This window comes from Macaca nemestrina, chromosome 1, assembly GCF_043159975.1.
Source record: "Macaca nemestrina isolate mMacNem1 chromosome 1, mMacNem.hap1, whole genome shotgun sequence".
Classification (NCBI taxonomy): Eukaryota; Metazoa; Chordata; class Mammalia; order Primates; family Cercopithecidae; genus Macaca; species Macaca nemestrina.
In genome coordinates, this window is record NC_092125.1 from 154,877,900 (window position 1) to 155,020,976 (window position 143,077).

Consider the following 143,077-nt stretch of genomic DNA (forward strand, 5'->3'; position numbering starts at 1 on the left):
GAAAAGTTGACTGTGTTGTACATAAGTTCTGACAAAGATGAGAATGCATATGTGTGTGCATGTGTGTGTGTGTTTGTATTTGTGTGTGTGTGTTAGCATTATTATTTCAACATATATTCTTTGCTTCTTTATCTACTCAAGCTAGTAAGGCCTGGGGGAATATCTATAATACCTAGATTAATTGAAAATATCCAGCATCCTAATTATCCAGCCTATTAATTATAGATGCTTGAATACTTAATTTCCACATGGGTAGTGTGTCTTTTCTATGAGTAAAATTTCTCAGATGGGAAAACATGGCTTTTATTTTTCCTCATACAGTTAGACATACTTCCTCCCACAATTTTTAAGCTCCTGTTGTTTTTAACGGAATCTTAATAGATATCTCATATTTTATTTTCAAATTGAAAATAAAAAGGCAAGATTTCTAAAAACTCAGGCTGAGTGATTTAAAACTTGTGGAAAGAAACTTAAGAGACTTAAGTTTATTATAAGTAATAGACTACTGAAATAAAGAAAATTAGACTGTATACCTCAAATATTTTAAAATATCATAATTTGATGGGATGACTTTATATTAAAAACCGAAAAAAATATTAATTCGAGAATCATTGAGGAAAATCATTTTCCAACTCCTGTGGTTTTGGTGATCTTTATTTATTTATTTTTTTCAGAATCCCACTTTTTGTTATAACAATACAAGAACTTCAGACATTTTGATACTAATGAAAGTGTTGAATCTTTGGGGATTTTCAGTCAAAACAGTAGCTAAATATGTCCTCTAATATTAGCAAAGAAAGACATATACATAAATCACCATATTGTAAAGCAGAAATTATTGCTACAAGAGAAATATCATCAAAGTACTAAGTACAGGGAATGCCAATGGAATATGTTAGTAGTATGAAAAAAGTTATATCATGAGATGGCGTTCCAATTGGGTTCTGAACAGTTTGTTAAATTCTAATACGAAAGAATATAGATTGCATTCCAGAATACAGGAGTAGTATAGGGAAAGGTTCAGAGGAATGGACATATTTTTTAAATAAATTTATTTATTTATTTATTATTTGGACACTAGTGTCTCTCTATGTTGCCCAGACTGGTCTCAAACTCCTAAGCTCAAGTGATTCATCCACCTTGACCTCCCAAAGTGTTGGGATTACAGGCATGAGCCACTGCACCTAGCAGCATGAACATTAATCCTGTGTTTAGGAATGGAACAAAGACCAGAGAGGTTGGAATGTAAGCAGTGGGGAAAACAAGGGGTTATGGAATGGGGAGTAACAGTTTTGCCTCCAGATCTGTTCCTCAGGCTTGCATCCAATTCTGATCTATTTCACAGGAATGCCCATCCCTGCAGACTGTGTTTTCCAGACTCCCCACTTCACTGGTTTATGCCTTGGTCTGGACAATGGGAAATACTGGCTAGATATTGCAGGGCTAGAGTGCAGACATCCTAGGGTATGTCTGCTCCTCTCTCACTCCCTTGGCCTTGACTTCTAGAAACAACTATGCCTCCGTGGCTACAGTTTCCATCTGGCAGCCCTCCCCCATCACCCCCAGCAGTTTCGTTTTCCGCCAGGAAGCTCTCACTATGGTTTCCTCCAAAGAGCTTCAGCTTCTTGGTTCTGGTAACAGCACCTCCTCACACTGTGCCTCCTGCCCTCAGGGTGATCGGCTTCCAGTTTTAGCTAACCTTGCCTTGATTCTCTACGTTGATTTACCTTCTCATCGTCCTCAACACTTTTGTAGCCAACTTTCTTCCTTAAATGACTTTTGTTACAAGACTCGGAGTTGCTTTGATTTTCTGCCTCAAGTCTGATGAACACAAATGTTCATTAAGATTGGCTAACAAAAAGGGTAATGGCCTCAGCTCCATCTCTCTTTGCCTTTTCCTACTTTAGTCCTTTACATTTAAAAATAGTTGCTTTGTTGTTGTTCTCAATTGACTTTTAACAAATCAGGTTCACATCCTATAAGCCTTTATGCTTTCTAATCACTTCATTTAGTCTTCCAAAATGGTATTGAACATGTATTATGTGCAGAAATTATGCTAATTGAACCCATGACCACAAAAAGCAAGTGTAGCCAAGTACAGAGACATGTTGTGAAATAACTAACATGTAGAGTCATAATGCGTAATTCCACAAAGCTAAGTAATTAACACAAAACATGATAATGCTTGAACCTAAAACCAGTATCGACAAAGAATCAGCAGAGTACAGATGACAGAGAAATCAATTCCAGTTTAAGAAGCCATCTGTGATGGTTAATTTTAGATTTCACTTTGACTGGATTACAAGATACCTGCATAGCAGGTATAGCATTATTTATAAGTGTATCTATGAGAGTGTTTCAGCAGGATATGGGCGTGTGAATTGGTTGACTGAGTGAGGAAGATCCACCCTTAATGTGAGTAGGCACCCTTCCACTGGCTGGGAGCCCAGATAGAACAAAAAGGCAGAGAAAAAGGCAAATTATCTTTCTCTCTTGGAGCTGACTCACCTTCCATCTCCTGTCCTTGAACATCAGAACTCCAAGCTCTTGACCCTTTGGACTCCGGGATTTGCACAAGCGCCAAGTACTCCCACTTCTTACCCTGACACAGGTTTTCAGGTCTTTGGCCTTGGACTGAAAGTAACACCATCAGCTTCCCTGGTTCTGAGGTCTTGAGACTTGAACTGAGCCACGCTACCATCATCCTATAGTCTCCAGGTTGCAGATGGCCTGTCATGTGGCCTCTCAGCCTCCATAATCATGTGAGCCAGTTCCCCTAAAACATTCCCTCTCACGGACATAGATATCCTATTCGTCTCTGGAGAACCCTGACTGATATACAATCCTAAGAAGTCTGGAATTACTACCATATAACTTAAAGGAATCCATTGTACATCTCTGTGGATAAAGCACTGGCATATTGTCATGTTTCCATAGCAATCTGCTGTAGTGACCAACTTGCAAACTCTCGGTTCTCATAGAAAAATCCTAAATCCAGTGTAAATTAAAACTGAGGGAAAGTGGCACTTGAAGTATGTTTGTTCTGATCAAAAATGTCTGTACAAATCACATGCATGTATAAGTCACTTCAAACCTTTATTATCAAAAGTTATGTAATAAGGAATCATAGTTAGAAAAAGTAAATGGCAAAAGTACTTATTTTACATATTTGTTGATCACTATAACCTCTGAGTATTGTATACTTAAATGTCTATTATACAGGTTCACAAATATGCTAAAATAAGATGCATTAATGTCAGCCTAAAGTGCAAACGTGCGTGAATAATCAGTTTGATTTAATGCCAGAAATATCAAAATGTAATACAGAACACAGTATCTCTGAATACTATTGCATATTCAACACCGGGATGAAAATATTTTGTATTTAAATATTGCATATTTTAATCACATTACAAATTTAAACAGTTTTACTTGTGATAGTTGTTTGTTAAGAATTAGCCTTAGTCGTTTTTATTCAAACCAGAATTCCATCTTCAGCATCTCTCTAGTTTGTAGAGCATTGACCACTAGGGGGCAGACGTAACCAAGTCATTTAATAAGTTTCTTTAAATTTTGAATTTATTTTAGATATATCCTCCTGAAGACAGAGGAAAACTACATACTCGAATAAGAAAAGGAAAACCCTAATACCAATTTGTAATTCAACTCTCAGTCTTTCATTTTCTTATGAGCTACCAAGTCTTATCTTTATTTTCAATTACAATAAAATTAAATTTACTCAAGACAGACATAGTAAGTTATCAGTTTGTTGTCGTACAGGACTGGCAATGCCCATTGGCACCTGTGTTTGTTTCTCTAAGTGAGGGCACCAGTAATCTAGTTTATATGTATTGTCTAATTTCATTCTTACAATATGCCTTTGAATTCAGTACTGTTGTCATCCTCATCTACAGATGGGGAAACTAGAGACTTTCAGAAGGTCACAAATTATCAGGCAGAGTAGGAATTCAGACCTAGTTTTGCCTAATTTCAAATTTTGTGTAGATATAACTTCTCATTTTTTCTGTTTTAATTATAAAATATATAATACATGCAGAAAAGTAGATATATATAATATACACATACATACACACACATACACACACACACACACTCTTCTTAAAAATAACTGTAAAACAAATGCCCATTTCACCACTACTCTGTTCAAAACAAACATTTTTTAACCGCTAAAGAAGCACCTGGTGAGTCCCTCACTGTTCACAACTCCTTCCCTTTGAAAGGTAATCACCATCTTCATTTTTATAATCATTCTTCTCTTTCTTTTATTTAAAACCTTTGTGAGATTTCTATAAATCTCACAGGTCTTTGTCCTTGGACTGAAAGTAACACCATCAGCTTCCCTGGTTCTGAGGTCTTGAGACTTGAACTGAGCCACGCTACCATCATCCTATAGTCTTGTATTTCATACATGTATTCATAATGTATTTAATCATTTATGTCTTTATCCTTTGAGTCAGTGTTTTGTTTGTAAGATTCGTGTACATTGCAGTATACAGTTTTTTAGTTTTTGCTGCTACATGAAATGAAATGCTCTATGTAATATACCATGATTATATATAGAGAGAGTTTTTTATTATTATTCTTTAAGTTCTAGGGTACATGTGCACAATGCGCAGGTTTGTTACATATGTATCCACGTGCCTTGTTGGTATACTGCACCCATTAACTCGTCATTTACATTAGGTATCTCTCCTAATGCTATCCCTCACCCCTCTCCCCACCCCACAACAGGCCCCGGTGTGTGATGTTCCCCTTCCTGTGTCCAAGTGTTCTCATTGTTCAATTCCCACCTATGAGTGAGAACATGTGGTGTTTGGTTTTGTGTCCTTGTGATAGTTTGTGGAGAATGATGGTTTCCAGCTTCATACATGTCCCTACAAAGGGCATGAACTCATCCTTTTTGATGGCTGCATAGTGTTCCATGGTGTATATGTGCCACATTTTCTTAATCCAGTCTACCATTGATGGACATTTGCGTTGGTTCCAAGTCTTTGCTATTGTGAATAGTGCCGCAGTGAACATACATCTGCATGTGTCTTTATAGCAGCATGATTTATAATCCTTTGGGTATATACCCAGCAATAGGATGGCTGGGTCAAATGGTATGTCTAGTTTTAGATTCTTGGGGAATCGCCACACTGTCTTCCACAATGGTTGAACTAGTTTACAGTTCCACCAACAGTGTAAAAGTGTTCCTATTTCTCCACATCTTCTCCAGTGCCTGTTGTTTCCTGACTTTTTAATGATCGCTATTCTAACTGGTGTGAGATGCTATCTCATTGTGGTTTTGATTTGAATTTCTCTGATGGCCAGTGATAATGAGCATTTTTTCATGTGTCTGTTAGCTGCATAAATATCTTCTTTTGAGAAGTGTCTGTTCATATCTTTTGCCCACTTTTTGATGGGGTTGTTTGGTTTTTTTTTCTCATAAACTTGTTTGAGTTCTTTGTAGATTCTGGATAATAGCCCTTTGTCACATGAGAAGCTTGCAAAAATTTTCTCCCATTCTGTAGGTTGCCTGTTCACTCTGATGGTAGTTTCTTTTGCTGTGCAGAAGTTCTTATGTTTAATTAGATTTCATTTGTCAATTTTGGCTTTTGTTGCCATTGCTTTTGGTATTTTAGACATGAAGTCCTTGCCCATGCCTATGCCCTAAATGGTATTGCCTAGATTTTCTTCTAGGGTTTTTATGGTTTTAGGTCTAACATTTCAGTCTTTAATCCATCTTGAATTAATTTTTGTATGAGATGTAAGGAAAGGATCCAGTTTCAGCTTTCTACATATGGCTAGCAGGTTTTCCCAGCACCATTTATTAAATGGGGAATCCTTTCCCCATTTCTTGTTTTTGTCAGGTTTGTCAAAGATCAGATGGTTGTAGATGTGTGGTATTATTTCTGAGATAGAGACACAAAAATCCCTTCAAATAATCAATGAATCCAGGAGTTGGTTCTTTGAAAAGATCAACAAAACTGATAGATTGCTAGCAAAACTAATAAAGAAGAAAAGATAGAAGAATCAGATAGATGCAATAAAAAATGATAAAGGGGATATCACCACCGATCCCACAGAAATACAAACCACCATCACAGAATACTGTAAATACCTCTATGCAAATAAACTAGAAAATCTAGAATAAATGGATAAATTCCTGGACACGTACACCCTCCCAAGACTAAACCAGGAAGAAGTTGAATCCCTGAATAGACCAATAACAGGATCTGAAATTGAGGCAATAATTCATAGCCTACCAACCAAAAAAAGGCCAGGACCAGATGGATTCACAGCCGAATTCTACCAAAGGTACAAGAAGGAGCTAGTACCATCCCTTCTGAAACTATTCCAATCAATAGAAAAAGAGGGAATCCTCCCTAACTCATTTTATGAAACCAGCATCATCCTGATACCAAAGCCTGGTAGAGACACAACAAAAAAAGAGAATTTTAGACCAATATCCCTGATGAACATCAATGCAAAAATCCTCAATAAAATACTAGCAAATGAAATCCAGCAACATGTCAAAAAGCTTATCCACCACGATGAAGTGGGCTTCATCCCTGGGATGCAAGGCTGGTTCAACATACACAAATCAATAAATATAATCCAGCATATAAACAGAACCAAAGACAAAAACTACATGATTATCTCAATAGATGCAGAAAAGGCCTTTGACAAAATTCAATAGCCCTTCATGCTAAAAACTCTCAATAAATTAGATATTGATGGGACATATCTCAAAACAATAAGAGCTATTTATGACAAACCCACAGTCAATATCATAGTGAATGGGCAAAAAACAGAAGCATTCCCTTTGAAAACTGGCAAAGACAGGGATGCCCTCTCTCACCACTCCTATTCAACATAATGTTGGAAGTTCTGGCCAGGGCAATCAAGCAGGAGAAAGAAATAAAAGGTATTCAATTAGGAAAAGAGGAAGTCAAATTGTCTCTGTTTGCAGATGACATGATTGTATGTTTAGAAAACCCCATCATCTCAGCCCAAAATCTCCTTAACCTGATAAGCAACTTCAGCAAAGTCTCAGGATACAAAATCAATATGCAAAAATCACAAGCATTCCTATACACCAATAACAGAAAAACAGAGAGTCAAATCATGAGTGAACTCCCATTCACAATTGCTTCAAAGAGAATAAAATACCTAGGAATCCAACTTACAAGGGATGTGAAGGACATCTTCAAGGAGAACTACAAACCACTGCTCAATGAAATAAAAGAGGACACAAACAAATAGAAGAATGTACCATGCTCATGGATAGGAAGAATCAATATTGTGAAAATGGCCATACTCACCAATTTATAGATTTATAGATTCAATGCCATCCCCATCAAGCTACCAATGACTTTCTTCAAAGAATTGGAAAAAATGACTTTAAAGTTCATATGGAACCAAAAAAGAGCCCGCATTGCGAAGACAATCCTAAGCCAAAAGAACAAAGCTGGAGGCATCATGCTACCTGACTTCAAACTATACTACAAGGCTACAGTAACCAAAGTAGCATGGTACTGGTACCAAAACGGATATAAACCAATGGAACAGAACATGATTATATATTCTACTGTTGATAGCATGTGAGTTGTTTCCAGTTTGGGACTATTATGAACAAGGTTACTGCAAAGATTTATATATATACATACACACAAAGATAGATAGATAGATAGATAGATAGATAGATAGATAGATAGATAGATAGATAAGCATGCAAAAAGTTTCCCTAAGGTGTATGACTAAGAGTCAAAGAGCTAGCTCATCAGGTCTGCATATCATCAACTTTATCGGAAACAATGCAAATGTCAGCTAAGAGGCAAATTGATAAAGAAATTATAGTAAATACATACAATGGAATAATACTCATCAATAAAAAGAAATGAACTATTGATTGATGCAACAACATAGATGAATTTCAAATATTCAGGCTACATAAAAGAAGTCAGATTAAAAAAATACATTTGGTTTTGATTTTTGTCCTTTTTCTTTCCAACATGGCAGATTTGAGGCATTGTTAACATGCCTCTTCCACTTGGAAAAACAAAATTGTGTGTAGAAATTCATACCGTGAACTTTCTTCCAAAAAGCAACACAGATACTTAACAGGAAAACTGAAACAAATCAAAGACCCTTTGAAAGAAGTGGCAGGCTGCAGCCTACACCTGAGCCAGGTGGAGTTTTCAGAGTGTGAGAAGTCACAGAGTGTGCTAAGGGGAGAGACTGCCTCAGGGAAGTAAAGTCCGACTGCGAAACCTGGCAATCAAGGTGATGGGGGAAGGCCTTAACCCTACCCAGGTCTGGAGCTGATTTAGTGAGCAGTGGGAAGTCTATGAGAAGGAGTAGCATCAAGACGTGCTTTGCGTGCACACCCAGTCTCCAGAGGGGACAGAGAGAAGCTATTTCTGATTGTACCTCACAGGGGACCTTGTGGAAGTCGGCCAGCTAACTCAGGTGACAGTCAGGTTGAAAGAAGCTCCCAACTGAGATTTGCAATATAATCTCAAGTGGAGATCAATCCCCTCAGCTAGAACCAAGGGGTGAGTGGGAAGTGTGCTGTAGCTACAGGCACAGGAGCTGGTTGTCCCTGCTTCACAGGGTGACTGAAAAGGCACGGCCTGAAAGCCATGGTTTCTATCTCCCTGTGTTACAGTAGGTGGGTAGTCAGACATGAGCAGGAAAAGAGAGGACTCCCTCAACTTACCATGAATGTCAGGAGACCATCAAGTGATGGTCCAGCAGCTGTCACACTGCCTCTCTTAAATGATAACTGATTGCAGCAAGCGCCATGAAGAGGCAGTTTTCTAGTAGATAAAAACACCTAAAATTGATCATCAGCAGCTTCCTATAAGATCTCAGGAACTGGGCAAGTGGGCTCGGGCATGCTCATTAAGAGGCAAAATGGCGGAAAATGATTTTCCAGGAGCATCCCACCAAAAAAGGGAAGAAAGCCTCAGATGAACATGCATATAACTCCAGTAAACACACTACATATGCTCACCTCCCAAGCACATTCACCCTAAGGGAAGAATGAAGGGGAAGGGGCACAAGACACTGAAAGTAGGGTAGCATATAAAATCCTAGGTTCAAGTTTAAACAGGGCACTTGACCTCCAAGATGCTCACTTGGGTCTCTTCCAAGTGTACTTTCCTTGCTTTCCTGCTCTAAAGCTTTTTAATAAACTCCACTCCTGCTCTGAAACTTGCCTCGGTCTCATTCTGCCTTATGCCCCTCAGTTGAACTCTTTCTTCTAAGGAGGCAAGAATTGAAGTTGCTGCAGATCTATACAGATTCACCACTGGTAACTCAAATAATTTCTGCCTCTAACATATTTTGGTGCTGTGACTTGGGTACCTTCTGCCGCTAACACCTGGGGAAAGCTTATGGCCTGAGGCAGCTTTGAGTTCTGAGTGCAGACTTCCTGGAACCTAGCTAGCTACTGCTAGTGAAACACTACAGGGTGGGGCTTACTGTTGCCTGCTACTCTCAACTCCCCATGTGTATTCTTCTGTGCAGCAGAGGCCGGTGCACTCCTCCCTAGAACATTACCCCACTAACCAGAAAACTGCCTAATGATCCCTACTGGGGCCACTGCTTGCACATGAAAAGCCAGAGCATAGGACTTTCCTGACTCAGCCCCAACCTGGCTTGCCCCTCCAACCTGCTCTGGTAGCTTCGCACAAAAGACAGAAACTTTTGAGAGTTCTAAGACCCCACCCATTGCCTGAGACACCAGAGTACATCCCTTGGGTAACATAAGGCAAGCATGGATACCACTGCTACCAACGCAGCTCTTTCGCAAGTGCCACCTCCTGGCTGGAAGCCAACTGACACAGTCCCGTATGACATTTGCAGGTAGAATAGCACAGTGCCCAGGAAAGAGAAAACTTGTGAGTGAACCCAGCTATCAGGAGTGCCTGCATCACCTTGGCTAATCAGGAGGTCCTGAGTCTGTCTATATCACCAGTTCATTACTATTACAGCTGTCACTTGAGAAAGCCGATCCACTAAGGCTATTAACAAGGAATCTCACCAAGTCTATGGCAATCCCTTGCCACCCCCATCAGAGCTGGAGCTAGTAGCTGCCACTGGGAGACTTGAGGACAGTTCACATCACTACACCCCTTGCAGACATTCCGCAACATCAGCCTGGAGTGCAGCAGCCTCCCAGGGTAGCTAGACCCAGAGGAGTAGCAGCATTCACAGTAGTCTGACCAGCAGGGACTCCTGCTCCTAGGGAAAGGGAGAATGTACCACATTAAGATAACATCCTGTGAGACCAAAGAATCCAGACAGCAGGATTTGAGTCCCAGAACTTTGCACTCGTGGGAAGTTTCTTTCAGCAGAGGCACAGGTGCAGTGATGGGCTCAGCTTTCCCCCAACAGTCAGGCAGCCCTGTGCTCATGAAGGGCCTTGGAGAAGGGGACTCTTCCCCCTCACCCACCCCTGAAGACACAGCTGGAGCTTCTCCCACAGGAGCTTGGCATGGGCACACCTGTAGACAGCCTTTCTGGAACACTTCAGGATGACTGCACCCCCACAGGTGGAGTGCCCTCCAGGTTCAGGCTTGCACGAGGGGTAGAATCAATCTCTCTCTATGTGGAACATCAGCATTCCTGCAGATGAAAAGAGATGCCTGTCTGATCTGAATAACTGGAACACTGGGTCAGGAGTATGAATAGAAGGCAGATCATTTTCCTGCTGCCTTGGCAGGGTGGCTGAGGTAGTTCCCTCGCTTCCCCCATGAAAAGACCTCAGTGTGTTTCACTGAGAGCTACCCCAGGCACCTCTCTCAAGGATGGGACCCCTGTCCACCATTGGGTATTGCATTTATCCACTTGGTTTATCCAAGACTGGTTTTCACTCACGGATACCTCCCCTACTGACCTGAAGCCTGAACTGGTCAATGCAGTAAATAAAATACTGAGGAAAATAAATAAATAAGAGCACACCACTGGGAAACAGGAAAAACATCAAGAGACCTCAGCCATTTCAACCCCACAGGAGACAGTGAATCTGCTCACACACAGAGCACATTGCTACTACAACCAACATTTAGGTACGCCATCATAGAAAGACTGTCTAAAACTAGGGAACTCATACAGAGTTATCACTGTTGAAAGCACTCAGAGCCAAATTAGATTACAATAATATATAATCATTATAGTCACATCCTCAAGGGGTAGGGGAAAGTATCTGGTTAACAATAAATATGATGACTGGAACAGTACCTCATATCTCAGTAGTAATGTTGAATGTGAATGTTCTATATGCTCCACTTAAAGGATATAGATTGAAAAAATGGATTTTATTTTTTTTTAATTTATTTATTATTATTATACTTTAAGTTGTAGGGTACATGTGCATAACGTGCAGGTTTGTTACATATGTATACTTGTGCCATGTTGCTGTGCTGCACCCATCAACTCGTCATTTACATCAGGTATAACTCCCAGTGCAATCCCTCCCCCCTCCCCCCTCCCCATGATAGGCCCCGGTGTGTGATGTTCCCCTTCCCGAGTCCAAGTGATCTCATTGTTCAGTTCCCACCTATGAGTGAGAACATGCGGTGTTTGGTTTTCTGTTCTTGTGATAGTTTGCTAAGAATGATGGTTTCCAGCTGCATCCATGTCCCTACAAAGGACACAAACTCATCCTTTTTGATGGCTGCATAGTATTCCATGGTGTATATGTGCCACATTTTCTTAATCCAATCTGTCACTGATGGACATTTGGGTTGATTCCAAGTCTTTGCTATTGTGAATAGTGCTGCAATAAACATACGTGTGCATGTGTCTTTATAGCAGCATAATTTATAATCCTTTGGGTATATACCCAGTAATGGGATGGCTGGGTCATATGGAAGAACATACCATGCTCATGGATAGGAAGAATCAATATCGTGAAAATGGCCATACTGCCCAAGGTAATTTATAGATTCAATGCCATCCCCATCAAGCTACCAATGAGTTTCTTCACAGAATTGGAAAAAACTGCTTTAAAGTTCATATGGAACCAAAAAAGAGCCCGCATCTCCAAGACAATCCTAAGTCAAAAGAACAAAGCTGGAGGCATCATGCTACCTGACTTCAAACTATACTACAAGGCTACAGTAACCAAAACAGCATGGTACTGGTACCAAAACAGAGATATAGACCAATGGAACAGAACAGAGTCCTCAGAAATAATACCACATATCTACAGCCATCTGATCTTTGACAAACCTGAGAGAAACAAGAAATGGGGAAAGGATTCCCTATTTAATAAATGGTGCTGGGAAAATTGGCTAGCCATAAGTAGAAAGCTGAAACTGGATCCTTTCCTTACTCCTTATACGAAAATTAATTCAAGATGGATTAGAGACTTAAATGTTAGACCTAATACCATAAAAATCCTAGAGGAAAACCTAGGTAGTACCATTCAGGACATAGGCATGGGCAAAGACTTCATGTCTAAAACATCAAAAGCAACGGCAGCAAAAGCCAAAATTGACAAATGGGATCTCATTAAACTAAAGAGCTTCTGCACAGCAAAAGAAACTACCATCAGAGTGAACAGGCAACCTACAGAATGGGAGAAAATTTTTGCAATCTACTCATCTGACAAAGTGCTAATATCCAGAACCTACAAAGAACTCAAACAAATTTACAAGAAAAAAACAAACAACCCCATCAAAAAGTGGGCAAAGGATATGAACAGACATTTCTCAAAAGAAGACATCCATACAGCCAACAGACACATGAAAAAATGCTCATCATCACTGGCCATCAGAGAAATGCAAATCAAAACCACAATGAGATACCATCTCACACCAATTAGAATGGCGATCATTAAAAAGTCAGGAAACAACAGGTGCTGGAGAGGATGTGGAGAAATAGGAACACTTTTACACTGTTGGTGGGATTGTAAACTAGTTCAACCATTATGGAAAACAGTATGGCGATTCCTCAAGGATCTAGAAAAAATGGATTTTAAAAATTACAAGCCAAATATCTGCTGTCTTCAAGAGGCTCAACTAACATGTAAGGATTCTTATAGACTCAAGGTAAAGGGGTGGAGGTAGATATTTTACACAATGAAAACCAAAAATGAGCAAGAATAGCTGTTCTTAGGTCAGCTAAAACAACTTCAAAGCAACAAAAGTTAAAAAAAAGACAAAGAATATCATTACATAATGATAAAAGAATCAGTCTGAAAAGAAGATATTATAACCTTAAATATATATCCCCCTAACACTGGAGCTCCTAGATTTATAAAACAGTTACTGATAGACCTGAGAAAAAAGATAGCAGCACAATAATAGAGGATGACTTCAATACTCCATTGTCAGTACTAGAAAGATCATCAAGGAAGAAAGTCAATGAAGAAACACGGGATTTAAACTGCACTCTAGAACAAATGAACCTAAGAGATATTTACTGAATATTCTACTCAAGCAATGCAGAACATGCATTCTTCTTGTCAGCACAAGAAACATTACCCAAAATGGGCCATACAATAAGCCACAAAACAAGTCTTAATAAATTTTTAAAAATCAAAATTACATCAAGTGGCCGGGCGTGGTGGCTTAAGCCTGTAATCCCAGCACTTTGGGAGGCCGAGACGGGCAGATCACGAGGTCAGGAGATAGAGACCATCCTGGCTAACACGATGAAATCCCGTCTCTACTAAAAAATACAAAAAAAAAAAAAAAAAAAAAAAAAACCTAGCCGGGCGATGTGGCGGGCACCTGTAGTCCCAACTACTCGGGAGGCTGAGGCAGGAGAATGGCGTAAACCCAGGAGGCGGAGCTTGCAGTGAGCTGAGATCCGGCTCCAGCCACTGCACTCCAGCCTGGGCGACAGAGCGAGACTCCGTTTCAAAAAAAAAAAAAAAAATTATATCAAGTATCTTCTCAGACCACTGTGGAATAAAAGTAGAAATCAATTCCAAAAGGAAACTCAAAACTATACAAATACATGGGAATTAGACAACCTGCTCCTGTGTGGTGTTAGGATTAAAAACGAAATCGAGATGCAAATTTAAAATTATTTAAAATACATAAACATTGTGACAGAAGTTATCAAAACCTCTGGGATACTGCAAAAGCAGCTAAGAGGAAAGTTTAGAGTGCGAAAAGCCTGCATCAAAAAGTCTGAAAGATCACAAACTGACAACTTAATGTCACACCACTAGGAACTACAGAAACAAGAACAAATCAAACCCAAAACTAGCAGTATAAAAGAAATAACAAAAATCAGAGCAGAGCTAAATGAAATTGAAACCAAAAAATTACAAAAGACCAATGAAACTGAAACTTGGTTTTTTGAAAAGATAAAATTGATAAAATATTAACTAGATAAACCAAAAAAGAAGAGAGAAAATTCAAATGAACTTAACTAGAAAAGAAAATGGAGACATTACAAACAATGCCACAGAAATACGAAAGATCATTTGAGACTACTATGAGCACCTCTATGAACTCAAATGAGAAAATCTAGAGGAAATAGATAAATTCTTGGAAACATACAACTCTTCTAGCTTGAACAAGGAAAAAATAGAAATCCTGAAGAGACCAGTAACAAGCAGTCAGATTGAATCAGTCATTTAAAAAATTGCCAACAAAAACCGAGCCCAAAGCCACACGGATTAACAGCCAAACTCTACCAGATCTTCAAAAAAGAGTTGCTGCAAATCCTACTGAAACTATTTCATAAGATTGAGAAAGATCAAATCCTCTCTAACTCATTCTATAAAGCCAGTATCACCCTAATACTAATATCAGGAAAGGACATTTAAAAAAACTACAGAGCAAAAAAACAAAAAAAGAGTACATTCTGTGTGATTCTACTCACATAAAGTCTAAAGTCAACAATTAAGTAGACCCATAGAGTATTAGACTTACTAACATTATTGTGAGTAGGTCAACTACTCATAATAATAAGTAGACCTACTCATTATTGTGAGCACGTCTCACAATAATATTAATAATCAGTAATGTTGACCCAATAGCATTAGATTATACCTTATTAGCAATGTCAACAATCAGTAGCTGTTGACCCATACAGCATTAGACCTACTCACTGACATTAGAATAATGGGTCAATGTTACTGAGTAGGTCTAACACTTTAAACCTACTCTAGTGTCAACAATTAAGTTGACCCATACAGAAAGTATTAAACCTACTCACTAATGTTACAATAATAAAATAACACCAGACTATAAGATTTTTGGCAATACTCCAGTTATTTCTGGTGTTTTATAACAGTGATTAATTGAGCCTTGATGAGCTCATAAGAGGATTCTGAGTTGGTTGTACTTAGGCTTGGAAGAGGATTATGTTATGGGACCAAATCTAGTCAAAGAGAATTAGTTTATAGACTGCTGGCTATTTTGGGGGTTTTTTTTGTGTTTTTTTGTGTGTGTGTGTGTTTTTTTTTTTTTTTTGGTCATTTCACATGAGAGAGGAGGCTACATATCTGAGGATAACCTCAGCTTAAGGAAACCATTATCCCTGAAAGGTCTTTGTCTTTTTCACACAGCTACTCATGCAGGCCCTCCCTCCCCTTCCTACTCTCTGAGGAAGCTACACTTCATCAATACTGTTTCCTCATTATTCAATAACATGTACTTGGGCTGGTCCAGAATTTTTGAACAGATTCTCTTTGATTCTCTTTTAACTTGAATTCTGTATTCGTTACAAAGAAAATTGACCAACAGTCAATTCCCCCAGGTAATCCTAAAACTAGCTGTTAAAGCTTCCTTTCTGAAAACTTGTCAATGTATCATTGCTGCCTATTCCTAAGACATTTTCTTATAATTCTTATTAAAGCAACTTCAACAATGCTTAATAGACAAAAACAGAAATACTAAAACATTAAAACAGAAGGTCACCAAGATCTGCATCATCAAATATAGAGTTGGAATTCCTTCAGCAAAATATGTTTACCAAGAACAAACAACGTACAATGTTTTTATTTCTCTTAATAGATGGACTATTTTATGTTTTTATTCACAATTGCATATTTTATAGATGTTGATAGAGGCATTCAACTGCATGTATACTTTTCCAAAATTAAATTTGCTTCTTCCTCTGGACAGTTAGCTTCCACAGGTAATTAATCAAATGGGAGATCATTGCATTGTGAAAGTTCACTATCTATGAAAGTTTTATTTTCATTTACATCTGTAAATGAGTCTATATATCCTTTATTGCACCAAACAGTTATGGTAGGAAATTTAAATAATGCTGAACATGCTACACATCCATAATACTACTGTGTCATTTTACTACCCATCCCAGTAAATATTCCATTTTCTGCATGCTATTTATTTTCCTGTAACTGGGATAGTTACCAGAGGCCACTGCTCAGTAAATTCTAGGTACCATCTGGTCTGAGAGAAAAACATATGCCAGCCTATACAGAATAAGGTTTTACTGATAAAGACTTTTAAGTAGCATCTGTTTCCCATAAAGAGTAAATGGTGTTGATCCTTAAGCTGTCCAATCTCAACCAATTTCACCATAAAGAATACGGCTTTCATTTAAAGTTGGGTACTCTGGTTATAAGAAATTAGCAGTAAAGACTGCATTCCCAGTAATAGCTTGCCATAGTAGGTCGGCACTTGTGTTTCCACAGCCTAAGTCTCTAGTTTACCCAGCCCCGCTGTTTCTCTCTCTCCCTCCCTCCCTCCTTTCCTTCCTACCTTCTTTAATTCCTTCTTTCCTCTTTTCCTTCCTTTCTTCTTTTCTTCCCCTATTTCTTCCTTCCTTCTTTTCTTTCTTTTTAAATTTCAAATAGTTTTATTGTCTAACTGACCTACCTAGCACAGGCAACCTTCCTAAGAAAGAATTCCTTCTAGTGACCATGAGTTAAAATTCCTTCTCATAAAAATGAACCTCCAGAAAAGCCATCTACACTTGATTACCACATCAAATTTAGTTCCCAAGGATCCCAAATCCCTCTTAGTATGTTGGAGCTGGTTTAAGTTAATACCTTAAGTATAGTTGCTACTAACTCTTTATGCTGTGAGTGCTGTTCAAGTATATATTTGGCACCCAAAATACTGATCCTCCAGAAGATTATCAGTTGAACATGACTCCTAGACGCAGTTCAGTTTAATATGCATAAGACTGCCCATACTTATTCTTGTCAAAGTTTCAAAGGCAAATCCATCAGTGATATTTGATCATCATATCAAGCAATAATTTACTCTCTTGGACCCCACTCCAATGTCCTAAATGTTCTATTTGTTTAATATTTCTTCCACATTCACATGTGATTTATTCAAAAGAGCAAAGGGGATTCCAGCCTATTAGAAATGCAGTGGTGGCACATTTTTCTTCATAGCCATACCCAGTTGAAAGTCACAATACATCCAGCTCAGCTCAAGGGTAAGATTTTTCTCCAGGCTACAACAGAACCAATACGATAAATGTAACCAACAAAATCAGATTCAAAGGAAAATTTCAACCAGTTAATATAAAGGTAGGTCATTGAGGATAATTGATGTCTTTTCAGTAAATAACCTAAACAGAGTTCTTGGCCCAATCTTGTAGCTTGACCTCAGTGCCATTCTCCTTTCCAGTGGGAGAAAATGTTAGGATCTTCTTTCTGAGCTGGCAATTACTTGGGACTACAGAATAGGGAAACAGCTGAGAGTGATTTTTCTCTTGTTCTGAGATACTCTCTTAGGAAAAAAGTGATGTGTTCATTCCCAGCATCATTACACATTTTATGCACACCCTTCTCATCTGCCACAATCCCCTATTTGCTTTCCATTTGTTACCTATTTATTACCAGATTTTACTCCTTGGGTGTGTCTCTACTGCTTACCTACATAAGGCAAACAGCTGGAATAGCCCTGCCAGGCCTTCCCCAGGAAGAACTATAAATATAAGTAGTGATGGGACCACCCCATTTGTAGGCAATGGAGAGGCACTTACAGCCAGTCCTACTTTATACATGAGATGGATTCACTATCAAGTCCATTGTTCCTTACCAGGATGCAAGTCAAATTCACCAGGATTGAAATAGTATCCTGAGTGGTGATGCCTCCCTATGCTGGGATATGCTATTATAGCCCAAACCTGATACACCTTGATCTGGCAAGATAAAATAAATTTTTTGTTGGAAAGATAAAGTTGTGCAAGTGCATCATCAAACTTCTCTTTATCCCTACAACCATTTATCAGAATCCTTCCCAATGGTTTTTCAGCTTTAAATTCACCCAATCCAGCCAGCTAGTCCTTCATGTCCTCATCATCACCAGTTTTTATCAACAGATAGTTTAATTGCCCATTCCAGTTAGTTTTACGGGGAGTGGGAAAATCAAATATTTTTCATTAGCTACTTGGCTTTTACTTTTTTAACACAAATACACAGGAGAATCATGCAATGCTGTCAGCATCTAATACAATCCTGGGCCAGCACACTCCTTTCCAACCGATCTTATGATGGCAGGACCTTTCCATCTTGCCTTCATTATTTTCTACGACCCCTGTATAATCTGCAGAATAAAGAAACATACCATTCTTTCTTTGGTATGACTTTTTTTGTTGGACTACCACTGCTGGGTATGCCTCCTTTCTGAGCTCTGGTTATTTGCCTTTATTGACTGTGATCATCACCATGTCACCCACCCCAGCAGTGGAAAGTCTGTTCAGTTGCCCTTTGATTCCCTTCACAGACATGATACAGAGATTTTTGGTTCCTGTGTTGTCAACACAATTGATCATGGCTCTTATCGGAAAACCCAGGGAATTCCAGCATTTCACACTGGAGGACCCACCACATCCTTGCTTAGACATCTTGAATGTTGAAAAAGGGCAGAATGACTCACTTCAGTTCTTGATCAAACTGTTGCTATATTGGTGATGCAGAATTTGATAAGTCCAGATGATGCTGAGTCTCTTAGTTCAGTTTTGAACATAGGCAACAAGATATGTATACTCTGATTCGAGAAAATATAACCTAGGAAACTGAGCTTATTCACATTCTGTTGTTCCGCATCTTGAATAGTGTCCTAGGCCAGGGATCCCCATCCCCCAAGCCACAGACCAGTATGAGTTTGTGGCCTGTTAGGGACCAGACCACACAGCAGTAGGTGAGCAGTGGGTGAGCGAGGGAATCTTCGTCTGTATTTACAGCTGCTGCCCATTGCTCACATACTGCCTAAGCTCTGCCTCCAGTCAGATCAGCGGTGGAATTAGATTTTCACAGGAATGTGAACCCTATTGTGAACTGCGTATGTAAGGGATCTAGATTGTGCCCTCCTTATGAGAATCCAATGTCTAATAATCCATCACTGTCACACATCACCCCAAGATGGTACTGTCTAATTGCAGCAAAACAAACTCAGCATTCCCACTGATTATACACTATGATGAATTGTATAAGGATTTCATTATATATTATAATGTAATAATAACACAATAAAGTGCACAATAAATGTAATGTGCTTGAATCATCCCAAAACCACCTGACCCAGCACTCACTGGTCTGTGGAAAAATTGTCTTCCATGAAACCAATCCCTGGTGCCAAAAATGTCGGGGACCACTGTCCTAAGACATTGCTGCACCCAAAGTATAAGCAAAGTCAAAGCCCAACATTAATTTATTCTAGTCGGAACCCAGTTGAAGACACCTGGGGCTACTCGTAAGGTTTCTACGTAGACTACCTGTGGTTCTTTGCTTTCAAAGAATCTTACCAAAAGCCATCTTTTAGAAATTCTCTGTTAGCATTCCGAACACTGTGTTACTACATTAGCAGTTTCCCTAAAGGAGTATGTCATGATTCCAACCAATGTTTATAGCTTGAAAGACAATATCTCTGTTTATTTCGTGTCCCCAAATAGAGACATCCAAGGAATGGACCAGTATATCAGTCTTTGTGTTCTAATCCCTTATGAGCCAGTGACTAGGCTTTATCTGGTGGCCATTAACATGATCCATTTGAATTCTTCCACAGAATTACTACAGATTTTCATAATTTAATTCTCCTCACAGTGTATTTTTAATTGACTGATCATGTGGATCTCATATGCACTAAATACAAGGGCATTAACCACATCATGAATCAAAATAGCAAGCATTACCTCAGATGCGTCAAAATTGTCCTATTCTGTCAGATACACTGCCTTCAATTTTGTCCATTTTATGGACCTAACTTTGCCTTCAACTAAGGTTTACCATCAGCAGGGTAACACTCAGAACAGTAGATACCCTGGCTAATAACTAGGCTGGGGCATAAAGGGGACTTCTGAGATGCCTGCTGGTGAAGTTCTGTTTCTTATCTGAGTGCTAGTTTCTCAGGTTTGTTAAGTTTATAAAAATGCATCGAGCCATATACATGAATCATACAGCTTTTGTGTTTATACTGTATTTTAATAAAAAGCTTTTTAAAAGTAATTGCTAATAATTTTAGATGTATTAATAAGACTTGAATTAAGATGGCTTAAGATTATCAAGGATGCTAACCTGAGAGAATGATAGCAACACATAAAGGAAGTAATGAAGGGGTGAATGTATGTGTGAGAGAGAGACAGAGACAGAAATAGAGAGACAGCTAGAGAGAGAGAGAAATAGTCAACAGCTTTTAAATCCCCAGATTCAATCATTTCTGAAGCCAGTTTTATGCCCTTTCTTTGGTTTGATTAGTTGATCCAATACTATAATCCTCTTTTTTATTCATATAGTTCAGGGTGAATGTTGTCACTTGTAACTAAAATAGTCATAACTATAAAGTAATCAAGCTATAGCCTCTTTCTGTTTTAGTCTTACGGAATTCTTATGAATATTAAGTACCACATTTGGTAAGTATAAAATATTAAGCAAAAATGGCTTTAGGTTAAAGAATACAACATTAAGAAGGGATTCATACAGACCAAAATCACATATTTTAGAAATAAAATCAGAAGGCAAAATTAAGGTGAAAGCAGTGAATTTTAGAAGATACTGACAAATCATAATTTTTCCAAAATCACACACACTCTCAAGTTAGACCCAAGTTTTATAAGAAATTTATTTTTTCACAGATACAGAACATAAATCCAAGAAAAATTATTATTATTTTTCACAATTATGACTTTAAATCATGCTATCTCTAGTTATTCACAAGTACTACAATGTTCTATGCATTTCTTCATCCTAGACATTAATAAAACACATCCCTTCGGTCTTAGTTACTTCTCTTTGGTCTGTTTTCTCCTTTCGGAATTTTAATCTTCTGTGATATGAAGAAATTTATGTGAACCTTTCACATATCAATTTTCTTCCCTGTGCACACTTGATAATTACCTTTCTTTGATTCCCTGAGAAAAGAAACACAAAATATTCTTAGTGGATTATCTGAGGAAAAGCAACCAGAGGGAAGAGGAATATTGGGACACTGGAGATCTCAACGAACGCAATATTAGCAGCACATGTACCTTGAGGAAGAGAAGGGATGGTGAAACCAAGATGGCAGAGTTAGAGCAACGAAGTTAGTGACATGAGAGTTTCCCAGCAATTTGAGAAAGAGAGAATTGGAGAGGATATGATATTCTGAATTCATTTCCCAAGCACTAAAATAAGATTTGAGTATACTAAACTGAAACCTCTGTCAAATCTCTAAATGGAACAGTGCAGCATGTACTATGCACAGATTGTTAAAAGAAAGTTGATGTAATACTAAATTCTGTGGCCATTCCATAAAAGGACATACGTCTACCTAGCAAAGGCCACACTGCATGAAGAAGGACTAAGATGAAGGAGAGAAACAAAAAGGCAAATCAAAGAAAGACGGGAGCGTAAGGTCCTAAGGAAGGAGCAAATAATCAAAGGTCGCATCTGATGAGGAGCAATGCTGATCCATTCCAGTTCTAGGTCCTAAGTAAAGAAACATAGTCTGAGAAAACAGGCCAGGGATACAGCTTGGGATGTTCAGAGAGTGGAAATGACAGAAGTGGATTATTTTAAAGCTTTCATCTCAAGACAAGAGGGGAAAAAATGTAGTACAGATTCTCTTAGGATGCACTCCAGGAAAAGAGGGAAATGTGAGGAGGGAAAAATGCATCCAGACAGTGGGTTAAAGAGCAGGACTAATCACAGGGCAACAACCCACAAAAAGACTGAGAGCTGCCAGGTAGCTGACAGATCCAGGCAGAAAGTAGCCAACTACCTGACTCCTTTCAAGCTTCCACACCACCAAACACGTCTACCTGTTTCTCAAGAGGCAAATCCTCTAAGAAGTCATCTGCAGCCCATAGCATTCGTCTCAGAGCAGAAAGAATTAGAACATCCTTTACAGGGTCCAGCTCCCACTCAGAGGAATAATTGCTAACCACCGAGATGTCAGAAAGAGCAAATCCAAGTTTTCTTTGGACTTCCTCTAGCTGCAATACAGAAATTAAAAAGACATTGGAAAACAGTGAAAAATATTATTTTATGTCAGTATAAATTACGAAAGCAATATCAAAATGTAAGAACTTGGCAATAATTTCCCATTGGAAAAAAAATGGAGATCTGGTCTCACAAAGTACTCTTGAAGAACTTCACATATCAAGTTCTAATGTCACTGGTAATAGTAATTTGGAATACATGCAGTGGATTCTAAATGATTTAGAAGCAAAAATTTTAAGACACCTGTGCTCCAGTCCATACATTTCCTGTTTCTTTTAAAAGACATTCTCTGGATAAGTAGATTTTATTAGACCAGTTTAATGTTTGATTCTTGTTTAGACTATTTTACCTCTAGAACCAAACTGCCTAGGTTCAAAATATTTATCTGTCACTGCTCAGCACTGTCAATAAACATTGGCAAATATTTACTCTGTTTTCTTTGTTTCCTCACCTGTAAAATGCAGTAATGATAGTACCCATTTCATAGGCTTATTATAAGGACTAATTAAGAAAATATATCACATACTTAATGCTCAGCAGATATTCACTATCATTGCATTCCCCCAACTGTGTTCCCACTTCCAGATTCCTTTTGATTCCAATCTGTGCACAGTGCCACATTAATTTTTCTGAAGATCATAACTTTGATTGACTTTGATCATATCATTACTCTTTCAAAAAATTGCTGTGATTCCTCATAATGCTCCTAATTAAATAAAATTACTTCATGCAAATGTCGCCCATTTTATCTCCCCCTACAAAGATCCAGCCCTTCACTAACCTGAACTCCACGTTTCCCAAACATGTTGACTTTTCCTCCATTAATATATTGTCTTATGCTGAATTTGTTGGCCCTTTTTGTCTCTTCATTTTCTGAAATGTTTATTCTCCTTGAAAGCCACTTCCCAGTGCTGTCCCATTGATGAAATCTTCCCGAACCCCTTTAACACTATATTTTTCTTCTCTAAACTTTTAAAGCACTTTATTTTTCATTGTTTCATGATATTTATCATTGTCAATCATAGATAATTTCTTGTCAACTTTTTCTTAGCCCACACTCCCATCCCCTCACCCCCATCTATAAAATTGTAAAATGTTTAATGTGGGGGAATTTTTTCATGATCTGCGTAGCTGATAAGAGACTGGCTCAATCTTAAAGATAATCAATAAACATTTATTGAATTGAATCTAGTTGAATTAAATTGTAATAAATGAACTTACCCATGTCAGTGTAAAGAGAGACAGTTAGCCTTCTGTATCCATGGGTTCTGCATCTGTGAGTTCAACTAAGGCTCAAAAACAATTGAAAAAAAATGGCCGGGTGCAGGCACTCATGCCTGTAATCCCAGAACTTTGGGGGTCTGAGGCAGGCAGATCACCTCAGGTCAGGAGTTTGAGAGCAGCCTGGCCAACATGGTGAAACCTCATCCCTACAAAAATACAAAAAAATTAACCAGGTGTGGTGGCACATGCCTGTAATCCCAGTTGCTAGAGAGACGGAGGCAGGAGAATCACTTGAACCCAGGAGGTGGAGGTTGCAGTGAGCCAAAATCATGCCACTGCACTACAGTCTGGGCAACAGAAACTCCATCTCAAAAAAATAAAAAAATAAAATTTGAAAAAATATTTCATCTGTACTGAATACGTACAGGTTATTTTCTTGTCATTAATAATTAAAAATAGAGTAGAAAAACTATTTACATAGCATTTAATTTGGGTTAGGTATCATAAGTAATCTAGATATTATTTAAAGTATATCAAAGGATGTACATAGGTTATATGCAAGTACAAATACTATGCCATTAAGCATCCACAGATTTTGGTAGCAATGCAAGTTCCTGGAACCAATCTGCTGCAAATACCAAAGAACGACTGTATTCAACTTTTAAATCTTGGGAAATGGGCCCTATTTAAGTAATTTGTATAATTCTTCTTAAACCCAGTAGCTGCTTGTTTTTATTTTTATACACACTAGTATGTGATTGTAGTAACATACCCCAGAAAATGTGTTTACGAAGGGCATCATTCATTACCTTGGACCTCAGAGGCACACATCTGTCTATTTCTATAAGGTCACCTTTTGTAATCAGATCCATGCTATCCACATGAGTGAGCAAAGCCACGTGTACCACACCTATGCCAAACAGAATTGTTTGTATCATTTTAGAGAGCATCAGTATTTTCAAGTTACTTAACTATCAGTTATGCAATAGGCAACCTGTGGAACAATTTCAGATTCGGAAAGATCCCCTGCACCTCGGTCACCCTCATCTCCCCAGAAAACTCCCCTGGACTACTTATTAGTATCTGGAATTTCTCTGACATGGGGAGTCACCTTCACTGCCTTCCATGGTAGCAAATGAGGACTCAAATGAAACCACCTCTTGGAAGAGGTAACTAAAATTTATGCCGCAATATTGCTGATTGATTTCATATTCTGTGCAGAAGTTGTGTTTTAACAGAGACTAAAGACCAAAGGCCTCTAATAAACAAGATGGGGGAGAAGAGTCCTCTAGAAAGAGACAGAATGTGTCAAAGTACACAAGTAAACTTCCTTTATTTCACAATACTAGCAATCATCTCTCTGCACATCTCCTCTTTGCAAAGTTTTAAATTTCAGCAAGCAGGTAAGTTGATCACTCTCTGCTTCAAAACCAAGAACAGTGATAAACTGGCTCTTTCTCATTCCAAATGGACATGACCAAGAAAAGCCAGAATGGGTCACCCTAAATCCCTGATCCTTGTTACCTTCTCCAAACTCTTTACCTCTCTCTACCAAACATTTTACCTTCCAGTTTCTTTTCCTTACGACATGTTTCTTTTTCATTTTCTAATTCTTAAAGCTCAAGGCCCAATCTTTGTCAATAAATGCATGCCAGGACATAGGGGTAGCAGGTAGTTTGGATTGTACTACCTTTCATATATACATTAATTTGTTTTAATTCTTAACCAAAAAAAAAAACTCTCTAAGGTAGGTACTATTATTATACTAATTTTATTGATTAGAAAATTGAGGCACAGAGAGTTTAAGTTACTTGCACAAAGTCATATAGCTAATGAAAGCTCAATTTCATTGAAGCATGCTGGTAGACTAGGGAAGACTGAAATATGCAATGACTGAAGTTCTTTATCCTGTCCAAAATACATTCTAAAACACAGTCTAGTCAATTACCCTTAGTAGCAAAGTGGAATGAGACTCACCAGCGTTTATCAACTCCCTTCGAAGTCTTCTGATCTTTTCTATCATTTGAGAGGAGAAGTGTTCAATAGAGTTGACATCAAATACAAATGCCACACAATGAATTCTGTCCTTCAGCGATGGGGAATCAATGTAGTCATGATGACTTAATTTGATTGATTCCATGGGATTAAACTGTAAGGTAGACATAAAGCAACATATTAATTCAACAAATGTTTATGAGCACAAACTATGTACCAGGCACTGTGCAAGTGAACTGAATGGTAAACAAAACAGAAAAGTCTCCTATAGTGTGAGGCTAACAATCTTAATAGAGAATACAGGCATTATGCAAGTAAGCTAGCAGTCCTTTCACCTTTAATGTAAGGCATCTGTGAGGAAAGGACATGTAATCTGAGAGCTAAAATATCAGGAGTTCAAGAGGATAAGGATATGGCTGAAAGTGTTCTAGATAAGAAAGGCAATCTGCCCACAAATGGAAGTAAGAGAATTCAGAAAAAAAGCTGGTACCATCAAGCACAGCGCAAGGAGGAAAGGGGTTCAAGGTGAGATGACTTTACTCTTCAGCTAGCAGTTTCTCTGTTGGGAATCTGTCCCACTGATATACTGACAAAAATACATGATGATATATGCAAAAGTTATTAACTGCAGCAACATTTGTAGCAGAAAAATGCCATATCAATTAAACTTTGTCTGATACGTCAATAAAGCAGTTTTCTACCACTTCTCAAAGAATGGAGTAGCCGCAAATTTATATGTACTTTGTTATATATTTAAAAAGGCAAGAAAAATATAAATTTTGTATGGTTACTAATAGGAAGAGGGGAGAAATTTATTTGAAGGGGCAGAGAAGGAAGATAGATTCTTTGAATATACATTATTTTGTAGATTTGATCTTTGAACCATATAAATGCTAAACATAAACATAAAACCAAATTAACTTTGAAAATCAGTTCCTAAATTTAATTGAATTAGTGAACTGTTGCGGTTATAATACAGGGATAAACTATTTTGATTGACTTCAAAATACAATAATTTGTATACCCCTCCAAGGATACATGATACAACCTAAATACACTATAAAAATCTGCTAAGATGTTTTAATTATTTCCAGTTTTGATTGTGATTATATGAAATGATACTAAGTGTGACTATGATGAGATTGTTCATGGTACTGATAGAGCTTTTATACTGAGGTTCCTGTAGACGATATATAAGATAAAGGAAATGAGTTGTGACATGATATTCTGTTACCACCACTGTTTTTGAGAATGAGAATTCTCAGTTTGGGAGAAAGCAGATATACAAGTGATAGAAAAGAGAGTAAGTAAAAACTTTCTAGTACTGAATTTGAATAAGAAGTTTTTGTATAAGTTTATAAATTTTTTTTCATGAAAATGTATATTACTTAACTCTGCTTACTAAAAAAGGCAAGAAACAATGACCAGCCAAGTAGCTATGAACATTTCTAATGCCCCACACCAGGACTACTTGAAGAAACAGCTGTCTCAAAAGCTGTGGCAAGAATAAAAGAATATAAAAAAGACTTTTAGGTTCATGTCAAATGGACTCAGGATCCAAATTGTAGAGGCTCTCACTGGTACAAGATGGTACATTTTACATCAGTATGGAGAAAACCTACAATGGATTGAAACACACAACATATGTTCAATTCATACTGAGTTGTTCTTAATAACAATAAAATAATATCTTGACCCTATTGGCAAAGGTGAAGAAAATGTCATTATTTCAAAGTCTTGTAAAAAGGCAAAAAATTCAAGCATATATGCTGTTGTTCTTTTTAAACTGTGCCACTGGATAATCAAAGAATGGATGAGGGTAAGTTTCTCTTTTGTATGTGAAATGGTGAAAGAATAATAGAGAATGTCACTATTTTCACACCTTAACAAATAAACGGATCTAGGCATTAAACATTGATTAATACCAATATTAGAAAAGTGATAAATCCCCAAACTGTGCACAGTTTCATAGAATACAACACAATCTATGAAGTAGAATCTGAATTGGAGCACTCTTTAGATTCAACTCTCAATAATCAGGACATATGGAAAACAGAGGACCATGTAAAACCACCCTGAGGGATGAAAATAATGGAGTTCAGATTACATAGAAGTCTACAAAACAACTAGATTTCTTAAGAAACAAATGATAAGGAAAAAGCAAGGGATATAAAGTCAGAACATACAATCAAAGAGACTGAATAGACCTATTTGAATGTTATTCAAACAAACTTATAGATCTATATTTATAAAGCAATTATAAATTTGAACATTGAGTTGTATTTGATAATTTATGGAATGATTGTAAATTTTAGGTGGGGTAAGAGTATTATGACTATGTTTAAGGAGATATATATATGCTCCTATTTGTATAGTTATATGTATAGTCAGTATTGAATAAAATGTTATGATTTCTTGGGTTTGCTTCAAAATAATACAAGAGAAGAGAAAGTGGGTAGATACAGATGAAACAAGACTGGCTGTGAGTCAAAAATTTTTGAATCTGAGTACATGGGAATCCATTAAACTATTTTGTCTGTTTTAAAATTCTCTGTGATAAAAAGTTTGTATTTAAAAAAGAATATTTAAAAATAAACAGCACTTACAAGACAACTCTATACTAAAGAATGAAAGAATCTTGCATGAATAGAAAAACAAAACTTGCTGTGTTTTTTTAACAGGCACACAAGATATGTAAAGACGTCAATCAATTTTCAGTATAAAGTGTTAATATAATTTCAATCTAAACAACAAGAAATCAAACACAAATGAACAAACAAAGCACAAAAAACCTCATTTGAAAAGGTATATGTGTGAAAATTGCCAAGAAAAACAAATAGGAGTAATAAAAAAATGAATGTGACTTGTCTGGTAAGTTATCAAGCCATAATTGATTACTATGGTAATTAAACAATTAGATAATATAGTAATTAAAATGCTATCATGAAATAATAGATCACTACATCAATAGAAAAAACTAGAGAATACAAAAATTGACCCCAATATTTCATAATGAAAAGATACAAAAGGCATTCAGTGAAAGATGTTGGCATCATTGACTATCGTTTGGAACAAAGTAAACTTAATGATTATTCAAGATCTGAATGTTCATTAGAAGGCTAGAAGTTTAAAAAATATATACTGAGATGGTTCTTTGATCTCCCCTTCCTCTTGCCTGGAACACTGACAGTGCTCAGTGTTCTTTTCACATAAAAACGACAGTCACACGTCTCAGTCAGGTGGGGCTGCTATGACACGTTATACAGATTGGGTGGCTTAAACAACAAACATTTATTTCTCACAGTTCTGGAGGCTAAGAAGTTCAAGATCAAGGTGCCAGAAGATTCGGTTTCTGGTCAGGGTCCTCTTCCTGTTTACAGAGAGTCACCTTCAGGCTATATCTTCACATGACAGAAAGAGATCATCTCTCTCATGTATATAAGAGCACTAATCCCATTCATGAGGTCTCTATCTTTATGACCTAATTACCTCCCAAAGTCGCTACCTCCAAATACCATCACATTGAGGACTAGGGTTTCAACATATAAATTTGGGGGAGGCATATCTTAACAGCCCATGCTGAGGAGCTCAAAAAATCGGAAGGATCTCTGAAATTAATAACTTCAGATAGCTGCCACACTGGTCCCAAGCTGCCTGCCTTCAGACTTCCTCTTACATAAGAAAAATTATCTATGTAGGTAAGTTGATGCAGTTGGATTTCTGTTTCACATAGCTGAAAGCAATGGAAAGTGGGGTAGCTGTTATGATAGCCATGATGGAAGAGCCCTCGAGATGTTTTCATTCTTTTTGAAAAAAAAAAAAATCAAATAGGGACAAAGGACCTTGAGCAAGTATAGTTTAAGAAGATAAATGCTGATACATTTGTACAAAAATAAGCATTTTAAAAATCAATTATAATTTCTCATTAGTCAAATCTTACCTGGTATCTATCACGAATGTTACCATTTAAGATGTAGAATATGTCATCCCTGCACAGGCCGCCTTCTTTCTCACCCAGCCCCAGTGAGTCACACAGAATAAATGGCAGATATTGGCCATCTTTCCCATCTCTAATAAAGTATGTCCTATACTGTAGAGGAGATAAAAGCAATTTTAAAGGTTCATTTTTTATTATAAATTGAGATGAAGTCTATACATAATAAAGTTGATCTGCAAAAGGCTTTTGAAATATAATTGATTTGAACAGAGAAGCAAAGGCTAGGTGGCCTCAAATGTGCTTACCTTCTCAGATATCCCAGTTCTATTAGTGCCCACCAAAGCCTGATGCGTTACATGCCCTTGGAAAACAGACCTCACTGAGTTGAAAAAGCTGGACTTCCCAGCTCCAACTGGACCCAGCAGCAGAATTCGTATTTGTGGAACCAGGGATCCATATGGTTCATAAGTTCTCAAGGCAGACAATAAGCTCTTCCTGAGCCTGTTTAGACATGATCATTTTTAACAATTGACTGCGGTTAGGTCATAAAACCTTACTATAAATTTTCTGCGGATTCATTTTTTTCATAGATATAATTTTTTATTAGCAACTTGCCTTCTTACTTAAAAAACATGAGACGAACCTACGTGAAATCCTATTGCAAAAAGAACAAAAAGCAAAAATAATACACAACTAAATTAGTAGACCACATACATCTAAGAATAAATAATCGCTGTATTAAACATAAAGATCAATTATTTAAGACTAAACTTCAGAAGTCAAAATACATGTGACTTCCAAAGTTCATGAAAGTAGACCATTTCTAACATATTCTTGAAGTTCATGGTGGGTATTCCCCACCTGCCAACCACTTCTAGCAACTCTCTAGAGTAGTTGAAACATTAACTGCAAGAATTCTAAGTAAAACACAGACATACAAACAAATAACTATTTTTCTTCAAGTATATCACATTAAAAATTCCTTTCTTCTACTCAGTGTCCTTTTTGTTTTAACATTAATATTATCAAATATTTTATGATTATAAATACAGTTTGTTCTTGATGATCCACAAGTTATGTGTGATAATATGTGTTGCCAATTATATTGATGAGACCTATCATAGAATAAGTCAAAGAAAATGAAGAGAATAATAGAATCTTAAAAACATTGACTTACTCAGTTACCCCTTTTATCTTTCTTTCATCCAGTAAATCTGAGGAAATAATCAAAGAATAATGTAGATTAGAAGTTGTCGAATGATTGGCTGACTGAATGAATGTCAATGAATTCACTAGAGACAAATACAAAAATAGCTTTTCCATGAGAACGGTCCTGTATGGTGAAAAGGGAACAATTTTATAGAGAAAATTCTGATAAATCTCATTAACAACATTTGAAGAGGCTAGCACTAGAGGCAAGGTAGACCCTCTGTACTATCAGCAGATCTCTTCTCATTCAGTTACTCAACAGTGGTATGTGACTCACTCCCACATGGGAATTGAGGGTGTGGGTGTTTTCTAAAGAAAAGAAGCAAGGCCTAGAGATGTGGGAATGTCTAATGTGGAAATGTGGAAATGTCTAATAAGACATTTTCCCCTCCATAATCCAATAGGTGTGAGAGGGATAATGTGCAGAGACACACAAACAGAAAACACGGCACTAGATTTTCTCTACAACCTGCTATTAACAATTGGAACTCCGGGAACTTCCAGCTCACTAAATTTTATTCCTGCCCCCAGAAGAGAAGATGAGACTCATGCTTACCCAATCAGAGTGCAGTAAATTGTTCAAGTGTAAGCAGAGGATTTCATTCAGATCAATAAGGCACAAGCTGAGAATTATTTTTTTCTTAGAAAGAGACATTTTTATGTTGAATTTAAAACAGAAAGGATAAGGATAAGCGATGCTACCAATTCTCTCAGTTACAAAAGAAGAATATCATGTGGAACATTTATAAACATGGCCATATGTATGGCAACAAAGTGAACAATATTACCAATAGTAGAAATTGTGAAAACTTCCCTCAATGTCTATAATATAATAAGACTAGCAAAGCGCAATTACAAACAAATGGAAAAGCAACCTCCTGGGAGTTTAAAAAGCACTGTCTTAAATAACTTTAATATCCAAAAAGAAATAAAAACCACAATTACAAATATATAGAAAATAGCAATATGAACATTTATGTCAATTTTATGATAATATCCTATTTCGTTAATGACAAGAAAGAAGGAAAACACTGAAAATTGAAAATAGAATAAAAAAGAATAAAGAAACGGACCTTAGGAATATAAAAAGAAACACAAAATACAAAACCAAATTTTACAACTTGAAGAAAGGATAAATTAATATAGTAATTATTTTAAAATGTAAAATAAATAAATTATCTTGTTTTATCAAAGAAAGACAAATTTGTTAAATGTCATACCACCACTCATATACCAAAATGGTTACATAATCTAAAAAAAAAAAAAACAAAACGCTGAAAAGAATTTGGGGTGACAGAGACCCTTGTACACTACTTATAGTTATAGAAATTGATATAAAACTATGTTGGGAAATGTCGTCAGTGTGAAGATGAACATATACATACCCTGTGATCCAGCAATTTCATTGATATTTTCTTCAAAAAACAATTATATGTGTGAACCAAAAGATATATACAATAATATTTATAGCAGTATTATTTGTAATAGTTCCAAACTGGAAAACACAAATGTCCACCAGTGATGATTGGATAAAATACTGTGAAGGATGCACCACAATGGAATACTGCATGAATGAAAAGGAACAAACTATTGCTACATACAAGAATAAGGATGAATCACTATGAAGTATGAAGGTAGGAGTTAAAGTAGCTAGACAGACACATTCGCTCACTTTACCAGGGAACACTCTCAGGGAAAAAAGGAAGACAACTGACCAAGTCTAATTTTCTAATAAGTATGCTAGTAATTTTATGTCCTGGTGAATAGACTAATGATATTTCCCACACGGAATAGTACACATCTCTTGAACATCCTTAACAGGATATCAGTGACTAAGAATTACTTAGTAAATAAATCTAGATTCTGGCCGGGCACGGTGGCTCACGCCTGTAATCCCAGCACTTAGGGAGGCCAAGGCATGCGGTTACTAGGTCAGGAGTTCGAGACCAATCTGGTGAGCACAGTGAAACCCTGGCTCTACTAAAAATACAAAAAATTAGCTGGGGATGGTGGTGCATGCCTGTAATCCCAGCGACTCAGGAGGCCGAGGCAGGAGAACTGCTTGATCCTGAGAGGAGGAGGTTGCAGTGAGCTAAGATCTTGCCACTGCACTCTGCACTCCAGCCTGGGTGACAGAGACTCTGTCTCAAACAAACAAACAAAAAAAATTACAGATTCCATGGGTTAAGGGGGCATTCTTGCCTCCCTGGAAGCTGTTATATAATTTTTCAATATGTAAAGTCGCCCATAAACTTCACTTAAAACCCCTGCCTATTTTTCTGGCCCTTAAAGCATATGTCCAATATGGAAAGGAAAGATTTAGGGAGCCACACAGAATATCTAAGTACTCTTTCTGCCTTTTCTTAGATTTCTGATTGCCCCATCTTTGAAATTACTAATACAGCAATATTAGATATTATGCTCAGTGAAATAAGCCAGACACAAAAGGACAAATACTACATAATCCCACTTACATGAGGAATCTAAAATAGTCAAATTCATAAAAGCAGAATTAGAATGGTGGTTTGCTAGGGACTGTGGGAAGGAAGAAAGGAGAATATATTTGTCAAAGGGCATAAAGTTTTACTTATGCAAGATAATTAAGTCCCAGAGATCTACTGTACAGCATAGTACCTACAGCAACAATACTATATGGCAGGGGTCGCCAATTCCCGGGGCCACGGAGCCTAGGCTGTCTGTGGCCAGTTCAGATCCAGGCCACAGAGCAGGACTTGAGCGGCAGGAGTGTGAAGCTTCATCTGTATTTACAGCTTCTCCCCATTGCTCATATTACAGCCTGAGCTCTGCTTCCTGTCAGATCAGCAGCGGAATTAGATTCTTATAGGAGCGCAAACCCTATTAGGAACTGTGCATGAGGGATCTAGGCTGCATGCTCCTTATGAGAATCTAATGCTTGATGATTCACTGTCTCCCATCATCCCCCAGATGGAACTGTTTAGTTGTAGGAAAACAAGCTCAGGGTTCCGGCTGATTCTACATTACAATGAGTTGTATAATTATTTCATTATATATTACAACATAATAGCAATAGAAGTAAAGTGCACAATAAATGTAATGCGCTTGAAACCAACCCCCCCACCACCAGTCTGTGGAAAAATTATCTTCCACGAAACTGGTCCCCGGTGCCAAAGAGGTTGGAGACCACTGCTGGTATACGGTAAGTCATCACTTAACATCATCATGGATTCTTGGAAACTGTAATTTTACGCAAAACAACATATAGCATGTCCTTGACTAATGTCTTTCTTCCATAATGATGAGGGAAATAAATTGGTTTCCTTCTAAGTTGTTTCACTTAAGTCACAGTTTCCAAGAACCTATAGTTCACGTTAACTGAGGATTTACTGTACTTAAAAATGTGCTAAGAGGATAAATCTTATGTTAAGTGTTCTTATCATAAATATACATTTTATTGACCCTGGTTGTCTCTTAGCAAACAATTTGTGTCCGGGTTTCAATCTGAACCATCCAAATTATGGTTGAGTGAAAAGGTCATTTTTCCTTAAAGAGATGAATTGGTTTAAACCAACCAAACATGCAAGGGAGAACTCTATACAGGATAATCTGATTAAACCTACCTTCACATCGAAAAACTTCACAATCCTGAATAGAAATAGTACAATTTTGAACAAGTCCAAGATCTTCTGTTGTCTTTGAGCCCATAATCACTTTTCTATTTCTTAACTCTATCTGGAAATTAGTTGTGGAGTTATATTTTACATTGTCATGACAAAACAGTCTTTCTGGTGTACATAGTCCTAGTTCCCGTTCTGAAATTTTAGTCTCTTGAAGTTCCAAAAGGATGATGGAGGCAGCCTTTCTTTCCTGGTAACTCTTTTCTGCATATGCTCCAATAATACGATGTTCACCATAAATCACTGTTAGAGTAGGCCCTTGATTATAACATCTGTCAAGTAAATCTCCACTACAGAATCCATGGACACTGCCCTTATAGAGAAGGCTAAGCCGCTTTCCTCCAAAATGATTTTGCAGGGTCTTTTCATGCAACCATGCCAAACGAGTTGTCACTGCCATACTTCTTGATCTAGTGGCAAATCAGATATATTTTCCATTAAATATTAAGAAACAGATAATATATACTGTTATAAACCTTGCATTTATGCCTCTAACATATTCTACATAACATAAAAAATGACAAAACAAGGATGAACAGAAAAATCATTAGCTAATTTTTTCCTATAAATCATTGCTTTTTAAATTAAAACAGAAACAGAGACTGGCAAGTGACACTGTCACCTAAGAGAGAGAGAAAGAGACAGACTAATGTCAGCTAGGAAAAAGGAAAAGCAGAAAGACATTTACCTGTTGTAGTGTCGGTAGTATCAGCTAGAGCTGAGGGTAGCTGCTCTGTCTGGATAGCTGGGCAGGCACAAAATGGGCAAAGGAAATTATTCTGTAGCCTTGAAGTTTCAAAGACTCAGAGAAAGGAAACTGAAACTCAGTATGCCCAGCCCACTTGACAGCATGCCAACTTCTCTCAACAAAGGAGCATAAGCTGATCCAGCTTTTAGACAGTAAATTTATATAAAAAATAGTATTGAAAGAATCAAGGAATTGAAGTCAGAGGGAAGAAAACATAACAGCTCACTGACTTTTAAAAAAATCTTTTTATTTAAGGAAAATGCAACCAATTTCTGTATATGGACATACAAAAAGTATTGTGTATTCTACCTCTAGAATATGTATCTCAAATTAATTTACATCTCTTAATTCCTGCTATCCATGAATTCTGCACTAGTATACTTCCTTATATAGAATGTTATTTTAGCCTCCAAATTTGTTCCTCTGTTTTTCTACTTGCCCCCTCTCTTCTCACCACAGGAAAATGAGGAGACTTCATTTATAAGACATAAAACAACCCATGTCAATTTCACAGTAAAGCCCCTTCTCTAACTTCACATTGCTAAGGATCATAAATTTGTGTCCTATAGGCAGAATTCAATCTGCAAATTTGTTTTGTAGGGCCAATGCAATACCTTTATATTTTTTAATTTTTGAATGTGAATGCTTTTATATCATTGGGCATCCACTCTCCAGTCCTCCTTTGTCCCCTCTTGCTTTATACCTGACTGGTTCTAACAAATTTAAATTGCCTGCCTGCCCTAAAAAGGTTTTTTTAATTTGCTGGCCCTATTAAAAACAATAGCACCATCAAATGAAAATATTTTAAGCAGCTTATGGGGTACTATTTACTTTGCTTTAAAAATTATAATATTATAGACTTATTATTCGTAAGGTAATTTACATGTATCCCATGTGTTTATCTTAATAACTTTTTGATGAAGACACCAATATTATTGCCGCTTTTCAAATAAATAAACAGAGTTTTGGAGTGTAAGTGAGAAAAAGAGGAGGAATAGGAGTGATGAGGGAAGAAATCTCCTGCTTTAGACAGCATAATCAGGAAAGGTCTATTTAATGAGATGTCATTGGAGAAGTGTCCTGAATGGAGTGAGAGGGAGTACCATGAAAATATCTAGGAAAAGGGCTTTATAAGCAGAGAGAATGGCAAGGATAATCACCCCTGTGGCAGCTTGTTGCAGTAAGAAGCTCAGTATGGTTGGAGCAGAGTTAAGTTTGGAGAATGGCAGTGAACAGGAGAATGGAGGGACCAGATAGAGATAATTGAATTATGGGGGCAATTCTGATCATAGTGAGTTAGTTCTTACAATACCTGATGGTTTTATAAAGGGCTTCCCCTTTCTCTGGGCACTCATTTCTCTCTTCTGCTGCCATGTGAAGAAGGACATGTTTGCTTCAGTTTCCTACATAATTATAAGCTTCCTGAGGCCTCCTCAGCTCTTTCCTTTATAAATTACCCAGTCTCAGGCCGTTCTTTATAGCAGTGTGAGAACACACTAATACAGTAAATTGGTACAGAGGGAGTGGGGCACTGCTATAAGGATACCCAAATGTGGAAGTGACTTTGGAACTGAGTAACTGGCAGAGGCTGGAACAGTTTAGAGGACTCAGAATAAGAGAGAAAAATGTGAGAAAGTTTGGAATTTCCTGGAGACTTGGAGGGCTCAGAAGACAGGAAGATGTGGGAAAGTTTGGAACTTCTTAGAGACTTGTTGAGTGGCTTTGAACAAAATGCTGATGGTGATATGGACAATAAAGTTTAGGCTGAGGTGGTCTCAGATGGAGATGAGAAACTTGTTGGGAATTGGAACAAAAGTGACTCTTGCTGTGTTTTAGCAAAGAGACTTGGCAGCATTTTGCCCCTGCCCTAGAGATCTATGCAACTTTAAGACTGAGAGAGATGATTTTATGTATCTGGCAGAAGAAATTTCTAAGTGGCAAAGCATTCAAGAGAAACCAGAGCATGAAAGTTCAAAAATATGTAGGCTGACCATGGAATAGAAAAGAAAACCCCATTTTCTGAGGAGAAATTCAAACTAGTGGCAGAAGTTTGCATATGTAACAAGAAATGGAATGTTAATTACCAAGACAATGGGAAAAATGTCTCAAGGGCATGTCAGAGATCTCATGGCAGTCCCTTCTATCACAGGCCTAGAGGCTGGTTTCCTGGGCTGGGTCCAGGGACCTGCTGCTCTGTGTAGCCTCTGGACTATGTCCTGGCCGCTCCAGCCATGGCTAAAAGGAGCCAATGTACAGCCAGGACGTTGCTTGGGAGGGCGAAAATCCCCAGCCTTGGCATCTTCCATATGGTCTTGGTCCTGTGGGTACACAGAGAACAAGAACTGAGGTTTGGGAACTTCTGCCTAGATTTCAGAAGAGGTATGGAAACACCTGGATGTCCAGGTAGAAGTCTGCTGCAAGGGCAGAGTCCTCATAGAGAACCTCTGTTAGGGCAATGTGGAAGGGAAATGTGGGATCAAAGCCCCCACACAGAGTCCCCACTAGGGCACTGCCTAGCGGAGCTGTGAGAAGAGGGTCACTGTCCTTCAGATCCCAAAGTGGTAGATACACTGACAGCTTGCACTGTGTGCCTGGAAAAGCTGTAGAAACTCAATGCTAGCTGTGAAAGCAGCTCAGGTGAGGGTGCTGTATCCTGCAAAGCCACAGGGACAGAGCTTCGCAAGGCCCTGGGAGCCCACCTATTGCATCAGCGTCACCTGGATATAATACATAGATTCAAAGGAGATCATTTCAGAGCTTTAAGCTCTCACTGTCCAGCTGGATTTCAGACTTGCATGGGGCCTGTAGTTCCTTCGTGTTGGCCAATTTCTCCCATTTGGAATGAATGCATTTACCCAATGTCTGTACCCTCACTGTATCTAGGAAGTAACTAACTTGCTTTTGGTTTTACAGGCTTATAGGCAGAAGGGACTTGCCTTGTCACCAATGAGACTTTGGGCTGTGGACTTTTGGGTTAATGCTGAAAATAGTTAATATTTGGGGGGACTGTTGGGAAGGTGTGATTGTGTTTTGAAATGTGAGTACATGAGATTAGGGAAATAGTCAGTGGTGGAATGATATGGTTTGACTGTGTCCCCACCTAAATCTCATCTTGAATTTTAGTTCCCATAATCCCCATTTGTTGTAGGAGCGACTAGGTGGAAATAATTGAATCATGGGGACAGTTTCCCCCATCCTGTTCTTATCATAGTGAGTTAATTCTCATGAGATCTGATGGTTTTTTAAGGGGCTTCCCTCTTTGCTAGGCACTCATTTTTCTCTCCTGACACCACATGAAGAAGAAGATGTTTGCTTCCCTTTCCACCATGATTGTGAGTTTCCTGAGGCCTCCCAGCTCTGTGGAACTTTTAGTCAAATTAAAACTCTTTCCTTTATAAATTACCCAGTCTTGGGCAGTTCTTCATAGCAGCATGAGCATGGACTAATACAGTGTCCATTTGAAATGTCTACAGTTATATCATGCACATGAATCACTTTTTTTTCCTCTCTCTCTCTGACCTTCTTGGCCATGGGAATTTGATAATCCCTTCTCTATAAATCTAACACTGATCATCTCTCTGGTAGAAGGGGGTCTCATACACTCAAAGCACCATAAATTAATTTATCTTTGTATGCTTATTTAAATTGCAGCAATCCATTCACATGTTAATTCCTTCTTTACCACTTCATCAAAACAGAAGACAAATGAGCTCAGTGACTTGAACATATGTTTCTTTGCATTTATTTAAAAAATCTGTCAGGTATTATCATGGAATGTGCAAAAGAAATCAATTTTTAAAAACGAAAAAATATATTTACACATAATTGTTTAGCACAGCTTGTTACTTGACCTCCCCACCTCTACCCCATACCCTCAATTTTTGCAATTTTGCTTACACTGCACTTCCTGTCTTGGAGCCTGAAACCGTTTGAGTCTATTTGCTTGAATTGTGTTGAAGAAGGAAGTGGGATTGCAGGAGGGTGCAACTGAATATTGACTGTATTTCCACATCTATGATCTCACTGGTCCAAGTGGCCTGCATTTTCTCCAACATCAGAGAAAGATTTTATGAGGGTTTACAACTGGTATGCAGGTTTTTATCTTCCTTACATTGATGGTAAAAATTAGATGTATTTAGTCTACTGTCCTCCACAAATTGGTCCATAAACTCATTAGATTAAGAATGGGATTTGAGGGCTTCCAAATTTCCATGGCTTTTGGTTGCAGGACCCCCTGAAGACTTTGATCAGCCTTGTCATAAGGTAGCCTAAGGCTACCTTAGCGTTAGATTGAGTTATGTTGCTAAAAGATAACTATTCATCAGCTGATCATTAAGCATACGGGGCTTATTCAGCTCCCCCTATCAATTTGTGTCAAAATAAATTAATTGTGGACCTGTCTTGTTTTATGAGAAAGCAATGTGATAGTCTTTAAATTTATCTTTCTAAACTAAATACAGGTTTACACATTACCCAGCACAGTAACTCCTCTTGATATTCTTGACCTAAAAGGAAGAAGTGTAGGAAAAACTGATATAAGTAGAGAGGTTATTTGGGCCAAGCATGAGAGTTACAACCCAACTGCATGGAGTCAAGTTGCCCTGAACAATATGCATTCTTATTAGCAACAGTTACAAGTAGGTTTTCAAAGAAAAAGAAGAGGCAGTTCCTAAGTTATTTACCATGAATTTATATTAAAACAGCATAAGCTATCAATTGGCTATAAATTGCTCTCTGAATCAAATTCCAAGAACATGAAGATAATAGGCAAGGCAGCTAGTCAGGAACAAAATGGCATTAAACAATTGCCCCCAGCTATGGTTGTGGAGGGGCACTGTGGCACACAGGAAGCAAGACTAAAGGACCATACTTATGTCTCTCTGGGCCTGCATATCTCACAGAACTCAAACTGCTCTATTTTTCTTTTCTCAATATTTTATTGAGGTAGATAGTGGGTGAATTTGCACAAAGCTACAAATTCCTATTGGAAAGAGTCACTTTCTAATGCAACAACCTAACCTACCCATGCACACCACAAAGGCTCTAGCACTGACATTTCAACTGTCTCCACAACATCACTCTCATTTTAGGATGATATTCTACCTCCCAACACACTTATAGTTCATCTGCTATACTCCTTAGCACTGTCTTTGACTGAGCTGTACAGCTTGCTTAACTGTAAAGTATGTAAAGTTTCAAAAATCCTGGATGACCTCTAAAATGTAGCAAAACGATAATTCCCACTACCACTCAGGTTGGTAGAGAAAGATCAGGGAAATCCACAAAATGGAAAATATCCTCCCAGACAAAAGATGTCTCCCCCTTTTTGAGGCCTCCTCACCAATATTTCCTAACCTAAGTTTCAAATATGTATTTAACTCCATTTGATGTTTAAGTGTTTCCAAAGCAATATAGAGCCAGAGGATAAGAAGCTGTGGTATCATTGTTATGCACGTCTGTGTGAAGAGACCACCAAACAGGCTTTGTGTGAGCAATAAATCTTTTTAATCACCTGGGTACAGGCAGGCTGAGTCCGAAAAGAGAGTTAGCGAAGGGAGATAGGGGTGGGGCCGTTTTATAGGATTTGGGTAGGTAAAGGAAAATTACAGTCAAAGGGGGTTGTTCTCTGGCAGGCAGGGGTGGGAGGGGTCACAAGGTGCTCAGTGGGGGAGCTGTTGAGCCAGGATGAGCCAGGAAAAGGAATTTCAAAAGGTGATGTCATCAGTTAAGGCAGGAACAGGCCATTTTCACTTCTTTTGTGGTGGAATGTCATCAGTTAAGTCAGGAACCAGCCATCTGGATGTGTACATGCAGGTCACAGGGGATATGATGGCTTAGCTTTGGCTCAGAGGTCTGACAGTCATTTTGCTAATACTGTCCATTTTAGCACAAAAAGGAGAACTTAGTGTCAACATTTATGCTTCTAAAGGATGTTGGGTCGAATTAAATGTTCCTCATTGTTTCTCTTTCTTGATTTCTCCTTTACTCCTTCTCTTCCTTGCAGGGTCTCCATCTCCTTCATAAGGGCACACTCTGTTACCCCTTTAAACAAAATAAAAAGTCTTACATTCTGCCCAGATTTTTTTCAGGCTCCACCAAAGGAATGGGTGAATTATGATCCAAAAGTTGGTGAGGATGATGGTTAGCCTTCAATCACCTTCAGTCTCCCAACCAACAATGGCCAAGGCTTGGTTTTTCCCTGGATTACATGGAGAAAATCATGCCCTACTTTTTGGACCTGTTGCTTCCACATTTGTATGGTAACTGTGAAACCATCCTAATGAACAGCAAACATTAACCACTAAATAAAAGGTAGACTTTGAATAAAAGCACAGCTAAGTACTAACCAGCTTGCCCTTTAAGCCAATTCCTTACTGCTACTTATAGCATGACTGTTAGCTCCTTTCCTTATAGTTTCTTTCTGCCTAAAAGTCACATAGACGTGGTCACAAGGCACTAACTTCCCTTAGTTATTTCTATAAGATAATATATGTAACATTAAGAAACATCAAGTTTCTTTCTAAAACTTTTTCCAGATCCTGGAATCCCATGGGTCTGCTGACACCAGTCAGTCTGATGACCCTCTCCATGGAACTACCTCAGCAAAAAAAAAAAAAAAAAAAAAAAAAAAGAATCCAGTTTTCATCTCTGTATGTTTCATTTCATTCCCTATTCCCCAACCAATCAGCAGCTCCAGACCTTCACCCCCTTACCTGCCTTTCTCTTAAAAACCCTAAACTGAGACCCAGCAGGGAGGTAGATTTGAGGTTTCCTCAACCTTCCTCAATTTGCTGCCATTCAATTATTAAACTCTTTCTCTACTGCAACACCTGCTGTTTTGGTGTATTGGTGTGTTACTCTGCAACAGGCACAACACTGATGAGCCTAAAATGACTTTTTCTGGTTGCCTCTCTAATTTTGTTCCCAGTATCTACTTGCAGGCCTACTCCTCAATTTCCATGGTTCTCCTATTCCTAGGTCTTTTTTAAAGAGTTAATTTCTTCCACTGAATTGTGTCTCCTGAACATTCATTCACTTGAGCACAACTTCACTTGCAGCTTGGCTTTAGAAAATATTCCATAACTGAACATAAGAAACTCTTGCTTTCTTAATATCTATGACTACCCAAAAGATGAGTATAATTCTTATTAAAACTAAATTAGACTGTCAGAATGTGGATAACTATTGAACCAAAGCATATTATTTTGAAGAAGACTAAGAATTTGGAGAAGAGGATTAAGAAGTCTTTAAGGAAGAAAAAAACACGAAAGCTATCTTTTGGGAATTTTGTTTTTCTTTCTTAATAGCACTAGCTTTCACAGCTACTAAGAGGACTTCAGAATTATTTGGAGCATGAGTATAAGAACCTTCTTACTGATTTGCACCAGTAACCTAAATTGAAGGACACATGGCTAGGATGATTTGGAATTCAATTAATGAAAATAAGGCATGGGTTTGTTAGAAGAGGAATATTTATTTTTTTCATAGAAATAAAATGTAAATTGTTAAAAAAAAGTTGGCTCATTTTTATTAATTCTATTACTTACAGTAATTCATATTTTCATTCAGATATAAATGAAACACTCTTCCTTCTTTATTTTTAGTTCCTCTCCCCAGCTTTTCATTCTCTTTCAGTCTTCCTTTCTGTTTTTTGTTTGTTTGTTCTGTTTTCTTTTGTTTTTTTGAATCAGGATCTTACTCTTTCTCCCAGACTAGAGTGCAGTGGCACAATCTCAGATCACTGTAGGCTCCACCTCCAAGGCTCAATCAATCATCTTGAGTAACTGGGACTACAGGCACGTGCCATCATACCCAGCTAATTTTTGTGGGTTTTGTTTCGTTCTTTTTGTGTGTGTGTGTACTGGAGATGGGGTTTCTTTTTTTTTTTTTTTTTTATACTTTAAGTTCTAGGGTACATGTGCATAACGTGCAGGTTTGTTACATATGTATACTTGTGCCATGTTGCTGTGCTGCACCCATCAACTCGTCAGCACCCATCAACTCGTCATTTACATCAGGTATAACTCCCAGTGCAATCCCTCTCCCCTCCCCCTCCCCATGATAGGCCCCAGTGTGTGATGTTCCCCTTCCCGAGTCCAAGTGATCTCATTGTTCAGTTCCCACCTATGAGTGAGAACATGAGGTGTTTGGTTTTCTGTTCTTGTGATAGTTTGCTAAGAATGATGGTTTCCAGCTGCATCCATGTCCCTACAAAGGACACAAACTCATCCTTTTTGATGGCTGCATAGTATTCCATGGTGTATATGTGCCAAATTTTCTTAATCCAGTCTGTCACTGATGGACATTTGGGTTGATTCCAAGTCTTTGCTATTGTGAATAGTGCCGCAGTAAACATACGTGTGCATGTGTCTTTAGAGCAGCATGATTTATAATCCTTTGGGTATATACCCAGTAATGGGATGGCTGGGTCATATGGTACATCTAGTTCTAGATCCTTGAGGAATCGCCATACTGTTTTCCATAATGGTTGAACTAGTTTACAATCCCACATATTGCCCAGGCTAGTTTTCCTTTCTATATAGAGAAAAATTTAAAGTGAATGTGATGTTGGAGAGGGTGGGAGGGAAAAGTAATGGTAAGTATGCTTGCTCATTACCAGGCACTGTGCTAAGTTCTGTGAATACATAGATAAGTAAAATCCACACTGTTTCTCAAAGAACTCACAATCTATTTAAGAAAGCAGATGTCCACACAATAATTTTATAACTATTATTCAATGTGATTAGTACTCACATAGCCCTATATAGAGTGTTATAGAAGAATAAATAAAAGAATATCTCATTTTTCCTGGAGTGGTTTAAAAAGGTGTCACTGAAAACTGAATTGTAAATGGTACAGCAATATGGAGGGGTCGTTTGTGGTAGGACCTATCTTAGCCCACTGCTTCTCAGGTTTGGCCTTTGAACTTGAGATACGACTGTTCCAAGGACAGAAGGCAAAATGAACAAAAGCAAAATCTGAAGGAGGCTGTCAATAGAGATTGACTCTCATTGAGGCACACCAATACAGGCTGGGCCAAATGTCAGAATCAAGGCAACTTATATCAAATGCAGGGCTGTAACACTCTCTCAATTGCACCTGAAAATGAAACAAACAAGAGTGGAAATTAAGCACATATCCTAATGCAACTTTCAGGACTAGGGCATGCAGATGGGCCCCAGTCATCTAATAACTGATGTATAACTTAAGATTTTTCAAAAGGTACCAGTGATTTATGAGAGGGAGAGAAAAGGACCAGATTACCAGTTTCCTCAAGAGGCAAATCTTCTAAGAAATCATCTGCAGCCCGCAGCATCTGCCTCAGTGCAGAGAGGATCAGAATATCATTCATGGGGTCCAGTTCCAAATCTGAAGCATAATTTCCAACCATCAAAATACTGGAAATAGGAACGCCTAGCATTTTATGGACATTCATGACCTGTGGAAAGTATATTTAAAAAATACTTACGTCTTGTATTTAATATTTGAAATTTGACCAATTTTAAATACAATTTAAGAAAGAAACCCAAAAAGCAATGGCTTAATAAGTTATCTTGGGAACATACTAATAATTCAGATCATTGCAGTTTTAAGTGTGATATAAATTTGAATTAATCAAGCAATTGATTCCATTCTTCATTTCCCTGCAAATATGTTGTGTGAGCATATATACACATACAGACACACACACACCCCCACACACAAGTATGATTGTGGTACTATTACAATAATATCTGGTTATGATCAGCATTCTTTACCTGCCTTTGAGAAGTCATAGATCTACTCAGGTTTAAAAAGTTGTCTTGAAGAATCTCACTGCAATCATCCACTTTAGTAAGCAAGGCTACATGTGCTACACCTATATCAAATAGATAAATCAGTTATTTTATACCATAAATAGCAATGTATCAACAAGTTATTAAATACGTGTGAAAGCAACTCTATAGGGTGATGTGATTTTGAGAGCTGAAGAATGAAATATCCCCAACACATCTCAATATGGAGCCTGAAGCTTTTCTAGCGGAGAAATGATCTTTGGTCTTTTTTTCCAACATGAGACAGCATTTTTCAATGCAACTAAATTCATACTAAATTGCAATTATCTACTATTCCATTCAACTAGTTTGTTTTAAATTGGCCAAGGGGAAAAAAGGGGGTTGCTGGACTTTGGGGACTAAAAAGAACCACAAGAAAAAGAGGGAGTGAGGAGGGTTGTGTACGAGCATTTGTGAGAGCAAACTGTACTGATTTCACAGTTCTAATAAGGACCTATGCCTTTCTCCCTCAAACCACAGGGATTGAATTAGTAAATCACACTTGACTTCTAAACGAATCAAAATTCTACTATGCTAACAACTGCTTATGAGGAAAATATAAGATTAATTTCAAATGCCTGTCAAGAAAACTCCCAGAACTCTTTTAACAGAGTTTTTAGTACCTTCTTCCTACCGAAATCTAAATGATTTCTTTTACTACCTTCTCATCATTCAGGTTTCAGAGGAATAACTAGCAAAGTTGGCCAATTAATACCTAGGTTCTGGTAGAGGGCAGTTCTCAATTGATACCTATAATTTTTTTCAACCTCTGTTACAATGTAATTCTTCTCTTTCAAAATTAATACAATGTCCTTTCAGAGGTCCTAAGTCGGCACAGTTAGTTGCATTAAGCATTGCCATCCAGTATGCCAAGCATAATGTATTGCCATACGTCCTTGAAAACTCATTTTAAAACTTAGCATTTCTCTTTTACCCCAAACCCTCCATAATTTTAAAGCTGTTAAGTGATTATATAAGCTTATATATTTACATTGTGTATATCTAATGTTCACTACTCAGACATTTGTTAGACGGTTTGTTAAGTTCAGATGCAAAACTTATCCCCATTTTATAAGAACAGAAGACTACAGTTCAGTGAAATTCAGTTACCTTCCTCAAGGTCAAAGTTTACTATTTAAAAATGTGGTTCACTTAACCAAGACCATGCTCTATACATTAAACTGCATAGCACTTTTCGGAACCTAAATATGTCATATTTATACTGATAAAGTAAGTGATGAGGCTTTGGAGTATAAATGCCCCAACAATTCTTTATATGAAAATATTTTCAAACTTCAGTGAGAGTACTTCCAGTTCTCAATCAAATGGAGTAGACACACTTTTCCTTCTTCTTTACACTAAATATGGCTAAAATCTCTGGACATTATACATAAATCAAACATAAAGATTGAAAAGTGCAGAGGATGCAATTTGGCTAGAAACCTTGAGATCCAAGAAACAATACACAGATGAGTTCTCTAGGTTTTCTTTTTACTTCATATGTCCTAGATTGGCTTTTAGAGACACTCACAACTGAAAAATGCCAATTAGAGCCAGCAACAAGAAAAAATAAAAGTAAAGTAAAACCTGTTCCATCTAGTCAAAGCATAAGAAAAAGGGCAGTGTAGCAAGACAGAGAACTTTCAGAAAATAGCCACACTACCTGAGCCAAACACCACAGAAATCACTTACCCAGATCCATGGATATGTCCTTCCCTTTCCCAACCTTCGTCCTTAGCCAAGGTAGTATCAGAGAGGAAAAAAAAAATGTAGGGAGCCAGCACATTTATACCTGCACTATACTAACAAGGTCTGTCCTGATGGTGTCAAGGGAGGCTACTTGGGGATCCTAGACTTCCACCAAATCAGCGGCAATGAGGTGCTCTTCTCCCTCTCTGGCAGTGTCAGAGGAGAACAAATGAGAAGCTAGAACTCTAGCCTTCATTAACCTTAGATGCAAGGAGGCTTCTAGCCCTGTGATGTCAGGGGATCCTATGTGGGGCGCAGTAAGAAAGTGCCCTTTCTCTAGGGATGTCAAACAAGGACTCATGGGAAACCTGTACTTTCCGTCCTACCAGTATCAGAATATGTCTGCGAAAACACAAGATGTAAGATCCAGAGTCACAGAATAAAATATCAAAGACACAATTAAAGATCATTTGTCACATCAAAACCCAGGAAATTCTCAACTTGAATGAGTAAAGCTAATCAGAAGATCCTGACCCTAATTAGATGACAAAGATGTTAGAATTATTTGGCAAGGATTCTAAAGCAACCATCATAAAAATGCTTAAGAACCAAGTAGGAACATGCTTGAAGCAAATGCAGGAAGTGGAATGTCTCAGCAAAGAAACAGAAGATATGAAAAAGAATCAAATAGAAATTTTAGAACTAAAAGAATATTATACCCAAGATAGGAAAAACAATAGATATGCTCAAAAGCAGAATGGAGAGGACAAAGTAATGAACAAATGAATTTAAAGATATAACAATAGAAATTACCCACTCTGAAAAATAAAGCGCAAATAGATATAAAAATAAATAAATAAATAAACAGTGAGACTATAACAAAATATCTAGAATTCATGTTCCAGAGTTCCAAAAAGAGAGATGAGATATGGCAGGGCTAGAAATCGTCATAATAGTAAGACAACTGCAGACTGAGAGAAACTATTTGCAAATGATATATCTTACAATTGACTCATATTTAGGATTTACAGATCTTTCAAAATTCAAGTTCTAAAAAACACAAATAATCCAATCAGAAAATAGTCAAAAGACGTGAAGAGACATTTCACTGAACAAGCTATACAGAAGGCAAATAAGCACATGAGGAGATATTCAATGTCATTAGTCATTAAGCAATGCAAATTGAGAACCTGATGAAATATCAGTATACATCTATCAGAAGCGTTAACAGTTTTCTAATAGCAACAATAGCAAATACTACTAAGAATGCAGAAAAATCAGATCTCTCATGTATTGCTGGTGGGATTGTAAAATGGTACAGTCCCTCTAGAATGTAGCTTGGTGATCTCTTTCAAAGTTAAACATACAGTTACTATATGACCCAGCATTACATTTCTGGAGACTTATCCCAGAGGAATAGAAACATGTCCACAAAAAACCTGAACACTAATATTCATAGGAGTTTTATTTGCAGTAGCTAAAAACTGGAATATTTTTTTGATAGAGCATGGTGAAACTGTGGGGTATCTATACCATGGAATACTATACAATTTTTTTAATGAACAATAAATACATACAAAATCTTGGATGGATGTCAAAGGATATTAGGCTGAGTCAAAAAATCCAGTCTCAAAAGGTGACATACGGTATGATTCCATTTTTATAACATTCACAAAATGACAAAATTATGGAAATGAAGAAAATATTAGTGGTTGCCAAGAGTTAAGGATGGTGGAGGAATAGTGGGTGCCATGGGGGAAATCTATGAAGTGATGTAATAGTTGGTTGCACAGATGGGTACATAAACTTACACATGTGATAAGATGACATAGAACAATAAACACACATTGTTAGCAATCAGTTTCCCGGATTCAGTCTTCCTGGTGTAGCCACATAGTGTGAAGAGGTGACTTCCCTATCTAACGCCTCAGGAAAATCACACACGAAAAAAGAAAAAAAGGATGGTTAGTCTATTCTTTAAAGACTGAAAATTAGGATTTGGGGTCTTTCTTCAGTCATGCCTGTGAATGATCTCTACCCGTGACAGGGAAATTGGATGAAAGGTACATGGGAAATCTCTGTAATCTCTTTGCAACTTCTGGCAAATCTATAATTATATCAAAATAAATTTTTTTGGATAAGTACGATGAGTGAGACTCACCACAGTTTAATACTTCTTTGTGAACTTGCTTGAATTTTGCCAACATTTTAGAGGAGAGATTGTCAATAGAGTTGATGTCTAAGACATAAGCCACACAGTGAATCCTGTCCTTCAGAGATGGAGAGGTGATAAAAGTAGAATGCTCAGGTGTAATTGGTTTACGGGGATTAAACTGTTATAAAAACATAAGGTAACATTCAGAATTCAGAGAATTTCTGTTTAATCCTTAAAGAGACAATTAATGCTTCTAATACTGTAACTACTTATCTCTCTCCTCCCCAGCAATTCTTTCCCCAAATTAGTAGCACCCGCCTCTTTACTCCCTTCCCACTGAGCATAATGCCATTATATCTCTCTCGCAGGAAAAAAAAAAAAAACAATTTATTGCTGTGGTAAAAATGATAATCATCCATTGTAAGTATTGCAGGAAAGTATAAAGAATATTTTGGGAAAGCTAACATCAAATCCTATCCTGAAATAAACACCATTAACATTTGTTAAATACAACTTAAAACTCCTCTCTAAGCATTTTGCATGCTTAAATGAACTGGATAGAGAGAATAAAAGAAAGAAAAATATGTTGCAAATGCTATTTAAATTAAAAGACTGTAATTTATTTTGATTTTATAGAAGAAAAACAAACTAAAGTGAAATAAAAGAAATACCAACTTTGAAGTTAATGTCTTCTTACCACAAGACAATAATCTTTCTAAGATTAAGGAAATAGATTATGAAACAAGAGTTTGGAAACAGGTAGTTATTAAGCTATATATTTCAGTGTTGGACTGAATTGACTGGTTCCCTGCTGTGAAAAATTAAGGTGTTAGTATGCTCCTGATTTCTCCAATGTCTTCGCTGTATCCCCGCTCTCTTTATCTGTGTGTCTCCTTTTCCCTGACTGCATTATGAACTCCTGGAGGATAAGGATTGTGTTGTTATTGAACTATGTGTTTTCAGTAACTGGCTTAGAGTTTGGCACAAATATGGTTTATAATAAATGGTTTTTGAATGAATAAATGAATACATAGGTAAGGTTTTCAATTCAGCAAAATTGGGAGGCAAAAGAGAGTCTTCTTTAGAAATTGAGGCTGATACCCAACACCTAAAAGAAAGATAACAATCATTGTTGGCTTTTTTGAGAACTTAGACTATATCATCTCATTTAATCTTCTTAGCCACCCTATGAGATGGACACCATTAATACCAACATTGCACACCTAAAAAAAAAAAAAAAAACTAAGAGAGAGAAGTATGTAACCTACTTATGGGTACACATCTGCTAGTAGCAGAGCCAAATTTTGAATCTAGGTATTTAGTAGTGAAATCTAAGCATTTACAGTATAAAATCACATTTCAACACAAAGTGGTTACTTGTTCCAATATTTTGTCTATGTAACCCAAAAAGTGCAAGGGATTAAGTGACTATTATTAGTTTACATTATTGTAAAGAGTAATAAAAGCACACTATCTCCTTGATCTTTTACTAGAATGTGAATAAATAGAATCCTGCCTTTTGGCTTTATTTTTCAATGTTACAGAAAAGAACAGTAGTCAGTCTACTTTTTTTTATATGAATTCTTATTCATTTAAAGTAGAATAGTGTTGATTGATGTTGAAACCACATTACGGCAGTTGAAATTGCCTTATGAGGTTAAAAATTCAATGAAAAATACTGAAGAAACTGATCTGAAATGTTTTGGATATTGAAGAAATCTTACCTGATATCTGTCTGGTATACAGCCTTTTAAGATGTAGGGAATGTCATCCATGCACAGTCCTGCTCCCTCTGCCCCATCTAGTCCCATGGTGTCACACAACATAAATGGCAGAGATTTTCCATTTTTTCCATCTTTAACAGAATAGATCCTATACTGTTAAAAATATATATATTAAGTGTAAAGTTTCATTCATCACCCAGCATTCAAGACAGGACAATAAGAAGAAAAGAGATTGGTTAATATTTGAATATCATGGTCCGCAAACAGTTTGGTCTCAGGACCCCTTTAGACTCTTAAAAGTTATTGAGAATCCCAAAGATCTGTTATTTATGTGGGTTATATCTATGGATATTTAAAATGTTGGAAATTAAAACTGAAAAAATTTTAATGTTTCTTTTTTAATTAAAAAGGAAAATTATATGTAATTTATCATGTAAAACATGCATGTGTATATATATATATACACACACACATATATATAATGGTATGTTTTGACTCCTTGCTTTTTATATTTTATGTATCTGCTATCAGTATTTGTTTTGTGGTTAATCATGATGCTTACAAAAAAAAATTATAACTGGTTATATTAAGTTAATAACAGCTCCACTTAGATAGAAAAAAAAAAAACACTCCAGATTTTTACTCCACTCCTCCCCACAGTTTGCATCTTTGATGCCACAATTTACATCTTTCCATGTTGCATGTCCTTTAACAAAATATTATAGCTATTATTATTTTAGTAGTTTTGTCTTTTAAACTTCATATTGAAGATATAAGTGATTTACACGCCATCATTATAGTATGAGTATTCTGAATTTTACCATGTAGTTTTACCAGTGAGTTTTATACTTTCAGATATTTTTATATTACTTATAAGCATCCTTTTCTTTCAGCTTGAAAAACTCACTTTAGCAAGAGTTTAGTAGACAGGTCTAATTGTAATGAACTCCCTCAGCTTTTGTTCATCCAGGAAAATTTTTTTATATCCTTTATTTCTGAAGGATAGCTTTACTGGGTATAATATTCTCAATGGATGTGTTTGTTTGTTTGTTTGTTTTTTCTTTCAGCACTTTGAATATTTCATCCCACTCTCTCTTGGCCTGTACAGTTTCTGCTGACAAGTCTACTGCTAGTCATATTAAAACTCTCTAATATGTTATTTGCTTTCTTTATCTTCCTGTTCTCAGAATCCTCTCTTTGTCTTTGATATTTTACAGTTCGATTTTAATATGTCTTGGGTTAATCTTCTTTGGATTAAATCTGACTGGGGACTTTTCTCTCAGCTTTACCTGGATATTTACATCATCCTCCAGGTTTGAAAAGTTTTTTTGCTACTATTTATTTACTTAAGACATCTATTACTTTTAATTTCTTGTCTCCTTTAGCTCTTATAACTTGAATATTTGTTCTTTTGATGCTGTTCCATAAATCTCATAAGCTTTCTTCATTCCTTTTCATTTTGTTTTTTTCTCCTCTATCTATATTTTCAAATAACCTACCTTTAAGTTCACAGACTCTTACTTGATCAATTCTGCTGTTGATGGTCTCTATTTCATTTCTCATTTCACCCACTGTATTTTTTATCTCTGAAAATTGTTTAATTTTTTATAATTATTACAACCTTTCTATTAAATTTCTTATTCTGTTCACTCATCATTTTTCTCATTTTGTTAAATTGTTTCTCTGTATTTTCTTGAAGTTTGCTGTGCTTCGTTAAAATAATTATTTTGAATTCTTCAGGAGGTTCATACATCTCCATTTCTTTAGGATTGGTCACTGGTACATTATTTTCTCTCTTTAATGATGTCATATTACCCTGATTGTTCTTGACTCTTGTGACCATGTGTCAATGTATAAACATCTCTGGAAGTAGGTACTTATTCCAATCTTTGCAGGTTGCCTTTGTCTGGAAAAGTCCTTCAACAATCAGCCTATCCAAAAATTCTGGGCACGCTGCCTCGCGTAGTCCCAAAGCCTGGGACCACTGTGACTGGTGCAGCACCGAAGCATGCCTAAAGCTCAGGGCCACTGTGGCATCCCTGTCATTAAGTGCTGTTCAGAGGTTGGGCCACTAATAATCCATCCATGGTGGGGTCCAGGGACTGAGTCCACCATGCAAGCTTGAAGCCTAGGGCCACATGGTCTTACTTTGGCACCAGCATGGGGCTAGAGGCTCAACTGTCAAATAACAGCCTAAAGTCTGGGGCCATGAAGTTCTATCCAGTGCTCGATATGACTATAGTAGGCCTGATATTGGAGTCCAGGCAAAGTCCTGTGCTCAACTCCCTCTTTTCCCCCAAGCAGATGACAGTTCTCTCCACACTATGCTGCCTGGGATTGAGGGGGGTGATGCAGATGACGTAAAACTGTTTTTCCTACCCTCTTCAATGTATCTTTTGTTATTATTGTGCTAGAATTAGATACTGTAATCTTTCACCTGGTTTCCTGAGGTGATTTTTTTTGTGTTAATAGTTATTCAAATTGATGTTTCAGTGGAGGAATGATTGCTGGAGAGACCTATGTGACCATCTTGCTCTGCCCCTCCTCCTCTTAAATGTTATTTTAATCATTAAAAATTCAATTATAAACCTGTCACATGTTTATCAAATAACATTTTTTACTTAAAAAGCATTTTTTAAAATTTACATAAAACAGTGTCATTGGTTTATTATTATAATTCCCTTTAAAGTCTGGATTAAAGAATGTAACTGTAATCTCATATGTGGCTCCGATTCAGTCTCTTGATATGTTGTTTCAATTGATGTATGTGAAGAAAATACAGCCTCTCACACGTATGTATACTATGAAAAGGAGGTAATATTTCACTGTATAGCTTTCAGGTAATTGTGAATATTCCTCAACATAATATAGCAAAGCTCAACAAGTAATAACAAGGTTAGTTGCAAGTGGAATCTGCGACATTTTTATATGCTGCTACATTAAATCCATTGGTTCGTCTTATATTTTGAATATATCTTTTACTCATGCATGATTTTTTAACCTAATTTATTGAACATTTTAAAACATTGGTTCACTGGGTTATCCAGATCTTCCTAACGTTGACACATTTCATCATACAATATTAAAACATCACATTTGTTAATACCACCATTAATCTCATTGGATAAGTCTTAAGTGTTGAAAAGCTGTCAGGCTCAGAATAGTGGATATAAGTTTCTCTAACTTTGATTTTTCTCAAAAGCTCAAATTTTGTTATTGGCAACAGACACTGTCAGTTTTTGTTTTTGTCTTTGATTAGCAGGGTCGCTTTGACCATTTTCATTAAGATACCTGCCAAATATCCAAGTATGAATAAGTAAGTCTGTTCTGTCCAGTAAAAGTGACATCACATAAAAAAAAAGTTCAGTTAACAACTCAGTTGCTCCAGTGCTTTTTCTAAAGACAACTGCTAAATTTCAATATGCATTAGAAGTACTTTATGAGAACTTCCCATGTTATCATACTGAATATCAAAATGATGTGTATTCCAAAGTAGAGTTTAAATAAAACCAGTAACTGTTACTATTCATGAAGGAGTAAAACTGGCATTCTTTTCCTGTAAGTGCAATAATTGGGAGAAATACAGTGACTAGTAGTAGTGTTTGGTGCCACCGTTTGATTCATATTAATGTGCTAACAGGTAAAACTATGTTGTATAATTAATTCAAGTGTCAAGACACTAGGAAAGACAAAAAAAACTTAGAATAATTCTAAAAATAGTTTTGAACTCAGAGATACCCTTAAAATATAACTGGGAACCCAAGGGGTCCACAAATCTCACTTTGAGAAGCACAGCAGAACTTTCTTTCCTAGATAAACACATTCAATCTTATGGCAAGGATATTTTTTAGAAGAATTCTGAAAGTATTTTATTTGTTGGTCAGATATACTTTCAACATACACAAGAAAATATGGAAGATTTAGGAAGAATTGCAAAGGAAAGGATTTCTCAGAGACACTTTAATTACAATGTTTCCATCTGTGGTTCTGGCAAGGGTGTAGTATCACTCAAACCAGAAGGGAGAGAACCCTCTATGACCTATTGTGGTCTGTAATAAAGTCAAAAGCTCTCATTGGGCCATGAAACGCATAGGCGTAATCCCACTGAAGATTTTTATCTAGGAGAATAGGACTTACCAGTGCCTCAACATGAAAGAAATTACACTAAGCATTAGAGTTAAAGTACATGGTAAAATTTCAGGAGCACCAATATGCATCTTCATAGTTTCCTTACCCATTGATTTGCTTCCTTTATAACTTCAATTATTCAAAGGAAAGGGTCTTTAGGCAATAAAATATTCTATTTCCCTCATAAAAGTCTGCCCTATATTTCTTCAATTTTAATAACATTTGCATTTCATTGGAATTCAGTGTCTACAGCTTCTCTTAAAATAAGACCTTTGGAATTTAAAACTTAAAAGGAAGAAAGAGAAATTTTGCCTTGAGTAGTACCTCTATTATAGCATATATCACAATGAATGATACATATTTATTATCTGCATTGGTCTCTGAGATCTCTGGGCAACAGGACCAAGCATTATTTGTATTTAGGTCTCTATTTCTGAGTAAATATTTAGCAAACAGAGACATTTCAATCAATGCTTAATTAATTTAATTTGTGTTGCTGTACTTTGCCATGGCTTCTGAGACTACACTGATAGATTAAAATAAAGCCACTCCAGAGCATAGTATCTGGCCAACATCAAGTAATAAGATGTAATTCTTGAAAGTCCTAGAAAATTCTTTCAGTTATTGATGTAACACAAAAGCTAAAATGAACCATTACTGTCTTATTATGCAGTCTCATATTATGCTAAATTTTGCATTGATAACACACAGCATATTGATAATACACAGCATAATATTGTCACCTAACAAATGACAATATTAATTTGTAGTAATCATTTAAAAAGCCTGATTCTAAAATTTTCTATTCTTTCCCTTTCTTATTTTTTTGTTTGATAGCATGTGCATGATAACATTGAAAAGCATAAACCAGAAAGAATTTTCTAGACAAGTGTTGCATCATAATTTGTAGTTCTTTAGAGTGACAAGTAAGATATCTATATTACTATTTATTTCCTTATGTATATCTTTTTGTAAATAAGATAGGTTTTGTAAGAGCATAGATTTACACTTCAAGTTCTCCTTCAAAGTTGACCCACCAAAGTGAAATACTATTTTGCTTTTCATGACCATGTCTTAGAAAATGGTCTTATGTAATTTAAAAAAAAATTATCTTACATAATTCTCATTATTTTACTACAAAAAAGAAAAACATTTTAAACCAGGTAAAATCATGTGGTACATGAGTAAAATGAACATCAAATATAATGGCCAAATATTTCCATAGGGTTTTTTAATTTGTGTTGTTTTTTACACAAATACTAAAAAGTATTCTTTATGTAACTGCTTCTTCCTTCCATAAAATTTGAAAGCTTCTTTATATAATATAGCACAATGGAGGTGATTCCGATTAAAATTTTACTTCTATTTGCCATTTGATTTAGCATTTAATTGTATATTAGGATTGCCCTGAGAGAAAAAGGCAAAGACATAAACAATATAGTAATTGTAATCTATAAAATAAAATCCTCAGGGAAATAACTTACCCGTTCAGTAATGCTGGTGGTATCAGACCCCACTATGGCTTGGCCGGTCACATGGCCATGAAAAACAGACTTGACTGAATTGAAAAAACTGGACTTTCCAGACCCAACTGGACCCACCAAAAGAATACGAATTTCTGAAACCAAGTCTGCATAGGGCTTGTAGGCTCTGATGTCTGCTAGAAGCTTATTTCTGTGCCTGTTAAAATATAGTGGTTAAATACAGCATAAGAACAGCCAATAAAGAACACTACAAGTCACCTAGAGCTTCTTTCTCTTCCTGAGAAGGGTATTTTTTCAATACTTAATAATTATATTGATAATGGGCTCTTCTATAATATGATTGGAAATATCTAAAGTTATACATTTTGTGCTTAAAGAAAATGCATTATTTTACATCTGACTAAAGTTAAATATTAACCAGCAACCAAACAATTTTTCAACTATTAGTCTTAGATCACATGAATGTAATGAGAAATATCAGTAACATTGATGATAAATTATTATTTTCACTAAAAATACATTAAGGAGAAATCAAAATAAAATATATGCAATGTAGCTATCTATAAATTTAAAAAGAGAGTTTGTTTTTGACACTTACTGAGGATTCTCAAAAGCTGTTTCTCAAGGAAAGGATTCAGAGAAATTATCTAAAATGGTTATCCAGACTCTACCTGAAAAATTTTGGTCTGAAGTGGAAATGAAGTCAAATTGGTCAATGTCATCAGGCAGATATTTAAAGTTTCATAGTTGGTAGTGGTTTTGTTATTTTATGCCAATAACATTATAACTCTTTTTTTTTAATCATTCCAGTGGCATGAGTTTTATCTTTACTACTAATTTGTCAGCATTCTTTATACAATTGGTCTAAATAAAATCATTAATAGATAGCCCAAGAATCCAACTTACTCTCTGGCTTTCATTATCCTCTTTGTGTAGTCTAGGTTATACTTAGTTCCTATAGGAAATAAACATAGCATAATAAGTTTTTAAAACTTGTCTGGTTAAATATGGCCAAGTCTACTTTTGAAATAAGACATTGAGTTTGCTTGTATAACCCAGGGCTGAGCTGCTCAATTAGGAGTCAGGGTTGGCAACATAATGAGAGGAAGAGGAGAAAAAATTATCCTCTCTGCACATTAACTTGCTCTGGAAGCTCTCACATAATTACACCTGGAAGTTCTAAGGGTCATATGTTATAAGGGTCTGATCTTTGGGTCATACATCAAAACAGACCAGCTCTGATGATAAGATCTCTCTCTCTCCACATCTCCAACTCCTTTGTCATCTCTGTCTCTGCACATATATTTCTCAACTTGCTCTTCTCAAAGCAGCCTATACGTTCTGGATAAAAACCTCATAATCTTTATGTTCCTTCCCCACATTTCATTTCAGAATTTATCAAAGAGTATAAATTGGCATGAATCTAACTGTTCCTCTCACTTTCCTTGCTCTTGTAGATCAATTATTACCTACCAAACACAAAGATTAGAATCATAATGTGAGATGTAGGACTATCTAATTTTACGTACCTTCAACTCGAAAAACTTCGCACTCCAAAAATTGAAGGTGGCCATAAAACCTTAGTTTCAAGTTTTTTATCATCATTCTATCTAGATAAATTTTATTATCTGGACGTATAATGAAAATATCATTTTCCGATAAACGACACACCAGTTGTTTATCAATAATTTTTGGTGCTGTATTTAAGAATAATGTTTCTATTTCAGTGGTGTCATTTTTCTTTTGAAGTGAAAACCACAGGGAATCATTTGGCTCTGTCGAACTTTCACGTAAATTAATATAATTTCCAAGCACAAAGGCTACAATCATATTTTCATTAATGTAAGTCACTGTTATAGTATATCCCTGATGGCTGCATCTTTGAACCATATCTTCGATGCTACCTCCATGAACACTAGACTTATAGAGAAGACTCAAAGAAACATTTCCAAGCAGCTTGCGCAGATGATTTTCATCATTCCATGTCAATCTTGTTGTCACTTCCATTGTTCTAGATCTAATGGAAAAACAATTATAGGTTGAGAAGCTTATATAATATAGTAGCCCATAGCTTAGCTTTCCACTTCTACTTTCAGTAAGTTCTTTTTTCACTGACTCAATTAAAACATATTATTTGGTTAAGGCAAAAAATATAGAAATGGCACAATAATGTTAGATATAAAAATATATAATTTAGAAAGGAAAAGTCATTAAAATTTTTAAATCAATTGACAGACTTCAGAAAGTTAAAGAATAAAGAAAAAATAAATCTGAATAAAAGTCAGCAAACTTTTTCATAATGAACAAGATAGTAAATATTTTAGCCTTTGTAGGCCATAAGGTCTCTTCCACAATTACTCAACTTTGCCACTGTAATACAAAAGAAGTCATAGATAATATGTAAACAAGAGAGCATGACTGTGTTCCAATAAAATTTTCTTTTAAAAAGCATATGGCTGGAACAGAGGCCATCATCATCATATCACATTCATCATTTGCCAATGTATGAATTAGAAAATGGAGCCTAGGAATTCATGCAAAAAAAAAAGCACATAAAGAAACAAATATGAAAGAAGATAACAGCTATAGAAGTCTTACAGCAGCATAATAGACTATTGGTCATCACAACAATTATTTCAATAAAAAAAACTGGAAAAGCAAGATAAACTATAAAAAAACATGTGTCACAAAGCTCTAAAGAGCAAACAAGGTAGTTAAGATATATAGCTATTGGCAAAGATTTGGAGAAGTTATATAAAGAGAGATAAGCTAGGCATTTGGGAGCACATTTCTGACGTGCATCTGTCAGATTCAGAAAAGGCATTTGTGGTGCTGAAAAGTTAAGCAAAGCATTTGCTAGACTCATAGAGTTAGGGAGATAAAAATCATACTTTGGAGTGCAATAGGGAGAGTACCTGGGAAACCTTTCCCTTAGGCTACAGTTTGGGATTCTAAAGAGCTACAGGGAAAACCAAAAACCATATGCTCTCACTTATAAGTGGGAGCTAAGCTATGAGTACACAAAGGCATACAACTGATATAATAGACTTTAGAGACTCAGAAAGGAGAGGATGGAAGAGGAGCTAGGGATTAAAAAAACTACATATTAGATACAATGTACACTACTTGCATAATGGACGCACTAAAATCTCAGAATTCACCACTATATAATTCATCCATGTAACAAAAAACCATTTATACTCCAAGTGCTATTGAAATAAATTTTTTTTAAAAATTTAAGAAAAGAGCTACAGAGAAGAAGTAAGTATGAACTGGAAGCAGACAAAGTTAATTTCATACTTCAGTATTCTCAATCATGAATTGAATTAAAGTAAATGAGAGTTGCTAGTGTCCACAGCTGCAGGGCAGAAACAAAATAAATCTTGTCTGGATGAAAAGAACATTCTTCCAGCTTCAAAATATCTCTATGATTTTTTAACTATTCAGTGACTCTCATTCATCATAAACACATTCATGTTTCGCGGTAAATGAAACAACATGATAGAAAACCAAGAGGAAAGAGCACACACTAGAAACAAACCCTTACTTATACTGGAGTTACCCATAGAGATGTTTAAATTGCTATGTTTAATATGTTCAAACGGCTAAAAGGTAAGATTGAATGATTTACAGTAAAATGAATACAATAAAAAGTCAAAAAGAGATTCTATATGTAAAAATATATATCTGAAATTAATAATTAAGTGAAAACATTTAACTGCAAGTAGGCATAAAGAATTAGAAGAAAATTTACCAACTGAAGTATTGAGACAAAAAGAGAATCAAAAGAGAAAAGGGCAAAAGGGATTAAAGGATATAGTAAAATTCGTTGAGATATATGAAACCAGAAAACAAGAATAAAAGAAAAAGAGTATAGAAGAGATATTCTACAAACCTTAAAAAGTAAACAAGTCTCAAAACATTTCAAAGTACTATAATACTGAACAAACAGTATAAGCCAGCATTTTTTTAACAAGAAGATAACTAGTAGATCCCCTCATACGTTGGAAAATAAAAAACATATTTTGAAATAATCCATTATTCAAATAAGAAATTATAATGAAATTTAATTAAATGATAAAATATTCTTGTTAAAACTTATAGAATGAAGACAAAATGTTACAAACATCACATAAGCTTAAACATATGTATTAGAAATGAAGAAAGGCTGAAAATTAATTATATAAACCTTCACTTCAAAAAATCAGAAAAAATACCAATTAAACTCAAAGTAAGTAGAAAGAAATAATAAAAATAAAAGCGAAAATAATGGACAGAAATATTAATGGACAAATCAAGTATACAATAGAGAAGATTAACAAAACCAAAACCCACTTTTCAAAAGGATTAACAAAATTTGTAAAACACTGCTGACATTGACAAAGGGAAAAAAGGGAAGGAATGTCCTAAAATCAAAAACATAAGAGAAAATATCGGTACAGGTGCAATAAATGATAAACTATAAAATGGTCTGAAGATAAACAACTTTGTAAAAATAAACTTAAGAATAAATTGCCGGGCGCGGTGGCTCACGCCTGTAATCCCAGCACTTTGGGAGGCCGAGGCGGGCGGATCACAAGGTCAGGAGATCGAGACCATGGTGAAACCCCGTCTCTACTAAAAATACAAAAAATTAGCCGGGCGCGGTTGTGGGTGCCTGTAGTCCCAGCTACTCGGGAGGCTGAGGCAGGAGAATGGCGTGAACCTGGGAGGCGGAGCTTGCAGTGAGCCGAGATCGCGCCACTGCACTCCAGCCTGGGCGACAGAGTGAGACTCCGTCTCAAAAAAAAAAAAAAAAAAAAAAAAAAAAAAAAAAAAAAAGAATAAATTAATTAAGTGGACAAATTTCTAGAAAAATACAACTTAGCAAAGCTGACATAAAAGTAAATACAAAATTTGACTGTCTCATAGCTATTTTATAAAACTAAATTCATAATTAATTTAAGACTTCCCCAAGAAAACTCAAGGATCAGAGTCTAGCTGCTGAATTCGACCAAATTTTGAAGAATATATAATACACAATCTTACACATGTTCTTCCAGAGAATAACTTAGATACCAAAACCAGTTAATGGTGTTATAAGCAACAAGAATTACAGGCCACTCTTTTATAAATATAGATGGAATGATCCTCAGCAAAATATTAGCAAACCAAAAAAAAAAAAAAAAAAGGAAAGAAAGAAAGAAGGGTAATACTGAGTCAAAGCACGTCATGATGAAATACAACAATATGCTGTCTCCAAGAACTCACTTAGACTTAAGAACACACATAGGATGAAAATCAAGTGATAATAAGGGCATCTTTGAAATAGTAACTGCAAGAACTGCAAGGTAACCCTCAACGGGTGTGTGTCCTTATCCCACACAAAATAGACAGTAAATCAAAACCTGTCATAAGAGGCTATGAAGGACATCATATAATAATAAAAAGGTCAATTCGCCAGAAAGATATAACAGTTATAAATATATGTTCATCCAACATCAGAGCACCTAAATAAATGAAGCAAACACTGAAAGAATTGAAGGGAGAAGCAGCAACACAATAAGAGAAGGAGATTTCGATAGCCCCGTTACAATAATTTATCCATTATAAAATATCCAAACAGAAGATCAATAGCAAAACAGAGAACTTGAACACCATAGTCCCAATGGACCTAATAAGGCATATACAGGGCATTCCACCCAGCAACAACAAAATACACATTCTTCTCACATGTATTATAGAAGAGTTCTCCAGGATAGATGTTAGGTCAAAAAACAAGTCTTAACAAATCTAAGAAGATTGAAACCATATCAAGTATCTTTCCTCATAACCATGTAATGAAACTAGAAATCAATAGCAGAAAATCTAGAAAATTAACAAGGATGTGAGAATTAAACTACACCCTCTAGAATAAGCAGTGGATCAAAAAGAAATCCAAAGGGGAATTTAAAAATATCTTGAGGCCACCACGGTTCTCAGACATTCGGATTCTGGGACTTACACCACCAGCTTTCCCAGTTCCCAGGACTTTGGGTTCAGATTGGGAGTTCCACCACTGGCTCCACTAGTTCTCAGACATTTGGATTCAGACTGAATTACACCACCAGCTTTCCTGGTTTTATATCCTGCAGGTGGCAGATAGTGAGACTGCTCCGCCTCCAAAGTCATGTGATCCAACTCCCATAACAAATTTCCTTAGTCTTTTTTTGTTTGTTTTTTTTTTTTAATGTTGGTTCAGTTTCTCTGAAGAACATTGACTAATACAAATTGGTCATCTCAATAGATACAGAAAAGACATTTGACAAAACCCAAACCTTTCCATGTTTAAAAAACAACAACAACAACAAAAAAAAACCCACTTAAAAAACCAGGAGCAGAAGGAAATTACCTCAACATAGTAAATCCATGTATAAATAGTCCACAGTTAACATCCTATTCTGCAGTGAAAAACTGACAGCTTTTCCTCTAAGATCACGTACAAGACAAGATTATCCACTTTTACCACTTCTATTCAACATAATACTGAATGTCCTAGCCAGAACAAGTAGGCCAAAATAAAAAAGAAAGTGAAAAAGATACCTGAATGATAAACGAAGTAAAATCATCTCTACTCACAGATGATATTACCTTATATGTGGAAAACCCTAAAGCATCTACAGATAAAGTAATAGTATTGACTAATTTATTGTGCTATTTATCTATTACTGCATAGCAATTTCCCATTCATTTAGAGGCTTAAAACAAAACACATTTATAGTCTCACAGTTTCTCTGGGTCAGAAATCCAGCCATTACTTAGTTTGGTTCTCTACTTCAGAATCTTCCACGAAACTGTAGCAAAGTGCTAGCCACAGCTGCAGAATGTTTATGTTTAATGGGAGAAGGCCATGCTTCCAAGCTCCTATGGTTGTTAGCAGAATTCAGTTCCTTATGGTTGTAGATATGAGAACTCTATTTCTTGCTAGCTGATGATCAGAGGCTGTCCTCAGTTCTCAGTTGGTTATTGGCCTGAAGTCACCCTTAATTCCTTGCCAATGGGCCTCCCTAACATGACCACTTACTTCATTGAAACTAGCAAGGGAGAGAATCTCCTAGCATAGCGGATATTATAATCTTAACATATCACATTTGCCAAATTCTATATGTTACAGTTAAGTCACAGGTTCCATCCACAGGCAAGAGGGGATTATACATGGACATGAGTATTAAAAAAAAAATAGGACAGGGACAATTAGGAGCTATTTTAGGGTCTGTACACCACATTGTAAAAGATAGCTGAATACAATCAATATGTTAAATATTGTTTAATATGGTCAATATGTTAAAATTCCTTCTAGTATCTCTCAGGTTTATCACAGCAACCTTTCTGTTGTGAATTCTATTAATGATAGAAAAGATATGGAATCAACCTAACTGTCCATAAGTCGATGGATAAAGAAAATGTGGTATATTACACAATGGAATACTATTTAGCTATAAAAACAGTAAAATCATGTCATTTGCAGCAACATGGGTGGAACTGGAGAATATTAAGTGAAATAACCTAGGCACAGGAAATATCACACATTCTCACTCATATGCGGAAGCTAAAAATGTTGATATTATAAATGTGGAGAGTATAATGATAAATACTGGAGGCTAGGAAGGGTGGGTGGGTGTCTAGGAAGAACAGATGAAGAGATGTCGGTTAATGAGTACAAATATACAGTTAAATAAAAGGTAGAAGTTCTATTAGTCGACAACAGAGTGACTATAGTCAAAAACAATGTATTGTGTATTTCAGTAGCTAGAAGACTTGGCTTGTTCCCAACACGTGGCAATAATAAATACTCAAAGTGATGGAAACCACAAATACCCTGACTTGATCATTACACATTCTAAGTGCATCACCAAATATCACCTGCACCCCATAAATATGTAATGTATCATGTATCAATAAAAATAAAATTAATATGTCTCTTAATTTTTTAAATTATTGTATAAAATCATTTTTGCTGGTATATAAAAACAGAAGTAATTTTTTTTTTTTTTTTTTTTTTTGAGATGGAGTCTCGCTCTGTCGCCCGGGCTGGAGTGCAGTGGCCGGATCTCAGCTCACTGCAAGCTCCGTCTCCCGGGTTTACACCATTCTCCTGCCTCAGCCTCCTGAGTAGCTGGGACTATAGGCGCCCGCCACCTCGCCCGGCTAGTTTTTTGTATTTTTTTAGTAGAGATGGGGTTTCACCAGGTTAGCCAGGATGGAAAAACAGAAGTAATTTTAACACAGTAATACTAGAGATCATATTTAGATACATATACACATACATACAGAAAACCATAAAAACAATTATGACAATAATTTATACCAAAGTCTAGATAATGTTGCCCTCTAGAAATAAAAAGAAGAGTAAAGAATACAGGAGAGGCTGGGTGGGGTGGCTCACACCTGTAATCCCAGCACTTTGGGAGCCCGGGGATGGCAGATCACTTGAGGACAGGAGTTCAAGACCAGCCTGGCTAACATGGTGAAACCCCGTCTCTACTAAAAATACAAAAATTAGCCAGGCACGGTGGTGCACACCTGTAATCCCAGGTACTTGGCAGGCTGAGGCACAAGAATCCCTTGGACCCGGGAGGCTGAGGTTGCAGTGAGCCGACATCGCAACACTGCTCTGCAGCCTGGGCAATAGAGTGAGACTCTGTCTCAAAAGAAAACAATGTATAGTAGAGAGTCATAGATTTCTTCAACTTTATTTGTAATGTTTTTGTTTTTAAGTAAAAGAAAACTATTCTAATTTAAAAAGCCAATCATTTTTAAAATCGGGTAAAACTATATCAGATTACAGGATGGATCATTTATACTCTCTAGTTATCTGTGTGTGAAATTTTCATTAAAATAAAAGACAAATGAAAGAGCAAAGTATGATCATTAGCAGCAATTCCACTCTGAAGCTCGTTTTTAGAAAAAAAGAAAGCAAGCTTTTTCTTCACACACAGCTAGGAAACACTGGATGGCAAGAAGTCACTTACCTGTGATATTCTCACTTACACGTGGAAGCTTTAAAAAAAAGTTGATTTCATGGAGGCAGAGAGTAGACTGGAGGTTACCAGAGGTTGGGAAAGTCAGAGGAAGGGGATGATGAAAAGAGGTTGGTTAATAGGTACAAAAATACAGCTACATAGAAGGAATAAGTTCTCGTGTTCATAGTACAATAGGGTAACTATAGTTAACAATAATTTATTGTCTATTTTGAAACAGCTAGAAGAGAACATTTGGAATGTTCCCAACACAAAGAAATGATAAATTATTGAGGCGATGGATTTCCCAATGATCCTGATTTGATCATTACACATTGTATGCTTGTATCAAAATATCACACATACCCCATAAATATGTACAAATATTATGTTTCAATTAAAAAGTCGCTTACCTGTTTCTAAGAGTTGGATCAGGCTTAAATTGAGGATTAACTGTTCTGTCTGATTTATCGAGCAGCTACGGTTTGGAGACAGAAGTTTCTTAAAAGATCCCTGACTTCAGAGACTCTAGGAAAGAAAAGAAACTGAAACTCAAAGCAGCAAATGCTCAGCTGGCAGCATGCCAACTGCCACTAAGTTTCTTTTTCCTCACTAGGAAGAGAGCGAAAGAAAAAACAAATCCTGCTGAGCACATAAAAACGATAACTGGTCCCCTTGTAGCCCACATGTAGGCATGCATGAAATGATCACTACCGAGAAAAAACTGCAGTAAAGCTAATAGTGAACATTTCATGTGCATTTTTCTACTTCCCTCATTTTTCCTACATTTTTTAATTGGAATTTAGAGTTGTGCATGGCACTGTGTAACTGCATACCTTTTCCTAATTTCTCCTCAGAACAACTGCATACCGTAAACACTATGACTATCCCTATTTGTTAAAGCACAAAAAAATAATAATTCAGCTGAGAGAATCATGGAACTGGATGGTATTCAAAGCCAAGCCTGTCTGCACTGGAACAAACAGACGAAGATTCAGCTTTTCCTGAATTCATAAGGCATTACGCTGTTCATTTTCTCATTTACCCCTTCACTCAGTCCACACTGGCATAGACCCTGGGGAAGGATAATGGTGGGTAAGATTTAAAAAATAAAAATTAAAATAAAAAACATGCCCTCAAAGAGAGTGCTGTATACTCAGGAAGACAGTCAGGCACAGACATCTGAATTACTGTGCTAAGTACTAAACAAGATTCTCTGAAAGCCAGGAGAACAGTAGCCTCATCCAGTCTTGGGGCACTTGTAAAAGACTTCCTAGCAAATTAAAGTTTAAACTGAGACATGAAGTGAAAGCAAGGAAGGCAGGAGAACATGGTATCATCAGGGCCATCCAAGTATTTCAGTCTGTCTGGAATGGAGTGAGAGCATTGGATTCATAAGCAATGGGGCTAGGGAGGTGACTAGGGCCGAAGAGGGCCTTGCAAGTTTTTAATTGAGTTGGATTTTATCATTAAGACAATGAGAAGTTATTAAAGCTCTAAAAGCAGAGGAATGGCATATCAAAATTGAATGTCTTCGGGAAAAAAAGGGTGTATCAGTTTTATCTTGCTTTGTAACAAGTTATTACCATCCACAGGCTTTAAAACAATTCAAATATAGTATTGCACAGCTTCCATGGATTAGGAGACTAGCATGACTCAGCTAGATACTCTGCTCAGGGTCTGTCACTCAAGGTGTTAGCCAGCTATCCTGTCATATCAATCTCCAATAAAAGGAATCAAGGCTACTTGGAGAAATGTTTGACTACAGGTCTGGGATCACAAAACTACAAAATGAACGTAGAATATCTTCTCATGCCAGAAAGTAAGAAGGTGCTCAAAAACAAATGGGACATGTCAGAAGGCAGAGAAATGACCAAAAGGGGAACAATTTGAGAGAAAAAAAAAAGTAAGAGTATTGGATTATCACCCATAGAATAAAATAAATATCTATACTGATATAAATAAACAAATAACTGAGTAAGTAAATAAATGAGTGAGAAATCACAACTCTAAATTCCAATTAATGCAGGAAAAATGAGGGAAGTAGAAAATCAGTATTAGGTAAATTCTATAGTAATAAATTTTTACAGGATGATCCAGCAATGTATGCTAAAATTAATGAGTATAAATTTAGAGAGAAATAGAATATTCATATAGCCTCAAAGACTCTCCCCTGGTATATTTATTAATTTCAAAAGAAAAAAAATAGTCACTTTAAAGTGGATAAATCCTGCAGATACCACCTTAACTAAATGATCAAGGATAACATTGCCAGGATGGGCCTATTGATGCCAGGCACCCCAGTTATCATTCACAGAGAAGAGTGCATCGCTTGTGTGGTATTTTTGCATAACTTTCATCTAATCATGAGAAAACATCAGACAGACTCAAACTAAAGGACATATTATAAAATACCTTCCCAGAATTCTTGAAGTGTCAAGATCCTGAAAGACAAGGAAAGACTAAGGAACTGTCACAGACTGGAGGAGACTAAAGAGACAGCTAAATACATTGTGAGATCTTAAATGGATCTTGGGACAAAGGCCACTAATAGAAAAACTAATGAAATTTGAATGAGGTCTGTGATTTAGTTAATAATATCATACCAATGTTAACTTCTTGGTGTTGATAATTTTACTCTGGTTATGAGAAATGTTAATTTTAAGGAAAGCTGAATCAAGGGTATATGAAAACTTTCTGTACTGTATTTCAACTTTTCTGTAAGTGTGAAATTATTGCAAAAAAAAAAACACAAAAATTAAAGGACAACTTTCTTACAAAGAAAATCCCCAACCCCCATGACTTTGCTAGTGAAATCTTTTAAATATTAGACAATGAAGAGGTCCTGGTAGGCTGATAGCCAGACCATGGGCATGACTGTGGCTCACAAAATGCCAGAAAAGTGCTCATGGCGCTGCACTGGTAACAACTGCTGGAAATTCACACTCTGTGCTACTGGGGAAAGCTGGTAGCAGGGAAATGTCTCACCCGAGTCACACTGCTACAAAACCACCTTGGGGGATACTGAGGAAAGCTGAAAGCTGCTAGGTGCTGCTGGCCACCATGGGCTTACTGCAGGAGCTTGGCACTGGAATAGCTGTGCCTGCTGCAAAAGCTGGGCCCTGAGAAGTAACACGTGCTTCAAAATCTGCGGAACTCCAGAGCAAAACTTTCTCTTGCAATGGAGAAAGCATTCTCTTGTCCATTCTGTATGGTGTTGGCTGTGGGTTTGTCAGAGATGGCTCTTATTATTTTGAGGTATGTTCCTTTGAGGTCTAGTTTGTTGAGGGTTTTCTAAAAAAAAAATCATAATGAAAGGTTATATTTCATCAAATGCTTTTTCTGTGTGCACACAAAAAATTACCTAGGAATACATGTAACTGAGGAAGTGAAAGATCTCTACAATAAGAATTATGAAACACTGAGGAAAGAAATCGTAGATGACACAAACAAATGGAAAAACATCTAATGCTCACGAATAGGAAAAATAAATATCATTGAAATGACCACACTTCTCAAAGCAGTTTACAGATTCAATTACTGTAGTCATTTTTCACACAATTAGAAAAAACAATTCTAAAATTCATATGGAACCAAAAATGAGCCCAAACAGTCAAAATGGTCCTAAGCAAAAAAGAATAAAGCCAGAGGCATCACATTACCTGACTTTATACTATGTGACTGTAGTAACCAAAACTGCATGGTACTGGTACAAAGATGGATACATAGTTCAATGGAACAGAATAGAGAACTCAGAAATAAGGCCCCATAGCTACAACAAACTGATATTTTACAAAGCTGACAAAAATAAACAATGAGGAAGGGATACCCTATTCAGTAACTGGTGCTGGGAAAACTGACTTGCCATGTAGAAGAATGAAACTGGACCCAATATATCACCATACACAAAAATTAACTAAAGATGGATTGAAACACTAAGTGTAAAGCCTGAGAGTATAAAAATCAGAGAAGAAAACGTAGGAAAAAATTCTTCTGGACATTGGCCTAACCAAATAATTTATGACTAAGACCTCAAAAGCAAATGCAACAAAAACAAAAATAGAGAAATGGGACTCAATTAATTAACTAATTAATTAATGCTTAGCATTCCCCCTAAGAACTGGAAAAAGACAAGGATGCCTACTCTCACCACTCCCATTCAACACAATACTGGAAGACCTGGCTAGAGCAATCAGGCAGGAGAAAGAAATAAAACGCATCCAAATTGGAAAAGAGGAAGTCAAATTATCTCCGTTTGCTGACAACATAATCTTATACCCAGAAAACCCTAAAAATTCCTCCAAAAGGCTCCTAGACCTGATAAACGGATTCAGGAAAGTCTCGGGAAATAAATTTAATGCACAAAAATCAGCTGCATTTCTATACAGCAACAATGCCCTAAATTCATGTGTTAAAACCTAATCACCAATGTGATGGTATGAGGACGTGGGCCCTCTGGGTGGTGATTTGGTCATGGGGGCAGGGCTTTTATAAATGGACTTAGTGCTTTTATAGAAAAGGCCTCAAAGAGCTGCCTTCCTCTTTCTCTATGTGAGGACACAGCAATACAGTACTATCTATAAACCAAAAAGCAGCCCTCATCAGACACTGAACTTATTGGCTCCTCGATCTTGGACTTCTCAGCCTGCAGAATTGTGAGAAATAAGTTTGTTTTGTTTAAAACCTAGCTAGTTTATGATATTCTGTTATAGCAGCCTGGAGAGATTAAGACAATAAGATGGTACGTTATTAATGCAAAGAGAGACAAATTGACCAGTTGAACAGAATAGAGCCCAGAGACAGACTCACACATAGACTATCACCTGATTAATGACAAACAAGACATGGGAATACAATGGAGAAAATGGAGAAACCATTCAATAAATGGTTCTAGGTCAGTTGATAGGCACATAAGACAAATTAATTTTGACCCATATGTCATGCCATACCTAAAAATAAATTCCAAATGGATTGGAAACTTGTATGTGAAAGGTAAAACAATCATACTTTTAGAAGAAAAAAATATGAGAATATTTCCAGGCCTTGGAGTAGGCAAAGCATTCTTAAAGGCAAAAAGGCGCTAACCCCTTAAAATGATAAAATTAAAATTTGAAAAGTAAGAACTTCTTATCAAAGACACACTACTTAAAATAAAATATGTCCTACAAAGTTAAAGAAGATATTTCCCATTCCTATATTCAACAGAGAACTCATATTCAGACTACTTAAAGTACAACTGCAAATCAACATAAACAAATAATAGAAAAATTAGGTACTTCATAAATGGTCAATATACATATACAAAGGTATTCAACTTCATCAGTAATCAAGAAAAGGACAATAAAAACTACAATGAGATACCACTACTCACCTACAATATTGACTAAACTCACAAAGGCCAACCAAGTTTTAGCTAGAATGTGGCACAGTGCAAATTCTGGCTGTAGAAATATAAGTTGGTACAATTACTTTACAAACTGGAAAACAATATCAACAAAAGCTGAACATCTGTGTACCTCATGATCCAGCAATTCTACTTCCATTTATGCATAATCATATGCAAATTTATCATAGGATATGTACAAAAATGTTCATAGCAGCCTCATTTTTGTAGTGAAAATTACTCAAATGCACAATGGAACTAATAAATACGGTATATTCACAACCGAAATACTTGTAGAGCAGTGAGAATAAATGAACTATATATACACACAATCTGTATAGATGAATCCCACAAACATAATGTTAAGTGAAAGAAACCAGATGAAAAAAAGAATACGTAACATATGACCCCATTTATCAAAGTTCAAGCATAGTCAAAACCTATTTATGGTGTAAAAATTAGAATAGTGGCTACTTTTGCAGGGATAGTGACTAGAAATGTAAACAAGGAGAACATCCTGAATACTAATAATATTCTTATTCTTTATCTGTGTGCTGATTGCAGTGGTGTTTCAATTTGTGATAATTCATGGAGCTGTAGGTTTATGATTTGTATTGCTTTCTGTATATGTGTTATATTTTAATAAATTGGTTTTTTCTTTTTTATTATACTTTAAGCTCTAGGGTATATGTGCACAACGTGCAGATTACATAGGTATACATGTGCCATGTTGATTTGCTGCACCCATCAACTCGTCATTTACATTAGGTATTTCTCCTAATGCTATCCCTCCCCCAGCCCCCACCCCCCAACAGGCCCCAGTGTGTGATAGTCCCCGCTCTGTGTCCATGTGTTCTCGTTGTTCAACTCCCACCTATGAGTGGGAACACACAGTGTTTGGTTTTATGTCCTTGTGATAGTTTGCTTAGAATGATGGTTTCCAGCTTATCCATGTCCCTGCAAAAGGACATGAACTCATTCTTTTTTATAGCTGCATGGTATTCCATGGTGTATATGTGCCACATTTTCTTAATCCAGTCTGCCATTGGTGGACATTTGGGTTGGTTCCAAGTCTTTGCTACTGTGAATAGTGCCACAATAAACATACATGTGCATGTGTCTTTATAGTACCATGATTTATAATCCTTTGGCTGTATACCCAGTAATGGGATCGCTAGGTCAAATGGTATTTCTAGTTTGAGGAATCACTACACTGTCTTCCACAATGGTTGAACTAATTTACACTCCCACCAACACTGTAAAAGAGTTCCTATTTCTCAACATCCTCTCCAACATCTGTTGGTTCCTGACTTTTTAATGATCGCCATTCTAACTGGCATGAGATGGTATCTCATTGTGGTTTTGATTTGCATTTCTCTAATGACCAGTGATGATGAGCACTTTTTCGTATGTATATTGGTCACACGAATGTCTTCTTTTGAGAAGTGTCTGTTCATATCCTTTGTCCACTTTTTGATGAGATTGTTTGTTTGTTTTCTTGTAAATCTGTTTAAGTTCCTTGTAGACTCTGGAATATTAGCCTTTTGTCAGATGGGTCGATTACAAAGATTGTCTCCCATTCTGTAGGTTGCCTGTTCACTCTGATGATAGTTTCTTTTGCTATGCAGAAGCTCTTTAGTTTAATTAGATCCCATATGTCTATTTTGGCTTTTGTTGCCATTGCTTTGCTGTTTTAGTCATGAAGTCTTTGCCCATACCTATATCCTGAATGGTATTGCCTTGGTTTTCTTCTAGGGTTTTTATGGTGTACATTTAAGTCTTTAATCCATCTTGAATTAATTTTTGTAAAAGGTGTAAGGAAGGGTTCCAGTTTCAGCTTTCTACATATGGCTAGCCAATTTTCCTAGCACCATTTATTAAATAGGGAATCCTTTCCCCATTGCTTGCTTTTGTCAGGTTTGTCAAAGATCAGATGGGTGTAGATGTGTGGTGTTATTTCTGAGGCCTCTGTTCTGTTCCATTGGCCTATATATCTGTTTTTGGTAGCAGTACCATGCGATTTTGGTTATTGTAGCCTTGTAGTATAGTTTGAAGTCAGGTAGCACGATACCACCAGCTTTGTTCTTTTTGCTTAGGATTGTCTTGGCTATGCAGGATCTTTTTTGGCTCCATATGAACTTTAAAGTAGTTTTTTTTTCCAATTTTGTGAAGAAAGTCCATGGTAGTTTGATAGCATTGAATCTATAAATTACCTTGAGCAGTATGACTATTTTCACAATATTGATTCTTCTTATCCATGAGCATGGAATGTTCTTCCATTTGTTTGTGTCCTCTTTTGTTTTGCTGAGCAGAGGTTTGTAGTACTCCTTAAAGAGATCCTTCACATCCCTTGTAAGTTGGATTCCTAGGTATTTTATTCTCGTTGTAGTAATTGTGAATGGGAGTTAACTCATGATTTGGCTCTCCATTTGTCTATTATTGGTGTATAGGAATGCTTGTGAGTTTTGCACATTGATTTTGTATTTTGAGACTTTGCTGAAGTTGATTATCAGCTTAAGGAGATTTTGGGCTGAGACAATGGGGTTTTCTAAATGTACAATCATGTCATCTGCAAACAGGGACAATTTGTCTTCTGCTTTTCCAAATCGAATACCCTTTATTTCTTTCTCTTCCTGATTACCCTAGTCAGAACTTCCAACACTATGTTGAATAGGAGTGGTGAGAGAAGGGATCCTTGTCTTGTGCCAGTTTTCAAAGGGAATCCTTCCAACTTTTGCCCATTCAGTATGATATTGGCTGTGGGTTTGTCATAAATAGCTCTTATTATTTTGAGATACGTTCTATTAATACTTAGTTTATTGAGAGTTTTTAGCATGAAGGGCTGCTGAATTTTGTTGAAGGCCTTTTCTGCATCTATTGAGATAATCATGTGGTTTTTGTCATTGGTTTTGTTTATGTGATGGATTACGTTTATTGATTTGCATATGTTGAACCAGGATTGCATCCCAGGGATGAAGTTGACTTGATCGTGGTGAATAAGCTTTTTGATGTGCTGCTGGATTAGATTTGCCAGTACTTTATTGAGGATTTCTGCATTGATGTTCATCAGGGATATTGGCCTAAAATTCTCTTTTTTTTTGTTGTATCTTTACCAGGCTTTGGTATCAGGATGATGCTAGCCTCATAAAATGAGTTCGGAGGATTCCCTCTTTTTCTATTGATTGGAATAGTTGCAGAAGGAATGGTACCAGTTCCTCTTTGTACCTGTGGTAGAATTCGGCTGTGAATCCATCTGGTCCTGGATTTTTTTCAGTTGGTAGGCTATTAATTATTGCCTCAATTTCAGAACCTGTTGTCAGTCTATTCAGAGATTCAGTTTCTTCCTGGTTTAGTCTTGGGAGGGTGTATGCGTCCAGGAATTTATTCATTTCTTCTAGATTTTCTAGTTTATTTGTGTAGAAGTGTTTATAGTATTTTTTGATGGTAGTGTGTATTTCTGTGGGATTGGTGGTGATATCCCCTTTATCATTTTTTATTGTGTCTATTTGGTTCCTCTGTCTTCTTTATTCATCTTGCTAGCAGTCAATCAATTTTGTTGATCTTTTTGAAAAACCAGCTCCTGGATTCATTGATTTTTTGAAGGGTTTTTTTTTGTGTCTCTATCTCCTTCAGTTCTGCTCTGATCTTAGTTATTTCTTGCCTTCTGCTAGCTTTTGAATGTGTTTGCCTTTGCTTCTCCAGTTCTTTTCATTGTGATGCGAGGGTGTCGATTTTAGATCTTTCCTGCTTTCTCTTGTGGGCATTTAGTGCTATAAATTTCCCTCTACACACTGCTTTAAATGTGTCCCAGAGATTCTGGTACATTGTATCTTTGTTCTCATTGGTTTCAAAGAACATCTTAATTTCTGCCTTCATTTCATTATTTACCTAGTAGTCATTCAGGAGCATGTTGTACAGTTTCTATGTAGTTGTGTGATTTTGAGTGAGTTTATTAATCCTGAGTTCTAATTTGATTGCACTGTGGTCTGAGAGACAGTGATTTCTGTTCTTTTATATTTGCTGAGGAGTGTTTTACTACCAATTATTTGGTCAATTTTAGAGTAAGTGAAATGTGGTGCTGAGAAGAATGTATATTCTGTTGATTTGGGGTGCAGAGTTCTGTAGATGTCTATTAGGTATGATTGGTCCAGAGCTGAGTTCAAGTCCTGGATATCTTTGTAAACCTCTGTCTTGTTGATCTGTCTAATATTGACAGTGGGGTGTTAAAGTCTCCCATTATTATTGTGTGGAAGTGTAAGTCTCTTTGTCAATCTCTAAGGATTTGCTTTACGAATCTGGGTACTCTAGTATTGGGTGCATATATATTTAGGATAGTTAGCTCTTCTTGGTGAATTTTTTTTTTTTTTTTTTTTTTTTTTTTTTTACCATTTACCATTTTGTAGTGGCCTTTACCATTATGTAGTGGCCTTGTTTGTCTCTTTTGATCTTTGTTGGTTTAAAGTCTGTTTTATCAGAGACTAGGATTGCAACCCCTGCTTTTTATTTTGCTTTCCATTTGCTTGGTAGCTCTTCCTCCATCCCTTTATTTTGAGCCTATGTGTAGTACACCGAGGGGTCTTGCCTCTTTATCCAATTTGCCAGCCTGTGTCTTTTAATTGGGGCATTTAGCCCATTTACATTTAAGGTTAATATTGTTATATGTGAATATGATCCGCCATTATGATGTTAGTGGGTTATTTTACTCGGTAATTGATGCAGTTTCTTCATAGCATCAATGGTCTTTACCATTTGACATGTTTTTGCAGTGGCTGGTACTAGTTGTTCCTTTCCATGTTTAGTGTTTCCTTCAGGAGCTCTTGTAAGGCAAGCCTGGTGGTGACAAAATCTCTCAGCATTTGCTTGTCTGTTAAGGATTTTATTTCTCCTTCACTTAAGAAGCTTAGTTTAGCTGGATATGAAATTCTTGTTGAAAATTATTTTCTTTAAATAATAAATAATATTGGCCCCTACTCTCTTCTGGCTTATAGAGTTTCTGCCAAGAGATCTGCTGTTAGTCTGATGGGCTTGCCTATGTGGGTAACCTGACCTTTCTCTCTGGTTGCTCTTAACTTTTTTTTCCTTCATTTCAACCTTGGGGAATCTGGTGATTATGTGTCTTAGGGTTGCTCTTCTTGAGGAGTATCTTTGTGGTGTTCTCTGTATTTCCTGAATTTGAATGTTGGCCCACCTTGCTAGGTTAGGGAAGTTCTCCTGGATGATATCCTGAAGAGTGTTTTCTAACTTGGTTCTATTAACCCGGTCACTTTCCAGTACACCAATCAAACGTATATTTGGTCTTTTCACATAGTCCCATATTTCTTGGAGGCTTTGTTCATTTCTTTTCACTCTTTTTTCTCTAATCTTGTCTTCTCACTTTATTTCATTAACTTGATCTTCAATCACTGATATCCTTTCCTCCACATGATCGAATCAGCTATTGAAGTCTGTGCATGCATCACGAAGTTCTTGTACCATGGTTTTCAGTTCCATCAGGTTATTTAAGGTCTTCTCTACACTGTTTATTCTGGTTAGCCATTCATCTAACCTTTTTTCAAGGTTTTTAGCTTCCTCGCAATGGGTTAGAACATGCTCCCTTAGCTCGGAGAAGTTTGTTATTAACGACTTTCTGAAGCCTGCTTCTGTCAACTTGTCAAACTCATTCTCCGCCCAGTTTTGTTCCCTTGCTGGAGAGGAGCTGCAATCCTTTGAAAGAGAAGAAGTGCTCTGTTTTCCGGAATTTTCTGCTTTTCTGCTCTGCTTTCTCACCATCTTTGTAGTTTTATCAACCTTTGCTCTTTGATGTTGGTGACCTACAGATGGGGTTTTGGTGTGGATGCGCTTTTTGTTGATGTTGATGCTATTCCTTTCTGTTTGTTAGTGTTCCTTCTAACAGGCCCCTCAGCTGCAGGTCTGTTGGAGTTTGCTGGAGGTCCACTCCTGATCCTGTTTGCCTGGGTATCACCAGCAAAGGCTGCAGAACAGCAAATATTGCTGCCTGATCCTTCCTTTGGAAGCTTCATCCCAGAGGGGCACCCTCCTGTTTGATGTGTCTGTCACCCCTACTGAGAGCTGTTTCCCAGTCAGGCTACACATGGGTCTGGGACCCGCTTGAGGAGGCAGTCTGTCTGTTCTTGGAGCTCAGATGCCATGCTAAGAGAACCACTTCTCTCTTCAGAGCTGTCAGATAGGGCCGTTTAAGTCTGCAGAAGTTGTCTGCTGCCCTTTGTTCTACTATGCCCTGCCCCCAGAGTTGGAATCTATAGAGGCAGTAGGCCTTACTGAGCTACAGTGGGCTCTGTGCAGTTCCTGTTCTTGGCCTCTTTGTTATACTGTGAGCTACATCAGCAATGGCGGATGCCCCTCCCCGTGTCAAGCCGCAGTGTAGCAGGTCGATTTCAGACTGCAGCACTAGCAGTGAGCAAGGCTCCATGGGTGTGGGACCCGCTGAGCCTGGCATGGGAGGGTATCTCGTGGTCTGCTGGTTGCTGAGACTGTGGGAAAAGTGCAGTATTTGGTCAGAGTGTCCCGTTTCTCCAGGTACAGTCTGTCATGGCTTCCCTTGGCTAGGAAAGGGAAATACCCCAACACCTTGCACTTCCCCAGTGAGGCGATGCCCCCCCACTTCTCAGCTCGCCCTCTGTGGGCTGCACCCACTGTTCAGCCAGTCCCATTGAGATGAACCAGGTACCTCAGTTGGAAAATGCAGAAATCACCAGTCTTCTGTGTTGATCTCGCTGGTAGCTGCAGACCAGAGCTGTTCCTATTCGACCATCTTGGAAGTGACCAATAAATTGTTTTTAAAAAGAGAAGAGAGAAAAGCAAACAAAAACAAACAAATATGATCAAATCAGATTAGTGAATATGGTATAATTAACTCACAATTCAAGTGTACTGGGTCTAAGATTTTTAAAACTCTAAAGTCATTTGAAAAAATGTTTTCTGGCCACAAGGGGGTTCTCTTGCTACATTCCTTTATTTACAATGACTATTTTCTAGATTCTCTTGTTGGTGTTCTGATGCATTTTACTAATTTATCTTTAAAAGGCTCAGCAAGGCACACTCTTCTGAAAATCTTTGTCTATAAATTTACAGAATATAGTATAAAGCATGAAGCTTCATTACAATTATCCTGAAAATGGTCATCCAATGAGTACTGGAATGTTTCTCCAAAAACTCTATCTGATTGCTAGAAAGTACATTCTAACTTAATATTTAAATCTACCTTTTGTAATTTCTAGCCTTTGTTATTGCTCTCTCAGGACCAAATTCCTTTGTTTTGTACAGAGCGTACACTCCATTAAGTCAGCTGAGGTATTTTTATCAGCTATATTCTACCACAGACTTTGCTTAAACTGGCAGTTGGTTAATACCCACAGATGATTTTTTTCTGGATGTTATATTTAAACTATCTGTACAATCTGCATTGCAGGTCTTCGTTCATCCCTATTAACTTTCTGTTAAATTTAGACAATCGTTTTAATCAATCACAATATTTTTATCTGACTGTCATTAAACTAGATTACACAAATCTTTTGTCATACACAAATGTAGTGAATGCCTCATACCTCATAAGGTAAACATATAGTAGAAACTTAGTGATATTAATTTCATTTCATTTCATTTGGTAAAAGAGTATATTCAAGAACAAAGAAATTTGAATCCAAATAATTGTAAAATTAATGTTTTGGAGGGAAAGCCAGGAAAACACGCAGGTTGTTTATGTATGGGACTGGCAAACAGAAAGAAACAAAGAACAACTTCTAACTATTTGGCTTAAGCAACTATTTGCATGGAGGTGTCATTTTCTGAACCAAAGAGAAACTCAGGAAAAATCAGATTTGGCACAGGAACCCAAAAGTTCCATTTCGGACATACAAAGTTAGACGTTGAACAACCATGTGACATTTTTCTGTTGGCTGTTGGACATGGGAGAGTTCAAGAGCTCCTTAAGAGTGCCTTTCACTGCATGATTTGTTCATCCCATTTATCTTCTCCTCCCTCTCTCTACCCTTGAGCTGCTGTTTGAAAACTCTAGCAGTTAGATAATGTGCAGTGTGTCACTCCTCTATCCCCACAACCTAACATACTCCGAAATAACGATGCTTAAAAAATAGAGTACAGTTTAACCAGTTTAACTTCTGCCTAGTAGACAGAATATTTGTCTCGTTTCTCTCCCCAGAGAGTAGTAAGTTGTTAGGGATAAGAAACTATTTTTTGTCCGTTTTTAGATTACCTGACCCAATGCTACTATTTATGTAAAACGGGTTACCTGAAAAGAGATTATGTTTTAATTGCTTTACTTATTTATCTGCTTTTAAGATAGGGTCTCACTCTGTTGCCCAGGCTGGAGTGCAGTAGCCTGATCTTGGCTCACTGCATCCTCTACCTCCTGGGATTAATTGATTCTTCTACCTTAACCTCCCAAGTATCTGGGACTACAAGCATTCACTATCACACTTACATAAGATTTTTTATATTTTGTAGAGGTGGGGTCTCACCATGCTGCCCAGGCTGTTCTTGAACTCCTGGGTTCGAGTTATCGGTCAGCCTCCTCAGCCTCCCAAAGTGCTAGGGTTACGGGCATGAGCCACTGCACCCAGCCTGTTATCTTTTTTTTTTTTTTTGACAGAGTCACCCAGGCTGGAATGCAGTGGCATGATCTTGGCTCACTGCAACCTCCACCTCCCAGGTTCCAGCAATTCTCCTGCCTCAGCCTCCTGAGTCTCTGGGATTACAGGTGCCCACCACCACCACAACTGGCTAATTTTTGTAGTTTTTTTAGTAAAGACGGGGTTTCACCATGTTGGCCAAGCTGGTCACAAACTCCTGATGTCTGGTGATCCACCTGCCTCAGCCTCCCAAAGTGCTGGGATTACAGCTGTGGGCCCCCACGCCTGAAAACACTTTTGAAGCCAGCTCAAAAACCAAAACACTGATTTTTTTTTTTTTTTTTTTTTAATGAGGCAGATACTCGTTGTTTGCCCAAATTAGATTTGTTTTCTCCACTAATCTGATAAAGCAAGTCAATCCTGGTAACAAACCAGTTTGGTAAAATAAGTGAAGATTTCTCTAAACTGGAATTGGAGACCACTTAAATATCATTCTTACCAGATAACTTCACTTTCTGATTTAAAGAAAAATACATCTTAAAATCCACATTTTAGGCCATGCACAGTGGTTCACACCAGTAATCCCAACACTTTCAGGAGGCTGAAGTGGGAGATTCACTTAAACTCAGGAGTTTGAGACCAGCCTAGGCAACATATCAAGAGCTCATCTCTACTAAAAATAAAAATAAAAATAGCTAGGCATGGTGGCACATGACTGTAATCCCAGCTACTCAGCAGGCTGAGGCAGATGAATAGTTTGAGCCTGGGAGACTGAGGCTGCAGTGAGCTTTCATCGTACCCCTGCACTGCAGCCTAAGCAACAGAGCAAGACACTGTCTCAAATAAATAAATAAACAAATAAAATCACATTTTAATTTTAGTCAGAATGTGAAATAATGAGAAGGGGAGAAGAGAGAGAGACAGAGAGAAAGAAAGACAGAAACAAGAAGACAGAGACAGATTTCAGAAAAATATGTTGCCATGTTTACATTTAGGTTGGTCTTTGTCCCTTCAGTCCTTGCAGGCTGCTATAACAAAATACTATAGACTGGGTGGCCTATAAACAACAGAAATTTATTTCTCATAGTTCTAGAGGCTGGGAAGTCTAGGATCAAGGTGCTAGCAGATTCAATGTTTGGTGAGGGCCCACTTCCTCATAGACGGATGTGTTCTCACTCTAACCTCACAGGGTAGAAGGGGCAAGGGGTCTCTCTTGGGCCTTGTTTATAGGGGGATTGATCTCATTCATAAGGGCTCTGCTTCCACGGCCTAGTTAACTCCCAAAGGTCCCACCTCCTTATATCATTTTAGTGGTGAGAATTTCAACATATAAATTTGGGGAGGACAAAAACCCTACTAAATAACAAACCTTAGAAGAATTATAAATAAAATTCTCTTTTCTTTCTTTAAAATGGTCATGAAATCATTTAGTTCTTGAAATTAAAGAAAAGCATTCAGATTCTACCAGATCAGAAAACAATATTCCCTATAAGTGGACAAAAATGGAAAGATATAGAATGATAAAGACATATGTATAAAAATAAAAGTTTCTCCCATTACTTGAAGTCTGATTTTCAATTTAGTGATAAATAGCATGTTGTAGGAAACACCAGGTGTGTTGAAAATAATTCTTTAGGGTCAGTAGGACTCGCATTAGACTCTTTAGTTCCATACGGTGCCATTTACTTCTAATCAACAAATACAAATCCCATCTTGCATGTTCACTGCATTAAATCATCGAAGTTCTAGCTTTTAAATCTCTTCAAAACCTTCTAAAAAATTAAATATAATATTAAGAGAATAATATTGATCAAGCATGACTTCTTACTCTGTTCTTAGAAAATCACATTTTACAGCACCTCTCTGTTTTATTCATATAGTTCTCAATATCTGGCATTAGATCTCAGTAAATCCAAGCTATATCCTTGAAAGTCAAGAAACAAAGAAGTAGCTGATGATAATGAGTGGCAGGGATGAACAGAGAAAGTTCAAATCTATCTTTTCATTATTATTCATTTGCAAAGTTTTTATGGACCATCTGTTACGTGCTTTGTTACGACTCAGCTAAGCATTGAAGAGAGAGTGCTGAATATATATATATAGTACCTGTCATCACAGAGCTTCCATCTAATGCAAGACACAGATCTTGAAAATACATTTATACAAATATTTTTAAATTATAGAATCTGATAAGTGTGATGATAGACATAAGTATTTAAATCTCTAGAGAGTTTTTCATTATGCAACACTTTTTTTTTTTTTTTTTTTTGAGACGGAGTCTCGCTCTGTCGCCGGGGCTGGAGCGCAGTGGCCGGATCTCAGCTCACTGCAAGCTCCGCCTCCCGGGTTTACGCCATTCTCCTGCCTCAGCCTCCTGTGTAGCTGGGACTACAGGCGCCCGCCACCTCGCCGGGCTAGTTTTTTGTATTTTTTTAGTAGAGACGGGGTTTCACCGTGTTCGCCAGGATGGTCTCAATCTCCTGACCTCGTGATCCGCCCGTCTCGGCCTCCCAAAGTGCTGGGATTACAGGCTTGAGCCACCGCGCCCGGCCTGCAACACTTTTTTTTTAATGTTTGCATCCAGCTATGATTGAATCCAGTTGTATGCAAAATATGCATGCTCAGACACACTGGGATAAGATCACACATATTGACAAAGGAAAGGGAGGAACAATATCATTATAACCATTGGACTGTAGTAATTTCAGACCACATACTAGCCAATAGCATTGAAATATGAGCCAAAAATCTAGTTTTTGGTATCCTCAAAAATCTCTGGAACTTTAAAGATACGTGCAGTAAAAATATTACATCTAAGTATCTTTTGCAGTCGTTCTCTAAATTCTTTAAATCCTAGTCACTAATATTATTTCTGACTTATCATGCAATCCTATAGCTAGGATTGATGAAGTATAGTCTGACATAGAACTTATTCAGAAAAATTCAGTTTTGCATATAGGTCATGTATACAACATTGTGTCAAAATGTTTATTCTTTTCCCGAAAAAAAAGATCAATTTATGAAAGCTAAAGATCCTTTATAATTCCATTTTATTGGCACTGACACTCTCCAACTTCTTAATATTTTTATCATATAATATTCATTTGACTATACTTGATACCTTGCTTCAAATTTCAAAGTATCTAGAAATTAGTTTTTTATACTTCACAGTTCTTACTATTGCTTCTCAAAATAGAAATATTACTTTTTTTCCTTTTATATAAAGTAATTAACCTTGGTGAAAGTAACCCAATTCACTAACTCTCGGAATAGTTTCCATTTCATTATTTATCTTAAATTTAGAGGTCTTTCTCGCATGATTTTATAAATGTTTGATTCTACTTTATGACTTTTTAAAGTTTATCACTGGCAATTTAGTTTACCTGATGCAGCAGAATACAATTCCCAATTGACACTGCTAGAATGAAACATCTCAATAAAATAGTAAGATCCAGCATTCATCTGACACCTAATGTCTCTGTGCTACCTTTGAAAAATTGTACACCTCCATTATTTTAAAATGAATCATTGACATCAGTATTTTATCTTCTGCCTAACTAGTACTAGTAATGTCCCGAAGAGCATGTTCCTTGGACTTAAGAAACCCCATTCATTTCCATGGCTTAACTGAAGCCATATGAAGCCTATATGTTCAAAGCTGCTATGTTACACTCGTACAGACCTCCCAACTAAACTCCAGACTGTTGTGTTTAGCTGACAACTGGAAATACGAACTTTATCTCTAATGACATAAAGCATTTAAAACTCACCATTTTCCTCCCTAAACCTGATCTTCCTGTTCTCTAGCTTGAGTAGTATAGGCTTCCACCTAGTTTACCTAAATCAATGTCATTGGAATTAAATTTTATTCCTCCCTCTTCCTTGCACCTTAAATATAATTGTCACCAAGTCCTGGCAATCTGTCTCCTAAGAATTAGCTCTCTGTTCTGTCCTTCCCTCTCTGTACTGACTGACATGGTCCCTGTTGTGATCATCGATGGACTCATCAGGGCCCAGGTCAATGTCCCCAACTAGGCAAGGATAACAGTCCCTCCAATACATTCTACTCACTGCTGTGAGAGGCATGGCATCTTTCTAAAATGCAAATCTTACATGATTTTCCTCTCTAAAATAGTTTGGTGACTCTTCATAGTTTCCAGAATGATATAAATTCAGGAAGGCCCAGATTCTCCAAGAATCTTCAGACTAATCTTTGACTGCATTCCACCCTAGGCTCGAATGATACGGTATTTCTAACACACCGTGTTTTTACACATGCATCTTTGAATAGACTCTTCCCTACACCCAGACCAAGAATTCCCCTATTGTTTCAATTCTGATCTTATCCTAGACTAATTGTCAGACAACCACAAGAAGCAGTGCAGAATTCACCAATGGAAATAATGGTCATATATTTATATATTACTTATCATTATTATTTATTAAAATATTGAGCAGTACAGGAGGTAAATAATGTTGTTCTCATTTTATATGTGAGAGAAAATGGTTCCAAAGAGTCTAAATGATACGCCTTAGCCAAAATAAATCAAAGAAAGTTGTATTCATATTGTGTTAATCAATGATTTTTAGTTTTATAAAAGAACAAGGAAAAATTAATGTATGCTTAAAACTGCCAGGTGTTATTAAATTAATAATACCTCATATAGGCTTCAAATTTCCATTGTGTTTTCTACTCTTATGAAAGTAATATTGGCCACTCTGTTGTCATGAGTTTAATGATTAATGTGTAGTTTTAGTATGTAGCTTCTAAAATTAGGAGATATTGAAAGGAGTTTAGCAAATATTTGTTAAAAGGAAGGAAGGATCAGTATTTCTCATGGAGATGATATTGTGTTACAATTTACACATGGTGATTAGTGCAGGAAAATTAAGCACCTGTTTTGAGGAACACAGAGTGCAGGGATCAGGAGCCAACAGATGTTGTTTCTATTAACGTACAAAGAGCCTGCTCATTTCCTATGCCCTATTCCATTGCTACGTTTTTGTACCTGATGACTTCTTTGGAAATATTAAGAAGTTATTATTTGCCTTTCATAATGTATGGCCTTTGGAAAGCTGAGCTCAAATGAAGCTTAGGTGTCTCACTGAGGAGCTAAATTTTAACCCAGATACCCAGCTGAGATGGCTGAAGCATAATGCATTTTAGGAAAACTATAAGGCCAGATACCTTTATGCCGATGGTTTGATACCTTACAAAAATAGGTGTACACTTGAGTGTTTACAATGAAACTCCGTTATTTCTACCTTAAGACCTAGTGAACCACTTCCAGGAACCTTAACAGAGCTTTACAAACATTGGCATGCATGTGTGTATAACATTCTTTGAAAGAAGAGGTTAAAGATAACTGGTAGATAATCAGATAGAATATAAAATTATTATTAAAGAAAGGAAATGGAGATGAAAACAACTAAATGATAGTACAAACAATGTTTTGACAGTAAAACAGTAATAGAGTCTAGATTCCGAAGTCTAATTCAGCCTGTGCCATTATAAAAGACTAGTTAAATTCTATTTATACAATGTATGGTAAGATAGGAGTAATTGAGATAAAGGAAAATAATCAATTTTGCCCAGTTTGTAATATTGTCAGGATGGAATTGTGTGCAGTATGTTCTTAATTAAAAACAAAGTTAGACATGTGTTTGTATATTTGATTTCTCATTACTTATTTTATTAATTTTCATCTTTTTATCCCAATTATGTTTGTCATGCTTTTCCATATCATTAGATTATTGGGTTTCCCTAAAACAGTCAGTTTTTAAATTTATCAATATTCTTGTTTCATCTATTTTCTAGGTTTTTAATTTTTTATTTGCTCTATACTCTTTTTTTTTCTATACTCTTTTGACATAAAAGTCATTCTTCATGTGTGATAGGAAACCAAACAATTAATTATCATCAGGTTCCTGAGTGTATAGCTTTTGTCATTATACTTTTCCTCTGACCTTTTGAAATGATATAGCTTTTGTCATTATACTTTTCCTCTGACCTTTTGAAATGAGATTACTTTTATCTTTCCTGTAGAATTTTTCCATTAGTCCATATATTTTCAAGACCTTTTGTTGTTGTTCGTTTTCAAATTTCAGCAGTTAAATGCTGAAATCAATCATTTTAAATTTTATCTGTTTGAACCATTGAAATATTTAAGTCCGTGAATGTGCTCTTGAGTAGCTCTTTGGATATGTTTCATGTTTTCATACAGCATAGCCTCATATTAGTTTTCTCTAAATAGTGTGAAATTGAGTTTGGATTTTATTTTCTATCCAATAGTTATTTAGGTGAGTTTATTTAATAATTTATTTTTCAAATGTATATAAATTATTAATTTCTTAGTTGAAATAGCTGTTCTTCAGATATAATTTGTTTCATTAGTTGAGTGCTTTATAATGTTCTACAAATATTGTTTCTCTCTAGTTGTCTGTATACTTCTAGCACATTTTTACAAAAAATATTTCAAGTGTATATATTCTACTGAAATAATTAATGACTAACATTGTCATTGTAAATCATACTTGTGATACGGTATTATCCTGCTTAATTATTTGCCTTGAATTATCCTTTCATTGAAATCTAATACTGCTCCCTTTGATTTTTTTCTACTTGCCTTATAATCTTTCATTGTTCCTTTATTTTAATCAGCTGTGTGACTATAGCTTGGTGCAAACATAATTGTGGTTTTTGCAGTTACTTTTAATGTCAAAAACCGCAATTACTTTTGCACCAACCTATAGTGACACAGTTGATCGTGTCAGTTTATTAGGTGTGCCTTTTATAAGAAGCATACTGTGGAAACATCCTTTTTAAATCAATATGAGAATATCATTATTCATTAGGGAGGATTTAACCCATTTGTGTTTATTTTTTTAACTGATGTAACTCCTCTTATTTAGAATTTCCTTTTGTTAAAAAATACTCCCAACTTTTTTGCATTTTATTACAGACTATATATTCTTAGCACTATCTAGTCGGTTATTTAGGAGAGATATATCCTGTTTTTAAATGCTGCTAATTACATTGATTAAAAAAAAAACAAAAAGATTATAATTTATCTGATTATCAAAGGATGAATTTGCCTCACCTCACTCCTTATAAAATGAAAATGTATTTAGTTTTTGTTCTCTCTCTTCTACATTTGTAAATATAACCTAAGCAGTTCAATGTGTTATTAACATCAAATTATTATTTCCAATATTACATGTGTTTTCATTTAAGAACTACTTTTGAAATTTACTTGAGCCAAGAAATTCGGGACCAGCCCAGGCAATATGGTGAGACCCCCATTGCTACAAAAATAAAAAATGAAAATAGCCAGGCGTGGTGGCACACACCTGTTGTCCCAGCTACTCAGGAGGCTGAAGTTTGAGGATCACTTGAGATCAAGATGTAGAGGCTGCAGTGAGCTGTGACTGCACCACTGCACTTTAAGCTGGGTGACAGAGTGAGACCTTGGCTCAAAAAAATAAATATAAATAAAATTAAATAAGATAAAATAATTACTTATATCTTATTTTTATTAAAATGTTTTCTATGCTTATCCCACTCCTTTAGTACCACAAATTCCTCATTCTTGGGTTATAAACACTTATTTATTTCTCTATTGACTTGTGCATGTCTTGAAGTATTTCTTTCCCAAGAAGCCTGTTTTGGGAGAATATTCTCTGTACTATGGTCTATCTGAGTACATCCTTTCCCTTCAAAATTCTGAAAATATTGGCCCAAGGACTCCTAGCAATTTCACCTCAGAGGGAGAAAAAAAGCTTACTCCAGCATAAATGTGTACTCTTTTTAGGTAAATAAGCTGGTTTCCTTCTTATTCCTTTCTTTCTCTCTGTTTGGATGCTTAACATGTTTCCTTTATCATACAAGCTTATTTCTTTTTCACATACAATTGAAAAAATTCAGAGTATCTTTCTATGGATTTTAAAATTAATTTTACTTAGAAAATAATGAGCTCTTTTAATGAGACCTTTTATTTTACTACATAGGGACTTCTTTTGTTATTTTATAAAGTACTTCCTAAGGATTGCAATTAATTCTTCAGTCGGAGTCCTATTTTCTTTTTTCTATTTCTATTACTATCTATTTCATCATTTTAATCTCTTAATTCATTTTCCTTTTCACTCTAGGAGATTTTATCAAATCTGACCTCCATTATTTCTAATAAAATTGTCCCCAATGTAAGTTTTGCTGTTTATTACCCCTAATGTGGATTTTAATCTTTCTATTCCATTTCCAATTTTTTTTGTTTATTTTATTCAGCTTCCATTTGTCTTAGCCTCTTCTTTCATTGTACTTTATATTAATTCATCATTTCCAGAATGCCAGTGTTTTCTATATTTTTGGTGGTATATCTAATTTCCAGAGGTAGACTCTGCCTCTGAGGTTTTGGAATGATAGTATTTTTTCATTCCCAAATTTTTTTAGATAGATACATGCAGTTTTGTTTTCTAACTCTTCTCCTTAAGCCTGGGTAGACTGGTTTTTGTCAACTGAAAGAAACTTGAATTGTCCTCAGCATTCCTTACTGTTCCCCCACCTCCTGGTCAAATCTCCTCCCACAGATGAAGGGCTAATCTTTAGACAGAAATCTTTGCTCACTTTCAAATATAATACTTACATTTATTAAGAAATATTTACATATTTGTAAAGACATACTTGCATATCTTGCAATGAAGCACTTCTGCTCTGTCGCCCAGGCTGGAGTGCAGTGGCCCAATCTCAGCTCACTGCAACCTCCACCTCTGGAGTTCAAGCAATTCTCTTGCCTCCACCTCCTGAGTAGCTGGAATCACAGGCATACACCACCACGTCCAGCTAATTTTTGTATTCTTAGTAGAGTTAGGGTTTCACCATGTTAGCCAGGCTGATCTTGAACTCTTTACCTCAAGTGATCCGCCCACCTCGGCCTCCCAAAGTGCTGGGATTATAGGTGTGAGCCACCATGCCTGGCCTGTGAAACACTTTTCACAGTGATGCTTGTCCTTACTTTAATGCTGTTGCTATATTGTACCTTCATTTTCATTTGGGGTCCTGAATCTTATGTAATAATCAAACCTGTCTGGCTGTCATTAGTGCAGAGTGACTGATAGATTTAATGGCCTACTCTAACCCTAAGACCAGTTTTACCTAGTAGCTGCCGAAACAACCTGCCATGACGCTTACTAGTTTTGCCTACCATCACAGCTTGCCAGCTCCCAAACACTTCTCTAGTGCTAATGAGCTCTCTTTCAAAACAACATGTAACATTTCTCTTTCTAATAAGATTCCCAAGCTTCTCTTTGTTCTTCAGACATATCAAAGAACACCCATTCTACGTATGCCCTGAATTTCAATTCTTGCTTCCCAAAATAAAAAGTTAAATTTAGGGATTTGTCTCTGTATTTTATTTTGACTCCCACAATTTTAAAAGAATTAAATTTCCTTTGTAACTTTCATTATTAGGTTGTATTTGCCACCTGGCCCTATACAACAGAACTGCCATGGTGAACATGAGCAGGAGGCAGAGTGGGAAGAGGGGGTGCCTGTGAGGTAAGGGTGATCTTATTATAAAATTACTTTCACAACATTCAAAGGAATGTAGAATTTTTCCTGTAGGCAAAATAGAACCACTGAGTATTTTAAAATAAAAGATGATAAAAGGTATGCTGACAGTACTGAAATACTCCCCCCTTCTTGGGGGACAAAAGTGAATACAATTTTAAAATTGCTTGGAAATACTTGAAAATTATTTTTATGTCATCAAATCCATCAGTCTTATCTCTTGCTAATTCTTCCCATTTTTTATTCTGCCTAGATGCAGGTATTCCATTATATTTTTTATTGTATTTTCTTCTGGTTCTTTTGGTCAGTTTTCTTACTTACATATAACCTTGTCCTATAACCTATTTTGATAAGTAAAAAACTAATTTTTATTTTTCATATGAAATTGTTCTCAATATATTTATTTAAATATCCATCATTTTCCTCACTGACTTGATGCACTAAATCCAACAAATAGTATTTATATGTATATATGATAAATTTCTGGAAATTTGATTATATTCCATTCTTCTACCTGGTTATTCCTGCACTGTATACGGAGCCTTTTTTTTAACCTTGAGACTAACTTTATATAACATTAAACTAACCATTTCAAGGATACAATTCAGTGGCATTTAATGCATCAGCAATGTCGTCCAACCATCACACCAACCTAGTTTTCATCACCCCAGAGGGAAACCCTGTATCCATTAGTCAATCACTCCTCACACCTCCTAGCCACTGGCAACTATTAATCTATGGATATGTCACATAAATCAGATTCAACAATATATGACTTTCCGTGTATGGCTTCATTCACTCAGTGTGTTTCTGAAGTTTGTCCATGTTGTAGCATGTATCTGTGCTTTATTTCGTTTTATGTCTGAATAATATTCCATTGTATGGATATGCCACATTTATTAATCCGTTCATCAGTTAATGAACATTTGAGTTGCTTCGGCCTTATGGTGACTGTGAATAGTGCTGTTATAAGCATTTGTGTACACCTTTTTGTCTGAATACCTGTTTCAATTCCTTTCGTATATACCTAAAGGTGAAATTGCAGAATCATATGCTAACTACATGTTTAACCTTTTGAGGAACTTCCAAACAGTTTCCCAAAGTAGATTCAGTTTTATATTGTTATTTTTACGTTCTCACCAGCAATGTACAAAGGCTCTAATTTCTTCACATCCTCACTACCACTTGTTATTTTGTTTTATTATTATTATTACTATTATTATTATTTTCAACCTAGTTTGTGTGAAGTGGTATCTCACTGTGGTTCTGTTACCAGTGGAGAGTCTTGATTATGAGTTGTCCAGGTTCTTGGCATTTTAAACAAAGAATTGGACAAAATGCACAAGCAAAGCAACGAAATAATGAATCAACAAAAGCACAGATTTATTGAAATGAAAGTACACTCCACAGAGTGGGAGTGGGCTTGAGCAAGTGGCTCAAAACCACGGGTTACAAAATTGGGGTTTAAATACCCATTAGAGATTTCCCATTGGTTACTTGGTTACACCCTATGTAAATGAAATAGTGACCAGAGACCAGTCTAAGTGGCTGGAGTGAAGTTACAAAATTATACCTCTATGCAAATGAAGACTAGGCCTGTGACCAGTCTGATTGGTAGCAGGAGGGGAGGGGGCCAATTGGAGGTACTTTCCATTTTCTTCTGCATGGCAGAAGGGAGAGTGTTGCAAAGGGAGTAGACTCTGATCCTTTTGTTACTTGGGAGTGGAAAGTTGGGTTTTCCTTTTGATTTAGTTCGAGGAAGTCAGTGTGAATTTGTCTTAGGTTCCCTGCCCCCAAGCCCTATTCTCCTGCCTCAGTGCCACAAGATTTTAATTACAGTATTATTGTAATAAATTTACCATCTGCTGTGGCAAATGTCCCCTTCTGATTTTCTTTGAAAACATTGGCTATTTTTGTTTACCTGTCTTTCCAGATTAACTTTAGAATAATTTTTGAGGTTCCCCAATATATGCCAATGTAATTTTCATTACTATTGTGCTAATTTTAACAATTAATTTAGGAACAATTTACATCTTTATAATTTTTAAATATTATTTTATGTTCCTCAATAAAGTTTTGGCTGTGGTTTTGGAGTTTTGATTTGTTTTTCATTTAGATCCTTCACATTTTTGTTAGATTTATTCCTAGGTACTTGGTAATTAAGTGATTTGGCTATCATACAGCAAAGCCAGCTAAGGACATTGTGCTTTTATACTATAACTGGTAATCCAATGGCTGAATCCAGGCTGAAAGCAAAGTACTGTGTTCTGATTGTTTTTAATTTTAAACACTTTAATTGTCACTATTTCAAGCTTCTTTTGAAAAATTAGAAGATCTGGCCTGTTCCCACAAATTAACAACTGACGACAGTAAGGTTGCACTACCTCCTTTAGGTAGGAATTAATCTCTCCATTTTAAGCTCCACTACTCCTTATTTTATTCCAAAACTAAGGCTCAGTAAGAAGGGACAAAGAACATTGTTTTTGTGCTATTGTTGATATTTTGATATTGTTATTGTCTAATAACACTTAGAAAAGCAGAAAGTTTCTTGTAAATATATGTCTTAGTTTGGTTTCCTTTAAATCACAGCCTGAGGCAGGGCTTGAAAGCAGACAGTTTATTTTGGAAAGGATCTTAGGAAAACAGTGAAATAGACAGAGAGAAAGAGACAGAGAGAAAATTACACAATATGCTGAGGGTCTTGAAATGTATCCACCCCAAAAGTAAGGGGGACCACTGTACCTTTACTTTTTTACATCCATGAACTGCTTCTTCAATCTACCTATAAACCTCTACATAACTCAGCTGAGAGGCATTTGGAATACTGATGAAGACAGAGTGAGCAGACCCTCTAAAAGAATATCCTTATCATGATGTCTATCCCATTCAGCTTTTAATGAGAACATGTCAGCACTTCAACCATTTAAGAGTGCTCATTGCCAAATCCCATACATGGTTTTTAACAGCATTGTATTAAAACATTTAAAATAGGTCTCCTTATTCAGCTCTATGATTACCTTATTCTCTTTTTCTCTCTTCTGCCGTTAAAGCTCAATGTTAAATGGAATGTGAAACCTGTCATTAGTTATATTATAGAGAGTCTAAGTACAAGAGGGTAATATGCTATCAGATTGATTAAGAATGAATTAAATCACTCCAAAATCAGTGGGGCAACACTTACTAAAACCAATTTATAACAATTATTTTAATAGTAAATTGGATTATTACTTAATAGGTACTCAATAGACATTTGTAGTTGTTACTCTGAGTATTACTGTTCTTGAGAGAAGGCTACTTTCTCAGTCAGTTCCTGGAGGACCATTTACATATAAACTCATGACCACCAAAGAGGAGAATGTATGTATTTTTTAATACATGTTGACACCAAGAACAGACTTCAAAATTTAGTAGAGTTGTCTATCAAATTAGGAGTTTGTATTACAGTCATGAGCTGCTTAGCAACAGGGATACATTCTAAGAAATGGCATCTTTAGGCGATTTCATCATTGTGCAAACATTATGGAGCATACTTACACAAACCTAGATGGTATAGCCTGCTACACACCTGAGCTATGTGGTGTAGCCTATTGTTCCTAGGCTACAAACCTATATAGCATGCTACTGTGCTGCACACGATAAGCAACTGTAACACAATGGTATTTGTGTATCTAAATATAGAAAATGTATAGTAAAGATATGGTATAAAAGATTTTAATATGGTACAACTGGAAAGGGCAGCTCCATTATATTTTTATGGGAATGCTGTCATACATGCTGTCTGTTTTTAGCTGAAACGTTATTGTGCAACACGTGACTGTATTCTCCTTATTTAATATTCTCACCTACTGAGTGTGCTTTATTTTCGTTCAGTGACTTCCAAGCTCCCCAACATTGCTTGACCAGTATTAGTTTTTGCAGAAACTAGAAAAGTCCTGTCCTAACCTTTTTTCCTCAGCAATAGATTCTTAGCTGAGCACCTTGTCACCTGAAATAAAAGAGTATACTGCCTGACATTCCTTGCAGCTGTGGGGGAACTATGACTAAATTCTGGTCAATGGATATCAGTAGAAGTTTTGCAGAACTTGAGGAAATTTGCTTGACAACAGTCACCACAGTTAGTTGAAGCCAATTATTTTCCCTTATGCCATTCCTTCTTCTGCAGATGACATGATGACCGAAGTTCTACCAGTTGTTATGAATCACGTGATGTCCCAGAGGCAGGAAACCACACCCTTGGATGGTAAAATAGAAGGAAGAGAATTTGGCTAATACTGTGGTGCTGCAGTACTAACATGAGTTTATGTATTTCCAGCTTTCTTTTATATGAAAGCAAAATAATTTTCATCTTATATGAGCCGCTATTACTTTTAGAATTTTTTTCTGTTATAGTATTAAACCTAAATTAATACCTAAATATTTACAGTATTAAATGCCAATTGATAAATCAGCTTTGCAAACACACATTAATAGCTTCGAAAGCTAAATTTAGTTTCAATCAGCAACAGCAATGCGGGTTACTGAAAGATTTTCAACCAAAAAGTCTGAGATAATTAAGGGAAGGAGAAGTTGGTACAATACCTGATAGATTTCAAGGGACAAGTCCTAGCTAATTGGAAACATACCCTTCACTCGCTATCAAATTATTGTGGATTAAGCCTTTCCACATGGGGCAGGGTGAGGGTGAAGCAGGGTTTTTGTTCCAGATAAAATTTTTTGATGGCACTGCCACTCTCAAGGAGCAGAATAGCATATCTATCCCAAGCCAAGCATTCTTGAACCTTCTCTTTCAATCTCCTTCCTTCAATCCTCCTATTGGCTCAGCCAGCCTGTTCAACAGGAGGTAAGGCACAGCAAGGAGTCCTAAGCCAAGTTTCCACCTGGCTTGACAGAGAGTTGAGTTACAGAGTGGAGACTGAGTATGTAAGCAAATACATTATGGATAGATAGACCTATTTTCTCACTGCCAGAGAAGAGACTTATGGAAAGAAAAGGATAGATTGTACTGAACACAGACAAACAGTTTATGAAAGGCTATCTTGAAGCCTGCTGAGTAAAGGCTATCTTCAGCCTCTCTCCATTTAACATCATATTTATTGCATAATGTTAGTTGCTTATTAATAACATTTACCATTCTTTCAGTAAGCCATAGTGGGTTACCATCGATCTGACTTTTTCTCAATCTTTTAACTGGTCTCTTTTCTGAAATTCAGCTTCACCCCCTCTTTCAATCTATCCACCGTTGTCCATCTTGATTGCATGCAAGTCTAGATCTATTCTTCCTCATCCAGAGTTAATTAATCCTAATGATATCATAGAAAGAATAGAGGTATGTGGTCAGATCCTAACCTTACCATTTATAATCCATCTATGGCAGACTTCTTAACTTTTCTGAACCCAGTGTCTTCATGTTTATAACATAGTTTTTATTCCTTGAGATGACTGATCAGTTTCCACTTTCTCTGCCCTAATCTGTTTCCGAGTAGGCTGACACCGATGGACTGCATCCATAGAGTCCCTTGCTAGTATAGCCTATTTTGAGGCACTGATAGAAGCTCAGAAGGTAGGAAAAGAGAGAAACTGGGTTATTTCTCTCCTTTACTCCTCCCTGCGAAACCATGAAGTTCAGACAGTGGCTAAATATGTCTAGGACTTCAGCTCTTGTCAGGCACACCCTCCAGTAGGGCTCCCAGTTTCACTGGATTCTGGTGAGATTTCCTTTTATAAGAACCCTCAAATCATAGTGGTTTGCCACTGTTGCTAGGCTCTGGGGGCCTCAGTATCATTTGTTGGTTTCCTTAACCCTGTCCCCATCAATAAAGTCCATTTAGTAGAACCATCTGAGTGAAATTCTATTTTCCACCAAGAATCAATGTTACAGGAAAATTAAAAATGATGGGTGCAAATTGCTTACTAAAGTACCTTAGCACAAAGTACACAGCTACTAATAATAGCTGTTATGATTGAGGGCTATTATATTACCTTTCTATAATTTTAAACAGAACAAAATATTTCTCCAGATGTAGGTTTTAAAGTTTAATTTCTTCTCAAATATATGAAAAAGGCTTGATAACTCAAAAGTATCTAGATACTATATTAATATTTCATGATAGTCATTAGTTTTTAATAGGCATTTATAAAATAACATCTAGGCCAGTTTAATGGAACTACTTATACATGTCACTATAGCATTAAGATAAATATTATTTATAAGAGCTTTTAGAATAAGACTCTGTTAAATATATTTTATTTTACCAGAATATTAAAGTTTGAATGGCTTTTATCACAATATTATTTATGAAACATACAAAAGCTAAGTAAACATATCCCCAGAATATTTACTTTGGTTTTCCAACGGTCAAGTGCCCTAAATCATACAGATTCACAAGTTTTAGGAATGTCAGGTAGTAGAACAAACTGCTGCATAACTTCTAGTCAATAATAATTCCACATATTCATTTAGTGCTTCTAAAGCAAAACTGAAAATCAGTTTCCTTGCATTTTATCTTATCATAACCTATTTTATTCCTTTCTCTCACTCTACCCCTTACTATACTCCTCAGTTCACACCAGAAAATGTGTGTGCATGTACACACATGCATACACACACAGTGACTGTTCTGGAGCGATTACCCAACAGAGATCAGTTGAAAAATCAGAATCAGTAAGGTCATTGAATGCTACAGAATGGAGTATTTCTAAGTTGCTTATGTTAGCTTTCAAATGATATCAAACACAAGCTTTTTGAATAAGCTAATGAATAAACATTTACAGAACACCTGCTGTGTTTTGTGAGTAGGGCCATGAGATTGGGGAGGAAACATCGTTCTAGTCACAGTGATTGCTATATACTGAACCTTTATGCCTCCCCAAAATTCACGTTGGAACCTAATCCCCAGTGCGATGATATTTTGAGGTGGGGTTTTTGGGAGATGATTAGTCTTGAGGGAAGAGACCTCATGAATGGAATTAGTGCCCTTCTGAAAAAGCCCCAAAGAGCTCCTTACCCCTCAACCATGTGAGGACACAGAACAAAGGCAGCCCTCTATGAACCACGATCCAGTCCTTCACCAGATATCAAATCTTGAACTTCCCAGCTTCCAGAACTGTCAGAAACAAATTTCTCACAGTTGTTTGTAAGCCACTCTGTCTATGATAATCTGTTATAGCAGCCTGAATGGCCCAAGACAGTGTTCAAGGAAGGCCTCTCTGAGAAGAGGGCATTTAATTGAACATCTGGTTGAAAACACTGGGCCAACTACCACTTAAATATCTGAGGAAGGGACAGTCCCAGAAGATAAATGAGCCTTTGAGGTAACAAGACTGGCTTATTTGAGAAACAGAAAGAAAATCAGAGTAGCTCAACATGGTGAACAAAGGTCAAAAGATACAGGACGAACCTCAAGAGGACCTTGTCTGTGAATGTAGTTATCCTTTTTAAAAGAATTAAGATTTAATGTCACCTCTTTCGTAAGTCCTTATCTGGCAGTAATGACTGTAACCATACAGGGTAGGGTTCAAAGTCACCTAAATTACTTCCTAGCTTTTTAGGAAGGCCTAACTCTCAGGATTGTTGTGGGGTTTAAATAATATTAGGAAAGTAAAGCCTTCTGTAACTATTTATTAATTAGAAGAACATTTTAACATATTTTTGGCCCTATGAACATCTTCTTTAAGATTTGGATTATGAGAATTCTATTGAGCAAATAGAAAGCTACAGTTCTAGTTATTTATGATATGCACACACAAACACTCACATCAAAAATACATATGTAGACAGACAGGAAGATGGATGGATGGATGGATGGATGGATGGATGGATGGATGGATGGATGGATGAATAGATAAATACTGGCCCAGGGTCTTAAAATGAATGAGGGCAAATATAAAATAAATTAAACATTGGCACTCAAGAATTATCAATTCAATAAAAATTTACGGAGATAAAATTGAGTACAATACTCAATAATATTGTACTCAATATTGTACTCAATTTTATTGAGTACGATACTCAACAAATGGAAGTGATTCAACAAATGCTAATATTTCTCTCTACTTTTTAAATATTAACTGATCTAAATACCCCCAAATTTTGGAGATTCCTAGATGATACATTTTTTTTAAATTGTCCCCCAAATAAATTAAAAGCAGCTCAATTCCCTTTTATGGATTGATAGGTAGTTCAGCAATAGCTTTTTGAGCTACATCTCCCACCCCTCTACACCACCCTTTCCTCCCTGCTTTTTAAAGAACCTGAGGGACACATACAATCTAAACACAAAGTTCCTCTTATTTTCCTCTGCTGGTATCTATTATCAGCTGTTATTCTGGCTCCTGTTGCAAATTCACAGGTTTTCTTCAACAGCTCTGGCATGGGCAGGCATGGTCCTTTGAAGAAGTGTGATCCAGTACATGATCTTCAGAGGGAGGTAAAAGGGCCTATGTTGGGCCCAAGATTGAATCTTGATGTCAAAGGCCTTCAGGCATATATTGCCCTTCAAGGTCCCTGCTATCCCAGAGCCACAGAAATCAATTGGTGCAGGTATCTGAGCCTTGGGTGGTCCCTGGCCTCTATCTCTCTTTTGAGTCCCAGAGAAGCCAGTTAGACTACGTGATTTTTCCATCTGGAGAAACACACAAGCTTATTCCATTTTCCCTCCTAGATAAAAGACTGCCTCTGATACAGTCCAGATCTTAGAAACCAGTAGATCTATTTCTAGATTTGGTTGGTAGCAGAACAACCTCCCAGTGTTCTCATTTTTACCCACACCACTGCTTCAACTTTCTGAAGAGTTTAACTTTCTGATTATCTCCAAGGAAGGCACAGACCTTTGATACTTCCACTCCCCAGAAAGAAAATATATTTTGTGCCTTAGAGGTAATTTATCTTCCTAAAGACAGCATGCAGGTTACCAGGCGTGTTGCTGGTTGGCCTAAATTGGCCCACACTAATGTAATGTTCCCTAGACATGCCATTAGATGTGTATAGCCCATGCGTGGCATTCTTGCAAAAAAAAGTAAGACCAGTGGAATCCACATTCTTCCAGGGACATTATAATGCATCATTCACTGGAAAACATTTGCAGTTTGTTCCATAAGATCTGGACTCTTTCCTTTGCCAAGAATATATTGCAATTACCCAGAGCAGTGCCTACCATAGAATAGGTGTGCAATAAATTTTTGATGAATAAATGAAAGTTGACAGAGTACTTTGCTACTAAGGGTTGTTTCTATCTGAATTATATTAGATTCATTATTTTATTCAAATTAGTAAGAGATAAATCTTCATTCAAGATTTGAATATAACTTAAAAATGTTTATGACTGACATATCTCTGGGAATTTGCACTGCATTTGAATTACTAAGTTTTGCTAATCTGTCTTTGTATGACAATTCTAAAATTCCTATTTGTTTTGAATGTGCAGTAAGGATAGAAAGTGATGCTGAGCTAGCAGCACTGAAGCAATTTGCAGGAAAAGAAGACCCAGCTTCTCCAGACGAATCTGGAGAAGAGTTTCTTTAACTGTGGAAACAAACTATATACCACAGTTCTTCATGGATAATGAATCATTGAAAAGCAATTTCAAGCTAGAATGGCTTGTACAAAATTATTAATCACAAAATTCAAGTTATTATCACTTGCTCTTCTTTCAAGGATGCCTGGGTGTCTTAATAACCACGAGAGTGTAGTTGTTGATTTGTCAGTAGATCCAAGATTTCACCAAGTATCTAACAGTGCCTTGTAGCAATAAGCAGCGTACATTGTGGGGTTTGCAGGCCCAGCCTCTGCAGTTGCACTAGCTTTTTACCAGCAGTGTAAAGTTGTATGAGGCTCTCCATGCCTCAGTCTCCTCATCTCTAAAATGTAAATAATAATAGTGCACGTTGTCGTCCCCCATGAGAACCTACGCTGCCAAGTCATTTTTTGAATATCAGGGCCCAGTTTTACAGAAATTTTTCCATTTTAAAAATGTAGACTCCTAATTCATAAAATCATCTAAATGTTGTATACCCTTGAAATGATTTCTTCCCTTGATAATGACTTGAAGTTGTTTCATTCATTGTCAATTTGTTCATTAAAATCTTCAGTTAATCTGAGTAGTCCTGGCAGATGACTGCTACAGAAACCTCTCCTTGTATCTCAATGGTTAAACCAAGAGAAGTGTATTCTTAGCTCATGACACAGTACGACACAAACTGGCCGGTGGTTTGAAGGAGGGCAGGCCTCTGCTTCATACAGTCATTTAGAGACTCAAGTTGAAGAGGGCTCCACCGTCTTCAGCACATGGTTTCGGGGATTGCCCTGGGCAATGACATCCCTCCAACATTTAGGAAAAGAGGACATACCGAATCATGCATGAGGTTTTAGGAGTACTATTACTAGTAGTATTACGAGTAGGTTTTAGAATGTAGTATTCTTCATGCCTAGCACAAAATGAAATGAATTTTTAAGGAATGTATCACACTGTTTCCTCCACTGTCTCTTCCCAGGGACCCTGTTATACAGATATGGTGTTATGATCTGTATTTTGACACGACTGTGAGGAAACCTGGATGGAGGAAAATGCCACCATCATTTCCTAAGTGCCATCTCAAGACATAATAAGCTTATTGTTAATGTCTGAACTGTGCCCTGCCATTCTCATGTTGAAGTCTTAACTCACAGTACCTCAGAATGTGACTGCATTTGGAAAGAGGTTCCAGAATGTGACTGCATTTGGAAAGAGGTAATTAAGTTAAAATTAGGTCATTATGGTGGGCCCTAATTCAACATGACTGGTGTTCTTCTAAAAAGAAGAAATTTGAACACAGGCAAACACAGAGGGAAGACTGTGTGAAGACATAGGCAGAAGGCTGCCTCCTGCTAGCCAAAGAGAGAGGCCTCAGAAGAAATCAACCCTACCAGCACCATGATCTTGTGCTTCTAGTCTTCAGAATCGTGAGAAAATACATTTCTGTTTAAGTCACCTAATCTGTGGTATTTTCTTATGTCACCCCTAGCAAACTAATATACTCATGTTGCTCTTGCAACAGGAAGACATAAATGTTATTTAAATTAATTGAGTAAAAGTGATAGAGGTGGAAAGCAAATATATTGAAGAAAAAACTAAAGTTTACAAACTGCAATAAAGTAGGACAAACAGTAAGCTGGACTGCAGCATTTTCCTGATAAGTTTTATCAAAAAGGAGAAATAAGATCTATACTTGAAAACAGAATTGAATGCTAGGTGTATACACCACCATTTTAAAATTGGGTTTTTTGTTTTTTTAATGTTCAGTTTGAAGAGTTCCTTATGTATATCCTGGACACTAGTCTTTAATCAGATCTGTGATTTATAAATATTTTCTCCCAATCTGTGGCTTGTCTTTTTATTTTCTTATCAGTCTTCTTTAATTTTGAAAAGTCTAATTTCACTTTTTTTTTCTTTTATGAGTCATGTTTTTGGTATTGTATCTAAAACTAACTGCCCAAGCAAAGATCTCATCAATTTTCTCCTATGCTTTCTTCTAGAAAGCCTATAGGTTTGCATTACACATTTAGGTCTATCATCCATTTTGAGTTAAGTTTTATATAGGGTCAGAGGTATGTTGTCAAAGATCATTTTCTTGTATGTAGACATCCAATTTTTCCAACACAATTCTTTACCAAAAGTTTGTCTTCATATCTTTGTCAGAAATCATTTAATTATATTCATAATGGTCTATTTTATGCAAGACCACCTAGATTATTTGTGGGACCCAATTCAAAATAAAAATGTAATGCTCCATGTTCAAAACTTTTAAGAATCCCAAGACTGTGACAGTAGAGCATTAAGCCAAGTATGGAGTGATTCTGAGCACATGGCCCTGTGTGACTGGACAGATCAGACACCCAGGAAGCTGATCTCACAGGCATGCCTATGCTCATTACTGCAGCTTCATATTAAGTAAGTCCTGAAATAAGATAATGTGAGTACTCCAATTTTGCTCAGCTTCAAAATTGTTTTGCTGTTTCCAATTCATATAATTTCATACAATTTAAGAATCAGCTTGTAATATCTATAAAACAGCTTGCTAGAATTTTGATCAGAATTATATTGAATTTACAGATGAAATTGGAAAGAACTGACATCTTAACTACCTGAGTCTTCAAACCCATAAACACAAGCTGTCTCCCCATTAATTTTGAGTTCTTATATTTTCTTGCATTAATTTTTGTAGTTTTTAACATACAGACGTTGTCCATATTTTGTTAGATTTCTACATAAGGATTTCATTTTTGTTGGTGCCACTGTAATGCTATGTTTTTATTTCAAACTCTAATTGTGTGTTGTTGGCTATGGGAATACAATTGATTTTTGTGTGTAGACCTTGTATTTTGTGTCATTGCTAAACTCATAAATTCTAAGATTTTTTGTAGAATTTTAAGGTTTTTTTACATAGACATTCATGTCATCTGAAAATAAACAGTTTTATTTCATTTCCTAGTTTCTACTTACAAGTATATCCTCACTATCCTCTGCAGATCTCTAACTCTGTGATTTTTCAAGCATTATTGAAGTAGAGATTTTGTCCAATGTACTGTCATTCAGAATTGTAATCCATGTGATTTTGTTCCTCTTAAGAAAATTAGCAATGATATTAAAATCAAATTTAATAAACAGATATCTACATCCCTGCCATCTAGTTGTTACCTCCAATTCAATACAGCAGCAATTCATCTTTCTTTTAGACATGTATATTTATACATTAGACAGCAATTTTCAATCTTTGTGCCTACATTTATATCCACATTTTTGTTTAATTAAATTTTAAAAAATTATAAGCTGTATTTCCAACTGGACATTTAAATTATCCCCCAAAATCTTTGATGAAACCAGGTATCTTTGTAATAATCCACCATAATTTGCTATGGAGACTTTCTGTTATATATGCTAACTGAATAGTCTGGGATTTTTCTGCATTTGTTAATAAAATGTAAACTTATAAAAATCCAGTTATCCAGATATCCAGTTGAATTATCATTTTATTTGATGATACAAGAAATATGACTATTTCTTCTAGGTTGACTATATGACCCAATTCACCAGGTAATTGGTTATCAATATTTTCTAGACTTGGCCTTCCTTAACTTATTCAAGAATGGAAACACTCTACTTAGATTATACTACAGGTATAAATTATAGAGAATTTAAGAGGAAACTATCTAGATTATTATCTTTCCTCCTCAACAAGCCACTTTCAATTGAACTATTCATATAATTAAAATAGAAGTGGTTTTCTTAGCCTAAATTGTCAAGAAACCCTCAGTTCTCCATTTCACTTGCTTCCCCAGGGAATCACCCATCTTTCCTTCACAATCTTAGACCTGTACTAATTCCTTATTTTCATAAGTGCTTGTTTTAGTCAGTCTGTATTGCTATAACAAATTACCATAGAAAGGGTGGCTTATGCAACAAAACATTTATTTTTCACCATTCTAAAGGCTAGGAAGTCCACGATTAAGGGGCCAGTAGATTTGTGTCTGATGAGGGCCCACTTTCTGCTTTGCAAATGGCTTTCTGCTTGTTGGACCCTCACACAGCAGAGAGCTGACAGAGGAAACAACTTTTCTCTTCTCTTTTTGTATGGAACACTAATTCTATCATGAGGATATAACCGTCATGACCCCATCTAATAGTTATTAGGTTGGTGCAAAAGTAATTGTGGTTTCTGTCATTACTTTTAATGGCAAAAACTGCAATAACTTTTATACCAACCTAACTAGTTCCCAAAGGCTCCACCTCCAAATACTATCACATTGAGAATTAAGATTTCAACATATGAATTTTGGCGGGACACAAACATTCAGGCCACAGCACTGCTATAGACATTACTTGATGACATTGAAAATGCCCCCCAAAAGCTACTATATTTCTCCAGAAAAAAATGATTTCTGGTTAGATAGGTACAGTACAGGATAATTTGGGGAGAAATGTATGCTAAAATCTCAGCATTTTAGATTGTAAAAAAGATAAATGGGTCACTGCCATAGCTGAGTAAGTTAAAGTAAAAATGAAGGCAAGTCAAATTGCTAAAGCATATCCAGCATTGCATCAAAATGAGGGAAGTTGAAAATATAAATAATCCATCCCTTCGATATTCATAAAATTGTAAAGACAGTGAAGAACACAAATGTGCTGAAACATCCTTCATCTTCACTCTCAGCTCTTATGGAATGGGGAATCTCAATATATTATTATCCATGTATTATTTTGAATTATATAAGAAAAATTTGTCTCTTCTCCATTATTTATTTAATCATTTGTTTATTTCAGTATGGATGCATAGATATTTATTGGGTTATAATCCAAAACTACATTTTTTATTTGTTACTGAGCTCCTGTATTCCTTTGACATATCCTAGCTTTTGTTTTTTAGCACTTCCGTAGTTTCTGTAACTACAAGATACTGCAGGCTCATCTTCTGTTTACCCTGTCCCAGCCCTAGAAACAACCATCTCTCTAAGGGTCCTTGGTTACCTTGTTTCAAGAATGGCATGAAGAAACCAATATCTGGGCGCTGGCTTACAATAGAATATATTTTGAAAAGCCAACAGGATTTTCTGATGGATTTAATGGAGAATACAGATCAAAGATGATTTAACCTGAATAACTAAAAATCTGAAGGTATCATTAATTGAGATACAGAAATCTGAGATGGGCAGGTTTGTGGGACATAGGGGGAATCATTACTTAAGGCCTGGACATAATTAAAATGCTAGACATTCAGGTGGAAATGTTGACTAGGTAATTGAATATGACAGTTTGGACTTCCTAGAGGCATTCTCTATTTTTAGATGAAGAGTTAATGTATAGAGACTGATAAACAGCCTAATACACACATAATCAATTTCCATTAGTTAAAAGTAAGCAATTATTGACACTAAAGGAATTTAAACATTGGAATAAATTACTTTTAAAAGTTTATGAAATTCAATTCTAGGAATATTTTAAAATATACATATTCCAGAATTATGTAAGCATTTTCCATGAACATATAAAACATCTACAGAGCAAACAAAATAGCCCAGAAATAAACCCAGACATATACAGTCAACAAATATTTGACAAGGACACCAAGAAGACCTAACAGGGAAAGGACAGCCTCTTCTGTAACTAATGTTGGGAAAACCTTATATCCATATATGAAAAAATAAAATTGGACCCTTTTCTTTCACCATATAATAAATCAACTCAGAATGGAATAAAGTCCTAAGCATAAGGCCTGAAATCATAAAACTCCTAGAAGAAAGCATAGGGAAAAGGTTATTGACATAAGCCATGGCAATTTTTTTAATACAACACCAAAAACTCAAGTAACAAAATACAAAATAAGTAAGTTAAACTACCTTAAACTCAAAAGATTTTTAACAGTAAAGGAAACAACCAAGAAAATGAAAAAGTAGCATATTGATTGGGAGAAAATATTGCAAAATCATATATCTAATAAAGGGTTAATAACCAAAATATATAAGGAGCTCAACTCAATAGCAAAAAAAAAAAAAAAAAATTACATAGCCTAATTTAAAAGTAGGAAGGCACTAGAATATTTTCTGAAGAAGACATACAAATAGCCAACAGGTATATGAAAAGGTGATCAACATCACTAATAATCAGGGAAACGCAAATCAAAACCATACTTCATACCTGTTAGAATAGCTATTATCAAAAAGACAAGAGATAACAACTATTGGCAAGCATGTTGAAAAAAGTGAACTCTTGTACACTGTTGGTGAGAATGTAAATTGGTACAACTAGATGAAAAACAGTATGAAGACTCCTCAAAAAAAACTAAAAATAGAACTACCATATGACCCAGAAATCTCTCTTCTAGGTATATACCCAAAGGGGATGAAATCATCCCCTTGTGGAGATATCTGAACTCCTGTGCTCAGTGCAGCATTATTCACAGTACCTGAGATACGTAAACAACCCAACTGTCCCTCAACAGATGAATGGACAAAGAAATTGTGTTATGTGCGTTAGACACATGTGGAACATTATTCGGCACTAAAACAGAAGGAGACCCTGCCATTTGCGGCAACATGAATTAGTTACTAGGGGCAGGGTAGGGTGAGAATAAAGAAATATAGGTAAAACAGTACAAAGTGGCAGTGATGAAGAATGAATAAGTCTAGAGAGCTAATATACAGCATGATATAGTCAATAGTATTTTATTGCATAATGAAAATTTGCTAAAAGAGTGATTTTAGGTCCCTTTACCACACAAAAAATGGAAACTGTGATGACAGACATGTTCTTTTGTTTGACTGTAGTAATCATTTACACATATATAAACATCATGTTGTATAACTTAAGTACATATAATAAAAATAAATTATTGAAGTTTAATAACTATTTGACTAATTTTAAAACAAACAGCCATGGCATTATGTTTTAAATAAAAATAAACTTTTGCCTGATATATTAAGATTTTTATTTACAAAGGCAAAGATAAAATGAACAGTTATAAGATTTACATTCATTTATTTTCCAGTACTCTAATAACAGATTATCCAATTTTACCTGAAAAGTATTTTAAGTTAGAATTGAACATAATCAAGAACTCAATGCTGCAGAATTTTTCTTCATTGCTATTCTTCTCTTAAGACAGACATCAAAATCATATAAAAGGCTTTTTAATTTTTTTGAAAAAAAATTTCCAGCCAAGTAAACCTTAGCTTTTTTCTTTCATAATTAAAGTTTATATTAACTTTTTTAGTAATATTCACAATTAGACTTGAAACAAAGTCCACTCACACAGATTTAATCTCTTGTCTGCAACAGCTTATCCTATGAATCAGTTAACATTAAGAAACATGTAAAGTCACTCCTAAAATTACATTTTTATATACTTTTTACATTGGTCTCCAAAATTTTTGCTGTCTATAATGATGTGAAATTATATTACAGTACAAAGCTTAGCTTAAAATATCTTTATATTTGTTGTTTAGTATTTGTCTTTGGAGCTTAAGATTTTAAGCAAAATAAATACTTCAAAAGCTATTTTCACAACAGGTGAAATTCCCTTTAAGTATGCTTTAATAAAATATCCAGTATGCATGTTTCTAAATGTTCTTTCTGGTTTCAAGCTGTAAAGGATGGAAAAATTGCATTTTGCATTTTTTTGACGGGGGAATTTTATTCTCAAGTGGCTAAGAAAGGGAATGCACAAACATCCCTGAAGAATGAAGTGTCTGCAGAAAAAGTTGGATTGCTTCTATTCTTTGCAGTGTATATGGTACACGTAACATATCTATTAATCTTGATATAACAACTGTGTTCGGATAACGTTTCACTATGGGAATGTTTTGTTTTACTCACTAATATAAATGGCAAGGCTGAGGATGAAATGTAACATAGAAATTTCTCAATCCTGTTGAGATGTACCACAGGCCTTTCCTGAGGCTTACATGTCAACAAAGAAGCATGTAATCTGTCACATTTACAAGCTGCTGGATGTTATGTAAAATGAAAACAGAGGAAGACAAGACAGTAATTGGTTATGTCATCAAACAATAAAACCAATTAGGTGTTTTATTGGTTCATTTCCTTCTTTTGAGCTTCCCTAGATTTTGAAGTCAAAGGAAACAAAATCTCTCTAGTGATCAAACCAGCAGCAGGATGAGAAAAATTGCTACTCAGGTCAGCACCATGTAAATAAAAGGTCCTCCCAATTCAGAGAAGTCACTCTGTTTCGAGTCAGGGCTTTGCCAAAAAATCAATGATGTTTTTAAAAATCTTCACAGAAGTAAATTTCATCACTGCTTTTGGAAAGACTTTCCATGAACAAAATACCAGTACAACAACATTGTTTCCTCCGACACTGAGTTATGTTCTCTGTTCTCTGTCTTCTATTTTTGAAGTTGCCACCTAAGTTTTAGTCTGGAAACTTGGTGACAGAAGACAAGAGCACAAGAATATGTTAGAGTAAAAGTGTAAAATTGAACTTACCCTCATTCCTGAAGACCTAATAAATTGAAACTGTATTTATTTAGATAAATTCAATTGATAAGATAGACACAACTATAGTAAGTACTCAAAATATTTGTGAAATAAATAAATACCATAATATATATTTCTCCTATTAGCATTATTCTTCATACGAGAAAGTTATCTTTATAGCTCCTAACTGGCACAGAAATTTCAAAGTACAATCTGTTTTGTTTCACCCTGTTATCAGGATGGCACGTAAAATCTAACATAACCAAGTTTTTTACATATTTTAAGGTTTTGGAAAAGATGCATTAAGAAAGCATTATTGGCCGGGCGCGGTGGCTCAAGCCTGTAATCCCAGCACTTTGGGAGGCCGAGACGGGCGGATCACGAGGTCAGGAGTTCGAGACCATCCTGGCTAACACAGTGAAACCCCGTCTCTACTAAAAAATACGAAAAACTAGCCGGGCGAGGTGGCGGGCGCCTGTAGTCCCGGCTACTCGGGAGGCTGAGGCAGGAGAATGGCGTAAAAACCCGGGAGGCGGAGCTTGCAGTGAGCTGAGATCCGGCCACTGCACTCCAGCCTGGGCGACACAGCGAGACTCCGTCTCAAAAAAAAAGAAAGCATTATTGGCCGGGCATGGTGGCTCACACCTGTAATCCCAGCACTTTGGGAGGCTGAGGCAGGCGGATCTCTTGAGGTCAGGAGTTCGAGACCAGACTGGCCGATATGGTGAAACCTCATCTCTACCAAAAACACAAAAATTAGCCAAGCATGGTGGCTCAAGACTGTCGTCCCAGGTACTTGGGAGGCTGAGACAGGAGAATCGCTTGAACCTGGGAAGCGGAGGTTGCAGTGAGCGGAGATCACGCCCCTCAGCAACAGAGCAAGACTCTTTCTCAAAAAAACAAAGAAAGAAAGAAAAAAAGACAGCATTATTATTTCAACTGATTCTGCTCCTACTGTTGAATTATTTCCATTATTAATTTTGTAAGTATTTATTCAAAAAGTATTACCAATAAAGGTATTTATTTATTTATTAGGTAACTGAAAAATCAGAACTGATAAATCGTTGCTCTCTGTAAACATTTTTGGTAAAAAGTATATAAGAATTAATAATGTATTAAAATTTAATAATTTGAGTATTAATTCTGCCTCTTACTAAAAAGTTCAGTATAATTTCCTTGGGCCTCCATTTGTAGATGCATAGTAGTGGTAATACCACAGAATTGGTGATAAAAGGAGACTATGCATGAAAAACTAAAGCTGTTAGTGGCAGTCATTAACATTAATTTGTTGTGTAATATGTACCAGGGACTATGCTGGGTTTTTTCATGTAAGATCTCTGTTTCAATTTTTAAAGAACTTTACAAATGGATGTTAGCCCTTGTCTCTCTGCCGTGTTACCTCAGCTCCTTGTAGTTTCTTCTAAGATCACATTTATCACAATATATCAACATTATTTGTTTAAATATCTGTTGGTCTTCTACGGCAAGCTCCCTCTGAGAAATTAATTTGCCTTATTTATTTTTTTCTTAGAGTCTAGCTTCTTGTTTTAGGGAGCACATGTTTGATAGTTCTAATTGTTTACTGACTAACTTAGACAATTAAGTCAACCTTGACTTGTCTATTGCAGTTTCTTTGAAACAGAGAATCCTCTGTTTCAAAGGAGGATATATTTGGAGGAATAGGTTTATTCCTCCAAAAGTCAGCAGGTCTAAAGGGAAGTATATTTACTCTTTCAGCCAGTTTGAGACTATTGAAACCTGTTCCTCATTCTTCACCTATGAATTAAAGAATTTGTTTTCTTAAATGAATCTATTTGATTAGAAAATCCAAATTGCTGATTAATTTGCTATGATTAGAGTATGTAACTACCAAAAGGAAAAATATATTTTCCAGACTACCTGACAGATGACAAAGAGCAGAGATACAAGATATTGCTGACAGAAATTGAAGGAGAACTATAAAACAGATATAGCATATTCCGAGATTAGAAGGCTATTAAAATTGTTAAGATTGTAAACAAGTCTTCATTAAGATTTAACAATGTTAATATGTCCATTCTTCCATATTGATCTTAGAATCCACATAATCACTATCAAATTACAGCCGGATTTTTTTTGAGAAATTGATAAGCCGATTCTAAAATTTATATTAAAATGTAAAAGACCTAAAATGCCCAAAAAAATCTAAAAAAAAGAAAAATGTTGAAGGACTTACACTACCTGTTTTCAAACTTGTTGTAAAGATACTGTAATGCAAAAAGTGTGATATTGACATAGGATGGATACATCAATGGAAAAAAATAATAGAGTCTAGGGATAAGTGCACACATATGCATTCAATTGATTTCCCATCAAGATGTCAATAGAATTCATTAGGATAAGAAAAGTGTTTTTAACAAAAGGCATTTAAACAACTAGATAGTCACATGAAAGTAAACAAACCTTGGTCCTTAGCTACTACATATTAAAAAATTAATAAAGTTCATAGACCGAACATAAAACCTAGAACCAAAAGCTCTTAAAACATCAAGAATATCCTTCCCTTTTAGTAGACAAAGACTTCTTGGATATGACAAAAAGAAAACAACTTCATCAAAATTTAAAAGTTTTACTCATCCAAAGACACCATGAAAAAAATTAAAAGGCAAGTCACAGATTGAGAGAAAAAAATTTCAGTACGTATATCTGACAAAGGATTCATATACAGCTTATATGAAGAACTCATAAATCACAATAAAAAGTCAAACGACCCAATTAAAAAATGGACAAAAGACTTGAACAGATACTTCACAAACGAAGATATATGAATAGTCAACAAGCAGAAGAGAAGATACTTAACATTTCAACCCACTAGGATGGCTAAAATAAAAAAGATTGGCATACTAAATTTTGGAGAGGATATAGAAAAACTGACACTCTCATGTATTGCTGGCAGAAGTGGAAAATCACATATCTTCTTTGGTGAACAAATATGACAGTTCTTAAATATGTAAACATCCACTCTAGGACCCATCAATTCCATTTCTAGTCTTTTACCTAAGAAGAATGAAAACTTATATCAGTTAAATGACTTGTACTTTCATATTTGTAACAGTTTTATTATAATAGACAAAAACTCAAAACCGCCAAGATATCCATCAACAGGAAAACAAATAAACGAATTATGGTGTATTCAAACAATGGAATACTACTCAGCAATAAAAAGGAACAAAATGCTGATACATGACTTAATCTCAAAAATATTTTGCTGAGTGAAAGAAGTCAGACACAATAGTAAACACATATAATTCCATTTATGTGACTTTCAAGCACAGACAAAATTAATCTATGTTAATAGATATCAAAAAGTAATTCCTTCTTGGGGAGAAGAGACTTGACTGGAAACGATCACAAAGGAACCTTTGTCTGGGCTGAGGAAATATCCTGTCTTGTTTTGGGTGATGGTTACACACATATATATAATTGCTAAAATTAAACTGAACACTTATGATCGGTGCATATATTATTTTTAATTTACAGTTAAATTTAAAAACTACACACAGTTTTCCAAAATAAAGGACACTAAAGAGTCAAAATAAAGGAGACAACTGCATGCAACACATGATTTGGGATGTTCCTTTCTTACAAAATACAATATGATTGCAATAATCCATAACATTTGAATTGGGTCTGCAGAGTAGACAGGAGTATAATATCACTAATAATTTTCTAATTTTGATCATTGTTCTGTGGCTATGTGAGAGAATATCATTCTTAGGAAATGTCCACTAAAGTATTCAGAGGTCAAAGGGTCCATTTCTGCAAGTAAATCGATTATAAAGGAATTTTTGTGCTGTTTCTTGAAACATTTCTTGCTGAAATTCTGTGAAAATTAAAAGCTAAAAGGGCCAGGCATGGAGGCTCATACCTATAATCCCAGCACTTCAGGAGGCCAAGGCAGGAGAATCACTTGAGGCCAGGAGTTCAAGACCAGCCTGGGCAACAAAGCAAGAACCTGCCTCTACAACAAATATAAATATAAATATAAAGCCAAAGGGAAAAAATTGCATGCAAATTTTTTAGAAAGTCTTGTTTTTCTCACATGAACTCAAGTATGTGTGTATGCTTTACATTGAGTTTCTGTACGTTTATTCTGTGCTTCCTAAAATATTCCAACATATTTGTAATTGTTAATAATGCACAGTTATATCTCTGAAATGTAATGTCCTATAAGTCTAATTTAGTTTTTTCTGACTGGTGACTTTTAGAGCCTAAATTGGCTCTAAGCACTTGACACATTTTACAACATAATTTTTTTTTTCCGTTTTATTCAGATATGGCCCAGGTGGTTTATGATTAGGTCCATCCTCAACACTGCTGTGATCTCTTGCTTTGAATTCCCCTGGGTCAAAGGGTCTTTCAGTAAACATATGCACAATAAAATTTTAATGGTTCAGTTCTATATCGGAAAGTCAGTAATTTTGAAGGCCCAAGAGAACTGATGAAGTGTAAAACAAGGGAAGAGAGAGAAATAAAGGAGGGGGAAAAGAGGCGTGTGTAAAGGGCCCATCTCTGAGTTCCAAGAAAATAAGAGTAAAAAATTGATGATACGGAAGGGGCAGGCCCTAGGGACAGGACTCATCTAATGGAAAGACCAAGTGGCCTGAGGGAAAGAGCACCACACCCCAGCTGTGAGCCCTCACACACTGCATGTAACTCTCTGCAGTTCCCTGTCCTTACCTGTAAAATGACAGTTGTCAATTACATCACTGTTTACCCCTATTTGGTTGGCGGCGGGGAGGGTGGGAAGTCCTTCTTTTAAGCTAAAAACGTTTCCCTTGCATCCATACGACAGTAGCTCCACTTGTAAAATATTCATTGTCCAGGAAAGAAAATATTACCAAATATTAATAAAAAATCCGTCATTTTAAGTGAATTGTATTAACCACATTCTACATAGAAAAGTTTTGTCTCACATCTAAATGTGACACATCTAAATATGACATTTAGATGTACAACAAGACTTTTATATATAGAGGCATTTTATGTAGTCAGCCTATGGATGATGCATGATATGCATAGGAACTTATTTATAATAATGCCCAGACTCCCCAGAAATTAGGAAGAAGCCCCCATGTTATAAAACATAAGACTTGAGCAGTCCATATTTGTTCAATGCTTTTTTATAGCTCTTACATGGATGATTTTTCTCTCAAGTGAAATAAGATTATCACAGGATTTCACAATTATTAGAGTTGAATAATTATTTTGAAGAAATATTTTTGAAGTGTACATTGCTTTTATGGTGTTATACTGTTCTCATAGAATAAATTAATCAGACATCTTAAAGGTTAAAGGTCATAATTTATTTTTTCACACACCAAGAAAAATTGACAGGCATATTTATAATTCAAAAGTGGAAAAAAAATTTTCATCACAGGGACTAATTAATATATTTTGCTAATTTTTAAAGCATGCATTCAACTCTATGTGTTTTCAGCTCAATATGAAAGTTATTGAAAAATAAGAATATAAAACTATTATTTAGGGAGCAATATAGGTATAGTTTTTTAAAAAATTATCTCCTATACTATTCAGAACCATGCTTCAGTAGAACAGCCATCTAATGTTTGGCATATTTAATGATTTTCTGTAACTGATATGACTCATGGAAGTGATGATCAGAAAAAGGGTGCTGGACAAAAGACCTGACATCAGAATACCTGACATCTCTTAATTACCAGCTGTGTGACTCACTAGCCAAGGCACCTTGAGCAAACATTTAACTTGTCTGGATCCCCATCTAGAAACAGAAAAGAATACTCCTTTCCCTACTTGGTTCGAATTACTGTGAAGATTGCTTCTGCTTTCATTCATCAAGCACCCTTCACTCAGTAAACACGTACTGAGCTTAGGAGATACGTGCCATAGAGAATGCAAGACAAATAAAGCAGAAGCTCTTTCTCCATAGGAAAGATTTGGTTATATGAATAACCAAAGTAAAAATATCATAGATAAGCCAAAAATGATAAGGCAAAGAACCATAGGCATTCAAAGGATGGAGAAATTATACCCTTAAGTGTGTGCTGCGGAAGGCTTCAAGACAATGGTTGATCCAAGCTGAAAATAGATAAGACTCAATAGATAGAAATGGGAAGACAGAAATTTAGGTAAAAGGAGGTGTTCAGGAAAAATCACAGGAATAGTATTTAAAAAAAAAAAAAAAAAGCAACTTTGAGAAGTGATGACTAAATGAATTTGTCCAGAAGTGTAAAAGAGCCAGATGAGTAACGTAAATGATCTAAACTGTCTGGGAGCCTTATTATACAGAGGAGCCAGGACTTGGGTGAACAAGAGAGCACATATGCCATGTAAAGGATGAGTTTGTGTCCTTTGTAGGGACATGGATGCAGCTGGAAACCATCATTCTTAGCAAACTATCACAAGAACAGAAAACCAAACACTGCATGTTCTCACTCATAGGTGGGAACTGAACAATGAGATCACTTGGACTCAGGAAGGGGAACATCACACACCGGGGCCTATCATGGGGAGGGGGGAGGGGGGAGGGATTGCATTGGGAGTTATACCTGATGTAAATGACGAGTTGATGGGTGCAGCACACCAACATGGCACAAGTATACATATGTAACAAACCTGCACGTTATGCACATGTACCCTACAACTTAAAGTATAATAATAATAAATAAATTTTAAAAATAAATAAATAAATAAATAAAATAAAATAAAATAAAAATGAAAAAAAAAAAAGCTTACAGATTTAACTTTGAAAAGAATAAAAGAAACACAGTATGGGCTAACTCAGCCATCCACACTCTGAATTCAGCCTACATAATTTCCTGAACTAGAAAGCAATGGCAATTGATACGAAATTAAAGCAAAAAGAAAAAGAAAGGAAGATGGGTCAGATCCTGCATAGCTTTGAATGGCTTGGTGAGGAGCTTGTGCTGGAAGGGCTCAGCCACCCAAGTTCTCAGAATGGGAGAAACTGTTAATTCCATACTGCTAAGGGTGACACTTGCTATCTGCCAAGGGCTGACCTATGTACTAGGGATATGCAATGCACAAAACCAATGAAATCCCTTTCCTCGTGGAGCTCCCAATCTAATAGGCAGTGACAAATAACAAATATATATTGTCAGGTAGGGCTATGAAGAAATAAAGCCACATAAGAAAATAGAAGCGTTGAAGTGAGATGCTATTTAAGGAAAACTGCTTTTGGAAGGCATCTTAGCTGAGGGAAATGTTAAGCAGAGATGTGAAAGAAGGGAAGGAGGAAGGCATACAAATGTCTGAGGGTAGAGGCTATCAAAAGGAATAGCAAACACAAAATTCCTAGGGTAGTATCTTGCTTGGCAAGTTAGAACAGCAAAGAGGTTCATGTAGCTGGTAAGGAGTCAGCAAGAGGGAAGAATAATCAGGACCAAGTCAGACAGGGCCTTGTACATCATGATAAAGACTGGCTTTAATTCAAATTCCGTGGTAGATGCTCACTGAAGGTTTAAGGCCAGGGCATGACATTTCAGATTGACATTTTTAAAGACTTACTTTGCTGTGTGAAAAAATGACAAATAGCAAGGAGTGGCAAAAATGAAAGCAGAGAGAGAGGAGGCTCTTGTACTACTCCAGGTGACTTTAGAAGCATTTATTAAGCAACTACTATGTGCCAGACACTGCATAAGCAGTGGAGATTCTAAAATGAGAAACTGGTTTTCATAGGAGCTTAGAGTGGAGCACAGATTAAAAAAAGAAGATACAAAACAAAAGGGAAAAATACTCACTTGTTAAGTTCTTCACCCACTTTAAGAGTATAAAATGATTGGGTTGCTGGAGACCAGAGGAAGAGAAACTGTGAAGAGATTTCACTGGAGAGAGTTACACTGCGTGGCCCAACTCCCCCAAAAAGAAGTCCTTTCCTCTTACCACAAGACTTGTGAGTTGGTTTCCAAAGAGTCTCCTCTGAAAACTTAATTTCCGTTTCCTTTGCAGTTAGGAGAATATGATGGAGTGATATCTGATGCCTTCAAAATTTAAAACAAAAGGTAGCCTGACTAGAAAATTAAAGGAGAGGTTCTGATCACTGGCACTGACCAGGAGTTGTCAGGGGCAAAGGTTTAATAAATGTTTACAAGGGCCAGAAGGGGGCCCCAAAAGAGCAAGCCCGTGTGGAGTCTGTCTTTAGATCCTGTCCTGTCCAAGTGAACCAACTAGAAGGGGGAAAAGTCTCAGCAAAGCAAAATCTTGTCTATTTTTTTAATGACACCAAATTGTTTCTATCACCCCTCAATATAAATAATCTGAGGAATAAAAATATGTAATATGTCAACTATTGTTACTGTTTCATTTGTTATTATATGAACCTCAGGAAAACATAATGAGATTGATAAAATCTGTCATACTCAGTTCACAGCGCAATTATGAATATTGACCCAGGCCTAGCTCATCATTTCTGGTTCATTTTATCACCCAAACCTTGCTCATCTACCTCTCCACCCTTCTATGGGCATCCAGGGACAAGTATCTGTTTTCTCTCAAAAATTGTGATTTTGAGATATTGAAATCAGTTTTGATGTATGTAGGTCTAGTTCATTCCTTTTAACATGATATAGCCTCACATCACATGAATAGGCATTGTATTCATCCATTCTGTCTTTTAATTATTTCAGTTGTTTCTAATTCTTATTTCAAAAACTGCCATGCCAAACATTCTTATGTGTGCTTCTCTATGCATGTGTGAAAGAATTCCTCTGGTAATGTGCCTTGTAGTAGAATTTCTAGGTATTTTGGAAGTATACCTACATGATTTCATTAAATGCTCTTTCAGCTTCTCCAAAATTATTTTTAGTTTTGCTCACCCAATAGCAATGTATATGAGCGCTCATTTCTCCATATTATTGCCTCTACTTGATATCATCTGTTTTTTAATTTTTGTTGTTTTTGTGGATACGTAGTGCCATCTCATCATCTCTTGCTGGGGATATACAATATGTACCTTAAAAGCAGCATTTTGAAATCAAATTTCCCAAACTAAAGAAAATGGAAGAAAATTGGACCTACTATGTAGTACAATAAAATTTTTATATGTATTATTTTCCTTAAACCCTAAAATCCATTAAAAATTATGGACTTTTATCTCTATTTTTTAGTTGAAAAAACTGTGGCTCAAATTCTTAAGGCAGTAAACAATATGATAGCACAAATAATGAAGCCAGATTCCAACTCACCTTAATTCCAAACCTCCTGCTCTATTTACAAAAACATTTTCCTCCTACAATGCCTCAAACCATAGATATACAAGAGGAGACAAGAGGATGCAATGTATGTAACTTTCCATTTTGTTCACCCTTAGTTGTTGAACAGTCATTTACCACAATAAAAATCTAAGCATTCCTTAAGAGATTAGTTTGGAACTAACCTTATGCTATTTTAGACCATTTAAAATGGAAACTTTTGGTTAATCGGGTCTCCAACACCAAAGGTACAAACAGAGCAATAACAAGGAGAAATAAATCACCTGGAAGCGTTAGCAACAATCTAAGAAACACGTCTCTAGAGGAGCTGCAATTCTTGGCCCAGGTAACTATTCTCAGCCCCTGGAGTCTCAGTGCTCACTCAGTGCCTGTCCCAAGGAGCCCAGGGAGCTTGGGATTCTTCCGAGGAAAACTGAGACAAAAGCTCCCCAAACCTGATTTTTACATCATATTACAAATACCAGTTTGGGAGTGTCTGTGTGTGCGTATGCCTGTGTCTGCGATGGTGACAGGCAGGTAGTACACTCTTGGGACCTGAAAAGCTGACTTTTCAGTCTCTATTCAGTATCCCAGGAAACTGCATTAACTCGTTTAAGCTATTGAGCGTCAAAGTATAAAGTAAATCTTTTTAATTCACACCAGAAACGTGTTTTTCTGGGTGTTGTAAAAATCTCTGTAGTATTAAGGGAGACGACTCTGCTTCTGGTGGAGGTAGTGAGGAGCCCAGCATCACAGCCCAGTCAGTTCCTTACTAACTGGTAGTTAACCTTTCTGGGTAGCAGTCTCCTCATTGGTGAAGTGGAGATGGTAAGAAAGCCTGCCACACAGATTTGCTGTGAAGATTCAATAAGATGATATATGTATTAGTTTGCTGGAACTACCTTAACAAAGCACCACAGACTGGGTGGTTTAAACAACAGAAATGTATTGCCTCACATTTCTGGAGGCCTAGAAGTCCAAAATCAGGGTGTGGGTGGGGTTGGCTCCTTCAGCAGACTGCGAGGGAAGGGTCTGTTCCAGGTCTCTCTCCTGAGCTTGTAGATGGCCATCGTCACCCTGTGTTCACATCAGTTTCCCTCAGTATCTATCTCTTTCTTTCCATGTGGAATTTTTGTTATAAGAACACCACTCTTACTGGGTTAGGAGCTCACTCCACTACGCAGTAAGACCTCATCTTCACTTACTAATTACAGCTGCAACGACCCTGTTTTTAAATAAATAAGGTCATGTTTTGAGGTACTCAGACTTAGGATTACAACGTATGAATTCTGAGGAGATAAAATTCAACTCATAACATTGTAAATATAAAGTCCTTGATTAATAATTAGGCCTTATTAAACACTAGGTACTTATGTTTTTAGTGTTTATCTAGAGCCAATACCTAGTCTTCTGCAAAGAGTAGATGTGAAAGGGTATCATAGTGGATGAAACCAGTGTTCTCATTACTTTGGTTTGAGGCCCCTCAGACATTAATTCTCTGCAACAGATTTTCATTCAGTGATCCAGAATATAAGAACAAAAGTGGATTGAATACAATTGTAATATTTTATCCATTGCATTGAAGTTATGCAATTGAGAAAGAAACACAATTGTACTGCATTATGTGTGTGTATATAGTATATGTACATTCAAGCTCTACGTCCAGCACCTACTGGTCAGACTGAATTGAAGAGTCAGACTGAATTGAAGTGTCTGAAACCCTGATTACATAAGTATTAATTTCTCTCTGTCAGATTCATCATTTGTAAAATGGAAAAACAATCTCTATCTCACAGTGTTGTAAGTATCAAATTAAATATCTAAAAACATCAGCAAAGTCCTAATACAGAATAAGCCACTCCTTAAATGAAAGTTAAACTAAAATAATTATTAAAATTATTTCAGTGGAGTCATATTATTAGTACAGTTAATGTGAAACTGAATTGTATGTTTAGCAAAAGAAAAAGAAAAACTATGTAAATAGTGATGGAAATTATATTTTGCATAATATAACAGATCTTAGTTCGTTGTGCTGCTATTAACAAAATACCTGAGATTGGTTAGTTTATAACAAGATAAATGTATTTCCTCACAGTTCTGGAGGCTGGGAAATCAAAGATCAAGGCACTAGTAGGTTCAGTGTCTGGTGAAGGCTCGTTCCTCATAGATGGCTCCATTTAAGTCTCCTCACATGGCAGAAGGGAAAGAAGAGCAAACGACCTATGCTAATTCCCTCCAGCTCTTTTATTGGGTACTAATTCATTCATGAGGACTCCGCTCCCAAGCCTTAATCATTTTTCAAAAGGCCTCACCTCTTAATACAATGGGGATTAAGTTTCAACATAAATTTTGGAGGGAACACACATTATAACCCTAACAATTTTTTATTATACTTAACACATTTCTATAATCATTATATATGCATGTTACCCTGTATCATTGTACACACTAACTCTTAAATACTGTATTTCATAGGTGACATAACAATTTTTCAAGAACAATTCTCACTTAAGAGACTAACTGGCCCTTGAAAAACCTTTCTGGGTGTTCATAAGGGCGAACAACATCCTATCAGCTATGTGTCATTGTTTGCCAGGTCTCTTTTCTACCCCAATTCAGAAGACTATACACCTTAAGAAATGGGAAACTATGCTGGCCTTCATTTACACTTTCCCATTCCTGCCCTTCATTGGCATTTTAAGCGTCATAAAACTTGGCAGAAACCCTTGGATTAACATAATTTCCAGAATTTCTGCTCATCAAAACTGCTTGAGTTTATCCCAAGTGCAGCAGAATCCCTGGCCTAGTCTATCAAATAAATATTAAACTTTATTTCTCACTTATTTTGTCAGTCTATAAGACTTCAGACTTACAAATTAAAAGCACATTTCAAATGGATTTTTCTCTGAATCTACTCATTAGTGTCTTCATTTCCACTTTGAGGTCTACATATTGATTTCTAAAGTAGCCAGTACCATATTATTCACCTAGTGAGTTCCATAATGTGCTGTGACAATTAATTGATATTGAAGAGGTACACATCAACAAGATGAGGTTCTTTTTATTAGTGACTAATGTACTTGATTATTCTATAAAGGGCAGGCATTCTGGGACTCTGGTATTTCTAAACTTCTTTGAAAAGTCATAGGTATAGTCAATATCTCTACAATATAAACCACTTTGATTCCTGGAATACGCTACTGATGCATTCAAGAGATGTGGCCAATAATTAAAATTTTCAGCAAAAGATCTTCTGTAATGGGTTCTATTTAGCTAATTCCTGGGTATAGAAAAAAAAATCCTCCATTTGCCAAAAGCATTTAGTAAAATCAATGGATTTACAAAGTAATGGTAAAAGCTGTAAGAACAAAGCAGATCTTCTTGGAATATTACTTGAAGAATAAATAAACTGTAGAGTAGAAGAAATAACATATTTAATGACGTAATTCACTTTTTTTCTTCCGACAATATGCATTGTCTGAAAATTGAACCTAAATTAAGAAAGGCATTTTAGGAAAAATGAAGAAGAAGGAAAAGAAGGGAAAACACAGAGCGAGAACAAGGGAGCATTTTTGTGTTCCTTTTAAACTAGATGAGAGCAGAAATCCTGTTGAGTAGATCAGGGTCACTGAGGCAGAGCTCAAGGTCAGACCACAAGTTACAGTCAGTCTCACTGCAATTCAGCTTCATTCCAAAAATCTCTCAAACCTGGAATTTTTATCATTCTTTGTTTTTATTTCGCTTGCTATTCCATCAGTTCCTTTTACTTCACTGGCTTTTCCAGTGTCTTTAACAAGCGTAAGAATTTTTTTCCCCTAAAACTATGAATATCTTTTTAAAAGTTAATTACATTGTTTTAAGTGATATATGTGATTTTTGTGAAATAATTTCTTTGGCAAATGAGTTTGTCAATATCACTTCTTTCTAGAGAAAAAAACAAACCTATTAGTTTATCCGATAGTAATTAATCTTTTAAATCAATGTAAATATCTTTGTCTAGATAGCTGGTGCCCTGATATACTTCCAGACAATGACTTTGTTTTATCCTTTAAGAAATGCATGGTAATATTAAAGTTGTAGGTACAACATGATGCCAAATTGCATTTCCAGCAGAATCCTACAATCAGACCCTCTCATTTAATGGAGGTCTATCTTAATGGTTTTTTGTTTGTTTGTTTTGGTTTTTTTTTAGACAGAGTCTCACTCTGTCACCCATGCTGGAGTACAGTGATGCAGTCTTGGCTCACTGCGCCCTCTGCCTCCTGGGTTCCAGTGATTCTCCCACCTCAACCTCCCGAGTAGCTGGGACTACAGAAGCATGCCACCATGCCTGGCTAATTTTTGTATTTTTAGTAGAAATGGGGTTTCACCATGGTGGCCAAGATGGCCTTAAACTCCTGACCTCAAGTGATCTGCTTGCCTCAGCCTCCCAAAGTGCTGGGATTAAAGGCATGACTCACCACTCCCAGCCCTATCTTATGTTTTGCCCCTGCAAATTCTCACTTGCAAATTCACAAGATTAATACCAAAGTACAAAATTACTACTATAATTGCCCTGTACTCCGTTAATCAGGCATGAATCTAGTTTAAACTTTTGCTTGAAATTTGGGTTAAGGTTGCATTTTAAAATTTTCTGTGGCAAGACAATAGGTTCCCTATTCCCTCAAAAATTCTGTGTGACTCATATTAAGCAACAGCAATAAAGTTGTGGAGCTCTCGGTGGATCCACCACAGCTGCAAAGAGAAGTTACATTGTAGATAAGTCACAAGGAAGCCTACTGTAACAGCCAATTGGTATTTTCTACTGGGTAGGAAAAACTTTTCTTCCTCTTCAAAAGTCTCTGGATAAACGACCCACTTCAAATTGAAAATTTTCAGTCCTGTGAGTTGACCTATGAATGTGGTGATGCCATTGCACTCCTTCCCTCTTTCTCTTTTTGCTTCAGCCTCATAGGGAAGAGTTAACAGAAGTCAGAAAGAGGAACAGTCATTTCTGGAAAACTTTGGTCATTCAAAAACCTCAAATTGTGTAACAGGCTGAAATCAGTCATTCTACTTCTTCAAGTGTATTAGTCCATTTTCACACTGCTAATAAAGACATGCCTGAGAGTTAGTAAGTTATAAAGAAAAAGAGGTTTAATGGACTCACAGTTCCATGTGGCTGGGGCAGGGGGGCCTCACGATCATGGCAGAAGGCAAAGGCACATCTTACATGGAGCAGGCCAGAGAGAAAGTGAGAGCCAAGAGAAAAGGGAAACCCCTTATAAAACCATCAGATCTCGAGAGACTTATTCACTACCACGAGAACAGTAAGGGAGAAACCACTCCCATGATTCAGTTATCTCCCACTGAGTCCCTACTACAACATGTGGGAATTATGGGAGCTACAATTCAAGGTGAGATTTGGGTGGGAACACAGCCAAACCGTATCACCAAGTAATTGACAACAAAAAGGCACCAAATCTATGATATTATAGTTGAAAAATGAAGATTTTTTAGTGATTATTCTCACATGTGTCTGATAGTCTGTAAAGCTTAATCTTTAATATTTCCAGGAACGTGTATCCTAAAAGAATGTAAAAGGAACCAGACATCTAAAAGAAATGAACTAGTTAGCCTGAGAGACATATACTCCTCTTATATTTTCCATTTTCCTTGCTCTATTTTCTACTTAACTGGTACAAGACACATTTAATACATTGTGCCTTTCCACTGGGTTGCCCTTGGTTATGACTAATCCTGGGAACCAGATTTCCTGATACTGTGGGCTAATTACATGTTTTCACTATTAATCAATGCTTAGATTTACATAATTTGCTGTAGAAAAAGTAAGCCGAAGAATTAGAGATGGATATGCTGTTCATATTTTGTATTAGATAAAAATTTTCTGCTAGCTGGAAGAAATTTCTTAAATCTGTATTAGATATTGGCAACATTTTCCTTCTCAGCCAGCTTCCATGTAGCCCCTTCTTGTCTGGTTACTGTCTCAGATATTCAAGCATGAAACCACATCAAGCACTTCTTCAGAATGTGAGAGCAAGAAATATAATTCTCTTAAGGAAAAAGCAAGTAAACACTGAAAAATAAAGCAACAATGTAAGCATTACTTCATCCCATCCCCTAAGTGACTTTATTTCATCTTGGTAATTCTTTTTGATGAATATGATTGTTCAGAAGTCAGTAAGCTATCTTGAGTTATTCTCTCAAAGATTAAGTATACATAGTAGCGTTGATGACTCCTAAAACCTTTAGTATTTTATGGCTTTCTACTCTAGAAGTATTTTGATTTAATTGGTATCTAAAGTAGTAGTACTCAGAAAAAGGCACGAATTATAACTAAGAACAAGAGACTACGTTTTGTTTCTTATCAAGGACTGTTATTCCCAAAGTGGTGTTAAGAAATTACAGTAAGTATAGGTTGGTGCAAAAGTGATTGTGGTTTTGCCATTAATTTTAATAGCAAAAAATGCAATTACTTTTATATCAACCTAAGATGTTAAGCAAAACATTTTTTGCTGTAGCTAATATATTGTCAAGTCTTTAAACAACGTTAAACAGGTTTTCATCCTAGTGTAGATTTTGACATGCCCTAAAAAAAAATTAGAATGAATTTCTCAAACGTTTTTGACCAAGGAAAATTTTGTTTAAACAGCTTCAGTTAAGAGCAATTTTTTCATATATTACAGTTTTAAAATCCAGTGTATGAATATAGGGCTCCCAAAGGCACAAAATAGCAAAGTCAAAGAAAGAACATGAGTATTGCACTATAGCCATTCCCAGTGCATAAGAATGTTACCAAATAACTAGGACTGAGTGATTTCTGTAACTGAAATCTCAAATGCTGAACTAATAAATTCTGTGTGTTTTTTCTCTAAATAACCTTTTCCATCTACACCCATGAAAGTGGTGCAGATGGTGATGCAGATAGTTTAAAACTGGATTTTCAATCTTTGGCCATCACATTTATATGCCACAGTTCAGTAATTCACAGTCGCTAAATTTTCCGAAGACATCAGGTAAATTCATATCTCACTGGAGAGACTTGACTACCTTAGAATCTCTCACATCCTGACTACCAAAACTTTATCAGAACATAAAATAACGGTTTGTTTGTTTTAGTTTCTTAGTTGTTATTGTTTGTTGTTTTACTTGTTGCTAACATAATTTTCTACAAAATTAACACTAATAGCAAAGTTATGATGTAATGAATGTGCAAAGCCTTTCATTATTTTTTTCCATTTGCCTTTTTTTTAAATTTCCATTTTTATTTTAGATTTGGAGGTACACATGCAGGTTTGTTACAAGGGTATGTTACATGATGCTGAGGTTTGGGCTTCCCAAACTTCAAACACCCAAGTTGTGAAGGCAGTACTCAATAAGAATTTTTTCATCCCTTGCCTCTCTTCCTCCCTTCCAACTTTTGGAGTTCCCAGTGACTACTGTTTCTATCTTTATGTCCATGGGAACCCAAAATTTAACTCCGACATGTAAGTGAGAACTTGTGATATCTGCATTTCTGTTTCTGTATTAGTTTGCTAGGATCACAGCCTTCAGCTACTTCCATGTTGTTTCAAAGGACATGACTTTATTGTTTTTTATGGGCACTTGGGTTGATTCCATGTCTTTGCTATTGTGAATAGTGCTGCAGTAAACATATGAGTGCATGTGTCTTTTTGCTAAAATGATTTATTTTCCTTGGGATATATACCCCATAATGGGATTCTTGGATCAAATGGTAGCTCTATTTTTAGTTCTTTGAGAAATCTCCAAACTGCTTTCCAAAGAAGTTGGGCCAATTTGCATTTCCACCAACAGTGTATAAACATTCCCTGTTTTCCACAACCTCACCAGCATCTCTCTCTTTTTTTTTTTTTTTTTTTTTTACTTTTTAATAGTAACTTCTGACTGATGCAGGATGGTATCTCATTGTGGTTCCGATTTCTATCTCTTGGATGATTAGTGATGTAGAGCACTTTTTCATGTTTGTTGGCTGCTTGCATGTTTTCTTTGAGAAGTGTTAGTTCATGACCTTTGCCCACTTTTTAATGGGGTTGTTTGGTATTTTTCTTGTTGACTTATTTAAGCTCCTTATAGATACTGGATATTAGACCTTTGTCAAATGCATAGTTTGTGAATATTTTCTCCCATTCTGTAGGTTGTCTGTTTACTCTGTTGATAGTTTTTTGTTGTTGTTGTTTTTTGTTTTGTTTCGGTTTTTGGTTTTTGTTTTTTGTTTTGTTTTGTTTTGTTTTTGCTGTGCAGAGGTTCTTTAGTTTACTTAAGTCCCACTTGCCAGTGTTTGTTTTTGTTGCATTTACTTTTGGGGCTTTCATCATAAATTATTTGCCTATGCCACTGTTTAGCAGAGTATTTCCTAAGTTTTCTTCTATAATTTCCATTCCAGATAAATAAAATCGAGAACGTAACAGTCTAACATTTAAGTTTGTAATCCATCTCAAGTTAATTTTTTATATAGTGATACATAGACAGTCCAGTTTTATTCTGCTGCCTATTATGTTAGCCAGTTTTCTCATCACCATTTATTGAAAGGGTGTCATTTCCTCATTGTTTATTTTTTGTCAACTTTGTCAAAGATCAGCTGGTTGTACTGTGTGTGGCTTTATTTCAGTGAGCTCCATTCTGTTCCATTGGTCTGTGTCTATTTTTGTACCAGTACCATGCTGTTTTAGTTACTGTAATCTTGTAGTATAGTTTGAAGTCAGGTAACGTGATGTCTCCAGCTTTGTTCTTTTTATTAGGATTGCTTTGATATGTGTGCTCTTTTTGGTCCCATGTGAATTTTACCATTTGTTTCTAATTCTGGGAAAAAGTGCCTTTGGTAATTTGGTAGGAATAACATAGAATTTGTACATTGCTTTGAACAGTATGGCCATTTTAACCATATTGATTCTTCTAACCCATGAGCATGGAATGCTTTTCCATTTGTTTATGTCATCTATGATTTCTTTCAGCATTGTTTTGTGGTTCTTTGTGTAGAGATCCTTCACCTCCTTGGTTAGATGTATTCCTGGGTACTTTTTTGTGGCTATTGTAAATGGGATTGAACTATTGATTTGGCTCTCAGCTTGCATGTTATGGGTGTATAGAAATGCTCCTGTATTTTGTACATTGGTTTTGTATTTTGTACATTGATTTTGTATCCTGAAACTTGGCTGAAGTCATTTATCAAGTCGAGAAGTCTTTTGGGTGAATCTCTAAGGATTTCTAGGTATAGAATAATATTTTCAGCAAACAGAGATAATTTGATTTTCTCTTTTCCTGTCTGGATGTCTTTTCTTTCCCTTGCCTGATTATTCTGGCTGGGTTTTCCAGTGTTATGTTGAATATGAGTGTTGAGACTGGGCATCTTTGTCATGTTCCAGTTCTCAAGAAGAATGTTTCCAGCTTTTGTCTGTTCAGTATGATGTCAGCCGTGGATTTGTCATAGATGGGTCTTACTATTTAGAGATATGTTTCTTCAATGCCTAGTCTTTTGAGAGCTTTTTATCATGAAGGAGTGTTGGATCTTGTTGAATGGTTTTTCTGTGTCTATTGATATGATCATATGATTTGTGTTTTTAATTCTATGTGGTGAATCACACTTATTGATTTGCATATATAACCATCCTTGCATCCCAAGAATAAGGCCCACTTGATCACGATGAATTAACTTTTGGACGTGCTCCCAAATTCAGTGTGCTAGTATTTTATTGAGGATTTCTGCATCTGTGTTGGTTGGTGATATTGGCCTGTAGTTTTCTTTTTTGTCATGTTTTTGCCAGATTTTGGTATCAGGATGATACTGGTTTCATAGAATGAATTAGGGAGGAGTCCCACCTCCTCAATGTTTTGGAATAGTTTCAATAGGATTGGTACCAGCTTTTTGTACATCTGGTGGAATTCAGCTGTGAATCCATCTGAATGGCTTTTTTGATTGATGGGGTTTTTTTTCTAATCATTCAATTTTATTACTTGTTATTTCTCTGTTCAGGATTTCCATTTCTTCCTGACTCAATCTTGGGAGATTGTGTTTCCAGGAATTTATTCATTTCCTCTAAGTATGCTAGTTTGTGTGCATAGAGATGTTCACATAGTCTCTGAGCATCTTTTATATTTCTGTGAAATTGGTTGTGATGTTACTTTTCTTATTTCTCATTGTGTTTATTTGGATCTTCTCTCTTTTTTCGTTGTTAATCTAAGTAGCAGTCTATCTGTTTTGTGTATCCTTTCAAAACACAAACTTTTCATTTCATTCATCCTTTGTATGGTTTTGTGGGTCTCACTTACATTTAACCCTTCTCTGATGTTATTTCTTTTCTTCTGGTAGCTTTGAGTTTCATTTGTTCTTGTTTTTCTAGTTCTTTTATCTGTGAGATTAGGTTGTTAAGTTGAGACCTTTCTATCTGCTTGATATAGGCATTTAGGGCTATAAACTTTCATGTTAACACTTTTGTCATATCCCAGAGGTTTTGGTATGTTGTGTCTCTATTTTTGTTTGTTTCAAAGAATTTCTTTTATTTCTGCCTTAATTTCATTGTTTTCCCAAGTCATTCAAGAGTAAGTTAGTTAGTTTCCATGTACTTGTCTGGTTTTGAGAGTTTCTCTTGATATTGATTTCTATTTTAATTCTACTGTGGTCCAAGAAGATGTTTGATATGATTCCAATTGTTTTGAATTTATTGAGATTTGCTTTATGACCAAGTTAATCTTAAAGTGTGTTCCATGTGCAAATGAGAGGAATGTACATCCTGTGGTTGTTGGGTGGAGTATTCTATAGATGACTATTGGGTCCAATTGGTCAAGTGTCAAATTTAAGTCCAGAATTTCTTTGTTAGTTTTCTGCCTCAGTGATCTATCGACTGCCATCAGTGGAATTTTGATGTCCCCCACTATTATTGTGTGGCTTTCAACGTCTTTTCTTAGGTCTACAAGTAATTGTTTTATAAATCTGGTTGCTCCAATATTGGGTACATATATATTTAGAATACTTAAATCTGCCTTCAACAGCTTTCCTTGGGGAAAAAAAAAAAGAATACTTAAATCTTCTCGTTGAATTGAGCCCTTTATCATTGTGTAATGCCATTCTTAATCCCTTTTTTACTGTTGTTTGTTTAAAGTCTATTTTATCCAATAGAGTAATAGTGAGCTCTACTCTTTTTCATTTTCCATTTGTGTGATAGATCTTTCTCCATTCCTTTACTTTGAGTCTATGGGTGTTGTTATATGTGAAGTAGGTCTCTTGAAGACAGCAAAGGGATGAATTTTTAGCACAAATTTTTACTTCATGTACTTTAAGTGGGGCATTAAGGTCATTTACATTTAAGATTAATATTGATATGTCAGATTTTATTCCTGTCACAGTGCTGTTAGCTAGTTCCTTTGTAGTCTCAATGATGTAGTTACTTATAAGGCTATTGGGCTATGTGTTTGCATGTGCTTTTGTGGTGGCAAGTATCATTGTTTTATTTCCATAATTAGAATTCCCTTAAGCCTTAAGCACCTCTTGTAGGGTTGGTCTGGAGGGTGAAAATTCCCTTAACCATTATTTGTCTGGGAAAGACTTTATTTCTCCTTTATTTATGAAGCTTAGTTTGACCAGATATATGAAATTCTTGGCTGGCATTTATTTTCTTTGAGAGTGCTAAAAGTGGGCCCCCCAATCTCCTCTGGCTTTCAAGGTTTCTGCTGAGAATTCTGCTGTTAATCTTATGGGTTTCCCTTTACAGATAGCATGACCTTCTTCTTTAGCTGTCTTTAATATTTTTTCTATCACATCGACATTGGATAATGTGATGACTATATGACTTGGCAATAGTGATGTTGCGTATTATCTTGTAGGAGTTCTCTGGATTTCTTATATCTGCATGTTGACCTCTCTAGCAACATTGAAAATTTTTTCCAGGATTATACCCTCAAATAAGTTTTCCAAGTTGCTTGCTTTGTCTTCTTCTCTCTCAAGAATGCCAGTAAGTCATATATTTGGTCATTTTACATAATCCCATATTTCTTGAGAGTTTTGTTCATTTTTAAAAGTTCTTTTTACTTTGTTTTTGTCTGACTGGTTTGATTCAAAGATCCAGTCTTTGAAATCTGAAATTCTTTCTTCTGCTTGGTCTAGTCTATTCTTAAGGCTTACAACTGTATTTAGAAATTCCTCCAGTGAATTTTTTAATTCCAGAAGTTCTTTGTGAAAATAGCCATGTTCTATTTCAAATCTTGGATTGTTTTTCTGGTTTTCTGTGGATTTCAACTTCTCTTGGATCTCATTGAGTTTCTTTGCCACCCGTATTCTGTATTCTATATTTTTCATTTCAGACATTTCATTCATTAGGATCCATTACTTGGGAGCTACTGGGATTCTTTGGAGGTGACAAAATATTCTGGCTTTTTGTATTGCTGGAGTGCTTGTGCTGGTTCTTTCTCATCTTAGAAAGTTGATACTTTTTATTGAATTTGCTATCTTCTGGATAAAGCCTTTTGATTTTCTATTCTTTTTTCTCTTGGGAATATGACTTTAGAGTATTTTGTGTATGGATTGGCTTCATTTTGGGTGCTTTCAGTGTGCCAAGGCTCTGTGCAGGTTCCTTGGCTGCGGATAGGTTCATGCAGTGACTTTCTCAGACTGTGCTTGTTATAGCAATATATCAGGCTTCAATCCAGTAGGTGGCACTTAAGAGTAGGAGGTGGCAGGAAGAGCAGGTAGGGGCGGAGGCAAAGGAGAAGCATGAAAAGCTTCCTCCCCTAACTGTGTTTGCCTTATAAAGCCACCTTAGAAACCCCAGCAGTCTCTTTCAACCCTCTCTGGGCCCCAGTGGGAAGAGCCACTGCCAAGTCATCAGCAGTGCACTCAGGAGACAGGCAGAGGGCAAGAGATGAACCCCTCTCCACATCGGTTCCTGAGCTTTGGTGGCACCATCTTCAGCAGCTGGTATTGTGCCCACATTTCCTTTGGCCCAAGATGGACTTCGGCAGGCTGTAATCCCCATCAGTTAGGTGAAGACTGTGCTGGAGGTTAGATCTCTGGTTCTGAGTGTTCTCCATGGCAAAGAGTCTGCATAAAGTTCCTTGGTTGCAGATAGCCTTGCATGGTGGCTTTCCCAAATGTTGATTGCAGTAGTGATGTACTGGGCATGTGAGCAGGCTCAATGCCTCCTAGCGGACTGAGGTGGCAGTGGTCCCAGGGAGCTTATGTCATTCCACAGTGCTGTGCACTTGTGTTAGCAGATTTCCTATTGTGCTGCACCCTTCAACCTGCAGGCCAGTTGGTGGCTTTTCTGGGTAAGACCTGGCTGTGTAGCCAATACCGATGAGTATATACCTGGTCCTTGTTTGCAGAGAAAAGCTCTGCTGCCTTGGACTCCCTGCTCAACTCTGGAAAATGGGACAAAGCTGGGCAGGGCTGGACCAGGTTGGCCCACCCATAGTCCCCCAGTGGCAGGCACAAATACCAGCTCCAAGGGATCCAGTGCACAGCCACCTAGCACCCAGACGTGTGCCTAGGCATGGAGTTGAGAAACATCCTCTGCACCAAGTTCCCTGCATGGGGATGATGGGGCAGCCTAAACTTCTAATCTAAAACAATGGGTGTTCCAAATGCCTGGAGACAGTTCTAGGCATTGAGAGGAGAAAACTCTGCTGCACCAAGATCTCTGCATCTAAAAAGAGGGGTAGCCCAGGCTCCTAATCCAAGCTAGTGCATGTGCAAAATGCCTAGAAACCTGCTCTGGCAAGGAGGAAACTGCTGCTGCAATAAGGTCTTTGCAGGGGATGGGAAGCGTGGCTCAGACGCCTACTCTAGGGGAGCAGGTGCACCTCATCCTGGCTGATACGTACAATGGAAGAAGCAGAGAAACCACTGCCACAAGGTATTTTCATGGGAAGGGAGAGGTAGCCCAAGATCCTAATCTACAGGAACAGGTGTGCCAAATGCCTGACGTTATATCTGGGTATAGAGTGGAGGGAGTGCCACTACACCAAGTTTTTTACATGGGTAGGGGATGGCAGCTCAACTTCCTGTTCCAGGAGGGCAGGTGCACCAGAGGCCTGCTATGCGTGGAACAGAGAGTGTGTTACTGCACCAGGATTTCTGAACAGGAAGGGAGGGGCAGCTCAGGCTGCTAATCCTGGTGAGAGCGTGCTCCAAGCACCTGGAGGTACACCTGGGTGTGTGTGGAACAGAGAGATTGCTGCTGCACCGTGATCTCAGGAAAGTGGGCTGGGGCACCTAGCAATGACACATGCAGACTGGTTCCAGGATGCAAAGCTGAGCCTGGCTGCAGATCTCACCATCTAGCAGAAATAATGGCTTCAGAAACTCTCCTCCCACTTCAGACCTGTGATGTAAGAGAGCCCAATTCCAGTGCCTACTGCTGGGATGCTTTCCACATTTGTCACTCAATTCTGGCTGTGGGGTCCTGTCCCACTCCACAGTAAGTGCTCCAATCTCTGACCTGACTGGAATGCTTGCTTGGCCACACTGTTGGGTTGCCAAAAAATGGCTGACTTTGCATGAGCTCAGGTGAAAACTGGTGTCCTGCTTTAAGTCCTGGATCTGGGAAAATGTCTACAGTTTTCCCAGTGTCTTTCCCTCTCTGCATTTCCAGGTCTCTCCCAACATTACCCCCAGGGTTTTGGAGAAACAAGGTGCTCTCCCTTGGCCTGCGTTGCTTGGATCCCTAGTGGAAAGGTGAGTCACAAAGGGAGCCTCTGCCCCTCGCTCATGCTGGAGCTTCACTCACTTTTATCAGCTTGATGCTGTCCTGGGAGCTGTTCATCAACTGTCACCTCCCCAGGATCTGGGGTATCCTTTGCTATTTTAGTAAATTCCCTTTTTCTTTTTTTAATTAAAGCAAATAGAGTTGGTGTATTAGTCCGTTTTCATGCTGCTGATATAGACATACCCGAGACTGGGCAATTTACAAAAGGAAGAGATTTAACTGAAATTACAGTTTCACGTGGCTAGGGAAGCCTCACAATCATGGTGGAAGGCAAGGAGGAGCAACTCCCATCTTACATGAATGGCAGCAGGCAAAGAGAGAATGAGGAGGATGGAAAAGCAGAAACCCCTGATAAAACCATCAGATCTCATGAGACTTATTCTACCAGGAGAACAGTATGGGGGAAACTGCCCCCATGATTCAATTATCTCCCATCAGGTTCCTCCTACAACACATGGGAATTATGGGAGTACAATTCAAGATGAGATCTGGGTTGGGATATAGCCAAACCATATAAGTTGGTGTTTTCCCACTATTTTGCTGTTTCCAAGTGACTGAGGCACACTAAACGCCTCTTATCTGCTATCTTGGGAAAAGTTAAAAAGTAAAAATCCTTTTAGAAATGTACAAGACACTTTTCTTCAGTTTCATTGTTAAATACTGATAATAATACTTGTCTCATGGTGTTGTGTTTTTTTTTTTTTGAGGATTAAGAAATTACACCTAGTACAATAACCAGGATAGAGTATACTTTTAAAATATATTTCCCACCCCTCTTCCTTTTACAAACACATATCCGTATCTCCCTTTCCCAGCTGCCTCTTGCAATTGGTATAGAAGTACACTTGCATTAATAATGTCAAGTGACTTTATTGCTCAAAAATTTCTTAAAACTAATTATGAACTGGAAATGAATATTTTTACATATACATTTATCTTGACTTTTTTACTTAATATGTTTAAAATGTTTAAAATAGAGAGAATAGTATAATACAGTGGTTCTCAAACTTTGGCATGCATCAGAATCACCTGGAGAGTTTGTTAAAACACAGATTGCAGGGTCCTGTCCCCAGAGTTTCTGATTTAGTAGGTGTCAGGTGGGATCCAATGCACTTCTAGCAAGTTCCCAAGTAAAGTTGATGCTAATGGTTAAGAGACCACAATTTGAGAAACTCTCATATGATGATGAACCTCTAAGTATTACCATGCTACCATCCATTTCGGCAATCTTGTTTCAGATATTTCCCCAATTTTTTTTCAGAGGGTAGAGGTGGTGAGTGAAAGGAACTGGATTTTTTTTTTTTTTTTTTTTTTTTTTGAGACAGAGTCTTGCTGTGTCACCCAGGCTAGAGTGCAACGATGTGATCTCAGCTCATTGTGACCTCTGCCTCCTAGGTTCAAGCAATTCTCCTGCCTCAGCCTCCTGAGCGGCTGGGATTACAGGTGTAATCCCACCATGCCTGGCTGATTATTGTATTATTAGTAGAGACAGAGTATCACCATATTGGCTAGGCTGATCTTGAATTCCTGACCTCAAGTGATCTGCTCGCCTCAGCTTCCCAAAGTGCTGGGATTAAAGGCGTGAGCCACCATGCCCAGCCTGGAACTGGAGTATTTTAAAGGAAATTCTGACAGCATATCATTTCACCTGTAAATACTTAAAATTTTTGTAAACACAGTAATTAACAGCCTTAATTTATTATGTGAAGATAGAATCCTATATACAACTGTGTGAAAATATTCATTCTTCTAAAGCACACATAGAACATTTATAAAAATTAATATGAGACTGGGAGTGGTGGCTGATGCCTGTAATCCCATCACTTTGGGAGGCTGGGGAGGGGCAGATGGCTTGAGCTCAGGAGTTCGAGACCAGCCTGGGCAACATGGTGAAACCCCTATCTTTACAAAAAAAATACAAAAATTAGTGAGGCGTGATGGTACGTGCCTGTAGTCCCAGCTACCTGGGAGGCTGAGCTGGGAGGACTGCTTGAGCCTGGGACGTCAAGCCTGGGAGGTCTTGGCTGCAGTGAGCCAAGATCACACCACTGAACTCCAGTGAGACCCTGTCACAAACAAAACAAGTGGCTAGGCATATTTCTGGAAAGACAAAAAATTTAATGAGTAGTATTTGGGGTAGTATATTAAACATAAAATACATGGTTTTTTTTTAACTTTTATTGTAGATTCAGGGGGTACATGTGCAGTTTATTTACCTAGGTATATTGTGTGATGCTGAAGTATAGGTTACAAATGATCCCATCACCCAGGTGCCCAGGTACTGTGCATAGTACCCAACAGTTACCTTTTTGGTCCTTGGCTCCCTTCCCTCCCCCCACCTTCTAATAGTCTCTAGTTTCTATTACTCCTATCTTTACGTCCATGGGTACCCAACGTTTAGCTCCCACTTATAAGCAATAACATTTTGTATTTGGTTTTCTGTTTCTGTGTTAATTTACTTAGGATAATGGCCTCTAGTTGCATCCATGGTGCTGCAGATGACATGGTTTTGTTATTTTTTATGGTTATGTAGTATTCTGCGATGTATACGTACCACATTTTCTTGATCAAATCCATTGTTGATGGGTACCTAGATTGATTCCAGGTATTTGCTATTGTGAATTGTGCTGCAATGAACATATGAGCACATGTGTCCTTTGGTAGTATGATTTGTTTTCTTTTGGATGTATACTCAGTATTGGGATCACTGGATGGAATGATAGTTCTGTTTTAAGTTCTTTGAAAAATCTCCAAACTGCTTTCCACAGGGGCAGAACAAATTTACATTCCCACCAACAGTGTATACGTAAGTGAGGTAGGAGAATAGAGAATTAGGATAACCAAGGGTTAAGGTGGAATCAAAAGAACAGCAGGTACATCTAGTTCTAGGAATTTAGGCAGCAGACAGGCTGCTCCTGTATAACAAGACAGAAGTTTCCACTTCAGCCTCTGATTGACCACAGGCCAAGTCTCTACTTAGCCTCTGATTGGTCACTGGCCAATCCTTCATGGGATGTAACCAATTGGAGGCCTCTAAAGGGCACTTAGGAGTGTTACCAAATTCTTTTAGCTTAGTGAAAACCCTAAAGAACATTGTAATCGGAGCTCTTGAGCCACTTGCTCAAGCCTGCTCCCACTCTTTGGAGTGTACTTTCATTTCGATAAATCTGCACTTTTGATGATGCTTCTTTCATTGCTTCATTCTTTTGTTGCCTTGTTTTTGCATTTTGTTCAACTCTTTGTTGGATGCACCAAGAACCTGGATGACTCGCGGATAAGACCTTCCGTCTGGTAACGTAAGCATTTCCTTTTCTCTTCACCCTTGCCAGCATCTGTTGTTTTTTGACTTTCTAATAACACCTATTCTAACTTGTGTGCAATGGTATCTCATTGTGGTTTTGATTTGCATTTCTCTGATGATTAGTGATATAGAGCATTTTTTCATGTTTGTTGGTTGCTTGTGTGTTTTCTTTTGAGAAATGTCTGTTCGTGTTCTTTGCTCTTTTTTAATGGGTTTATTTGGTTCTTGTTTGTTGCCTTAAGTTCTTTATAGATTCTTGATATGAGACCTTTGCTGGATGCATAGTTTGCAAATATTTTCTCTCATTCTGTAGGTTATCTGTTTACTCTGCAGATAGTTTATTTTGCTTTGCAGAGCTCTTTAATATAATTAGCTTCTACTTGTCAATTTTTGTTTGTGTTGTAATTGCTTTAGAGGACTTAGTCATAAATTCTTTCCCAAGGCCTATGTCCAGAATGGTGTCTCCTAGGTTTTCTTCTAGGATTCTTGTAGTTTGAGGTTTTATATTTAAATATTTAATCCATCTTGAGTTAATTTTTGCATATGGTGAAAGATAAGGATGCAGGTTCAATATTCTGCTTTTGACTAGCCAGCTAACCCAAGACCATTTATTGAATAGGGTGTCCTTTTCCCATTGCTTGTTTTTGTTGACTTTGTTAAACATAAGATGGCTATAAATATACAGCTTTATTTCTTGAGTTTCTATTTTTTCCATTGGTCTATGTGTGTCTTTTTTTTTTTTTTTTAACCAGTACAATCCTGTTTTTATTTCTGTACCCTTACAATATAATTTGAAGTCAGGTACTGTGATGCCTATGGCTTTCTTGTTTCTACTTAGATTACTTGACTATTTGGGCTTTTTTCTGGTTCCATATGAATTTTATAATAGTTATTTTCTATTTCTATGAAAAAAGACTTTGGTAGTTTTATAGGTGTAGTGTTGAATCTATACATTGCTTTGGGCAATTAGGGCCATTTTAATGATATTGATTTGTCCAATCCATGAGCATGGAATGTTTTTTTCATTTCTTTGTGTCATCTTTGATTTCGTTTAGCATGTTTTGTAGTTCTCCTGATAGAGATATTTCACCTCGTCGGCTAGATGTATTCCTAGGTGATTTATTTTGTACGTGTGGTTATTGTAAATGGGATCATGTTCTTAATTTGGCCTTCAGCTTAAACGTTATTGGTGTACAGAAATGCTAGGTTTTTTTACACTGATTTTGTATTCTAAAACTTTACTGAAGTCATTTATCAGTTCTAGGAGCCTTTTGGTAGAGTCTTTAGGGTTTTCTAGGTATAAAATCATATTATCTATGAAGAAAGATAGTTTGACTTCTTCTTTTCCTATGTGGATGCCTCTTGTTTCTTACTCTTGACTGATTGCTCTGGCTAGGCTTTCCCAGTTACTTTTAAATAACATTAGACAAATGGAATTCTTAATAATGGTACCAGTGTCCAACCTATAAATTAGGCTCTTTAATTATACCACCATATTTTAAGGTTGTTTTTTTTTTCATGGCAGCAGTGTAGCCTGGATCTTAAGAGGCTGATGTTTTAATCCTCTCTCTGAGATTTCAGCAAATAGTTTCTTCAAGCTATAGTGTTTTTGTCTATTTAAAATGACATAATAATACTGTGATACAATAATACCACCGTAAGAATCAAATTAAATAATTGTGAAGGTTGCAAATCTAAAACTTCCAGGCAAGAGAATCTTATTTTTATGGCTGATGAAGAGGTGTAAACATGGTCAAATCCAGGCAGTCACAGAGTATAAACGTAGTTACTGGTAAACACCTCTGATCACAACAGAAAAAGACTCAGAAATCTCAGAGAGGGGAGGATGATTTATAGGCTGATTAGATTCTCCAGAAAGGATCCACTAAAGACAGGATACTGAAGATCTTTGATTATCATGCTGAGTAGTTTGGATCTTATTCTGTAGACAATGAAGAATAAAAATAATTCAAAACAGGTAAGTACAACAGTCAAAATTATGTTTTAGGAGAAAATTCAAAACTCAGTGGTAACCCTAAGGGGAACGAAAAGATAGGGGAAAAAAAAACACCCAGACAGCTATACATCAATTAAAGCATGATGATACTTTGCCTGCAGTGACCAATGCAATGAAGCAAAATTAGAAGCTCACATGTTGGAACTCAATAACCATCTACCATCTCTTAATTATCAGAGCAAAGAGCTTATGTCTCTAAATAAAAATATGTCATTAGTCAAGCAGAGGTCTAACCACAGGCGTTTTTTTCAGATGGAGTCAACATTTTAAAGTTTGATAATGACACTCTTACCTACTTGCAAAATTTACTCAGAATTACAATTGAAAGTTGAATTTCAGGGGGTGGTTATAATCTTGTAAAGAATTACTAGTAATACTTATGAGAGTTAAATTATTTCCAAAGGCAATGTTGTAATATGATGACAGATCATCTTCTATTCTTGAAATCTGCAAGTTTTTCTTCTGAGACTACAGACATTAAAATCCTTCCCTCTATCTTTCCCCATACTTATCCTCCTCCAGGAATCTGGAAAGTTCCTTAACACATGTACAAGTGAGTGATAGCACTGCCAGCCCGTGGTTGATGTTGCCTCATTGGGTCAGAATGAATTGCTGTCTTAATTCTGAATTGAATTACAATCCATGGTAGATTCTTCTGCTAAGGGTCAGCTGATTCGAAATATGTTTACAAGTTAGTAGGACATAAGCCATAAATCAGCTTAAATCAGTAGAGGACTAGCTATCTACCTTCACAGGCACAGACGATGAGCTAACAACATGACTAGGGAACACAGAAGGCAAAAGCCAGTTGATTCTACAGTTGGACTATATTACAACCCAAAAGCACGTCATCACATAATTCTAAGCTCCATTGCACCTCCGGGCATTGGCACATGGGGTCTTGTAAAACCTTTTCTGAGTATCACAAGTTTCTGATTAGTGTGATTAATAAGGGTTGGAAGAAGTGTGCCACAAGTCAGAAAAAGGGTAAGAGCCTCAGGAGCCATAGCTAGTTTCTGGAGCATTCTACCTCACGGAAAATGCCATTATTTCCTAAGACATCACTGAAAGCATCACTAAAGCACAATTTTAATATCTGCCTAACCACAGTTTGGAAAGCAAATAACTATGTAATACATCTAATTTTAGCTTCTTTAATTCTCAGGACACTTTTTAGCTCTCTGTTTTATATTTTCTTTTGAGTAGTTCTGTGAGGAAATCACTAATCTTATAAAACCCAAATCGTAAAGTGATGACAAATGTCACGATCTTCAAAAAACTGTATACTATTGCCATTTTCAGCTCCTTGAATAGTTCCAGTTTTATGAATTAGGATACTTTACATGGAGATTTCAGAACAATAACATTTAAAGTGACTAATTAAAACATTTTAATCTGTGTTTATGTTTAATATTCTTTGTAAACCTCATAGGAGCCAATGACATATTCTTCTTAGGAAGGAGAGAAACTTTCCTGGATGGAACTATGTCTTGAAAAAGCATAGCCTGGACTTTTGCTTCTGCAGTTAGCTTTTCTATTTTTCCTTACCTTTGAAATACCATTTGTTTGGAATTGCATAAAAGACTCTGTATTTGTAATGTCTTTAGAGTGGCATTTTGTATCCAAGTATTTTTATTTGGTTTTGATTCATTTATTCTCAACTGTCATTCTAATTATTTTGAATAAAATTCATTAAAATAATTTACTTGTTCCAGAAGAAAAGGATTAGCATTGTATTTTATTTGGAAAATAAATGCCCAGTATCCCCTGGAGAGCCAACAACTTATTAAAGACTTATTTTACTAGAGTAGGAAATTATCTTAAGACCAACTGGACTGAAACAAGAGTGGAAAATACAAGGATCAAAGAAGATTATAAACATTGAAAGTGTAAGAATGAAAATGTAAAATTAATCCAAATGACCTGGAATTTTTAAAAAGAAGGAAAGCTTTGGTTAGAATAATAAAATATAAGCAATATTCCCAGAGATGACTATGGGAATTTTGCCTGTCTACATGATGACAATAATCATTTTGAAACCAATAAGAGATTTTAGACCAGCTAACCCTTGACTCACTTATGTGTTTTGTTTTTTTCATTTTTTTACTTTCAATTGATATCATCTCATGTTCTTGTCCCTTTCTGCACAGCTTTTACATTTTTCAGGTCTAAATGGTTTGGTGTTGAGGCAAAAAATACAATTTAGGAAACTGATAAAATTGCCAGTACTAAAAGAGTGGAGCCACTTTGCATTATCAAAAAGCTTCATGAGGCTGGGCAAGGTGGCTCATGCATTTTGGGAGGCCAAGGTGGGAGGATTGCTCAAGCGCAGGAAACCGTCTTGGGTAATACAGTGAGATGTGTTTCTACAAAAAATAAATAATAATTTTTTAAAAATTAGCTAGGCATGGTGGTGTGCACCTGTACCCAGCTGCTCAGGAGACTGAGGTGGGAGATGGCTTGAGCCCTGGAAGTTGAGGCTGCAGTGAGCCATGATTGTACTGCTACACTCCAGCCTGGGCAACAGAGTGGAACCTGTCTCAAAAAAAAAATCTCCATGGTTATTACATATTTCTTATCATGCCATATAGCTGCTTAGCCTAGTTGATTTGGCCAGTCGTTCTCAAAGTCTGTTCCTAAGATTAGCATTGTCTGGGACCCGGTTAGAAATGTAAATTATCGCCCCTCCCTAGACCAACTGAATTAAGTCACTGATGTGGGGCCCAGCCATCTGATTTAGTAAATCCTCCATCTAAAAAGGATGCATGCTAATGTAGGAGAGCAAGTAGATTAGCTGTAGGGCCAATAAACCCAAATTAACAGACTCAGTACCTGTGTGGACCAGTTAGCACAGCTTTATGTCAACATCACTAACTATACTTTTGTTACAGACTGAATCGCGCCCATATAACGAATTTATATGTTGAAGTTCTAATCCCAAATCCTCCAAATGTGACTGTTTTCAGAAGTAGGATCTTTATAGAGATATTTATTAAATAAAGCCACTAGACTAAGCCCTAATCGAGTGACTGGTGTTCTTGTAAGAAGAAAAGATTGAGACATAGACACACACACAGAGGAAAGACCATATAAAGTCACAGGGAGAAGATAGTCATCTACAAGACAAACAGACAGGCCTCCGAAGAAACCAAACCTGCCCACACTTTGGTCTTAGACTTCTAGCCTCCAGAATTGTAAGGAAATACATTTCTGTTCTAATCCCCCAGTCTGCATTACTTTGTTATGGCATCCCTAGCAACCCAATACAGCTCCTAACTACCCCCACTTAGCCATCTGGAAACTCAATGCTGTTGGTCATAGCAGACATCTGGCAAAAAGGGAAAATGGTGTTGCATAAAATTATGTTCTTTACTAGAAAAACTCGTGATAGGTCTTAAGGTCAATGTTGAATACTAAGGGTAGTATTATTTTTATTATTTTATGGTCTTACTAGTGTTTCCCAATCTGAGTAAATAACAGAGGCCAGATGAGATAAATTCAATATTTCAAAAAGACTAATGGAAACCTGTTGGAGGCCAAAAGAATGAGGGTCGTGATCAGCTCAGTATGCCACTGGAGGCTATATGAGTAAACAGCAAACTGTTCTCATAAATGCAGAATGTTGGCAAACTGACAAACTGTGTCTGCTGTCCACAGGGGGTGCTGAGGGCAGTCATGCCTTAGGTGCAGGTGTTTCTTGTGATTAGGCACATCTGAAGCCTGTTAGCAATAATGTGAACCTGTGATCAACCAAGCAGCTGACCAATTGTTACCTCCTCCTCCCTGCTCTTTCTACCCAACAAATATGGAAGGCTGTGGAAGCTCAATGCCTTTGCTCACTAGGAGCCCCCAACTCCTTCTTTAAACAGATTCTTTTGTCTTAAGTTTTCATTTCTGTGTTCATCCTCTTTCGTTCAGTCCCGTAGTAACTGTCACAAGTGGCATTCATCCTCGTTTGTTCAGTCCCATAGTGACTGTCACAAAAACCTGCCTCATATGATTTGGATTTGTGTCCCTGCCCAAATCTTACATTGAATTTAATCCCCAGGATTGGAGGAGGAGCTTGATGAGAGGTGATTGGATCTTGGGGGTAGATTTTCTCCTTGCTGTTCTCATGATAGTGAGTTCTCATGACATCTGGTTATTTAAAAGTGTGTAGCAACTCCACCTTCTTTTTCTTCCTCCTGCTCCAGCCATGTAGGACATGTCTGCTTCCCTTTCACCATGACTATGTGTCCTGAGGCCTCCCCAGTCATGCTTTCATATAACCTGTGAAGCTGTGAGCCAATTAAACCTCTTTATACATTACCCAGTCTCCAGTAGTTCTTTATAGCAATGTGAGAATGGACTAATATACCACCTAAAGTAAGATTTCAAGAATGTAACTTAAAAACTATTGGAGTGTCTATTGGCTATACATTTAGGGGAAAACAAAATTTCTAACTCACATGAGGCACAAAAAAATAAATTCCATAAAATCTAGAAAATCTAAAGATAAAACTCTAATTGTAGAAAATGACAATGGGAATATATTTATAATCTTTGAGGACAGAAATGTTTTCTAAACAAGAAACAAATCAAAGAATCTGCAAAAGATAAGTCTTCCTTAAAACTTTGTAAAATTTTGTAAAACTCTTACATAGTAAACAACAAACCAACAAAACATCCTCACTGCAGAATAAAATGGCAGCCTGGAAAAAAAATTGTGACATGTATTGTATTCGGTCGTTTTCACACTGCTGATGAAGACATACCTGAGACTGGGCAATTCACAAAAGAAAGCAATTTATTGGACTTACAGTTCCACATGGCTGGGGAGGCCTCACAGTCGTGGTGGAAGGCAAGGAGGAGCAAGTCACATCTTTGTGGATGACAGCAGGCAAAGAGAGCTTGTGCAGGGAAATTTCCGTTTTAAAATCCAACTGATCTCCTGAGACTTATTCACCATCATGAGAACAGCATGGGAAAGACCTGACCCCGTGATTTCATTACCTCCCACTGGGCCCTTCCCATAACATGTGGGAATTCAAGATGAGATTTGGGTGGGGACACAGCCAAACAATATCATATATATATATATAAAGGTAAATATCCTTAATATACATAGTCTTACTGCAAGTAAAAAAAAAAAATTAAAAATGGAAAAAAAGTCAAGAACAGGAAATTCATAGAAGTGGTATAAATGACTTACCAATGTATGAAAAGATGCCTCAACTTTATTAGCAATAGAAAATACAAGTAACATAAAGTATGATTTAAACATGATTTAATTTTAGTCTATTAAACTGGTAAAAACAGAAAGATTGCTAAAATACACAGTGGGTGATACCAAGAATCAAGCGTTTTTTCTTAGAAGAGAATGGGAGTACATAATACCTATTTTAGCAGTACATATCGACACTGAAAATGAGCATGTCTAATCTGGTGATTCTGCAAACTTCAAAAATAGATAGAAATATAAGAACATACGTATTGAAATAGCATTATTTGAAAGAGGGAGCTGGACACAGTGGTTCATGCCTATAATCCCAGCACTTTGGGAGGCTGAGGTGGGCAGATCACTTGAGGTTAGGAGTTCAAGATCAGCCTGGCCAACGTGGTGAAACCCCATCTCTACTAAAAATACAAAAAGAAATTAGCTGGGCATGGTGGTGGACACCTGTAATCTCAGCTACTTGGGAGACTGAGGCAGGAGAATCGCTTGAACCCAGGAGATAGAGGTTGCAGTGAGCCAAGATTGCACCACTGCACTCCAGCCTGGGTGACAGAGAGAGACTCCATCTCAAAAAAAAAAAAAAAAAAAAAAAAAAAAAAAAAAAAAAAAAAAAAAAAAAAGAAAGCAAGTAACTGGAAATAAAAACAACTCTCCATCAATACAAAAATTGTTATTTAAATTATGATACATACATTCATGTTATGTAATACTTTTGATATGGTTTGGCTGTGTCCCCACCCAAATCTCATCTTGAATTTTAACTCCCACAGTTTCCATGTGTTCTGAGAGGAACCCAGTAGGAGGGTGATTGAATTATGGAGGCAGGTCTTTCCAAGCTATTCATGAGTGAATGGGTCTCACCAGATCTGATGGTTTTAAAAATGGGAGTTTCCCTGCACAAGCTCTTTCTTTGCCTGTTGCCATCCATGTAAGATGTGACTTGCTCCTCCTTGCCTTCCTCCATGACTGTGAGGCCTCCACAGCCGTGTAGAACTGTAAGTTCATTAAACCTTTTTTTCTTCTCAGTCTCAGGTATGTCTTTATCAGCAGCATGAAAAGGGACTAATACAACTATTTAGCTGTTGAAAAGAATACTTTTATGTACTGACATGGACTATTGAAATAAAAATTTTCAGTACAACAGTATGTCTAGCATGGCCTCACTTTCTAAAACTAAAATTATGTAACTATATACTAGTACAAGATTTCCTCATTTAATATAGAATTTAGCACTACAACAACACAATGCATTTTGTTAATTTGGGGTTTTACAATTCAGGCATTGAAAATAATTCAAATCAAGTTAAATATGAAACACTAAGACTGAGTTTAGATCCTTGTTAAAATTTAAAGTGCACTTCAAATTTAAGATATAGTTCCTTTGGATTTCAGTAATCTGCCTCTTTATTATAAGATAAATATAAAGTGAAATGTTCATGATTTTCTCATAAACTATCTAGATTGTTTACTGAAAATATACTTTAGCAAATATGAGACTAATAACATAAAAACCTTCAAACTACTTTCTCATAATCACATATCTTATCTTCATCATATTGCTTTCAGTTGATATTTATGCAGGGCAGAAAAACAGCTCTGCCAAAAATTCTGTGCAATAACTTTCAGTTGAGGCTTAGAACAGAACATTTGGTTTATATGAACCTACATCTCAAGATTGCTATGATTTAATTTTACCAAGTTTCTGACTTACTTCATATACTGTCATGTTTGAGTTCAAAATGAAGGCACTGTTCCCACTTGGAGAAAAAGAAAAGAAATTTACATTTTTATCTTGTTCTAGTGTGATTATACTTCAAGTTTTCCAATAATTTGATAGAACTCAGTGAATTGCCTTTATATCAAGGTAAATATATGCTATTATAGGGAAATTAAAAGTGCAAAGGCAAAATACGTTTTAGTCATTTTCTTTTATTAGAAAAGCATCCATTTCAGA

The 143,077-nt window shown here is 36.5% G+C and overlaps 2 protein-coding genes and 1 long non-coding RNA gene across 4 annotated transcripts; 1 reads left to right on the forward strand and 2 right to left on the reverse strand.

Moving 5' to 3' along the window:
- Window positions 1-20,998: 20,998 nt before the first annotated feature.
- Window positions 20,999-35,222, reverse strand: LOC105482696 (interferon induced protein 44). Its single transcript, XM_071090682.1, has 9 exons — window positions 35,094-35,222; window positions 34,349-34,815; window positions 30,718-30,754; window positions 29,857-30,041; window positions 29,544-29,695; window positions 25,586-25,757; window positions 24,418-24,518; window positions 22,204-22,377; window positions 20,999-21,315 (listed from the first exon to the last, which is right to left on the reverse strand). Exons 2-9 carry the CDS (start codon window positions 34,803-34,805, stop codon window positions 21,298-21,300), a joined length of 1,296 nt encoding a protein of 431 aa, XP_070946783.1. The 5' UTR covers window positions 34,806-34,815; window positions 35,094-35,222; the 3' UTR covers window positions 20,999-21,297.
- On the forward strand, window positions 29,170-99,304 carry LOC139361835 (uncharacterized). Its single transcript, XR_011619554.1, has 3 exons — window positions 29,170-29,301; window positions 92,843-92,920; window positions 99,169-99,304. It is a non-coding gene; the product is annotated as an uncharacterized lncRNA (long non-coding RNA).
- LOC105482698 (interferon induced protein 44 like) lies at window positions 43,027-65,654 on the reverse strand. Of its 2 annotated transcripts, none has more exons than XM_011742950.3 (9): window positions 65,540-65,654; window positions 57,678-58,165; window positions 57,055-57,103; window positions 56,149-56,344; window positions 50,537-50,689; window positions 48,819-48,990; window positions 44,912-45,012; window positions 44,418-44,592; window positions 43,027-44,252 (listed from the first exon to the last, which is right to left on the reverse strand). In XM_011742950.3, the coding sequence occupies exons 2-9, from the start codon at window positions 58,153-58,155 to the stop codon at window positions 44,218-44,220; spliced, it is 1,359 nt and encodes a 452-aa protein (XP_011741252.2). In that variant the 5' UTR covers window positions 58,156-58,165; window positions 65,540-65,654; the 3' UTR covers window positions 43,027-44,217. The 2 variants fall into 2 exon arrangements, with proteins under 2 accessions (XP_011741252.2, XP_011741250.2); XM_011742948.3 differs by lacking the exon at window positions 65,540-65,654 and adding an exon at window positions 62,132-62,313.
- Window positions 99,305-143,077: the final 43,773 nt, after the last annotated feature.

Bases quoted from the DNA above. Each gene is read 5' to 3' on its own strand.
- LOC105482698 (XM_011742948.3), bottom strand. From the start codon at position 62,298: ATGACTTTGGAGGCGGAGCAGTCTCACTATCTGCCACCTGCAGGATAT. The intron at 57,104-57,677 runs GTACGTAAAATT...TATTTCCTATAG, and splicing joins CGAAGTTTTTCGAGTTGAAG to GAACTAAGTATAACCTAGAC. The intron at 45,013-48,818 runs GTGAGTCTCACT...TATTTGATATAG, and splicing joins CAAAGAAGTATTAAACTGTG to GTGTAGCACATGTAGCCTTG.
- LOC105482696 (XM_071090682.1), bottom strand. From the start codon at position 34,805: ATGGCAGTGACAACTCGTTTGGCATGGTTGCATGAAAAGACCCTGCAA. The intron at 30,755-34,348 runs GTAGGTTTAATC...TTATTTCCTCAG, and splicing joins TGAAGTTTTTCGATGTGAAG to ATTTACTGGATGAAAGAAAG. The intron at 30,042-30,717 runs GTAAGTCAATGT...ATGTCTAAACAG, and splicing joins AAGATAAAAGGGGTAACTGA to GCTCAGGAAGAGCTTATTGT.